Below are 111758 nucleotides of genomic sequence, written 5' to 3'. Positions count from 1 at the left end.
AGTAGTAACAGGAACTTTATCCAAGGTTAATCCCTTCAGCTATACTATGGATCCCATCTGTTCTTGCTTCTTTGGAGATCTCATTCATTTGTTCAGTAAGTAAATATTTATTGAGCGTGTATCACAAGCAAAACGCTATTCTAGGATTTGGTGATATAACGATGAATGAGGTAAAGAAATTTCCCGTTACATTGAAACTTCTATTCTATCAGTACTAAGAGTCACATAGAGAATTAGTACAGAGTGATTTAATAAGGAGTGACTGGTAGACTACTTTGATTGGGTGACTGAGGTTGGGTTTTCTGAGGAGGTAACTTTTAAGCTGGGACTTCAATGACAAATGATCAACTGTGGAAAAATCTGATGGAAAAACATCCCAAGTAGAGGCAAGAGAAGATACTAAGGCCGTAAAAGGAGAAGGAGCTCAGCATGTTCAAATAACAAAAAAAGCCCGTGTGGAAGGCTGGGGCTAGATCTAGCAGGGCTTTGTAGACCAGGATATGGAGTTTGGATTTTACCCTAAAAGAAATGGGAAGCCACATGTGGTAGACAGCCTCTAGGATGGCCCCCAGTGTCCCACTCCAGTGTAATCCTCTCCCATGGAATGTTGACTGGACTTAACTGACTCACTTCTAATAAATATGGTAGAAGTGATGGCCACCACTTCCCAGATTAGGGAATAAAAGATTTGAAAAGACAGTTTACCAAGGAAGATATATAAGTGAAAAATAAGCACATGAAAGAGGACCAGTGTTATTAGCCATTAGGAAAATGCAAATTAAAAATACATGGAGAAGCTGGGCATGGTGGCTCATGCCTGTAATCCCAGCTACTCAGGACGCTGAGGTGGGAGGATCGCTTCAGCCCAGAAGTTCAAGACCAGCCTGGGCACCATAGCAAGACTCTATATCGAAGAAAAAAGAAATAATAAAATCACAGTGAGATATTAGTACATGCTTACCAGAAAGACTGACCATTCCAAGTGTTGTAAAGGATGTAGAGCAACTGGAACTTTGATACACTGCTAATGGGAATGCAAAATAGTACAACCTCTTTGGAAACCAGTTTGGCAGTTTCTTAAAATATACCATTTGACCCAGCCATTTTTCTGCTAGGTATTTACCTAAGTGAAACAGGTAAATGAAAGCATATATTAATAGAAAGGCTTGCACGTAAGTGTCATTACAGCTTTATTTGTAATAGCCCAAAACTTGACACAGTCCATTAGTAGGTAAGTGGATAAACACGTTGTAGTCTGTCCATATAATAAAATACTCTGGTACATGCAACAACTCTGATGAATCTCGATTATACTGAGAAAGAGGCCAGGAAAAAGTTACACACTGTATGACTCCATTTATATAAAATTGTAAAAAATACGAACTCATCTATAATGACAGAAAGCAGATCAGTGATTATCGGATGTTGTGGGGTGGCAGGGAGAGGCTGGGAGGGAGGATGACAAAGGGGCAGGAGGAAACAGTTGGGAGTGACGGGGATGCTCAATACCTTCATTGTGGTGATGGTTATATGGGTGTATTCATTTGATAAGTCAAAACTTACTTCTAGAGATAAAAAGAGAAAATTAAAAAAAACTTATTGCACTGTATACTTTAAATATGTCCAGTGTATAGCATGTCAGTTATACCCCAATAAAGCAGTTAAAAGCTGCCCCCAGCTGCCACCTGCCTTCTTTTTTCAGAGATACGCTTCCTAAAAGAATTGTCCACATTCTCTGACTCCATTTCTTCACCATCTTGCAAGCACCATGGATCCCTTCATGGCTGTCAGATTCAAGGAATATGTCTTAGTCCTTCCCCTTCTCACAGCATCTGACCCTGTTGAGCACTTTCTCCTTCTTAAAACTCTCTCTTACCATAAATTCCAAAGTACCAATCTCTCCAAGCTTTTAAGCACAGGAGTCTTTTGGGGTTTTGCTCTGGGACTAGAATTAGAGTCAGGGTAAAGGCCTTACCACCTGAATGTCTCAAAGGTTTCTCAGTCTCAACCTGTCCAAAACTGAATTTGTATTTCCCTCCTTCAACCCTCTCTTCCTCTCTTAAATTCTGACCTTTTTTTTCTTTTTTGAGACAGGTCTTGCTCTGTTGCACAGGCTGGGGTGCAGTGGTATAATGTGGGCACACTGTAACCTCAGCCTTCTTGGCTCAAACAATCCTCACACCTCAGCCTCCCTCCCAAGTAGCTGGGACTACAGGTGTGTGTCCCACGCCCCGCTAAATTGTTTTTAAATTTTTTTGTAGGGACAGTGTTTTGCCATGTTGCCGATGCTAGTCTTGAACTCCTGGGTTCAAGCGATCTGCCCACCTCGGCCACCCAAACTGCTGAGATTACAGGCATGAGCCACCACACCCAGCCTTTTTTTCTTCAAGAAATTTAATTTTGCTTCCTTCACTTGGATTACTAATGTGGGAGACATTAGTGTCAATGTACAAAGACTGAAAGTGTTCAACTTCACACGTGTTGGGCCTCTCAGCATGAGAGATGGCCCGACCCCCACATGGGGACTGCTGGAGAATGAGGGGGTGGGGGTGTTATGGGGCAATGCAGAAGCATGTCCAGCCTCTATGCCTAGACTTGGCCGTAGTGACAGTGGGCCAAGTGGGGGGTATGCAGGCAGCAGAGTGATGATTAGTGGGGAGTTAGTATCAAAAGGGAATTTAAAGGAGAAGCTAGCCAGAGATTAGGCAGATGAAGTCAGTGGGAATAAAGATCACCAACAAGGGAGCCCAATAGCATCATTCTTTCAGAAAAACCAAGACTTCATTGATGACCAGACTTTAGGGTTAGAGAGCTGACTGAGGAGGGGGGGAAGCTAGCTTTTGCTTTGGCCCTACTGTGTGCCTGGCCTTTTAATTACATTTTATTAATTTTATATAATTGTTGCAACAAATAGACCAATGGAACAAAATAGAGAACTCCAAAATAGACCCATGCATATATGGGAACTTGATTTAAGATTAGTGAGGAAAGAGTGAATTTTCATAAATAGTGCTAGACAGATTGGCTGTGCATATGGGAAAAAGTATTAATATAAATAGTTCCCTACTTCCAATAGACATGAGGATTATTTCCAGAGGAACTAACAAACTACTATTTAAAATTGAAAAATAATGTTTACAGAAAAACATTTTAATGATCACAAGTTTAGGAAGGATTTCTTAAGACACATTTTACAAACTTTACAGGAAATAATTTGTAAATTAACTACATTAAGGCAAAAATTTCTGTAGTGTAGAAGGGTAAAGGCTATTATACATATAAACAGCAAGCTGGCATCCAGAATACAAAAACTCACACTTTACAAAAAGAATTCTTATACATCAATAAGCAAAACAAGTCAGAAAAAAAAAAAGGAAAAATACAAATAGTTCAAAGAAGAGGAAACTGGAAAAACCAGAAAACATGTATTAAAAAAGGATCCTCAACTTCAGGGAAATGCAAAGTAAAAAAATCTTTAAAATTTCAAACTCTTTCTGATTGGAGAAACAGGAGCTCATGTGTTACAGAGACTCAACTGGCAGAAACACTTAGGAAAGATATGCAGTCACATCTAGTAAATTGGAAGACGTGTCTACTCTTCAGTCCAACACACGGCCTTTATGTATTAGCCTTCCTAAGGAAACTGTGTATGTACTAAAGAAGACGTGTGTCAGAACATTCATTGCCACATTGTTTATAGTGATAGCAAAAATTGAAAACTACATCAATTAAAATGAAGGAACTAAATCTATAGATATCAACAAGGTTTAATCTCCAAAACTTAAGGTTAAGTGAAAAAAGCAAGTTGCAGAACAATACCATTTATTTTAAGATGAATAACATGCAAATTAATACTGTATATTTCTTTTCTTTGTCAGATTTATTGATATAGTTTACATGTAGTAAAATCTCCCCTTTTTAGTGTACAGGTCTGAGTTTTGACAGATGCATACGGTTCTGTGACGACCACCATAATCATGATATAGAACAGTTCTATCATCCCCCCCAAAATGTAGTCGGCCTCTCCACTGAACCCCTATCCCTAGCAACTACTGGTTTGTCTTCTGTCCTAGAGTTTTGCCTCTTCCAGAATGTCATATAAGTAGAATCATACAGTAGCCTTTTGAATCTGCCTTCTTTCACTTAGCATAACGGTTTTGAGATTCATCTATGCCACTGCAGGTATCAGTAACCTGATCCTTTTTATTGCTAAGTAGTGTTGTATTCTATGGGTGTAGTACTCCATTGTAGGAGTTTGTTTATACATTAAACAGTTGAAGGGTATTTTAGTTGCTTTAAGTTATTGCTGATTATGAATCAAGTCACTATAAACTTTGTGTATAGGTTTTTGCATGAACATAAGCTTCCATTTCACTTGGGAGTGGGATAACTAGGTCATAGGGTAAATGAATGTTTCTAAGAATCTACCAAATTGTTTACAAAGTATCTATACCATTTTGCACTCCACCAGCAATGTCTGAGGGTTCCAGTTGCTCAACAGCTTCATTGACACTTGGGTTTTGTTTTTGTTCTTTGCATTTTTTTTTCTTTTCTTTTTGAGATGTAGTCTTGCGCTCTGTCACCCAGTCTGGAGTGCAGTGGCATCATCTTGGCTCACTGCAACCTCCGCTTCCCGGGTTTAAGCGATTCTCATGCCTCAGCCTCCCGAGTAGCTAGGACTATAGGCATGCACCACCACCCCCGGCTAATTTTTTGTATTTTTAGTAGAGACAGGGTTTTGCCATGTTGGCCAGGCTGGTCTTAAACTCCTGGCCTCAAGGGATCTGCCCGCCTCATCCTCCCAGAGTGCTGGGATTACAGGCGTGAGCCACTGCGCCCAGCCTGTTTTTGGTTTTGTTATGTTTTGTTTAATTTTAGCCACCAGTCTTCTTGCTCAAGTGCTCAGGCTGGACTATTTAAGAAAGATTACAGAACTTGCACCAAACATTTTTTATGGTATCAATCATGTTTGTAAAGTAATGTGGAGAATATTTTCTCCATGAACAAGTGATATGATCTATGAGAGTTGAGGGGAGTTGGCTGGAAAGGAAGAGATGGGAACCAAGGGTCATAAAGAAGTATGAAGCAAATTCTATTTTCTTTCATGATTTTTCTTGGAAGCATCCATTTGAGAATGGAACACACTGATTTTTTTTTCTTTTTTGAGACAGTCTTCCTCTGTTACCCAGGCTGAAGTGCAGTGGCACAATCATAGCTCACTGCAGTCTCAAACTCCTGGGCTCAAAGGTTACTCCTGCTTCAACCTCCCAAGTAGCTGGGACTACTGGTGTGCACCACCATGCCCAGCTGATTTGTGTGTGTGTGTGTGTAGAGAGATGGGGTCTGGTTATATTGCCCAGGGCTGGTCTGGAACTCCTGGGCTCATATGATCCTCCCATCTTGGCCTCCCAAAGTGCTGAGATGACAGATGTAAGCCTCCATGCCCAGTCACATTCTGAATTTTTAAACAAACCAAAACAATGGCCATAGCTAATGAAAAATTACTTATGAATGGTACACAGAGGACTTTATTGAACAATAATGGCTGACATCTGTGTGTCATTTTACAAAACCATCCCTTCCAGTCAGTCCCCCAAACTGCCTTCTCACACTTTACAGGGGAAGAGACAAGAGCTAGGGCCTCCTGACTTGTTTGCCTAGGGTCTACATTCACCACACTACCCCATGTGCCCCCCAGTGCAGAGCTTCACAGAGAAATGACAGGAGCCTGGCTGGTGAGGGATGAGGAACCAAGGGACAGAACAAGGAACTGGAACTGGGTATGAGAAAAACAGTGAAAAAAAGGAAAGAGAAAGAAATTGGTAAGGAGGGAGACAAAAAAGCGGAAGGGGCAATAAGAGGAATCACGTTTCTCTGCACAGAAATCAGAAACATAAAGCTCTAAACGTAAGTCCTTAGGAAGTCACAGATACACTTTTTGTTTCCCTTCCAGCTCTAAAATTCTATACTTCTACAAAACGCCACATTTCCCCTCTTTATATTTCACTGTGATCCCATGGCAACAAAAGATTTTCCTCAGCTACCCAAGGGTTTAGGCTGTAAAGTGCCTGCACTCCACACTAAAAGTAAATTCTTGCATTAGTTATCCAAGTTGTTTGAAATGAGGAACCAGATTTTCAGCTCGTATCTCCCTTTTTATCAGCAAATAGTAATTTAAAGCCATTTGCCTGGGCTATGGTTCCCGGGTGACAGACTATGGCCTATTAAAATTAATCCTGACAGAAGATCCTTGCTGCTTTTTCCAAGCCCATTCAGGCCATTGGTGTATGAACAGGATGAACAGACGGCCCATCCCAGAGGGCTTGAGGGAGGAAGCACGTTAAAATGGCTGCCTGCATCTTTGTTTGCTCAGCTGCCTGGAAAAACTAGGACTGAGGGAAATGGGATTAATCAAGGGGGCAGTTGCCCATGGGAAAAAAAAAATACAAAGACTGTGGTGAGAAAATCTCAGCCAAGTAAGGTTCAAGTTGGTGGAAAATAACCCTTTTCTGTTAATACCGTCAAATGGCTGAAGTGTTTTTTAGTGACAAGTGTCCCATTTCAGGCCACCACTGTGTTTTATGATCTTGATAGTGTGGGAAGACATAGTTTTTTAAATTATTAAATGTTTGGTACTCTGAAATTTCATGTAAGTTTACTTTTTAATAAACAGATTTAATGAAGATTGCTGGTTAGATATATGACCAACTGAATTGTGATTGAATAATAAAACTTTGTAAGATTTTTAAATATGAAAAAACTCACAAACTGGGAAAAAAATCCTTGAAAGAGCACATGATCTTTGACACAGACTATATAGACATTGTAGCTAAGGCCCCTCCTCTCAGTTTAAGACATAAAATCTTAAACAAGATTAAAAATACCTTCCCCCTCCTTGACTTATATTCCTTCCCTTTAACACATTGCGTGAAATTCCACCAATAAGAAGATTATGTGGTGAACAAAGATCTTCCTTTGAGAACATAAATGATCTATCAGTCATTTACATGTGAGTATTATTTAGTTCCAAAATGCTTCCTCATAACAGCCTAGCTGAGGTGATGACCTACACTCAAAGAGCGAAATTTGTTCAGGAGGGAAAGGGAGAAAATGGAGAGAATTTTGAGTAATTTGAGAAGAAGAACACACCAGACAGACTATTACATCAGTGAGTTTAGGATAATGAGAAGACCCCAGAGTACTCATCTCTAGGATTTGGAGAGTATGTAGGGCAGGAAAGTAGGAGGATATAAAAGCCAAACTTTGCTTAGAATTGGTTCAAATTCTATGCTGGAGGGCAGAGTGTCCTACACTTTAATGGGCCTCACTGAAGATTTTTCATAAAACATCAAGTACATCATATAAGTCTGGCTATAAAAATTATTTAATTCATAAAATATCAGATAAACTATGTTTACACTTCCTTTGTGGTTGAGGAAAGATAGTCTGCACATATATTTATGAGCAAACAGAAAAGGAGGAGTGAGGTAATTTGCAAAGTCACTACAGGATGAGATTTCATAAGATCCTTTCAGGTTTCACCAAGGAGGTAGTTGTCTTTTTAGTGGATGGGAAGAACTGATTTCTGCTACAGTGTCAGCACACCATGGCTCTCACTATTTGGAGTCTGATGTACATCAGAGGCCATGAAATAAATAAACTAGTGCTAAGCAGCAGGCTAGAGTTAGAGAAAACCAACTAACCCCTCTCCTCTCACTAGACCTGGCCAAAGTCAGTGTCTGGTCACCTTTAATTTCCATCTTACATGAGAAAGAACACAACTCTGAAAATCATCAACAGTGGGGAGATGGAGAGGAATAAGGGATGCCCATGAAATATATAGAAGAATTATTCAGGAAAAAAAATTCTCAGTAATTTTCTTCTTGAAAATTGGGAGGAGATAATAGTCAAGCATAGTGTATAGGACAATAAAAGCAATCCAGATGAGAGAATGGAAGTGGTGGTAGTAAAATTTGTCAACCCTCAACAATGTTTTTATGGGGCAGGGTTTGTGGACCACTAACTTTGTGGCAAGTCAGTTAACTCTTCTGAACTCAGCTTCCTCCTGCTTAAAATGAGAGTATTGAACCGAAGTCCAAGATGCCTCTCAACACTTAAATTATATGATTCTAGGATGATGAATGTTATAATACATTCTCTGGCAACATCTGCATCTATTTAAGGTCATAAATGTTGAGAAGAAATATTTGGTATGCAGTCAAACCAGGAAGCAAGTAGCTCCCTTTAAATAAATGCTCACCCAACATTGCTGGAGCTCCAGGCTTATCAGCCTTTGCTGGACTCCCATAGTTGTGCATGTCTTACAGCCCTGGATAATGTTTCCCATCACCTAGAATTCTTGGGCTCCATTTAATTTTTATATCTAATGGATGACAGCTCTGAGTAATTTAAAATTGTTTATAAGGTTAAAAAAGTGAAGTTGTCAAAATAGTAGAAGACAAGCAAACTATTATGAATGATGTGGAAGGGCATCACCTCAAGCAGACTGAAGAAAGTTAGTATGAAGGAATAAATATCCTCTTCATAATATACAGAAAGAAAAACATTAGATAATGCAAGTCAAGGGTGGCAAATTGTGGGTCTTTGGCCACATTCAAACTACAGATGGGTGTGTTTGGCAGCACAGTGTTTTTCAGACTTAGGAATTTGAGTGACTTTAGGATAGGCATGTTCTTATAGCCCAGGGAAGCATCCTCCCCTGCTTCCATCAGCTACTGGCCCCATTATCCTACCCTTCTCACCTGTAGGCAAACTTCTTAGGTACCAGGGCATTTGAATTTGGGTGCAGGAGGCAAGTGTAAACAAAACACTTAGCCCAACTCTTTTGTTTTCTGAGGCTGCAATTAATACCATAGAAACTTCCTAGATTACTAGTTGAAGATATATACTTGTTACAGGAAAGCGTTCTTTACTTCTCAATCTCAAAGTTTTTATAAGGCCTTCTGTGTTTTAAGAATCCTCGCAAAAAATAAAAACTTTTACATTTAAAGCAATTTTAAAAAGAATCCTCACAAATGGTTCTCAGATAATTCACGGAATTAATGTTCCTCCAGATTATAAACTTCATCAAGATTACAACTTTTTTTTAGAATCAAGTGTAAAAATTGAATTTTTTTTTTATTTCTACCTTAGCATGCCCTTCTGTGAGGACTCAGTCTCTTTGGAGGAAATAATTCCTTTGTTTTATAGTCAGAGATGCTCTAGTCAAAGGATATAATCCTGTCATTTGGAACAATTCCTAAAGAATTGTTTGCAACCATCTCAAACAACATATAGGCATAGTTTTCAAAGCTTGATTAAACACTTTTATCTATTTTTTAAAAGCCACTTTAAAAAGATTAAAGAAAATTATGAATCTTTATGATTATCATAGAAAAATTAGCATCTTTACAACTACATTTTATGCTCTAAATTTCATATTGGGGATTTTATAACAAAAAAAGGATCAACTTAAGACAGCCCTATTCATTGGGAGATATACCTAATGCTAGATGACGAGTTAGTGGGTGCAGCACACCAGTATGGCACATGTATACATATGTAACTAACCTGCACATTGCGCACATGTACCATAAAACCTAAAGTATAATAATAATAATAAATAAATAAATAAATAAATAAACAAACAAACAAAAAAAGACAGCCCTATTTTCCTTCCCTTTAACACCCCAAAAATGTTTACATAAATTTGTGAGCACCACAAAGATATTTTATCTTAAGGTTAGGCTACAAAGTGATCAGTTAAGTTTTTTTTTTTTTTTTTTTTTTTTTTTTTTCAGTCTGAGTGTGTTTTGTTTAGGAGGTAGCAAGTTAAGAGGAAAGGGGAGAATTAAAATATTTGCAAGATGTCATTAATCTCCAGCAAGAGCCTAGAGTTGTTTTTTTTCCCCCCACTTCATTTCAGAACTAATCCAGCTTTCTGTTATTTGGCTCAGAAAAGTCTTAAATCTGTAACAAGAGAGTAACTTCCTGTTCTCAAGAGTATGGCTGCCAAAGAAAACATTTACAAGAAAAGTCCCAGGGCCAAAAAATTGCCTACTAATTATTTCTCAACCCCCCTCCCATCCCTAAATCAGGAAGGTGAATCCTGTAAACGCTCTATTTTAAAACTGGAAAAATTAAGAGAAAACCATCAAGAACTGTTTGCCATTTATTTATAATTTATTGCATTCAGATTACATCAAGTTTATGGCCCTTGGGCACCAATGAATGTTTCTTATAATATTTTGTTCGGAATCCCACAAAGATTTTACTATACCTTTACCAAAATACACTATGGAGGTTTTTCACAGTACCTTTCCAGCTAAGGAAGAGAAGAGCAGTCACTGACATCCAGGAGCCAACCTAGTGCTCCCAACTTGGGCTGCAGTGTTGCTAGGAGCTGGCCTGATACAGCAAGGGCTTGATGTTATCCTTGGTGACCTCTCTATTCAATGCAGTCCGAAGGAAAATCCCAATAGCGCTTTAGTAGAAATTGACAGACTGTAAAATTCATATAGAAATGCAAAGGACCTAGAATAGCCCAATCAACTTAGAAAAACATAATTAGAGAGCCTGTGCTACGTGACTTCATGGCCGATGATAAAGCTACAGCAAACAAGACAGCATAGTATTAGTGTCAAGATAAGCAACTAGATCACAATATAACAGTATGGAGAGTATAGAAATAGATTTATGCATATATGGCCAATTTATTTTCAACAATGGTACAAGGGCAATTCAGTGGAAAATGGGTAGTCTTTTCAACAAATAGTGCGAAAACAATTAGATATCTGCATGCAAAAACAAAAGGCAACTATATTTTTCACACCATGTATTAGTTATCTAATCCTGCCTAACGAATTACCCCAAGCTTTAGCAGCACTCACCTTCTGGTCTCTTTGCTTCTGTTCTCTCTTTTTTAGCAACTCATCTTTAGTCTCCGTTTTAGGCCTTTCCTTCTCTGACAAAGTAAAATAGATTATTCTTAAATTCACATCTAAACAAAAGGAGATACAGTTTATTTAACCTCCTGCTTATCCAGTGGCATTTCCCTCACTCCTGTTTGTCTTCTGCACAATTCCATTTGCTAGCATTCATTAAATCTCTGTGTCCAATAAGAAGAAATCCTTGAGTTTGCAAATATTCTTGGTGCAATACTGGCTTCCCAATAATTACCAGTAATAGTAGCAGGTATCAATTATTGGCATGTCTCTGATGAACTGCTAGGAAATCTGTCAATGCTATCCCATGATCTGTGCAGCAAGCCTGGGTGGGGGATGCAATTCCATTTACTTCATCGGCAAAGCTGCATCCTGGGGCACGGAGCTGCAGAGTGCTGTAGTGACCTGACCAAGGAGGTATTGTGATTTAATGGCAGACCTGGGACTGACTCCAGGCCTCCCACCTGTGTTCTGAAATCAGACAGGTCTGAGTGGTTTCAGACAATTTTCACATCTTTTTGAGTTTCAATTTCCTTATCCATGAAACGGTGGTGATAACATCTTCCAGGCAGGACTGTTGTAAAGACTTAGTGTATGTGTGCTCTGTCCAGCTCAGTGACTCCTGGTATTCTTTACTTCCCCAAAGCCGAGGCTTTTTCTGGAATACTCCTCATTTGTAGATTTCTTCACGCTTATCAAGGTTTACAATGGCTTCCCTCCAAATGGACTAGTGTGCCCCTTATGGGACACTGCCCCTGAGGAGTTTATGTCACTGGAGAGATAACAAATGGACACAAAGATTGGTCATGAGATTTAAGAATAAAGAAGGGGCTGAAAATAAGTTCCCCTGGGATTCAGAGATGGGAAAGATCAGGAGGGCCTGGACTTGCTGGAAAAGATTTTGGAGACAGCAAAGGTCTCGAGGTGCATGTCTTTGTCTTCCAAGCACCTGGCATGTGCTGGGTGAACTGAACTGGCCCTCTCAGTCTGGCTGTCAAGAAGAGCACCATGGCCCAGTGGGGCCTGAGCCAGGACCCATTCCTGTCACCCCCACTCCTTGCCCTGGTGACCACCCTAGAGTTCCTGGAGTAGGCAGATGGCATTCACTGGGAAGAAAGTGGGTGCTCAGAGTGGACACATGGACCAGCTCAGGGGTCAGCCTTGGTTGATGCACCCTCCAAGCACTTCCCAAATGTTGATCCTCTCTCCCAGGCTATCCCTGAAATAGGGGGCATGCCCCACTCAGAGTCAAACCGCATCTTAGGCATGTGGCCTGAGTGACAGGCTCTTGATGCTGGCTCACTAAGCGGCAGGCCTTCTCTGATTCCTGGATCCTGAGGGACACTTGCTCCTTCTGAGTCCATCCAGTTTCCCGTCGGCTGCCCAGGCACTCTCTGGGCCCTAGGGACACCTCCAGGCCCGCAGCTCACACCTGCATGTCCCTGAGTTCTGATATCCACAGGCAATATGCTGAAGGAACTTTGTTCACCACCTGCTTGGGGGGCAGGTCTACCTAAAGAAAGCCATGTTATACACTCTCTTTCTCATTCTACAGCCCGAGCTGTAGAATGGTCCCTGGTATTCTTTAAATTTAAAATTACTAAGTGTTTTTCTTTTCCTTGCTTGTTTTAAGAGAGAGAGAAAGAAGTGAATGTGGAAGTACTGGCAGAGTAGTTTTCATTTCTACCTTGGTCTCATTAAAATTGACATTTTTTAAGTCATTGCATTTCACTTAGAAACTGCTTCCAGACCAGTTTCTCCAGGGGGATGGGCTCCCAGAACCCTCTGCCTCTCTCTGAGTCCAGCTTCCCTATCTCCTGGTCCTAAGGACAGCTTTTTCTCTAAGTGCTCCTCCTTGGTGGCTGCCACAGAGCATGGTTTTTTGCTGCTAGAATACCTCCAGTGGTGAGACTCAACCAGCAATCAGCAGTGCTCTAAAACCTCCAGAATGACAGCAATCACTGCCTATGTGCCTGGCAGTGCCCAGTCCCTATGTGGGAATGACCTCATGTGGCACTTACATCAGCCTATCAAGTAGGTATGATGATCCGAGGTTTTTAAAGGATGAAACTAATATTCAGAGAGCTTTGATGACTCGCCCAAGGTCCCACTGACAGTGTTTAAATACAAATGTGGCTCCCAAATGCACATTTTCCTCTTAGCATGATTCTGACTCACAGTGATTTATCTAACTGAGTTGCTTTGCTTTCTTACTTTTTTATTTCTTTGGTTTTTTGGAAGTGGAGACAGTAAGGGGTGGGAGGTTTGAGGAAAGGTTTAAAAGTAAAATCTATTTTTGTACTTTGTGATCATTAATGTGTCTTGCTTTTTCCACATGGTGTATTAACTAAAGTTCAGGAATTAAAAAGACAGATAGGCCCCCCGCCCTCCCCCTGACACACAGAGTCAATCTTATGGCTTACAGATGCTTGTATGGATTGTACCGTCTGGAAGATCATGTGATCTGACTTTGACACTCATTCTAGAGCCTGATCTGCTCTCTGCCCCTTCTACATGGTCATGGATGAAACACAGAGACAACATTAGTAGAACAAAATATATAGTATTTATTAAACACATGTGACATAGGTTATAATATCAAAGTACAGCATGCATGAACAGATGATTCATTCGTTTAACAAAAACACCAATTGATACTGAAAACATTAAATGATTAAATTTCCATGACATATAAAATTCTCTTTAAGTTAAAGTGAGAAAGAAAAAAAAATCGCAAGTTGAATAAATACAGTGATTTCAGCTGGTCCAGTGAAAGCATAAGGCACAAATTAAACCAAGGGACTAGCGCATCGGAATGAAGCTTGTCTGGCCCACACAAGTCTCTCACTGCGGCTCCCACGACCCTGCACAGATGCTTGGGACCAAGAGGAAAGAGCACCTGCAGGCCGGGAACCCTCCCTTCCAGGTTCAAGTTTGGCTGGGTGCCCATGCTCCTTGTGGACAGGCCTCTCTGTACCAGAGAAACACTGCCTGTAATACTTTTATGGGTAAACAAAACCTTCATGCGCTATCAAACAATCCTGGCATGAATAACATGAAACTTCAAATTAATGTCCTTTTCCCTCCCAACCAAAGTCTAGCAAATAAAATACATTGTGAGGGAATCCTCCTGATAGGATTTCAGTGTCTACAAAGAAAACAAATGATGACGCAGTACAGCAGGGTATGCCGGGTGGGTGTCTGAAATGTGACCTAGTATATTCCTCTCTTACCTGCTCACTCTGCCTTCACTTTCCTTCCTGTCTTAGAAGTGGATCAGAGCCTCAGCAATTTCCTTTCCGGCTTACACTGTGTGTAGGGGAAACAACAGTCACCCTTCCCAAAGGATTTGAAGCCACAGGGTTCCAGAGCTTTTGTCCATCTGTAAAAAGTGTATGCCTCTGAGTGCCTAAGTCAGAGTTTTCTTCATGGTTAACTCCAGGACTCTTGTGTATGGGGTGTAGTTCCTAGAAGGCATCACAATTTCACGAGTCCTGCCTGTTTGGCTGAGAAATGAGAAAAGGCAGGTCAGGAAAATGAAACAAAACCCCACATATGCTTCATATGGTAAGACAACTCTAGAAAATGGTGTTTAAGCACTTAAAAATAAAAAGACGATAATGCAGCTTAATATTTCATTTAAATATTACAAACAGGCCCTGCAATGGACTTTATGTTTTCCCAAATTCATATTTTGAAATCCTAACTCCTAAGGTGATGTATTAGGAGGTGGGGCCTTTGGCAGGTGATTAGGTCATGAGGGTGGAGCCCTCATGAATGGGATTAGTGGCCTTATAAGAGAGGCCCCAGGCCCAGCGTAGTGGCTCACACCTGTAATCCCAGCACTTTGGAAGGCCGAGGCAGGGGGATCACCTGAAGTCGGGAGTTTGTGACCAGCCTGACCAACATGGAGAAACCCTGTCTCTACTAAAAATACAAAATTAGCTGGGCATGGTGGCACATGCCTGTAATCCCAGCTACTCAGGAGGCTGAGGCAGAAGAATCGCTTGAACCCGGGAGGCAGAGGTTGCAGTGAGCCGAGTTCGTGCCACTGCACTCCAGCCTGGCCAACAAGAGCTAAATTCTGTCTCAGAAAAAAAAAAAAAAAAAAAAGGGAGGCCCCAGAAATATTCATCATCATCCCTTCTGCTGTGTGAGGACATAGCAAGAAGACACTATACATGAACCAGAAAGCAAGTCCTCGTCAGACACTGGATCTTCTGGCATCTTGGTCTTAGACATCCCAGCCTTCAGAACTGTAAGAAATAAATTTCTGTTGTTTATAAGCTAACTAGTTTATAGTACTTTGTTATGGCAGCCAGAACAGACTATGACAGGTTAAAAATAAAAAAGTTATTTTTAACAACCTGTAAAGGTTGTACTAGGCATCCATGGTTCGGAAAAATATGAACATGCATTCAAGGGACTTGTCACCTGGTGGGAAAGATATGTACATAAAAAATTTCACGTACTGTGTTAGGAACTATAACAGAGACATAACAGCTGTGCTGGGCATTCTTCTTTTGCCATTCTGCCCTACTCTCCCCCTTCTCCACCCTACTCTGTGGCCCGGAAAGGTCAGCATCAAGGGGCTCCCTTGCCCTTCAAATTCAGTTCCTTTTGGCCTACTGCAAGGTGGTAGCAGGGGATCAGGGAATAAGAGGACAAAGAGGTCAGGACATTTTTCCCTTCCCAGCCAGGCTGCAGCTTCGTAGTTGGCGGCATCCCTCTACCAGGGCCCGTAGCTACAGCTCCCCAACTTGTTCTCTTCCCCAGCTTTCTCCCCTGCCTCCTCAGGCAAGGGTGGTAACAGCTTCCACTGTTGCTAGCTCCAGAGCTCGCCACTATCCCTTGTTTATTTCCCTTATAGTTGCCCAAACATCCACAACAGTCCCTTCATTTAACTCTCAAGCCTCCCTTCCCGCCATGACCTGAACAAAATAAGCATGAACACATGATGGGAAAATTGAGGGCAGAACAATTTAGCACCACCAGGAAATTCACATCTGGAAATTCACACAGAGAAAGTGAATCTTGAAGGATGCCTAGCATTCATCAAGTGGGCAAAGCGGGGATGGGAACTCCAGGAAGAAGGGACAGTATGTGTAAGGCAGAGATGGGTGAGCACACAGTTTGTGGATGTGGAACTGCAAACTGTGTGCTCCTTTGGAACCACTGGAACAAAGAGTTCATGATGGAGAGTGGCAGAAGATGAGGCCTGGTGGAGAAGGGTCCCATGTCCCTGGCTAAGGAGTTCAGAAGGGGACAGGGAACTACAGCATGTTTTTAAGGAGGGCCATGATCTGCTCATGTTTTTATCCTAGCAAGGTTCCTCTGGTACTATCGAGGGTTGACTAGGGAAGCATTATTCTGAAGGCAGGTCAGTTAGAAAATTCTTGCTCTTCAGGAGGTGAAAGAGATCATGAGAACTTGAATTCTGATGGAAGCACTTGATGGGAAGTGGCAGGGAGATTTTAGGGAGACATTTGGGAGTTATGGTTAACAGGATTGGGTGACTAAGACATCCCATTTCTTTTTCCTCCTGGACACATAACTCAACTACATTTCCCAGCTTCTCTTGCCATTAGGTGGGCCATGTGACTAAACAGGCAGAAATGACTTCTACTACTCCCAGGTTTAACCCATAAAAATCTACATAATCCCCCACACTCTCTCTCTCTCTTCCCTTTTATGTAGAGCATACAGGTGGAAAATCCAGGAGGACTCCAATGCTCAGGCAGGGTGGCTAGATGGAGGAATTCCTGGGTTCCTGAAAGACTGTGTGGAGTGAAACCTATACCAAACAGCCTTAAACTGTGACATGGGAAATTAATCTTTACCATGCTAAGCCACCAAGATCTATGGGTTCTTTCAAATAGCTACATTCCTTATCCCAACCAACATGATGACAAAATGTGTACATGAAGCCTAAGAGTCGAATCCCTTTCCTCTAACTTCCCACATCCAGTCATTCACCAGGTGATAGAGGATGTATTAAAAGCGTGGCAGGAGGTGTATTTTAAACTTTGCATGTCTTCCCCCAGGAGATTCTCCATATTCTCCACCCAATCCCCATATACACCTTGAACATCACTATTACAGAGGCTTCTGACACCTTCACAGCTTTTTTTTTTTTTTTTTTTTTTTTTTGAGACCAAATCTCTCTGTCTTGTCCAGGCTGGAGTGCAGTGGTACGATCTCAGTTCACTGCAACCTCTGCCTCCAAGGCTCAAGCAATTCTCCTGCCTCAGTCTCCCAAGTAGCTGGGATTACAGGCGCGTGCCATGACCACCTGGCTAATTTTTGTATTTTTAGTAGAGACGGAGTTTCACCATGTTGGCCAGTCTGGTCTTGAACTCCTGGCCTCAAATGATCCACCCAACTCGGCCTCCCAAAGTGCTGGGATTACAGGCGTGAGCCACCGCGCCAAGCCTCTATAGCATCTTATTGCACTTGTTGGTCTACACATTTGTGTCCACTGCTGGGTATAATTTCTTTAAGGGTGAAAGCCACATCTCCATCATCTCCATGAATCCAGCAGCTCACAGAAGCCAGCCACAGAGCTATTACCCCACATATGAATTACAAAGGAAACCAAAGGTTGGAGGAGTTTCAAGAAGTAAGTGGTCCCAGTGTCACCTGCCACAGAGAGCAATCCATGGGACCTGGTGATCCAGGAAGCCCCAGTGACCTGACCAGGCAGTTTAGTGGAGTGCCAGGGGCAGAAGCCAGATGGCTATTTGTGCCAATTCCTGTGAAAATTCCACATAACAGAAACAGTCTCCAGTGACAATATCCTGAAAGCCCATAAAATGCAGAAATATTTATAAAGGTGAACCTTCTAGGGTTCAAAAACAGGCTCTCATATCCCGATCTTTTAAAAAAGAAGTGAGGTATTTTATTTTGTTGATCACTGGGAAACAACAGGATTTCAAGAACACAAATAACCTCAACCACAAAACTGAAACCCAACCATTTGCCTTAACACATTTAGGCTATTGTTAACCTTTTATTAATCAATAAAGGGGCAGTTCCCCTGGGGAAAACAATAGCAGAATCAGCAAATAAAGCTTTGACAAAAAGCTACTTTGTGTTCTGGTCTTTGCAACAGAAATACAAAAATATAAGCATTTTAAAGCACTTACTACGTGCTGAGCACTTATGACCATGGGGAATATTTTTCATCAAACTGCACCTATTAAGACATAATTGAGGAAAACCAAGTTTGCTGGTTTGCTGGAAACCAAGTTTCACTACAGGGCAGAAGAAAGAAAAGTCACTTTTCCTTTCGATTTTGTTTTTTCATTTTTCTTTGTAAATGAAGGCTAGATGACCTGAACTTGTTCTCAATGGCTTTAATTAACATATATCTAAGTTTTCAAACTAAACTCCTGAGTCTTTAAATACATACATACATTTGTGTGTGTGTGTGTGTGTGTGTGTGTGTAAACTCCTGAACCCACAGTGAGTACCCTCTCACCTCTTCCCTTTCCCTCTCTCTTTATGAAGAGATCCTTGGTCACTAGAAATTTATGGAAAACAAAGATTAGATGAAGGAGGGAAAGAATCTGAGGAGGAGGAAGTGACGCAGAGGGATGATACTGAGTAGATTAGACAGTCTCAGGCAGGCTGGCAGCAGGAGGAATGGGAAAGAAGGAGTCAAGTCATGAAGGAAAAGAACAGCACAGTATGAGTGAGTGAGTCAAGGAGCAAAATAATTCTCTGACTCAGAAGTGACTGCATTATACTGAGTTTAGGTAGCTGGGAAAGCAGTAGCTGCAGCCACAGTAATATGAAAAGGCGGGGCACTTCCACTGGACATTCTATGCCTGTTACTTCACTTAATCCTCTCAACAAGCTTCCAAAGGGATTGCCACCAAAATCATCCTTTTCAAGATGAGAATCAAGGAGGGTAGGAATTATGCCAAAGCTGCAGATACAGCAGGAGGCAGACTCAGGACCCAAACTCAGGTCTAATTTCCAAGCCAGTATTCTTACTCACTCCTAAGAGGAGTGACTTTGAAGAAAGAGATGGCGCACTCAGCCATGCAACGGCAAGTAGGAAGACCAAGCAGACACCAGCGGGGAGTGCCCAGAAGGCTGTGGGGAACAAGGACTTGTACTCAAGGGAAAGGTTCACACTTGTGGCTCAGCCACAGAGAGGAGAGGTGAAGCTGTGAGACTGGATGCAATCTTTGCAGGAAGTACTGGAACCAAGATAGAGCCATGTGGACTACCATGGGAGGATCTTGGAGGAGGAAAAGAAGCCATCAAAGAAGCTGGAGAAGGACAGACCAGGGAGATAGATGGAGAACCAGGAGAGAAAAGTCCTGCAAGGGTAAGAAATAGGCTGAGGAATCCTTCCTTTCTTCTTAGGAAGGATTGTCGAATGCTACAGGGAGATGGCTCCATTCAACAAATACTGAGTGCCTAGTATGTACCAAGCATTGCTCTAAGGAGGTCCCAGGGAGAATGCAATTAGTGAAACAGATGAAAATCCCTGCCCTCATGGAGCTCATATTCTAGTGAGGAGACAGAGAGAGAGAGAAAAAAAACACACACACAAAGAGGTAAAACATAAGCAGAAATCACTTCATCCAAGGCCTTTATTAAATAAATAAATCATGTGATAATACTGATCACCTGCCTACGTTCCTCACTTGGTATGTATCTTTCACTTATTCACCCAACAAATGTTTACTGAGCATCAACTAAATGCATTTTTTTTTTGAGACGGAGTTTCACTCTTGTTGCCCAGGATGGAGTACAATGGTGCAATCTCAGCTCAACACAACCTCCGCCTCTTGGGTTCAAGTGATTCTCCTGCCTCAGCTTCCTGAGTAGCTGGGATTACAGGCATGCGTCATCACACCTGGCTAATTTTTTATTTTTAGTAGAGACGGGGTTTCTCCATGTTGGTCAGGCTGGTCTCAAACTCCTGACCTCAGGTGATCCGCCCGCCTCGGCCTCCCAAAGTGCTGGGATTACAGGTGTGAGGCACCACACCTGGCAACTAAATGTAATTTTTTTTTTCACGCAAGACAAAAAAAAAAGGAGAGCAGCTCTAAAAATGCTATTAGCAGTAGCACAGCATGTAACACTTGCAGTTGTACAGATGAGTGAGCAGGAGAGGCCATGCTATTCTACAGTGAGACAAGTGCCCCATACCTGCAGCACACAGGGGCCACTCTCGGGTCTTAGCTGACAGAGGCCTTATCAATCACTGGGCCTCCCAGAGTTTTACACAGTTTCTAGAGGGGGTGTCTAGAGAGTTTAACTGAAGAGCCCAATGCATACTGAAGCACTATATACTTGATCAGGCTATCATTCCATTTCATAAAATCAATGATTACCACCAATAAAAAGTTAATTAAATCATCTTAGCATACTCAAATTTATTTATATTTTATACAGTGTTCTACATAGAAAATCAGAGTTTGAGTTTAATTAATATTAATAGTAATAGCTATTAGCTATTAAGTGCTTAACTCTGGTCCAGTTACTATGCTAAAATGCTTTCATTTTTATTTTTATTTATTTGAGACGGGGTCTCATTCTGTCGCCTAGGCCCAGGCTAGAGGGCAGGGGCATGATCTTGGCTCACTGCAACCTCTGCCTCCCGGGTTCAAGCTAGTCTCCTGTCTCAGCCTCCTGAGTAGCTGGGATTACAGGTGCACACCACCACACCTGGCTAATTTTTTGTATTTTAGTAGAGACAGGGTTTCACCAAGTTGCCCAGGCTGGTCTTGAACTCCGGAGCTCAGGCAATCCACCTCCTTGGCCTTCCAAAGTGCTGGGATTACAGGTGTGAGCCACCATGCCTGGCCTATTTTTTCTTTCTTTTTTTTTTTCTTTTGGTAGAGATAAGGTCTTGCTATGTGGCTTAGGCTGGTCTTGAACTCCTAGCTTCAAGGGATCCTCCCGCCTTGGCCTCCCAAAGTGCTGGCAATACAGGTGTGACCCACCATGCCCAGTCTCTAAATGCTTTATGTACACATTTTCATTTAATCTTCAAAGCAACCCATTGAGGTTTGATATTATCCTCTTCATTCTTATTTTAAAGATGAAAGAGTTGAGACTTTAGAGAGATGAAGTAACTTGCCCAAGGCTGAGCTCAGCTAGCAGCTGGCTGGGCAGGGAACTGGACAGCCTGAGCCTCCCTGACTGTCCCACACTGATGAATTCCTTGTAGGAGAAGAACAGGGAGTAAGAACAAAACACTTCTGCATAACTCAGGCTTAATTCAATGCTTGTATTTGTCTAAAATATTCTAGGGAAAAAAATCTAAAAAATATTCTGGACAATACCATGGAATCTTTTATTAGTTAGATGCAAATTTGAAGTCCAAGTATGAACCAGGAATTTTGTTAGAACCTACACACCACCATTTAGTAGCTCTCTATTGATTACATATTTTCAAACTACACATGTACTGCACCAAGACTCAAGAAGGCCTGGTTCTAATTCTGGCTATGTGGCTTCCAGTGAATCACTTGATCTCTCTGAGCCCCAATTCTGGCATCCATAAAACATGGGGATTAACTAGACCGGGAGTTCCAATTTGTTTTTGCCCATAGAGCTATTTATTCAAACAGAATCTTACTTGGAATCCAACAGACAAAACAAACTAAAAGTTGACTTTCTCAAGTTGTTCTGGGGAGGAAGAAGGGTCCCACGGGCCAGCCCCTCGCTAACCCTCCTCATCCCCCCGGGCATCCTGAGGCCTCTCCAGGAACCCCAGCTCAGAGTAAGGCAGTTCCAAGAAGTGCAGGTGGAAGGCCACTGCCCTGAGTTACCGAAAGATCCTGGGCTCCTCCCCACCCAGACTTGCCTGGCGCCTTTCACATAGTAGGCACTTAATAAATATTTGCGAGGAAACGAATGAAATATTATTCTGCCTTTTCGGAAACACGGATATGTAGTTTTCATTTCCTCTGCTGATTGACCTAGGTAGTTAAACTGCTAAGATGGATCCTGGGGGAAACCAAATGTTACATTTATGGAAAAGCTGCTTTTAGATACTGAAGTGGCTTCCAAGTTCACCATCGCCATAAGTTAAGGGTCTGTCAGCACTTCCATTATGAAAACCGCTTTGTGGTTTCATAACTTAGCCATAAAAGTTTGCTTCAGGCTATACTTGGGCATACAAATTGAAAAGCTTGTTTTAAGCCAAAATGTGGGAATTAGAAAACAAACAATTTATTGGTTTCAGACATAGTTTTGTACCGGTCTTAGCCAAACAAGATTTATTATGTGGGCAATTAGAGTGGACTAGGCCACTTGGCTTTTGAAAAATACAAAAAGGTGGGAAATGGCCAAATTATTTATATTTCAAAAAGGTCTCTGAACACAATTGATCATTCTTTTTGGTTACATTTTCATATATGAAAATATATCTCAATATGATGAGATCCAGAGTCTATATACATACATATATATATATATATATATATATTCAACATTTTCTGTTAATTATATTGGAATGATAAAAAATGTCTTTTTACTAGAAGGCAAGCAATGTAATTGAGGACATTGTCAAAGAAAGAACCTAATGCTGCTTTTGGTAAATTCTTTGAGAATGGCAAGTGATTCATTTTAATTAACAAAAATGACAATACCAGTAATAAATAAAAATTAATAAAGTAACGAAAGGAGGTCTTATTGTACAATGTTAGAGCTGGTGGAGACCTGAGAAGTTACCTAGTCAAATCATTGACTTTACAAGTTGAGAAACCGAGGCCCCAGAGAAGAACCTGTCTGAAGGCATCCTGCTGCTGACTGGTAGGACAAGAACCAGGTATTCCACACCCTAGCTTGGTGATCGGCTCGTCACTACTTCCCACCAGCTATAACCACTCAAGAGTCCAGGATTCGGCATTTTTCTAGACTACTATGTCCAGCAAAGCACACACAAGTGCCCCTTTTCACACAAGAATCCACCCTCCTGCACACAGGATACCAGGCATTTTGTGACTTTGATTACCTAAATCACAAGTCACATGTCATTAGCATCTTTGCTGTAAACTTGTTTTATGTCCTCTTGAGGCCAGGCACAGTTGTGAGCACCCGGAAATGGTGAGTTAGTTATCAGAGGCAGGTTACTGTGTTACAGGCTCTAATGTCACGAGGAAGAGACACAAGGATGGAAGCAGCTTAACAATGAACAGGTCAGTCCTCTAGCTCAGGAATGTAACTGAACAAACCAGGTTATAGTTATCACATATCTGCCGATGACTCAAGCAGATCAGGTATTTATGAACTGTATCCAGTGCTTGACAATACCCTGTTACAGTACTGAGGAACAGATGAAGTTTGTTCAAGGTTTAGATCCTCCCTCTTGTATATCACTAAAGCACCTTGGACGCCCCTCTAACACCGTTATATATGTCTACCTACATACCTGTCTCTCCCTCCAGACTGTACTCTGGGGCAGGAACCAAATCTCATTCCTCTCTGTGTCATAACTGTCTGGCACAGGGAAGGTACTAACAGCATTAGTTGAATGAATGAAGGAAGGAAGGAAGGAACAAATGCATTCACTCACTGACAGGGCCCATCTCTCTCTAAATGGCTTCCCCAGGTCTCTCCTTTGCTGACCCCTCCACCCTGCACAATGCCCCTGTTCCTACAGAAACCAGTCAAGCCTCTCAGCAGCCACCACTTGGCTATGCAGAAATATTTTTGATAGGAAGAATGCAATTCTGCTAAGAACAACCCAGTAAAGTATTTTCTTCAGCCAAAGAGGAATTTGAATTAAAAAAAAAAATCAGGAAACTCCTAAATACCTGGGTAGAAGATCACAGTCCACTCCAATCTCTCTGGTTTCCACTTCGGTCTTGGCCTGAGTTTCTATTAAATAGTCCAACCTGCTTTGTAGTTCATTATTCTGGAGATGAGAAAAAAAGGTACTTTCAGTAGGTCAAATAGGTTCCCCCCCAAATATGCATGATACAATTTATATGTATTCTCTGATTTTGCCCCATGACATGGCCAACTATCACAATGTATTTACAGAGCATCACTTACACAATAGTTGTTGAAGAAATAGACTGACTGAATGCATACAAATGGCTTTCTATGCATGTACAGACATGTGCATCCAATTTTACATAAATGAAAACAAAATATTGTAATCTATGTTATAATCTGCTTTTTCAGCCACTAATTCATTGTAGCTATCTTTCCATCTTTATTAGTTTTCTTTTTATGTCAACAAACTATTTTAACTCATTAATAGTATTCCATTGTATAGATACATTATTTATTTAACTAGTCTCTTATTGATGGGCATTTAGATATTTATCACGTTTTTGCCATTATAAATAAGGTGCAGCCCAACTTTTAATACCTCCTCATTAAACTATAAAATGAGCAAGTCTGTTAATTTAATTTAACAGTGGGAAATACCTCTATAACTTAATTAGTATTTCGTAGGTGTGGAAAATTCAGAATCTCACACATATAAAGTAGAACAAGCTCCTTGGGATTAAAATTCGCATTCTGAAAAGTTTTTTTTCTTTCGGGCCAGAGCCAAACATTACATAAGTTAAAGACTAGATGCTCAGCAATTGGAAATTTTCCTCATGGGGGAAATGAAGGACCAAGAAGCAAGAGATACTGAAATGAAAACAGACAAAGAAGTTGAAGATACTGAAATGAAAATAGACGAAGTGCTGGTGCCTGAAATCTGAAGGGCAAAAACACCAAAAAAAAAAAAATTCAGAAAGAAGTGAACAGTGGTTATCTCTGTGTATTGAGATTCTGGGATGCTTTTTAAAAAGTCCTTCTATATATTTTTCAGTAACGCTAGACTAAATGTTCATGAAGCAGTGATCATATCTATCTTCCTGGTTGTATTCTCAAAGCATGGCATGCAGCAGATACAAGATAAATATTTGCTGAATAAATAAATTTATAAATGATTTTACAATGAGCATTTTATTTGCATAACTAGAAATGAAACCGTTTGTTCTTTTCTTCTTTAAGTTGGAGCTGAAGCTGAGGCACTATTCTAAGACACTAGGTAACACAAGAAAGTTTAAAAGTTCTATGGAGACAGAAGCTCATTTGTTTTGAAAGAAAGAATGTGGGTTAAACATTCAGTAGCTCCCACTCTGAAAGGTTGATACCAAGGAGCAAAGTATCAGTTCTTGTGAAAATCCATGTTCTGTACAATGTAAAAGTCAACGAATCCCTTCTGATAAATAAGAAATGATGTAAAGGAAGAGAATGCTTTCCAGATTCCTTAGCAGATGACACGCTATGACAGATCGATGGGCTCTGAATCTATCAGCTCATCCCCAGTATGGAAGAATGGTGCTGGCTTATTCCCGAAGAGTCATCAGCATTCACACACACACACACACACACACACACACACGCATGCATGCATGCATGCATACATGTGCAAAGAGAGAGAGAGAGAGAGCTTCCCCAGCAACGTCTGAACTCTTCAATTTATAAGAAAAGACAAAGGCAGAAGACGCCTGCCTTTGCTGGATGCTCCAGTAATACCACCGCCTTACCCCTTCTTAGTGTAAAGACCTTAATCATAAGGATTTCACAGCATGCTGGGTCTAATACCTATAGGTAGGGGGCCTAAAAGACAAGGTTAGCAAATACGCCGCAACTGATACACAGTGAATAGTGGACAAGTGACCGCAAATCCTTTGTTCCATTTCATGGGAACTCTGTGTGTGCACAACAGACACCCGTAGAAACAGAAATAAAAAATGTATACTCATGAGAATATAGTGCAATCAGTAGAAAAATTATTGTACATCTACTATATATCAGGCAGTGAAATTAGGTGAGGGAAGAGTTAGAAGTTAAAGAAATATGGCATGATTTGCAATCCTTGAGGAGCTCGGTCTTGGAGGAATACAGATAACTGAGCAGCAAATAATAGAACGATGTGCTAAGTAACATTATAGAGGGATCCACAGAATATTAAGAGGGAACTCAGAGGGAACATCTGACTCAAAATGGGGAGAGGGGTGGAGTTTCTGGAGTTAGGCAAGGGAAAGAGAGTAAGAAAAAGCAAAGGAGATGAGTATTCCAGAACTGTGGAAACACACTGGGTTGAGAAAAGGCACCTTATTGCATTACACAGGTGTGTAGAAGTTAGTTACGAAAGGCTATGTATGCCACTACAAGAAGTTAGAAATCAATCTTACAATAGCAAGGTCAGCACCAGAATTTATTTTAATCACCTGACTCCCAAGTGAAAGTTGAACTGGAGGAAAACAAGACTAAAGATGGCAGGAAGGCCACTGAAATTATTCAGCTAAAGAGTGGGGGCTGCACTTGCAGTAGAGAGGAGTATGTACTCAACACACTGATCCTGCTGCAACTCACAGCTGTACATTCTGAATAACAGATTAAAAACGACTAATGAGATCTCTAGAGAAGTGAACAAAGACAGGCAAGTTTTGGAGATGAGGTGAAACTTGAAGCATGTGGCAAGCAGTTCTCTGTATTCTCTGTGTTTTATTATTTTTCTTTTTGCTGGCAGCTTTGCCCTGAGAGCAGCACAGTCATGGTGGTGGCAGTACAGATATAGTAAAATATTAACAGAAAGATCATCTTTCCGGGTGGAAGAAACCAGGAGAAGGATGCCAGGGCTACTAACAGTAGGGGAGAAGGCAAAAGAGGACAGTCAGAGTTGGGGGAAAACACTAAATTCTTGTATATAGACTCAGTTCAAGTCTCTGGTAGACCACTGAACCATGCAAGTCTGCAGAAAACTGAAAAAAGTTTGCAGCTAATGTTGAAAGAGCTAAACTGAGATCTGCCATCACCATCACAGACAAGCAGGATGTAGTTGGGTCTGGCTAAATTCATTGCATTTTAAAACAAGAACCCAACAAAGCACTCACAATGTCCAGCTTATAATCCAAAATTATGCGACATATGAAGAGTCAGGAAAATAGTACCCATTCCTAAGGGAAAAGAGAATCAACAGACACCAATCCTGATATAACTCTGACGTTGGAATTTTCACACAAAGACTTTAATGCAGCCATCATAACGATGATCAGTGAGACAAAGAAAAATATGCTTACAATTAATGAAGTAGTAAAAAAAAAATAGAAAATATAAAAAAGAACTAAATGAAAATTTTAGAACAGGAAAGTACAATACCTGAATTTTTTTTAAAAAAGTCACTAGATGGACTTAAGACTGAAGATGGTAAAGGAAAAAGTCAGTAAACTTTACAATACATTAATATAAATTATCCAACTGAAAGTAGATAAACAAAAGACTGAAAACAATAAATGGAGCACTGTGGAACTGTGAAGCAATTTGAAAAGCCTAACATGCGGGTTTTTTAATCAAAGAAAGAGAGGAGAGGAAAACTAAAGCAGAAAATTACCGTAAAACATAATAGCTGAAAACTCCCCAAATTTAGTAAAAGACATAAATTTACAAACTCAAGAAGCTCAGTAAACCCCAAACAGGATAAATTCAAAGAGAAACACATTACAGTCAAACTTCTGAAAACCACAAATGAAGAAAAATCTTGAAAGCAACCTGTTATATACAGGGGCATAATCATTTGAATTACTACAGATATCTCATTAAAAACCATGGAACCCAGAAACAATGAGTACCAAGAGAAATAAACTGGCAACTTAGAGCTCTATATCTTTCAATAATGAAGGTGAAATAAAAACCTTACTTTCAGATAAGAAAAACTAAGAGAATGTTTTACCACCTGGCCTGCACTACACAAAATTCTAAATAAAATTTCTTCAGGGCTGAGGCGAGATGATATCAGAGAGAAACTCAGACCTTCAGAAATAGAGTATATATGAAAGAATCTAGTTTCTCTTAATTTCTTTAAAGTACATATGATTGTTAAAGCAAAAATAATAACAATGTATCATGGTTTTATAATGTATATGGATACAATACATATAAAAATTATAACCACAGGCACAGCGGTAAATGAACATATATCATGGCAAGACTTCTACATTTTAAAAGAAATGGTACAATATTATCTCTAGGTGGACAGTGAACAGCTAATGACGTATACTGCAATACCCAGAGTAACCACCAACATATTAGAGAAAAGAGATACAGCAAAAATGCCAATGGATAACTTAAAATGGTATTTTTCAAAAATTGAAATAATCCAAAAGGCAAAAAGGAAGAACAAAACAAACAAGCAAGCAAAATAAGCAGAACAAACCAGAAGGAACAAACAGAAATAATGAAATGGTAGCTCTAAATCCAATCATATAAATATAATTAAATATTAGTAAACTACATACTCCAATTAAATGGCAGAGACTATAACAATGTATAAAAAAGCAAGTCCCAGCTATTTTCTATAAGAGATGTACTTTAAATACAGAGATACAAATCAGTTGAAAGTAAGTGGCTGGAATAATACATATCACGTAAACAGTAAATATAACAGGGTAAAAATGGCTACATCAATATCAGTTAAAATAGATATCAAGACAAAGAATATTAACAAAGGGAGGGACCAACATTTCATATTGTAAAGATCAATTCATCATCAAGACATAACAAAAATGTGTATATACCTAGTAACAGAGTTTCAAAATACATAAAGTAAAAACAAAGAAAGAAAGAGACAGTCTAAAACCATGATAAGGGATTATAACACCTTTCTCTCGGCAATTGATAGGACAATTACACAAAATCCCAGAAAAATGTCAGTTATCTAAACAATATTATCAACCACCTAAACCCAACTGGTATTTGTAGGACATACACAACAGCAAAATATATATTTTTTCACAAAAATTTAATTAAAACTATATGCTGAGCCATAAGTCCCAATAAATTAAAAGTTAAAACCATACAAGCTGTGTTCTCTGACTATAAAAGTATTAAATTAGAAATAAAAATATCAACAAAAATTTCAACTATTTGGAAATTAAATAACCTGCCTCTAAATAATCCATAAATCAAAGAAAAATCTCAAGGGAAATTAGGAAATATTTTGAACTGGATGATAATAAAAGTACAGTATATCAAAGCTTGTGGGATGCAGGTGAAGCAGAGATTAGAAGGACATTTATAGCTTTAAAGGTTTATATTAAAAAAAAAGGTCTAAAATCAATGACCTAAGTTCTACCTCAAGAAGCGAAACAGAAGAGCAAAGTAATCCTGAAATAATTAGAAGGAAGGAAGTAATGAACATCAGGGCAAAAGTCAATAAAATAGAAAGCAGACATGCAACGGAGAAAATCACCAAAGCCAAAAGCTATTTTAATTATTTTTTAAAATCAACAAAAATTGATAACCCCCTATCTGGTCAAAGAAGAGAAAGAGAAAGAGACAGAGACATAGAGTGCATAAGACAGAGAGAGAAAGAGGGTACAAATAATATCAGAAATTAAAGTGACATTAAAAGTAAAGAACTGGGCATCTGTGTAGAAAAAGTATTGATACCTTCACTTCACAGAAAACCCAAAAATCAACTTCAAATGTATCATCCAAATAAAAAAGTAAAAACTATAAAATTCTTAGGGGAAACACAGGAGAAAATATTTGTGACCTTTTAGTAGGCAAATATTTCTTAGGACACAAAAGACACAAATCATAAAAGAAATAAATGGTTAATTGAAAACCAAAAATAAAAAATCTCTTCAACAGGGCCTGGCATGGTGGCTCATGCCTATAATCCCAGCACTTTGGGAGCCCGACATGGGCAGATCACTTGAGCTCAGGAGTTCGAGACCAGCCCGGGCAACGTGGTGAAACCCATGTCTACTAAAAATACAAAAATTAGCCGAGCGTGGTGACATGCACCTGCAGTGCCAGCTACTCAGGAAGCTGAGAGGTAGGAGATAGCTTAAGCCCAGGATGTCAAGGCTGCATTGAGCCAAGATTGCACCACCGTACTCCAGCTTGGGTATCTGTGCAAGACCCCATTGCAAAAAAAAAAAAAAAAAAATATATATATATATATATATATATCTTCAACAGATATCATTAAGAAAACAAAAAAGTAAGTCACAGGATGGGAGAAAATGTTCATAGTACATATATCTGACAAAGGACTCAAAACCAGACTATATAAAGAATTCTTCCAGAAATGGATAAATTCCTCAACACATACACCCTCCCAAGACTAAACCAGGAAGAAGTTGAATCTCTGAATAGACCAATAACAGGAGCTGAAATTGTGGCAATAATCAATAGCTTACCAACCAAAAAAAGTCCAGGACCAGATGGGTTCACAGCCGAATTCTACCAGAGGTACAAGGAGGAGCTGGTACCATTCCTTCTGAAACTATTCCAATCAATAGAAAAAGAGGGAATCCTCCCTAACTCATTTTATGAGGCCAGCATCATCCTGATACCAAAGCCTGGCAGAGACACAACAAAAAAAGAGAATTTTAGACCAATATCCTTGATGAACATTGATGCAAAAATCCTCAATAAAATACTGGCAAACAGAATCCAGCAGCACATAAAAAAGCTTATCCACCATGATCAAGTGGGCTTCATCCCTGGGATGCAAGGCTGGTTCAATATACACAAATCAATAAATGTAATCCAGCATATAAACAGAACCAAAGACAAAAACCACATGATTATCTCAATAGATGCAGAAAAGGCCTTTGACAAAATTCAACAACCCTTCATGCTAAAAACTCTCAATAAATTAGGTATTGATGGGACGTATCTCAAAATAATAAGAGCTATTTATGACAAACCCACAGCCAATATCATACTGAATGGGCAAAAACTGGAAGCATTCCCTTTGAAAACTGGCACAAGACAGGGATGCCCTCTCTCACCACTTCTATTCAACATAGTGTTGGAAGTTCTGGCCAGGGCAATTAGGCAAGAGAAGGAAATCAAGGGTATTCAATTAGGAAAAGAGGAAGTCAAATTGTCCCTGTTTGCAGATGACATGATAGTATATCTAGAAAACCCCATTGTCTCAGCCCAAAATCTCCTTAAGCTGATAAGCAACTTCAGCAAAGTCTCAGGATACAAAATCAATGTACAAAAATCACAAGCATTCTTATACATCAATAACAGACAAACAGAGAGCCAAATCATGAGTGAACTCCCATTCACAATTGCTTCAAAGAGAATCAAATACCTAGGAATCCAACTTACAAGGGATGTGAAGGACCTCTTCTAGGAGAACTACAAACCACTGCTCAAGGAAATAAAAGAGGATACAAACAAATGGAAGAACATTCCATGCTCATGGGTAGGAAGAATCAATATCATGAAAATGGCCACCCTTCCCAAGGTAATTTACAGATTCAATGCCATCCCCATCAAGTTACCAATGACTTTCTTCACAGAATTGGAAAAAACTACTTTAAAGTTCATATGGAACCAAAAAAGAGCCCGCATCGCCAAGTCAATCCTAAGCCAAAAGAACAAAGCTGGAGGCATCACGCTACCTGACTTCAAACTATACTACAAGGCTACAGTAACCAAAACAGCATGGTACTGGTACCAAAACAGAGATATAGATCAATGGAACAGAACAGAGCCATCAGAAATAATGCCACATATCTACAACTATCTGATCTTTGACAAACCTGACAAAAACAAGAAATGGGGAAAGGATTCCCTGTTTAATAAATGGTGCTGGGAAAACTGGCTAGCCATATGTAGAAAGCTGAAACTGGATCCCTTCCTTACACCTTATACAAAAATCAATTCAGGATGGATTAAAGACTTAAATGTTAGACCTAAAACCATAAAAACCCTAGAAGAAAACCTAGGCATTACCATTCAGGACATAGGCATGGGCAAGGACTTCATGTCTAAAACACCAAAAGCAATGGCAACAAAAGCCAAAATTGACAAATGGGATCTAATTAAACTAAAGAGCTTCTGCACAGCAAAGGAAACTACCATCAGAGTGAACAGGCAACCTACAAAATGGGAGAAAATTTTCGCAACCTACTCATCTGACAAAGGGCTAATATCCAGAATCTACAATGAACTCCAACAAATTTACAAGAAAAAAACAAACAACCCCATCAAAAAGTGGGCAAAGGACACGAACAGACACTTCTCAAAAGAAGACATTTATGCAGCCAAAAAACACATGAAAAAATGCTCACCATCACTGGCCATCAGAGAAATGCAAATCAAAACCACAATGAGATACCATCTCACACCAGTTAGAATGGCAATCATTAAAAAGTCAGGAAACAACAGGTGCTGGAGAGGATGTGGAGAAATAGGAACGCTTTTACACTGTTGGTGGGACTGTAAACTAGTTCAACCCTTGTGGAAGTCAGTGTGGCGATTCCTCAGGGATCTAGAACTAGAAATACCATTTGACCCAGCCATCCCATTACTGGGTATATACCCAAAGGACTATAAATCATGCTGCTATAAAGACACATGCACACGTATGTTTATTGCAGCATTATTCACAATAGCAAAGACTTGGAACCAACCCAAATGTCCAACAATGATAGACTGGATTAAGAAAATGTGGCACATATACACCATGGAATACTATGCAGCCATAAAAAATGATGAGTTCATGTCCTTTGTAGGGACATGGATGAAATTGGAAATCATCATTCTCAGTAAACTATCACAAGAACAAAAAACCAAACACTGCATATTCTCACTCATAGGTGGGAATTGAACAATGAGAACACATGGACACAGGAAGGGGAACATCACACTTCGGGGACTGTTGTGGGGTGGGGGGGAGGGGGGAGGGATAGCATTAGGAGATATACCTAATGCTAGATGACGAGTTGGTGGGTGCAGCGCACCAGCATGGCACATGTATACATATGTAACTTACCTGCATGTTGCGCACATGTACCATAGAGCCTAAAGTATAATAATAATAATAATAATAATGAAAAGAAAAAAAAAAGAAAGAAATCAAAAAAAAAAAAGAACTCTTCCAACTCAATAGGAAGAAAACTAAAAGCTCAATAAAATAATGGACTAAAGATTGGAACAGACACTTCAAAAGATGAAATTTATAAATGGCAAAAAGCATATGAAAAGATTCTCGAAAAGAAAAAAGATGCTCAGCATTACCAGTCGACAAGGAAATGCACATTAAAACCACAATGAGACAGCACTCTATATCCCCTAGCATGGCTCAATTTATTTTCTTTTGTTTTTATTTTTATGTTGGGGGCTTTCAAAGCCAGAAAACCTGCTAGACGAATTCTAAAAGAGGTATAACACTAAAGGGCTAAATTTAAAAGGTTGGCAATACTAGGTCTGGGTTAGGATATGGAGACACCGGTACACTCAAACTGCTGGAAAACTAAAATACTACAACCCCTTTGAAAAACTGATGGTCTCTTAAAAAGTTAAACTTATACCTCCTCTTACAACCCAGCTATTCCACTACCAGGAATTTACCCAAGAGGAACTAAAACTATGTTCACATAATGAGTTGTACTATAATGCTCACTGCAGCTTTATTCACAATAGCCCCGAGCTGGAAACAACTCAAATGTATTTTGTCAGCTGAATGAATAAACTGCAATATATTCATATGATGGAATACCACTCTGCAACAAAAGGGAATGCATACAACTTAGGTGCTCCTCAAATCATTCTGCTGAGTGAAAGCAGCTGGACACAGAAGAGGGCATGCTATATGATTCCATTTCTAGAAATGGAAATCATACACTGGATTCCCACTAAATGGAAATCTATAGTGACCAAAAGTGATAAAAAGTGACTCACCACCTCCAGAAAAAAAGATCAGGAATTGCCTAGGGATGAATGGAAAGCTGGGTTGCAAAGTGAAACAGAGAATCTTTGGTGGGGTGATAGAAATTCTCTCTATCTTGATTTGCAGTGGTTATTTCATGGGTATAAACACTGTCAAAACTCAGTGGATTATATGCTTAAACAGAAACACTTACTTATGTAAGTTAATAAATAACAGAAACTTATTTATGTAAGTTAATAAATAACTAAGTTGATAAGGTAAAAAATAAAAGATGATGAGAGCCTGAAGATGGGCAGTAAGAGGAGAGTGAGAGTGTGGGGCAGATTTAAGAAAAACCTTTAAAAATTAAATTAACGGATTTGATACAATAAATCAAGACTATCTCCTTCTTAGTCTTGCAGAATATGACTACAGTGGAACGACAAAGAATAGCCTCAGACTGCTGCCTGGACTGTGCTACAAAAAAGATTGCTTCTGGGATTGAGAAGCAAATTCCATGGTTTTCCTGCTTTCAAACACCACCCCCTTGTGTTTATATGTGTAACGAATACCAACCCAATGGCTTGGGAGGCACATGTGCCTATCACGAAGGGAGAAAATGTGCAGCACCTCTGGACATTTTTTGGAAATTATGTCACAAATGTTTGGCGGTCACCTCCCCCACCATTTCCCTCAGGCCCAGGGGTGTGGGCAGCTCGGGGGCTGCAGCACATACACTGAATGTGTGTTCCATAAAATGCATGTGGGGAGCCCGGTGCCTGGTGCTGCCGTTCCAACATTACACAGAAAAATTAATAATAGTCCCAAGAATGCATAACAGACACACTGAGAGGCTCAGGTGCTACACAACATACATTAAATGCAGGATGAACAAAACCAAGACATTTGACTCCTTTCCTCTGACTTTTGAATTGAGCTGTAAGTGTAGTATATCCGACAGAGAAAAGTGAAATGAAATCTGTTCAGAGTTTCAGAAAGCTTATGAAGATAAATGCTTGCAATGTTATTTTAAGAACATTTTCTATATTGGAAATGGAGAATATTTCTTCTTCTCCAGAAGCTGAGCTAATAAAAAAATTGTTTGAAAAAAAGAAAAAGAAAAAAGAATGGGCATATTTTTGTTACCAGGAAGACTTTCTTTTTCACCTTTATTTTAGAATCAGAGGGCACATGTGCAGGTTGGTGACAAAGGTATATTGCAGGATGCTGAGGTGTGGGGTATGACTGAGCCCATCACCCGGGTAATAAGCATAGTACCTAGTAGGTAGTTTTTCAGACCTTTTCCCCCTCCCTCTTTCCCGCATCTAGTAATCCCCAGTGTTTATCGTTCCCATGTTTATGTCCACTGAACACCGCATGTTCTCACTTATCAGCGGGATCAGGAAGATTTAAAATTGGTTGATGAAACTGTAGTCTGAGAGGGCCAGGCTAGAGAAAGCTTTTAGGAGCCTGTTGTGTCGTTTGGATTTGAGGCAGAGGGAGGAGGGAGTTCAAAATCTAATGAGTTTAAACCCAGGTAAGCACAAACGATGAATCCAGGGACTAAAATAATCCATATTCTCTGTTTTAAAAGAAAAGAAGAAGGGTTCTAGAGTGTCAGCCGTGACCTAGGAAAGGGCCTGTCCTTTTCTCCGAGCCCAGGATCAGGTAGAAGGTGTTCCCTTAACTGTTTGTCTAGGATCCTAACATGATTTCAACATTTCAACAAAGTTTTCAAACATTAAAAATGGTAATAATCTCAGAGTTGATCTAAGCCTTCTCCCTTTTTTAAAGATGAAGTAACTTGAGTCCAGGTTGTTGGTGGCATGATTTGCCTAAGGTCATGCACAGATAATGGCAGAATGTGAGTCAGAACCGAAGTCTCCAAAAGGTTGAGTAATTAAGAAAGAATTAACATTTGTCCATCTTTTGCACTGTGCCAAGCACAATTCTAAGTGTTTTGTATCTATTATTTAATCATAAAAAATTTATTTCAAGTGGGAGGGATTATCCCCATTTCACAAATGCTGAAACTGATGCTCAGAAGGGTGGAATTACCTGCCCGGAGTTACTCTGCTTGTAAGCAGAGATGTCAGGGTAAAAACGCAAAGCCCTTAGATATAATTGCAGAGTTATATAATACTAATGGTGCGCTAGTAAATTTTTGACAAAAAATCCCTAGGTTAAAAAGCTCTGATTGTGACATATGTCAATTTCTGTGGTGTAAAGACCTCCTCCATAGCTAATTGCAAGCGACCAACATGACATCCCCGAATGGAGACCTGAGAAGTGATGCATGTCTTCTGCTTTCATTAACCAGTATGAAGCAGCTCCAGCACAGCAATGGATATGTCATGCAGTCCTGAACCCGTAGCTCAAAACGGAGAACAGCTAAAATATTCTTGGGGAACAGCTAGGAACTGGACTAACTGAGGAAATGTGTAAGAGCCAAGGCTCTTCAGTCCGAAACTAAGAGTTGCTTCTTTAAAACCAACAGCATTGTGGCTAAGAGGAGCACAGGCATGATCAATAAATCCCCAAATACTGCCTGGGCATGGAGCCAGAACAAATAATAGGAGTAATGACATCATACAAGACCATCAGCTTATGACACTTCAACTCTAAGACTTGATATGAATCCCAAACACCTATGAATTCTGCAAATATTGGGGCCAACTGCTAAAAGAAGCTGAAATATTGCCAGCCTATAAGATTCACGTCCAGTCTCACCCTCCCGGGATGAACCTTTCAGGTTGCTGCAGGCAAAGGACTTCTGGGCCCTATGGCCTGCTAGTAGGACCTGGCTTGTCCAAGCCCTGCTCATGTTCACCTAAAGGTGAAATTCTCTTTGTTAAATTATCACACAGCTGAGTTTGATGACAGTCTCCAACTTTGAGGATGAGCAAAAGAGAAAGAGTGATTCATTATGGGACATAGCTATAAATCTAAAGTATTTATCAATGACAATAAAAGAGTCCCTGGGACCCAGGCAATTAAAGAAACTGTAACACATATGGCATTTACCATGAGCCAGGTACTTATCTAATCACTTAAGTATTAACACATTTAATCATCATAACAACTCTATGGAGAGGATGCCATTTCACAGAGAAAGTTCCTATTTACCAATAAGCCAACTAAGGCATAGGACAGTTAATTAATTTGCTCAATATCACATCACTACTAAGTGGCAGAGCTGAGATTTGTACTCAGGTAGTCTGAGTCGGGAGTCTGCAATTGCGCTCTTAACAAATGTAGATACTTATTAATAAGATGGGGAGATACCAGATTTATCTACCAAAACTTTTGTGGTTTCTTTTAGGAGGTATTAATTAGATGTCTATTTAAAAGTTTTTTGTGTTATGTTAGAAAGAATAACAAAAGAACATGTAAGTTAGGTCACCCCAGGACTTCAGGGCCTGGAGAAGGACTGCTCAGCATCCGTGCCATAGAGCAATCAGGTGGAGAGTTGGGCAGCAACGTGTCAGCATTAGTGATCATCCACAATTAGCAAGGAACAGCGTCAGCAGAGTGTGTGTAAATGATCAACTAGTCTGAGAGCCAAAGAGGAAAACCAAGTATTTGAATGTCACCTCTGATCTCCTAGGAGAGGAGATCTCTACATGGCCTAGCTATGTATGATGAAATATTGATAAAGAATGCATATGTTTTTAATAGTGCTAAAGACAGTGATAAGGAGTGCTGCATTTGAATCACCTTGGAAGAAGCCACTGAGGGTCCTGTGACCCAACCAAGAACCTATGTAACCCACATCCTCTAATCTTAGCAATTTAGAGAAGGTATCCTTTCTCTTTTGGATCTCAAAGATGACTGCACCTGTCTGAAAGGTGTCAAAATGATGTTAGCCCTAAGAAAATATTGAAAGAGTAAAACAATGGCCTCAGGCAGGTTTAAAAAAAAAAACAAGAACAGAAACAATGACAAAATAAATTAAAACCCGTATTTATTTTAGAATAATTTTAGAATAGGTTTAAGTATTTTAGAATAGGTTTAAATATTTTAGAATACTTACATATTCTAAAATAGAATAATTTTAGAATAGGTTTAAGTATTTTAGAATAGGTTTAAGTCTAAATGTATTATTAAATCTTGTCATTATGCAACTTATTTTGTATATATTATCTGCTGTTTAAGGTGGATGTGTGAAGTGGCCAAAAGCAATTAGCCATAATAAATTTGTATTGGAATTTAAATAGTTTCAGGGAATTTAATCAATCAGATTGATAATCATTACTGATATGCTCAAAAAAACTGGTTTTCAAAGTCTTGCTTATTAGATAGACATAGCTGACACTGCCACCCACCCCCCTACATCCTCTGGGCATTCCTGTTTCCTAACAGCCCACTGGTGATTCTTCATCTGGGGGCTTCCTTTGACCACCAGAGTCTAACTGGCTCTGCCGAGGGCAGGCTAGAACTGCCACAACCCCCCAGAGCAGGCCTCAGCCAATGACTGATGGGAGTTAGTGGATAAATGCCCCAGCTTTCTGGCCTTTCAGTAAGGAAAGCTCAGGGCCATTTCCACACCATCTCCCAGAGATCCCCAGCAGGAGTGAGCCTCAGCTGTCCTCAGGGCAACCTCCTTGATACGGCACCGCTATTGGCTCTCTTCCCTTCCCTGTCTCATTTTCTCCATTCCCCTCGTGGGGCTTCCTGAGATCGCCTCCCAGATAAACTATCTGGACTCCACATTTCAAGGTCTGGAGCAACCCAAACTAAGGTAAGAGATGAGTTTAATACACTGAGCATAAACCAACATAGCTATTTCTAAGATTACTCCCCATGTGCAATATTCCCTTGGACATTTAAGAATCTACCAGTAGGAGAGCTTGCTTTAGCAGCACAGCCAAAGGTGGGGGTGGGGGGCACTGTCTTGGGGGACCTTCTGCCTCTCCTGTCAGTCTGTCTTTCCTCTTTCCTGTGACTGCCCTCTCTTTGGACACATGGGCTTCCACTAGGGCACTCATTTTCTGACTCTTACTGGGGAAGGTGTGCTTCCTCCCACAGGGAGCTGCAATTTCAGAAAGGAATCTCAGAAACAGAAATGTTCATTCACAAGGCTGGCACTGAGCCAATGACTGTGGAGGGGAAGACAGGAGTGGAAATGGGGAAAATACCCATTTACTCAGCTGCAAAAGACAGAGACTCTTGAGCTTTGAATCTGGTACCAGGCCCCTACGGGCCACGAGGGACTTCTGGTTATGACTGCTGTAAGGCAACCCCTCAAAAACAGAGTAAATGAAGGCTCAGCTCACCACCCACTCAAACATGGTGGTTCAGGGCTCAGGCTCTGGATCCGGGCTTACCCATCTCTACTGTAACCTTGGGCAAACTTCCTAATGCCCCCAAACCTCAGTTTCCCTATCTATAAAAGGGGGAAAACATCATCTAACTCAGAGGGTGTCCCTTTTAATAAAGAGGGAACAACAATAACACGTTTAAAATTATTGAATGCTTAGTACATGTAAGGCACCTTCTATACATTCTCGTTGCACTGTCACCCACACATAGCACAGTTATGATCCCTCCTTTATAATGATAAGAAACTTCCCCCACATCACCCAGCTGATAAGAAGCAGATCCAGGTTCACACTTGGGTAAGTTGGATTCCACTCTTAACTTCTGTGTTACACAGAACATATCCAAAGTAACTAACAGTGCCCAACACACAGCAGGGCTTAATCAAAGTTTTCTCTTCTCTTTCTTCTTACTTTATCATTGTCTGCTGGGCTCTCTCACTGGGGAAGGACTATAACGAGGAACACAGAAAAGGACAGGTGCTTGGCAAACCAGCTTTCCACGAAGTCTCAAAAGGCAAAGGCTCAATGCCAAGCTCTTAATAAAGAACCTTTAGAGCAAATAGATTTTGACTTCTCCTTGTAAGCTTCTTCCAACCCCATAATTTTCTTCTCTGGAACCTATACAAAATCCCCAAATGACTTTCAAAAAGCCAGAAAGTCAAGAATACTAAGCATCTGAAAGTTTCAGGTAAAATTAAGTCCCCTCTAACACATCTTCACTCGCTGTGATAGGAGAGCACTGGATTTAGGAGTCTTTCAGCCTGGCTCTGACATTTATTAAGCTGGGCAACCTTGAGCAAAACCACCTGTCTTCTCTGTGCCTCTGTTTTCTCATGTATTAATACAGAGATAATAATCTTAGTCTTGCCTTTCTTAAAGTTGCAGAGAGAATAATGTAAGGAATGTATATGAACATATCTCACAAATTATAAAGCACTGGACAAATGTGGGGAATTATCAGTGCTAATCAACAGCTTATCAGGCTTGCTAGGATGATTCTTTAATAAGAAAAACTAGAGCCAAAAAGCAGAAGTCAGCAGCAACTGGAATGAAGGGAGTCCGATGGTAAAGGAAAAACAGCTGTCAGAACCTTATTTTCAAGGCTGGCACTTAACCCTCAATCAATTTTATAAGGCCGGGAAATAGCCATATTTTTAATTAAGTGTCGGTGGTAGGCTTAGCAACATAAAATTTAATGGTGGGGAAGACATCAACTTAAAGACACACAGATCCTTACCTCTCCTTCTAAGAAAGATATCTTTTCTAAAAGCTGCAGTATTAAGAGCTGTTTCTGTTGCAACTTTTTCTTTAATGATTCAATCTAGAAAGAAAGGGATGGAAAATTGTTAATCAAAAATGTACAATTGTATAAGTACAGGTTTATCAACTGGAATAGATGCCCTTGGTTTTCATTTATTTTTATTTCTATTTCTATTTTTCCTCATTTCCAGTGGGGCTGGATGGTTTTCATTCAAACAGCCTGCATACTGATTCTCTGTGTTTCGTGGAACAGTATTAACATGAGACGCTCCATGACAGGGGGATTCTGTGAACAGGTGAGCTTGGGGCAGCAGACATGATTTTGGAGTCACAGCTCCTTAGCTTTGATTAATCCAACATTTCCACACTGATTTTGCTGTGTAACCCTTTAAAACATCCAGTAGATCTTCCAGAGAACATGTGGGAAATGTAGATACAACTCTCCAAAAAATGATTATTCAGCTTGAATTTATAGGGCAGCCTGCATTTCAAACATTTGGCTGTGTTATTCAATACATTCATATTTGTTCAACCAAGTGTCCAAAGTTGGTTTGAAAAAAGGATCATTAGAAGTCTCATTAAAAGTGTTGAAATTCAGAGGACCGAAGACTCATGTGGCCCAGAGAAAGCAAGAAAGGCTTCCTAAAAAGACCCATCTTTGTTTTCATAATATATTCTATCTTAGACTACTCTTTGTTTTCCAATCATACATCATGTCTCCCTAGACAAACCATAGCTTCCCTGAAGGCAGGAACCAGAGTACTCTGTACCAGGCCGTGTTATGCATAATAGTGGGAACAGTATGTAGGATCATTAATAACACATTAACTTTCCAAAATCCCTGTATATTAAATTTGTGTGCTCACAAAATTATTTTAAAAAATCATTCTCAGGCCGAGCACAGTAGTTCACTCCTATGATCCCAGCACTTTGGGAGGCCAAGGGAGGAGGATTGCTTGAGCCTAGGAGTTCAAGACCAGCCTGGGCAACATAGTGAGACCCTGTCTCTACAAAAAATCAAAAAATTAGCTGGGTGTGGTGGTGTGTCCCTGTAGTCCCAGCTACTTGGGAGGCTGAGGTGGGAGGATTGCTTGAGCCCAGGAGGTCAAGGTGGAAGTCAGCTATGATGGTGCCACTGCACCCTAGCCTGAGTGACAAAGTGAGACCCTGTCTGAAAACAAAACAAATTTTAAAATCCTTCTCATGCAAAATGACACCATTCCTATGGAAGCGAATACAGCAGTATCTAGAAACAGTACATATGCATTAACCCTTTGACTCAGCAATTCCATTTTTAGGAATAGATCCCAAAGATACACTGGCCAAAATATGAAATGATATGAACAAAGGATATTTGTTATTTTAGGAAACACAAAACAGAACTCCATCAATAAGCGACTGGTTATACAAACCATGGTATGATGGAGGTCTGTGTAACCTTCCAAAAAATGCAGATCTCAAAAACACTGATGAAGTGTATGGCAAGGCAGACAGTATACTCGCTTTGATGTAAAACAGGTGGGGACACGTGAATGCATATGTATTTGCAAAAGAAACACTGCAAAGACAAAATGAACCCTAATTATTAATAAATAGCTACCAATAGGGAAAAGGAAGAACTTAGGTGAAGGAGACAGGATAACATAAGTTATTACATAGGTTTATGTAATAAACATAAGCCTTGTTACATAGGTTTAACTTTGAAAGCACATTTTGTAGATTCAAAAAATAAAATGAAGCCAAAAAGAAAAAAAGTGAACCCTAAAATCTGAGAACAAACTGAATTGAAGAAACGATGTACATCAAATTGGTGAGAAGTGTTAATCCAAGTGTTGTTAGAATACAGTAATTTGACTCAATATTCTTAGTGGATTATTAAAGATAAATAGAGCTGCAAAGTAATCTCGCATTCACTGAGAAGATTGTTAGTAGTAACACTGAAGTTATTTTGTAACTGTTTGATATATATTGTAGTATCATCATGTTTGGAGCCAAGATTTTTACTGTAAGAGAAAGCAATACAAGTATGAAATCAAAGAAGTAAACAAAGTTTTGTTCAATTTAAAATGACAATATCAGTATGAATTCATAATTTTTATTTTCTTTTGTAAAATATGTATCTCTATCTACTGAGAAAACTTGGAAACAATAAGAACATAGTATGTGCAGATTGTGGTCTCTAAATAGCATTCCCCACTAAAAAAACACAGGACATCTTGGTGGAATGGCTCATTTCAGGGGACAAAAAATAAACTAGATGAACCTGAGATATCTTGTTATGCCTGAAAACAAGGACATGAGGTGTCTCCCCTTGGGCCAAGGATGGAACATTCTGAACATCAAAAATAATAATGAGTGTAATTGAGTAAAACACATGAAATATATAGATATTAAAGAACATGAGTATTATATTTCTTTAGAAAAAAACAGTAACAGCTCACTGGACTCCAATGGATGTAGAAAAGGCATCAACTCCTTACTTGGAAAGGAGTTTGGAGCAAAAAATAAAGCATCTGTCTTGCCTTCTTTGTTCAAACTGCATTTTGAGACTATAAAAAGCCCTAGTTTTACTTGACAGAATAATTCCAGTTAATCAATGGCCAAAGAATGACAGAATTAGAAAATCACAATTTTGCAATTTCTATGAAATAATGGCTTCAAGCATCCATCATCAGTAGATTAAACCATGATGATAAAAGCTGATGAAAAAACATTCAATCATGTTTTGGGTTGTCACCACTTGACTCCATTATCAGCCTTGGCATCACCCAAGGTGGAACAACCAGGCATTATACACCCCAGAAGTGATACACGATGAAACAGCATCACCCATGAAGTGTTTTTGCCTTTCCGAAAAGTTGAAACTTGATCTAATCAAGCTTCTAGAGCTAACAAGGACACAAAAAGTTGAATCCAGAATGTGAACATTTTTACAAGACAACTGACTCAGCTCTTAGGTAGAAATAAAAGTAGTCGGGAGAGATGGGGGCAGCAATGCTCTAGATTAGGAGACTTTAGAAACATAACTAAATGTAAACACAATGTATGCTGATTGGAACAAAGCATCAGAAGAAAAGACACTTTGGAAAATGTTATTGCAGGTTGGTATTAAATAATAGCAAGGAATTATCATTAATTTTGTTAGGTGTGATGATGGTGTTATAGTTATGTAAGAAAAAGTCCATATGTTCAGAGATGCATGGTGAAGTTACAGGAAACATATGCAGAATGTCTGGGATTTGCTTTAAAATATTGCACAAGAGGGGAAAAAAAAGGAAGGAGTAGATAAAGCAAGTATGGCCAAATCTTGCTATTTGCTGAACCTGGGTAATGTAGAGGGCTCCATCAATTACTCTCTCTGTTCCGCGTGCATTTGGCATTTTCATTATCAAATATTTTAAATTTCACGTGGTGTCAAAAAATGTAATCCTCTGACATGAAAAGTAAACCATGCAAAATAGAACAGAAACACCCGTAAGAAAAAATGTCCAACGTTAATAATAATTAAAGACATTACCAATTAAAAACAGCAATGGTTACCCTTGACTACCTATTAAATTTGCCCAAAACTATTGACTGAAGAAATGAGCGTTGGCAGGGCCAGGAGGGGCAGCTCCTCTCCTGTGTTGCAGGTGGCACTGTGAATTAGTATGACCCTTCAGGCAATTTAGCAATAAATATTAAGAGCCATAAAGCTGTTCATACCCTTTGATCCACTAATCCCACTCCTGGGAATTTATCCTAAGGATATAATTCAAACATAGGAAAAAGCTCTATATATAAAGATGTTCTTGCTCCCATTATTTATAATAGAGAGAAAATGGAAATAACCTTCATGTTTAGCACTAAAGGAATGGGTAATAAATTATGAAATATCAGTTTGATGGAGTATATTACACAAACACTAAAAACAAATACACTGCAAAATGGAAAGTTTACAAAAAGCCTCAAGGGATAGAAAAGCAAAAGTTTACAATGATGAAAGTAAAAGCTGGAAGAGAAGTTGGATAAATGAAATACTTCTGGGGTTGTGGTAAGGTTTAAGTTTGTTTTGTGTAAACTGCCTTCCATTTTTGTAGAAATAGTTTCGAAAAATTACTCTCATGGTATGCCTTTTTCATTCCTTTTTATAGTATTAAGATTGTTAAAGTTAACTTTTAAAATCTTTAAATGAGAGGCAAAATGGAACTAAAAGGTTCCAAGAAAGTCAGGGGTAATATTTAATCAAATGATGTAAAAGGTGATTTCAAATACACTCGTTACACTATCTCTGAAGAAATCAGAGTGGCTTGTGAGGCAAAGAAAGCAAGAGAGGTGGTTTTAAAACACCTTAATGAGCAGCTCATAGTAAGATATTGAGAGGATCCTACTGGTCACTGTCCCCTAGATTGTAGTTTAAAAAATAAATCAGTGAATGGTTAATATATCACCTAGAGAGAGTGCTATAGGGAGAAGGTCTCTAGAATTCTCATGAGAGAGCAGAGGGCTGATGCTAGTCTGGAGAGACACTTGGTTCTGGGGAGAAGGAGCTGGACAGGAGTAGGATTTGAGGGTGCTGCAGCTTCTAACAAGGCTCATGGTTTTCAGCAATGGTGCTCCAAGAAGCAAGTATGCTATTGTGCTAAATTAATGCTATCTGTGCAGATTTGCTTTTATCCTGGAACACTTCTTACAGAAACATCTTTTCTAGTATATTCTGTGATCTGAATTGACTTGTTCAGATAAGAGCACAAAGGATGCTAAGGCTGGCAGAGTCAGTGCACTGCTGGCCCCAAGGGGTGCCAAACTTGAATCCCAACTTAGTCTCCCCAGTGGTCTGCCCTGAAGAACCTCCCATCCCTTTCCCAAGTGACATACTCAGCTTCTAAAATAAGTAGACTCACATGCTCCTGGGTTTGATAGCCTCCTAGGAACATCTGACTCTCAAGCCTTTGGTTCTTTTTTTACAATCTTTAAGTCACACACTTGTGTGGCTAGTATTATTTCTGACTACTAACTTCAAAGAACCTTGAAATATTGTCTCTTGTAGCACCTAGCACATGACAAACACTCAAAAGGTAGCTTTTATTATATGATTACTGATGTTTCTCCTTCCCTAGGCTGTGAGTTTCCCAAGAGTAAAGACCTTGATCATCTTTATATTCTCAGATAACAAATGAATGAATCAACAAATCCATCCAGCCATTCCTAAACAATCCATCCCATAGACTTCGGGGGAAAAACTGTCTGGCTCAGATGCTTGGAGGCCCAGTTGGGCCAGGATGATCTTGCTAAACACATGTCCCCAGAGCAACCCCCAAATCAGGAGCTACTCCAAAATCCAGGGTACCATATAGCTGGTATGCAAGAAATCCATTAGGCACCTTTGCTCTCACTTCTTGATGCATTAAATGTTTAAGTTTGACCTTCAATTTACCCTTCACAAAGCTGCATTTAGTTCTAGCTGTCACCAGGTGGTGGTAAATGATGCAAGTTACCAAGCTCAAATCAGGGCATTAAGAACTGAGAAATTAGAAGCACTCATTTTCTGGACCTCACCTATTTGATTTATACAAGAACAGAATCTTGCAACAGCTAAATTTAAATACGAAATAGTAGGCCCCCTTATAGAACAAGGGGAAAAATACATTTTCATAAAATCTGGGACCTTTTAACTGATGTTAATAGAACTTTTTCTAATTTTTGTTTTGATGAGTATGTTTCTTTGTAACTCAGACTGAATATGTGAATATGTGCCTTGCAGCCCGATCAATCATGCAGGATGTTAGTCTCTTAGAATACAGGCCAGTTTGATATTTAAGGAGGGAGGGGAAATAAAAGTTCTTTTAGTTTCTTAAAACTGATCATGGCTTTTTTTTTTTTTTCACATTAGCTACACTCGAGTTACCTGCATAGGTGGTTTGAGCTAAGTAATCATCCTTAACCATAGCCACATGCTGGAATCCCATGGCGGGAGCTTTTACAAAATACAGATGCTCTGGCACCAGAAATGCAGAATATCTCACTCTCCCAATTAAAAACCCCCTATGCTTTTAATGTTCAAACTCACTAGCATGGCACGGGAGGCCCTTCCGCTGTGCTCCCTATTTTCCCACTTTCATTTCATGCCCATCCTGTCCCCATGATGAACCCTATATTTAGGACACTCCATCCTCTCAGCACTGCATGAACACACTATGGTCCCGCCTCCAGGACTTGGCACACACAGGCTGGTGGCTCCATTAGGAATGCCGCCCCACCCTCCATCCCCTTTTCCACCAGAAAAACTGCTGCTGTCACAATCTACCCACAGTCACCTAGGCCAGCACTTTCCAAGTCCTTCACGCTGGCTTTGTGTCCCCCTCCTCTGTGATAGCTCAGCCTTTGAACCTACCCCTGTTAGGACACATCACAGTTACTGCCATCCTTGGTTGACTTTTTTCTCTTGTACTCGACCCCAAACCCACAGGGAACAAGTGTTTAGTGCATCAATTATCTCATATAAAAGATAACTTCTCTCAGGAGCTGAAATCACCCTTGCCAATCTGTGCATTTAAATAAAAACTGCTTTAGAAACAGATGGCTATAGTTAAAAAAAAAAGTCCCCCCAATATGTTTTGAAAAGAGCTTATATGTCAACCAGACCAAAGTGAAATTGTACAAAAATGTAGTATGGTTCTGTTATGGATTCAGTGAGGAATCCACAGCTGGAAGTTGTGAGGCTTCTCAACTTCCTGGAATTTCTTCCCATTAGTAACATGTAGGACACAGTCCATTTCACATCAGAGGACAGAAAATGAGATGGCTCTAGCATTGCAGTCATGTGAGTAGCGCTCAATTGTGCAAGATTCATGAAACATAACTCAGTATTGAACTTGGAGAGAAATTAATGAAGAAAACGCAGCAGCAGCAAATAAGTATTAAATATCAGACAGCGCTTGACATGGGCTGTTAAGAAATTGTGCTTTGGGGTATTTTCTTTCACCAGCTGGCAAAGGATAACAAACACGAAAAATGCCTTATGTAAAACAGGAAACACACGAATACAGAGCATATAAAAGGTGCACATCACTTTGAGTACGTACTGGGAGTGTCATGTGTACAATCAACTCCCCCTCCTTCCACTCTTACTGATAATAGGAGGAAGGTTAAAACTGACGTCACACTTAGGAGTTTCCCGCTGAAACAAAGGAAAACCAGCCATGATGGTAACAGAAGATGTCGCACTAAAACTTGATCAATCTCTCACAAATGAAAGGCTAGCCAAAAGAGGGGAACCATTAAAATAATTAATTGGGAGGCCATTAGGCTGAGGTGGCTCCAGGGCCTTGGGTTCTGACCTAAGCAAACTGAAACCCATCTCAGAATGAATGGTCACAGCTTAGGAAAATGAAATTTAAATTTAACCAATCAGAAAACACCAACTAACCTCTAAATAGGGACTTTTTTTTTTTTTTTAGACAGCGTCTCCCTCTGTAACCCAGGCTGTAGCATAGTGGTACAATCATAGCTCACTGCAGCCTCAAACTCCTGGGCTCAATGGGTCCCCCCACCTCAGCCTCCCAAGTAGCTAGGATTACAGGTGTGATCAACTGTGCCTGGCTAATTTTTTAATTTTTTGTAGAGACAGGGTCTCGCTATGTTACTTAGGCTGTTTGCAAAACCCCAGCCTCAAGCAATCCTCTTGCCTCAGCCTCCCGAAGTGCTGGGATTACAGGTGTGGCCTAAGTAGGGACTTTCTGCTTTAACTAGTCAAATATTTTCCTTGTCTTGCTTCCATAAACACCTATAAAAGTTTTTCCCTCAAGCTCCCTAGGTGAAGCCCTCAATTGCATGTGGCCTGGTGCTGCCTGCTCAAATAAACTCTTTAAAAACAGAAAACGAAAAACAAAACCGATGGTCACATTTAATCAAACTGTTTAAATCTTATAAGGAAAAAGGAATTCAGTATTTTAAATGCACATTAAGTTTATTTTATTTGAACATTTATTTGACATTATTGTTTATTTTATTTAAAATTTGTTTTATTTTGTTTTCATTTTAAATGAATAAAGCCTGAGTGAGCTCTAGAAAATTCCATCCCTGACCTAGTCAGTTTACCATTTCCCTGGATTTCTATGGGGAACTTCAAGCTATTTCCTTGTGAAATTGTCAAATTTTCAAATAATGCAATGGCATAAACTTCCCCTGAAATAAACATTTTAAATTATTTTATTTGAAATTTGTTTATAATGTTTTCATTTCATTTTCATTTCATTGTTTTCAAAATCAGAGTGTCGGGGCTGTGTGTACTTGCACATATCGCAAAACTCAACCAAAGGTTAATAAATACACCAAAGCTCCCCAGCCACCATCCCCAACACCCCTGCTTTGTTATTCCTTCTCGTGGGCCTTCATTTATAGACATTCTGCTTAAAACAGCTTTAACGAAAGAATAATTCATTTCACATTGAAAATGTTATCAAAGATGTATAACTGCCAATCAAAGCATCTAATCAAAACGAGATTACTAGGGCTATGAATTCTAGGTCAAAATAGAGGAATATGATACTTTATTGTGAGTTCTTACAGCCTTTTCAGGGGAAATTTATGCCATCACATTATTTGAAAATTTGAAAATTTTACAAGGAAATACTTTGAAGATCCCCATTATTGTTTTCAAAACCCCTAGAAATCCAGGGAAATGGTGAACTGACTGGGTCAGGGACCGAACCTTCTAGAGCTAACTTGGGCTTCAGCCGTCATCTCCCTCTGCCTGCTCTTTTCCTGACAGTGCCGTGTCTTTAACCCAGCCTCTTGATGCCTCTATGATCTGGCAAACCATTGTTTTCATTTCTCTTAACAAAAGAGGAATTGTGTCTGGTCCCCACATACCCACTGTGACCATGAGAATAATTGATATTTTACACTTTTCCTCAGAAAAAGTGTTTTATTTTTGCATAGCATTCCTTAATTCTATTTCGGAAGTCCTGTAACATCGTAATTTCATAGTTACTGTGTTTTTTAAAGTCCATTCTCTTTGATAAAAGCCACCACAAAACGTAAGAATAAAAAGAATAAAGCTCAGCCTCTTTTTAACAAAAAAAAATAATGCATAGAGAAATATGACAAGATCAGAATCTGCCCTGCACTCATGCAGCATGAAAGAAGAGTTTAATAAGGATGAAGAAAATGGTACATTATCTCATTTGGGGGGGAGTAAAGGAAGTGAACTAAGGCCACAACAAAACGAAACTGAAAAATTGCTAAATGAAGCACTGAGTGGGGAAAATGAAAAATCAATGAAGGAATGGAGGGAAAAAGGTACATTTTTCATCTTCATGATGCTTGATTGGGTTTGTGGAAATTCATTTTCAATTAATGTGTCTTGTGGCATTCAGCCAGGCTAGATATGAACAAGGCACATATTTTAATCAATTTTTTCCTATTAAGTTTGAAGTAATATATAATAATAGAACTATACCATTCAAAAGGATCGGTTGCAAGTGGGTTCTGAGGTAAAATAATGTAATTTGGTTTGATTTCTATCTTATATTAAAGATAACCCAACTTCTCCAGAAGGAGAGGAGGAGCACTCTGGCTCCCCCGGGTACCTAAACATGACTTGGCTGTACAAATGTCAGGGAAGGACGGTTAAACTGCTTCCCAATCTGAGCACATTCTCTGAGAAGGAAGAAAGGAGGAGCGTGCAAGCTACCAGGAACTTTGCTGGCTTAGCTCATGATTCTCAGAAACAACCCTATGTGGTTATCCCCACCAGACCATGAAACTGAGGTGCCAAGACTTTCATCATTCATTCATTCCCTTCACAATCATCCGGATGCTGACAGGGCTGAGATTAAGACCCAAGTAATTGTCTGTGAGGGCAAGGCCCAGGCTGTCCTATTCACACCACACCCTGTTCAGAGGTTTGCTTGCTTCCATCCTCCCAGTGATGACGACCTATGGCTGCAAAGCTGCCCTGGAGAGTTGGCAGGGCTGGGAGGAAGGTTGACATGTGATATCTTCTGTCACAAAGGATCTGCTGGGGCCCTAATTCTTTAGGCTGTTCTTTTTTTCCCTCTATGATTCAAGAAGAGGCAGATGGAATGGAGATGGGGAAGAAGCTTATTTACCCCTGTGCTTTTCTCGATGAATTTCAGTTTCAGAGACAAAACACCAAATCCTGAACAGGAGTGTCCAAGGGAGTGAACTGCTTCAAAATCACGTAATACATATATATGGAGGCCCCTAGCTCCACATCTGGCACAAAGCTGATGCTAAAAAATTGCATTTTGGAAGCTCTTCCTAAAGTTCAAGTGCATGGAAAGTGAACACTCTCTAGCACTAGCCAGGGCTCTCCTTGGAGCCTTCTTGCTGTCCTCCGTGCTCCTCTCCCCTCCTATTCACCCAGTACCCACTGGCCAGAGGCACCACTCTGGAGCTCAGATCTGATCAGGCAATGGGGAGCCATTGAGGAATTATGAGCAGAGTGATGAAGGACATCCTTCTTGGCTTGGTGCTAATAAACCATCACAATTGGTGTCAACCTATATTTCTTGCCTCTTCATTTCTCACTCCCTCGTACCATCCAAACTAGATGAATGCTCTGTGAACTCAACCTATACTTTCTGGTCTGCATGTTTTTGCTTTTATTTATTCTATATGTTGTCTGACATGTCCACCCATTCAATCCCTGCCTAGAAAAATCCAACCCGTCCTACAAGGCCTGGTCAAACACTACCTCCTCCCTAAAGACTCTCCACCCACATCAGAATTAGTTTGTACTGGCAGGAACCGTGCTAAGCATTTAGCACACATCACATCAGTCAATCCTTATAACTACCTTTTGAGGAGGTAATGTTATGACCATTCCCATATTATTGATAAGGAAACTGAATCTTGGAGAGGATAATTTGCTCAAGATACAAAGCCTAGTCAGTAGCAGAAGCAGGATGCAAAAGCAGACTGAATTTACTCAAAGCCTATGAACTTAACCACTAAGTTTCCCACCTTCTGTGTTTCCAGCACCTATGACATTCTGCCTCAAGTTCAAATGAGTTTAAATGTCAGCCAGAAGGTCCTCTGAGAGCAGGAACTCATGTCTATTTTTGCACTCATGCTCATAAGAGGCTCTTCTTAAATGGGTACCAACTGTCCCATAAGCTCCCCATAAATTGTACCTGGCTCCTCCTCATCCTTATTCCCACTCTTAAGCCCAAGGAATGGGTTTCCTTCAGTCTTCAGCAGAGGGGCAGGAAAACAGGATTGTTCAAAGACAATGGCACAGGGGAAACAACTCCAGCTTGACGAAAGTGACATGAAAAAAATCAGTATGGCAATGCTATTAGAGAAACAAGCTTTCCATGAGCCAAAAATAAAAGGAGTCCTATTCATACGATACACAAAAATAAATTCTACATGGATCATTATTTGTCCAACAAATATTTATTGAGCAACTATCATTTGCCAGTGACTATCCCAGGTGTTAGAGATACAACCACAAACAAAATAGATGCAAGTCCCTGCCCTCATGGGACTTACATTCTAGTGGAAGGAAACAGGCAACAGACAAAATATACATGCAAAACAGATAAATAAAGTGCATGACATATTATTGGATGATAAGTGCTGTGAAGAAAAACAGAGTAAGAAAGAGGATACAGGGGACGGATGTGCAGGTTGTAACTGAAGACCTAAAGATGAACAATCAAACTTCAAAACTATTACAGAAACTATCTTTACGTCAAACAAGACACACAACACAGCCAAAAAGATTAACTTTACTTCTGCCAACATTAAAAACTTATATATTATAAAAGATACCACAAACAAAAAACATTGACTAGGAGAAGATAATGGCACCCAAATAGTTTTTGATAAGTGATTAATATTGATAAGATGTAGAGTTTCTACAAGTCAGCTGGATAAAAGAAAAACAACCTAATATAAAAACGAGCAAATGACATGAACAACCATTTCATAAAGGAGGAAACTTGAATGGCCAATAAACTTAAGAAAAATTTCTCAACCTCACAAGTTTCAATGAGTAATCAGGCTGACACAAATTAAGATGAAAACAATGAGATGCCATTTCCTAACTGGCCAAAATTATAGTCCACACAGTGCCAAGTGGTGGCGAGCATTTGGAAAATCTGCCCTCTCACATGTGACTGGTGGAAAGGTATGTGCACTGTGGGCAGCGATTGGGCAATATCTAGAAAAGGTGAAATTGTGCCAATCCCATGCCCTAGCAATTCCTCCTCTAAGTATACTTCCTAGTTAGAGAAGCCTGGAGACATGTTGGTATTATTTGTAAAAGAATAAAAATGTCTATCAATAGGATAAATAAGTTACAATATATTCAAATAAAAGGATATTAGCCATTAAAATGAATAATCCAGATCTATATGGAATAACACCAAAAGCAAAACTGAGAAATAAGTTGCAAAATATGTACAATTTATTTTTAATATTATAAATTAAAATTTATGTAAAATTTAAAACACAAACTAAGACACATACTAATTTTATATATATATACACAGTAAAATCATCAAGGCATGGCCTAGAGACCAAATTGCCTCTGAGAAGAAGAGAGGGTGAAAGAAGGAAAAAGAACAGAATCAGGGACAGGTAAAAAGAGAACCTCTTCTTTATCTGTGATATGTTCTTTTATTTAAAAAAAAAAAAAAAAAAAAAAAGCAGAAGCAAGTGTGCCAAAATGGCAACATTTATTAATCCTAGAAGAGGGTACGTGGATTTTTTGTTTTTATCATTCTCTACAACTTTTTGCAATTTAAATTTTTTTCCAATTAAAAGTAACAAGAAGAAAAGAACAAAGGTTGGCTTTGGAGTCACAGATCTGGGTATGTAGTGCAGCACCATCATTATTTGCTGAGAGACTGCCAGCTACTTATTTTTTAAGACTCTAAGCCTCAGTTTCCCATGCTTAAAAAACTGGGCAAATAATACCTTCCAGAGATGATTGACGTGGGAATGTGACATCTATATGCATAGCCTTGGAATGAGAGAAGCATTTGTGACTGGTAGTGACCCAAAACATGAATTACTTAGCCTCACATAGTTTCTATGGCCAGAAACTGGGCACCAGGTGTCTGAGAAACAGTTCAAAGTCAATTAGAACAATTTTGATAAAGAGAACATAGGTTCAATTACATTTCCAAAGAAAATATCTTTTCCCTTGAAAAGACAATTTATATTGTGAATACCGTAACCAATACCTGTCATAGAATGAACCTGCTTTTTTTAATAATACATATAACACATACAGAAAAAAGACTGCCACAATTGTGCTCTGATACCTTCTAAAAATTGACATTTTAGATAAATTGTCTAAGATTTTAAAATAAATAAGTGAATACTACCATGCTAAACACTAGAATTAGAAACTATAACATTGTCATTTACAATAAATCACTCCTGCCTCAAACTTTTGAGGAGCACCTCCTTTGGGTGGGGCGTGAGTGGCCATGACACAGAGCTGTAGCCTTGGAGTCCAAGGCTAAGGATCCAGTTAAGGGAGGAAAGCGGTGGCGGGGCAGGATTTCAGCACATGATTCAGGTTTGACAAGCAGTAAGTCAAGTTCACACCATATCACAGTACAGGCAGGAAAGAGGTGAATTGAGGGGCATCAGCAAAGGCAGACAAGAGCAGGCTGAGGTAGGTCCTGCGATGTAAGGAATCCAGATCTAAGAAGATCAACAATGAGCCTAGGACCCAGGGCCAGGGCCAAGTGCAGGAGGCGTGGAGAGCATCCACTTAGGAGGCACTCTCAGGCTATGCAGTACTCTAGGAACCTCACTCACTATCTGCTCCAGAATAAGGCCTGCCTGGCCTCCAGGTACTGTTCATAGCCCAAAAGAGAAAAGGAACTCTAAAAGCAGAAGAAAGCACACCACCCTGAAAGCGAGACTTACATGGGTGACCCGTTTTCTCTAAAGGTCATTGCATTCTATTAATTATTTCCTTTTTTAAAACTTGGCAATGAATCAATGCTGCTAGAACAAATGCCGGTGACTTTTCCACCAGAGACTTAGAAAAACATTACAGCAATAAAGGTGTCCCTAAAAAACAGTGTAGTTAACAACACTAAGCTAACATCCGGATGAGATTCTCAAATCTGCCTCTGTCTCCGTAGTGGAAGTCTGAATACCCAGCGTCGTATCTGGGGATGTGTGTCTAAACACAGCACCGTGCACAGGTGAACAACATTAAAGGTTAATAACTAATGCGGAAAAGTATTCATCTGCTTCTTTCCCATCCCCTCCCTCCTTGCTTAAGCTGGGTAGAAGCATCTAAATGAAAGCAAAGGCAAATATTAGCAAGAAAGCATCTTCATGCCTGCTTTGCCACGAAGGAGTGGCAGGAGTGGAGAACTAGCCAACGTCTGAGGGACACTGGGCCTCTGAACGCACTCACTCCATGAGCCCCATCTCCCAGCTTATGTAGACTCATGCCACCCATTGCTATGACTGCGGCTACTACTGCTAGTTCTCAGCAAAACTGTCATGTTCTGATAAAACACCAATGCCTGTAGCAATCTCAAGAAAGACCTCTATAAAAATAAAACATACATGAAGGATGTTTCAGTTCAACATATTTCAGCCAAATAGATTTCTCTTTATCAGATACACTCCTTTTCATGAAGTTGGTTGAACCAATTCAGGCAAAATGCTGATGGTGATAGAAGCAAACTAAACTCCTCTTAGAAGAGTCCTAAGATGAGTATTGACATCCATTCAGGAAGGACACCTTCAGGGCCACCTCCCATATACAAATAGAACCAAACCACATGGACACTTGGCTGCTCCTGTACTTTCTGGGGGGTGATCTGGTGGGAGCACCTCCTTCCCAGAGCACTAACATTCTTCAAGCTCTCTTCCCATCTCCTTAGCAGATGTCTTTGGCAGCTTTTCCATAAGTAAGGATTCATCTTCCAAGCCTCCACCTGGAACTTTCTGAATGGTTTTTCAGTAGTCTTTTTCATTGCAGTTCCTTCTTCGATGTCTACTCAAGTTCCTAAAAATACTCTGTGGATCTGTGAGTTCTCTTGACTCTGCAGTTTGAGGCTGTGCAAGTCAGGGTGACAGTATGTGGGTGTTTTCACAAACAAGAGCCCCACATGGTCAAATTTTCCTTTCAATAATATGTCCTTCCTGTTTTGTTCATTGGCTCATCATAGATAAATACCACCTCTTCCCAGCAGAGAGTGTACAAGTGTTCTTCTAATCACGAACAATAAAGGAATCGCTTCCAACCCAGAGCAGGCTACCAATTTATCATCTTCCAAAGAGTCGGAGACTAAATCTGGAGAAGAGCTCGTGCGACATGATCTGGAGACAGTTCAATTGGGTGGATTAGGTTTGTGGGCTCGGTGCTATGGCTCCTTTCCCCTACCCCCATTTGGCTAATTACCAATTATGAGAAGTACTTGAAATCCTCTAAACACAGGGCATCTAGCAAAATGTACTTTCGTGTGTTGCACATTTCATCACACCGCACAACAGTTTTGAATTAAATTGTGTGCCAGCAAATGACTGAACCATGTAAAAATGGAAGATACTCGCGATGAAGCAAATTTAAATTTTAAAAATTGCTTTTTGTATAAATATTCTTGTGAAGAGAATGATGGCTAAGCTAGAAAACAGCACAGAGCACAAAAGAGAAGAGAGAAGTATACCCAAAGATTGAATGTGGCCAACAAGACTCCCAAAGGGAAAGATGAAGGGCAGCCCTGTGCATTGCTCAGGAAATCAACATAGCTACTTTTGCTTTTAGTTCACTTAACTTTAGGTATACACAGCAGAACCCATTTACAGGTGGTAATAATAACAGCCACTAATATTTATTATTTCTTATCATCCAATTAACATGCTGTGCATTTTATATATGTCATCTCATTGAACTCTTACAAAAAATTGGGTAGATATTATTATTAACCCTATTTTATAGACAAGGAAACTAATAACTTTTCAAAGGTCCACAACTAGTAGATGCAGGTTTTCCTGATGCTAAAGTCCATACTTGATGCTATTTTTCTAGGCCATCTTTTGTTGTAGACACATAAAGGTCTCTAACTGCAGGTGCATGTGGATTTAGGGACTAGTAATGTAAAGCCTTGTTTGGCCAACTGGCTAGAGAGCCAGATACTCAAAGCCTCAACTCTCTGAAGAGTTATTACTCATCTATTATTCTCCCTGATCCAGTTTGTTTCCCCCAAGGAACTGCTGCATTATGACTACAGCATCACTCTTTAAAAAAAATCTAAGAGATGACCATAAAATACTTTCAAAATCACTCCTTAGGAATCACAAATAATATTCTGCTTTGCCTTGAACTTAAGAAGTGCTCATTGCTAATATAATTATTTCACCAAGATTTTTTTTCTTCTCTTTCTAAAGGGGTACCGTGTGGCCAAGTATAACGTCTTCTGTATAGACAGAAGTGAATAATTTAAAGCAGGGCGAAGCAGACACTTGCATACATGCACAGTTGGAAGAGGATCCATGAGAATCACTCTTAGTCTCTATTAGTGGTAGTCCAGCTTTCAAGGACTTAGGTGGATTGGATTCTGTCCCTTTAAGTTTCTATTATCTATTTAACAAGAATTTATCTATTCATCCCACCTTAGCAATGTCTCTCTAGATGGGTCTCAATAGCCTTTGGGAAGTTTGTATTATCTGGATACCACCAGGCCAGTACAGCTATTAAGATTAGGCTGTCAGGCCAGGTGTAGTGGCTCACACCTATAATCCCAGCACTTTGAGAGGCCAAGATGGGAAGATTGCTAGAGGCCAGGAGTTGGAAGACCAGCTGAACAACATAGCAAAACCCTGTCTCTATAAATAATAATAATAATAATAATAATAATAATACAAAAATTAGCTGGGCATGGGTGCACGTGCCTACAGTCCCATCTACTTGGGAGGTTGAGTGGGGAGGACCATTGAGCCCAGGAGTTGGAGGCTGCAGGAAGGTATGATTGCACCACTGCACTCCAGCCTGAGCAATAGGGCAAGACTTTGTCTCTAAAACAAAATCAAAAATAAAAAAAGAGTGAGCTGTCACAGAATCCTCCCAGGACCAGGGGCTGGCAAGAAGTGAAAGTCCCCTGACAGTGCCCAGAGAGTCACAGGCTTGGACCAGCTTTCTCACTTCTGTGCTCTTGGTCCCTGGTGACTGTCTCCCTGGCTTGCTTTCTGTTGAGCCCTTCCTATTGAGTTCACCAGCAGCTTCCCACCTCACGCATAGGAGCTTCTGAGGGATGCTGGCCAAATGCATGAACACGAAACCCAGCAAGCAGAGTCAGGCCACCGCTCTGAGAATCCAGGACAGCGATTCTCAATCCTGGGTGCATATTAAAATCACTTGTAGAGTTTTTAAAACGAAACAAAACCCAGTGCTCAGTCTGCCTCCATCCCATCTGCCAGGTTCAGGCATGTCTTAAAGCTCCCCAGGTGATTCCAATGTGCAGCTTGGGTGGAGAAGCACTAATGAGAAAATCAATTCCTTGCACCTTTGCACTTATTAAACATCTCAATTATAGCAAAGTGGGGCAGAGTGCAATTACTTTCAGCAAAAGAAGTCTAAAGAAAATGCCTCCTCTGCAAATGCAAAGAAACTCCCTTCAGACCCTGTTGGAAGAAACATTTCCTATACCACAAATGGCAAAGGGAAATCAAAAGAAAGACATGATAAAATGAAAGGATGCCTAATGGCTGCACTGGGATATAGCTAAAAAAAAAAAAAGAAAAAATAACCTCTTAAGAAATTACTGTTTATTCAGCTGAACAATATCCCTGCCCATTGGCAAAAATATAAACCCACCCTCTTGGAAGGCAAATAATTTATTTTTTATTTTTTCCTTCAGATCACTTTCCCCTTGGCAGGAGAGCTGCTTTGGTTGGCAGCAGGCGAGCCATGGTGAGAGCAGGTAAAGAGGGTGTGAATGACTCTGTGGACTGAAGAAGTCACACTCAAAGATGTGTGAGCAGAGGGGCACTGTCGGGGCCTCAGGATGCTCTCTTACTTTTTACACTCCTCCCAGCTGTCCCAGTGCCTTTCCTGGCAATCTAAAGAATGCAGCTTCATTCAGGACCAAAGACCAATCCCAACAAAGCTTTTCAACAGGATAATAAAGCCCAAAGGCAAGACTACCCTGGAACTCAGGTGACACCAGTGGGTAAGATCTGTGTCAGCAGGGCCCATGTTTGCATAACTCCCCACTGTGTACCCAGCCCCAGCAGAAAGCAGGTGCTGGTGGGTATCTGCTGAATGGATGAATGAATTAATTTCCCCTTGGGGGCTTTGTATTTCCAATCCCTTGGCATTTTTCTGTAGTTTCTGGCTATAGGAGGCACACGTGGGGCTTTTTTGGCTTTGTTTTTTCATTTTTATCAAAGCCAGAATCAGCTGGAAGAACTAGTGATGGGGGAGATACCCAACCCCCTGACATCCATGACAGGAGACTTAATTCAGAAGAAAGACCTAGCCTAGTGAGAGGTACTTGGTCCCACACTTCACAGAAGACGTTTTGTGTTGTCTTTTCTCAATGAACTTGACCACGTAAGATATGTACTAATCCTTCATTTCAAAAGGGCTCACCCCCACCATGAGCCCTTCCTACACAGTACAAGTCCTACTGTCTCCCACCATGGAAATTAAGTCATTATTGAGCTAAGGATGACAAAACCTGGGCCAGTTACTTTTTATTATTTGTTATTTTATTATTTATTATTACTATGATAGAATGATACTCCACTAAGGTGAGAAGAAACACATTGCTTAACATTTAAGGATTCCCAAGGATCTCAGTAGTAATACCTGGACATTTTGAGCTAAACAAAAGAAGCCCATCATTTAAAAAAACTAAGTTTCCTCATGGACATTATGGCCAAAATAATACCAACAATGGATGGAGACGAGACTCCCATCCACGGTGAAAGTGAGGCTATGATGAAGAAGAGCTTCCAGACCCACGTGAGGGAAGAAAAAGGGTCCCTAACATCCGCTACACTTAAAGGCTGCCTATATGCCTGGGGAGCCACAGTTCACAGATGAAAACATACTTCTCTTCTAGAGTCAGAGTTCAAGATTCATTTGACAAGTGACCAATTCAGTAGTCTGGATTTTTCAAAATTTGCTCCAAGTGATCTGAAGTGATTTAGTTACGACTTTGCTGATTTTGCTCATTATGCAACATAATGATAAGGCTGAGCTCACAAAAACAGGCACAGCATAGTAAACAATAGAGAATTCTTTATATGATGAACACTTAACTGAAGTTACCAGACTTCCTCCACACAGTCTTTAAGGTTACAGAACACAGAATTTGTGGAGGAACACTAGAGAACTTCTCAATCAACTTCTTACTTTGTAAAGAATGTACCCATGATGAAGGGCTAAATGTCTTACCAGTGCAGCCAGTATTAGAAATGTTTTCTTTGTTTTGAATGAAGAGCTGCAATTTGCCTCTTTGAAAGTGTCACCCAGTGGTTCTGGCCTGGCCTTGCTTCACAATACAAAATAAAGACATATTCCCCCATGTTTTCTAAGATGTGAATTCAGCTCCCATCTCTCCTTGGGCATGTCTTCCCCAGTTCCCTGAATTATTCAGGTTCTCAACTCCTTTCCAACCTGGTCTTGCTCTTCTGAATGTGCTCATCTGTCCATGCCCCTTGACCATGTTTCTAACTTTTAAAAAAATATATTCACATAAATGGCTATAGCAATTGAGATTTTAAACTAACCTTTTCTTATGTAAGTTAATGTAGTATGCTAGGCAAAAACAAACTTTCTAAATCAGGCAGTAAAAATTATTAGGAATAAAAAGTGTCTCTCTTTTTGTTGGTGGTGGTGGTGGTGGTGGTGGTCTACATTCACTGTTGAAACCCAGCCAGCCCCCAGGGGGTGCTAACTCTGATGGCATCCTACGTTTTAACTGGTGATTTCTTTCCAATGACTGGGACTTCCAGACCACAGACCACATCAAAGCTTAGAGAAGCTTATCTGGAAGATATGAAATCACAGGTAGAAAAAAGCAAAGCATGGACAGTGATCTTTGAATGCGTCCCTACACACACACATATGTATATGTGTGTGTATATGTATGTGTACTCCTTCACTCCCTTCAAATTGGTATGTTTGTTATATTCTGGAAGTAAGTTAGGAAACAGAGAATTCTAAACTTCTTTGAAAGTGTCCTTCAAAAAAACAATGTCTCTGATTCTGGTACAGCCTTAACCTCTTACAGGTAAGGGTTTAAATGAATCAGAAGCCAACCAGTATGAGGTTTGTTCAATAGTTCTCTAATGATTAGATACAAGAATGACACAGACACCCCCCTGTGGTGAGGTGGGAGAAATGTAGTGCTCACAGTTAGACACTCACATGGGGGAAAATAAGGGATGCCCTTGCCCCAGACTTCATGGGTGTGAAATTCAAAAGCAGAAAAACTATGCCCAGACAGCCAAGGCTCACTGAGATGCTAATTGTGGCAAAGTGATGCTGTTCCTTGGAAAACACACTCCTGACATCTATCTAGTGTTGATGATAGGGCAGGATCTCCCTCCCCATTACTGTCATGGGCAGTGCTCCTGCCTGGATGCACAAAAGGATTGCAAAGGTGCGTGCATGGCTTCCTCTGCTATTCCACTGCTCCTCAGAAACTTGTGTGTGAACCAATAGAAGATGTACATGATTCAACACAGTATAACTGCACTTCTCCTTTGCGGACAAACTTTTATCTAATGTGTATGTTTATCCTACACACAATAAAAAAAGATGTCCCTTCCCATACTCACAATTCTCTGACCTTAACCCCACAACATTAATATCCCCAATATCTTAGAGATTAATAAAATAGATACATTTTTAATCTTCCATTTGTCTGTCATGTACATGAATTATTTCTTAGAAGTAGATATGCTTTTAATTTTAATAATTCATTAATAAAACATAACTTTTTAAAGTAGTACTTAATATAAGGAAAATGTTTTTTCATTTTTCCACTGCCAACCAAATGTTTGATTAAATTGAAACCTTTTCTTTTCTTTGCAAATTAGGGAATTAGACTCAAGGGAATTCTTATAACCCTGTTAGTACTAACTGCTCTTTTTCTATCAGATTTTTCAATCGGATTTTTTAATTGAGCAAGAAGAAAACTACAATAATATGTGATTAGCCTTACAGAGCACAGACTTTCTTCTTTGGAACATCACCACAAGAGAGGCAGTTTATATTGACACAAGTTAAAAAAAATTTGTTCCTCTTAGAGAAATAGAAATGTTCAACTTACCCGTTTTTTCATTTAGAAAAAAGAGAATAGTAAACCATGCCCATACACTAAATGTATAGCTTGGTTTCCTGTTACAGAGACAGTTAGGAGAGAAAGGATGGTGGCAAAGGAAGAGGAAGAAGAAACAGGAGTGGGAGAAGAGAATGAGGAAGGAGGGAGAAAAAAGAGAGAAACAGACAAGGAAAGGGAATGAAAGACACACCCAGAAAAGGAAAAAGGACAAGAATGGTAGCCGAGAGAGAGAGAGACAGACAGACGGCTGTGGAGGCAGTGCAGGGACCTGGGCTAAATTCACCCTTCCCATCACCCCCTTGGGTCCCCTGAGCTGTGGGTACTCACTCAGGCTATGACTGTCCTTTCACAGTGGGTGAGCTTATGAACTGCACTTTCCAGCTTTCTTAACTGTAACCCTTTGACCTGAGGAAACCCCTCTTTTAGGGGCATCATCGTCATCAGTCCATGGGGGACATATGGGGAAATCCCACTCTGGGCCTAGATGGCAGTGGCCTGAGCACCTTGGCTTGTGAGCCACAGGAAATGGAAGGGCAAGGCAGACTTGTTCTGGGGATGCTTCCCCACCACAGGAAGCAATCCCAGGCCTGTGACCTTTTGCAGATGCTTACCTCCTCAACCATCTGCTTGACTTTCTTCTGCTGGCAATGCACCATGTCATCTAGGTGTCTGATCCGCTCACGGAGGCTGGCTGATGCCTCCTCCAACTGCTGATACCTAACACAAATAGGAGAAAAAAGCAAATGAGTCCTAAACCAAAGCAACAACAGCAGTAGCAACAGTCACAGCTTTAAAGAATATTGCCAAGAGGGCCAAGCATGGCAGCTCATGCCTGCAATCCCAACACTTCAAGAGGCCAAGGCAGGAGGACTTCTTGAGGCCAGGAGTTTGAGACCAGCCTGGGCAACATGCCGAGACCCTCATCTCCACAAAAAAAAATAAATAAAAATAGAAAACATGTATCTTTTGGGGAAGGTTTGGTAAAAAAAAAATGTAAATTTAAAAACATTTAAAAATACTTCCAAGAACAAGAAATCAAACCCTAAGATCCACTCTTCTTACCTTATGTGATGACCACACAAAGTAGTGTGATTACTAACAAACTACCACACCAGAGGAGCACAGGACTATTTTTTAAGTTCCCATTTGCAAGTTTTACCGCATATAAGGATGATTATTTTCCAGGGACTGAGAGATAATTTTTTTGCACCATTTACAGATCTGAGAAGCTCTCTGTTTTGGGGTTAATAACATATTGGAACATCTAGTAAATTACTTTGAGGGGAGGATGGAGAAGAAGGGGTCCAGCAACACAATAAAATATCTGAAATCAATGGCAGAGTACCAAAAAGTCTGGAATCACAGTTGCTCTACATATCCTTTATTTTTGGCAAATGTGGGACAAGTTGAAAGACCTTCTCTACATCCAAACAGAACAAGCCACATCACAAAACATTTCATACTTTTGTTTTACAACAGCACAATTTATTCTCCAACACTGCTTGGACTCTTCAGTTCTCTGGGGCCGCTGGGGCTGGGCACTGGAAGAAAGGTCTGGTGGTCTAGTTCCCGTGCCCCATCTCTGCCTCAGCATTATGTTAAAGACTAGCAAGCCTCCCATAACTTTGAAAACTCTGAAATTGCAAATGAGGAAGGAAAAATGGGTATTTTTTTAGCACATACTATTTGGCAGGCAGCAAGCCCAACAGTTCTCTTAACAATAGTAACCTAGTAAGATGGGCACTGTTATCACCATCATACCCGTCTCCCCCGTTTAAAGATGAATTTCCATGTGGCACAAGCAAGACTCAGGGAGGTTAAGTCGCTTGCCCAAAACACTCAAATCATCTCAACCTTGTTTTCCTTCACTAGAGACCCCTGAATGGCCTCTCTGCATTTTGATTTCTAGAAGAGACAGCATACTATTCCATGTTTTTCATGTAGGGCTTTATATACTCACTGCCAGAGGATAATGCAAGGTTTTACTAAGCAAAGTTTGGAAACAAAGAAAGATGTTTTAAAATTGGTTTCCAAAGCAAATGGTATTAGTCACAGTTGATGAGTTTTCCCAACAAGGTGTATCCTGTGGAGTTCAAGGCGATGGAGAATATTAATAGACTGAACTTTTGCACTTGTGAAAGTATTTGATGTGTTCCACTACACTAACAACCAGCCATGATCTGCAAGATGTGGCTGGAGGCTTCCAAAGAAACTTGTTCCATATTGGAAACTCTCAGCCCAATGTTATGTATGCTTAAGTCTGTAATAAGGGACAACCACACAAATGAAAATGCAAGGGTCAAATGAAGTCATAAAAACACAGCGTGTCCACAACCTAAATCCATTACAAGACGAAAGGCATTACGTCTTACCTTTCCTTGTCAGAATCAGTTAACTCCCCAGACATTTCTGTTTCATGTTCTAGGAGCTGAAGTTGCAGTTGATGACGTTCCTTAAACAAACAGAAACTGATATTTTAATCAATGGATCCCAAGTTTGACAGAGAATGTCTATTTAGCAATTCTACCACTAGGGAGTCCAAGTCTATATGACACCCCCTGGGTTTTACACACCTGCTCAGCAAAGCCCAAACAAGGCTCAAAACTTCCAAGTCTGTTGTTATTTATAGATATATTTATGGGTCAGAGACAAAACATCCCCAATAAAACCATTCAAGATTCATTTTCCAAAGTATTCCATCAGCCCAGGCTCAGTGAAAATTTATAGCTCCAAATACTGATAATCAATACTTTAAATTGGTGGCTTGTGATACTGCAAAATTCTTTATTATTTTCTGAATCATCAAGAAAAGAGGCTCTGGAATTCTGGCAATATCCTATATTCTAACCTGTGGTGTTTACACAGGTGTATTCACTTGTAAAAATATGTTGTGGTCAGATTAATGGCCCTCCAAAGATGTCCATGTCCTGATTCCTGAATCCTATGTGTTATCTTACATGGAGAAAGGAACTCTGCAGATGTGATTAAGTTAAGGATCTTAAAATGGGGAGATCCTGGGTTATCCAGTTGGGCCCTTCTAAGGAGGAGGCAGCAGGGTTAGAATCAGAGGGAAGGAGCCTGGAAGATGCTCTGCTACTGCCTCTGAAACTGCAGGAGGGGGCCACAAGCTGAGGAGTACAGGTGGCCTCCAGAAGTTAGAGAAGGCAGGGAAGTGCATTCCCTTCTAGAGCTTCCAAAAGGAATCCAGCTCTGCCAACACCTGGATTTTAGGACTTCTGACCTCTAGGAATGGAACATAATACATTTGTGTTGTCTTAAGCCACTAACCTTGTGGAAATTTGCTATGGTAGCAATAGGAAACATACATGCACCAAGCCATGCACTTTGTACACTTTGCTATATATACGTATATTTGGAAGTTTGCCCAAAAAAGAGTCTGGAATCATTTCTTTGGACAAAGCTGAAAAATGTTCATAAAAACATGGTGCCCGTCATAACTGAAATTGTGCTAAAAATACATTACAGATGTTAGTGTAACAAATTTCCTTAAAATGGAAGTTTATCAAATCCCGCTCACTAACTGGGAGATTATTTTACTTTAGGTCCTTCTCTAAGAACTAATGTTCCTCATCTTTATGTTCGGAAATTCCACCCAACAAACTCTTACTAGCTACATAGATTCCAAACCTCTTTTCTACCAAATTATTAAAAGCAAATCTTTGAAAATTTAACTGCCACAACTTCTGAAGCTGTAAGCAGTGGTATACCAAGAGGTAGGCCAAAGGGGTGGGGAAGCAGTCCACCTTGAGCAGGAAGAATATATTATCTCTGAAATATTTTAAATAACAGAGGTAGATCAACTTTGACTGGGGGTTTTGTTACTGTTTTTAAATCTCTACAGCAAATGCACATTCTTATGGCCTGGCCTGAGCAGAACATTCCTCCTGCCCCTATGTGGATGGAAGTTTTACATTAGCCCTGAAATAACAGTGATAAAAGCTTTCACAAGTGAATGCCTCTCTACAAAAAAAAAAAAAAGAAAGAAAGAAAAAAGAAAAAGGTTGTCATAAAGTAGAGCAAGGTCTAACTTACAGCACACTTTTAAAATTTGTTTTAAATTGAGGTACAGTAAATCTTAAGTGTACACCGCACAATTATTTCTTACATTTGTAAACACCTGTGAAACCACTGCCCAGATTAAGGCATAGACTATTATCTGTTCCCCAGAAGGGTCCCTGGTAGAGAACACTCCTTAAAAGATTTTTACTCATCAGAAAAAAAGGTGTTTGAAATACAGTGCTCAACAAGAGAAACAGTAAACTAAGGTATATGGCAGAGAAGCCATTCAAAAGCACATGGTTTGTCCTTGAGCAAAATCCAAAACTGAGAGCAGGATACGTACACTGCCACAGCCCTGCCTAGGGACATGCCATTCATGTAGTGTGAGACAGGGATTTGGCCAGATTCCTGCTCTCAAAGATTTATCCCTGAAAAGGAAACAGTGTAAATTGGCCTATCTAATGTCAGTTCAATAAATAGAGCATTTCTCTAGCCTAAATGGAAGGGAAGATTTAGAGAAAGGACAATAAATTTCCAATCACTAAAGAAGAAGCCAACACCACTTGGGGAAGGTTTTGTGTTTCCTAAATGCTGGCAGGGAGGGCTGGCCTTACCAGCTTCCTAGCTCTACCCATTTATCCCACATGAGAGCTCCACATGAAAATCAGTGGAGAAAGACAAGAAACTTTCAGAACCTCAAGAGAGCAATGAAGATAAGCATAAAATGTGTCGAGCTAAAGACAACCTGACTCTGAGGGTAGACACTTAGGCAACCTTGTAACAGAGTAAAAATCATAGCCACAAATGATTGAACTCTTACTATATACGAGGAACTATGCTTAGCAGTTGGCGTGGATTTTTCTCATTTATTGCTCACAAAAGCCCTAAGAATAAGAAGTACCATTATCAGCATTTTACAGAAGTGGAGACTGAGTTTGGAAAAATCAAGTAAGTGCAAACAACTAGAAAGAGACACAAGATTCAAACCCCCAGGCTGTCTGATTCTAACGCCTATGTTCATAACCACTACCTGTGGTCTCTCTGTATGACGGCGTCTCCCCTAGACCACCCCGCTATGCTGCCTGCTCACCTTGCTTCTTTACGCTGCAGAAAAACCTGCTGCCCAGAGAGACAGCATCTGAGTTAACTGGCATCTTCTGCTGTTGTAGGAGGACAACAATGTGAGAGGGAGCTCACCCAAGTTCTAGAAAGCCCCCTTGTTGCCCAATCTTTACCACCACCCCCTCTGGTCAATACTAATGTTAGTCCTGACTAAGCCAATCACCTACTCTTCAATAAAAGATGGGATTCTGTTTTCCCAGGGGGTAGAAGTGAGATTGTAATTGACTCTTTAGTTTGCCCAAGTCTCTCCCAAGTAAAAACCTAAAGAGCTAAAACGAAGCACCCAGTGAGCTCTGAAGCTCCAGAGAACTGAATTTCATGCAGTTCCCATAAGTGGCGACACCTCGCCTTGTGAGGGGACAGTAGAGGGGCTTATGCTGCAAACACCATGAGGTAAGGCGACCTCTTCTCAGCATCACATGAAGCCTGACAGTGACCTTGCTCTTGCTGCCCCTCCTCTGCTTCCATCATCAGATTGGAGATTCTCGGCATCCCGAATGAGTCACAGGGTGCTAATAATGTCAGGGTCTTGGCAGGTCACTTCTCTCTGCAAACTCACATGGAGCCAGGGAGCCATTCCCAGAAACCAGCCACAGCCTTGGCCCTGAACTCCTGGGTCCAGAAGTCAGCCATCACCTGCTAAAGGTCACCCATCCTTTCTCTTCCTTCTCTTCCTTCCTTTCCTCTTTCCTTTCTCCCACCACTTCCTCCCTTTCCTCCACTTCCTACTTAATTCCAAGCCTCTTCCCTTTCTCTAGACAGGCTTCATTATCCCAGCTGAGCTCCCGCCTTCCTCAGGTTCCCCCACCACACTCACCAGCCTGCTTACGACACCTAGAGAAATGGGGCCTGCCCACTCCCTTAAGTCCCCAGCGTGTCAAGGAAAAGCCAACCCTTGAGACACATGCCCCAGAAACAACAGGGTTGCTGTGTTGATGTAACACCTAAATAGGGCTTGATAATTCAATGGATAAACTAAGTTCACGCCTGGGGCACCGGCAAAGCAAGGCTGCTAAAATATTAATTTTTCTAAAGAATTTCACAATAATATTTTTTTAAAGCATCAAAATAGTTACCATGGGAAAAATGAGAACTTTGTTGGACTTTCTTATACTTTATTTTATAGCTTCATCTTTTTTTTTTTTTATTGCAAATTTTGGAGGTGAGAAGAATCCATATCCAGGGCTTCTCGTATCTCAGATGGACCTACAGGGAAAAGTTTGGGCACGTGGGCAATAGGCCCAACGCTGTGTCCTACCTTTTCCATGCGCTCAATCAGCCTGTCCAGCTCCCCGATCCTCTGGTCTTTCTCCTCTAGGCTGATCTCTGCCGCCTGCATCTTTTTATTGGCTTCTTCAATCGCTTTCAGAAAACTATTGGTTTCTTCCTGCAAAAGAAATATACTCTCCTAAGTACAGGCATGGAGTACCGAGGCTACTCACCGGAATCCAAGCAGCTCTGGCCTTGCTAGATCATAATTTCTCTTTAAAACATGACCTTGGAACCTGAAAGTGTCTCACAGATCACAAACTCAGCCTCATGGTTCTGGTTCTCACCTATGAATAAAGATACATCGTGTGGCTGGTTAATGGGTTTCACTACTTTTTTTTCCCCTTTTTTCCCTGAAGTCTTTATATCCAAAAGGTGTAAAAGAGGCCTACAAATGTTTAATAACATTGAGTAGGTGCTCAGAATGTCACTGTATTTGCCAGAAGTGTAAGGGAATTAGAACCAGATCTGGAATTGAATGCAGAATTCCCAGATCCTTCTCCCATAATGCAATACATCAGCTCATTACTAACAAGAAAACCCAGTCAATCATCAGAACATTTATTAAGCCTCTAAGGACACAGATGAGCCAGACATGGAGTCCCTGCCTTCAGGAACTTATAATCTCCTGGAAAAGACAAGATGTGAGATGCACAGCCCCACTCTAATGGCAGGTATAAAAGAATTCCACAGTAAAAGCAGAGAGAGAGTGAGTGAGCTTCCTAAGGACAGATAATGCTTCTGGCTCCATGACTGGGAGAGACTCCAGGCATGGAGAGGGTGGCATTTAAGGCTTTTAGGGAGCTTAGGCAAGATCAAGGACAGGGAAGGAGGAAATTTCAGGTAGAGAGAAGCAAATGGAGGGAGGGAGGGCACAGCTGCGGGCAAGCCCAGGGTTTGCTTAGATGCTGGCAAATTGTCAGATGAGCTAGAAAAAGGTGTGTATTTAGAGACAGAGACAAGGGGCTATTCTGAGCAGGGATGGGGATGGATAAAGGCAGAGGGGAAGAGGGGAAGAGGGGAAGAGGGGAGGGGAGTGAATGAGCAGATGAATAATTCCTTGATCCCTTACCCATGGCTGAGCCTACTAACCCACCTCTAAGAATAAACACTACTATGTATACATCACCAACAATAATGAACAACAATTCCCGGTAAGTTTACATCGGCAGCTACAACACACACACCAGAAGAGCCTCCTTCTCGGCACTGTGCTTCCTCTGTTCTTCCTGCAGCTTCTCTTCATACTGGCTGTACAGCTTCTTGGTCATCTCTCGCATCACCTCGGCATTGGCTTCTTGGGACGATTCCACCTACAACGAGACTCATTTCAGAACGACAGCTTTTGCAGGGCCCAGCGGAATTGGCAGCTTCCACTGGGCATTTCATGTGGGGACTCACAGAGGTAGTGAGCCCATCCACTGAGTTCTGCAGCAGAGAGACACAGCAAGACCTAACAGGGAAAGAGAGGAAGAGGGGTGAGCAGAGCCACAGAAAAATAAAAAGTGGCATTTCACACGAATTTTGGGGCCATTCTCAGGACAAAGGTATGCTCCACATGAGTGACTTTTTCAAAAGGTAGAAACTTATTTCTCTATGCAATCTCATCAGTTGCATTGGCCAAGCCAGTTTCTAGGTAAGACCAGCTAAGCTCAAAGGAGAAATCTGGACTCACCCTTTCCACACCTTTGTGCTTTCCTAAACGTTGCTTTTGGAAACATTCCAACCTAGAGTAGGGAACACTAAGCTGGCACCCCTAGTGCTCAAGCAGGCCTGGCTTAGGAGGTGAGAAAAAGTCAGTGGAGTTGCAGGTGGGCAGGGCTTAGGTTGGTGGTTGCTGGTGCCTCCTGTTTGCCAGGCCACGTCCTCACAAACAGACTTCCCGCCATTGATTTTATGCTGCAGAAGGTTTGCTCTTATCCCCTCCTTCCAGGTTATTGCCTATTGCAGAGAGCTGAGTTTGCTGCATACCTAAACTCTGGAAAAGGGAGGCATTCTTCAAACTCAATAGGTTACATGATGTTTAGTTCCAAGATGTGACAGGTCTCTCTTGACGCCCTTGACTTCTCCCTTCTCATCAGTGGGCAAGTGTTGGCACCAAGAAGTCCCAAAGTGGAAAATCCTGAGAAGAGCTTACGACTAGCTGAGAGAGACCCTGTGTGCTGTGCGCTCCATTTGCAGTGCACGCACAGCTTGCTGGAAGGGCTCTGTCCCTGAAGGCCCGTTCACTCTGCATCCAGGTCATGTAACATACCCTGAGTTCCTGAAGCTTTTTTTTTTTGGGGGGGGGGGGAGTAAAATAGGAGGAGTAGGAAAAACCTGTTTAACTCCACTGTCAGGATGGAAACAAGCATCAGTCTCTAAAATGGGCAACTGTGGGCTGGAATTAAAGGCCTGGACTCCAGGGAAGCAGCCAGATTGCCAAGCAGCCTAATGATGTCCCCAGATGCCTGGTGACAGGGCACCTCTGGAACCAACACGACTGAACAGGACACACACATAGAGTAGACACTCAATAAATATTTGTGGAATGAACGATTGAATAAATCCCCTAAGCTGAAAAAAAAATACTTAAATCAGTAATTTCAGGCTTTTTTAGCAATATAAACTTTTTTCACCCCCAAAGTAACTCTTACTGAGAAAGGCAATATATGGAAAAGAAGAGCTGCCCTATTAGAAGTGAACATAGAGAGGAGATGATCTGTTCCATGGCTGTGGCAGGCCAGGTGAACTGGCAGCAGATCCCCAGGGTGGCAATACAGAGACTGGACGGCGGACCGGCAGCCCCTCTTCCCCACCCAGCCCACCCCTGTGAAGGGGCCCACACTTCCCAGTTTGTCTCCCTAACTAAATTACCAATAGTACCACCTTTCACTCCCTCACATATTCTGCTTTGAGCAATAAACTATGTGAATATGCTACCCATAAGATAGCCTAAGTCTGTGCTGAGCAAAATTTTCAAACCACAGACTTACATCAAAAGGAATTCATCCAAGATATAATTCATTAAGTGCCCTCCAGGAGCCATTCATGCATCTGCTCCTGTCACCGGATAGGAAGTCTATCCACGGTTTAAATTTGGGAGGGGGACTAATGCCTCTAGGGCATTAGAAGTTCAGCTAAGGAATGCTCCCAGCCTAGGGGGCCAAATGGGACATTTCCCAGTGTCCCTAGTCACCCACCAATTTTCTTCTTGAGAAAACTGTACTTGGGGTACAGCCCAAGTACCAGCTAATCGTGTGCCGCTCAGCTCTTTATTGTCAAGCCAAACAGAAAGGCCTTGTGACCTCAAAGAAAATCTAAACAGTGAAGGGAGAGATCTAGAAGGCTTCAGACGTCCCAGATCTGTGGGCATCCCAAGCATCTTCTCAGTAACATAACAACAGTATCATGGTGAGTGTCTAAAGAGCCCTTGAAGCGACTGGAAGCCAAGAAAGGCATGCCCAATGGGGGCATTTATGGAGAAGCCCCAATCTGGGCCAAGCACGGTGGCTCATGCCTGTAATCCCAGCACTTTCGGAGGCCAAGGCAGGCGGATCACCTGAGGTCAGGAGTTCAAGACCAGCCTGGCCAACATGGTGAAACCCCTTCTCTTCTAAAAATACAAAAATTAGCTGGGCATGGTGGCACGCGCCTGTAATTCCAGCTACTCAGGAGGCTGAGGCACGAGAATTGCTTGAACCCGGGAGGCGTAGGTTCCAGTGAGCCATGATTGTGCCACTGCACTCCAGCCTAGGTGACAGAGCAAGACTCTGTCTCAAAAAAAAAAAAAAAATCCATTGAAGAAGAGAATGGAAAAAAGGAAATGGAAAGGTTGAAGATGTGAAGAGAAAAGGGAGAAGTAAAGAGCAGAAAGGTTCATAGAAAATAAATCTAGGCTTTTATACTTCACCTTCATTTTCAGCAGCTGGTTTTCAACTTGCGCTACTTCCAACTGCCTCTGCTTTTCCCTCAGCTTGTCCATGGATGCTTCATACGTCTGCTGCAGATTTCTGATTTGATCCTTAATGTTGCTGTTTTCCAAAGTCACATCCACGAGGGTTTTCTGTGAGGATGAAAATAAAAACCAAACCAGATCAGGTGGCGTGAAAACACATGGGCTGCACCACGCACTGGGGCATCCCCTTATCATTAACCACTGGGGTAGCTGTCCTAGGCTACAGCAGCTGCCAGTCTGGGACCCTGTGCTATGAGGGACTGTGGGTCTCCCATGGTGGCCAAGAGGTCTGCCCCTATAGCTTAGAGGGACGGAAAGCCTCTCCCATACCATCCCATAGCTGCTGCCAACACCACTTGCCACTGCTTAGGATGGATGGAAATGGATTAAAATGGAGTCCTTCCAAGGAAAAGTGTTATAATACATCATTTCACATGGGAAAAAAAAACAGCTTTTGAAAATAGTAAGTATAGTACAATCCCATTTTGAAAAATACTTATAAGCATTGGTTCAAATATATGTTTATGCACTGGGGGGAAAAAGACTAGGAGAAAATCTGAATGATAGTTTTCACTATGTGACAGAGCTATGGATATCTATTTTCTTATTTATTTTTTCCGTATTTCCCAAATTGCCACAATGAAATCAGAAAACAAAATATGAGCTTCATAGAATAGAGATATTCCTCTTTTTTTATCTTTTTCTTTCTTTTTTTTTTTTTTTTTTGTTTTGAGACAGTCTCACTCTGTCACCCAGACTGGAGTGCAGTGGCGCGATCTCGGCTCACTGCAACCTCCGCCTCCCAGGTTCAAGTGATTCTCTTGCCTCAGCCTCCCGAGTAGCTGGGACTACAGGCGCCTGGCACCATGCCTGGCTAATTTTTGTATTTTTAGTAGCGATGGGGTTTCACCATATTGGCCAGGCTGGTCTCGAACTCCTGACCTTGTGATACACCTGACTCGGCCTCCCAAAGTGCTGGGATTACAGGTGTGAACCACCACACCCGGCCTCCTCTTTTTCTTAAAAGAGCTATCCCTTCTGTGCTTCTAGACTGCCTGCCAGGATAGTGACAACATGACTGAGAATACTCGCATACCTGCAAACATTTCACCTTCCTCCCTTAGACTCCCTAGACTTCCTCCCTAGACTGCCTGCCAGGATAGTGACAACATGACTGAGAATACTCGCATACCTGCAAACATTTCACCTTCCTCCCTTAGACTCCCTAGACTTCCTCCCTAGACTGCCTGCCAGGATAGTGACAACATGACTGAGAATACTCGCATACCTGCAAACATTTCACCTTCCTCCCTTAGGCAGAGAAAGGTAGTAATAAAGAAGTACTAAGGAACAGAATTTGGTAATGCAGACAAGTGATTTTTGCTCCAGGCCACACTGAAGCAAGGATGTTTAAATCAATAGTGTTGGCCATGCGTGATGGCTCATGACTGTAATCCCAGCACTTTGGGAGGCTGAGATGGGAGGAGCACTTGAGCCTGGAGTTCAAGACTAGCCTGGGCAACTACAAAAAAAATTTAAAAACCAGCTAGACATGGTTGTGTGTACCTGTAGCCCCAGCTACCCAGGAGGCTGAGGCATGAGGATCACTTGAGCCTAGGAGGTCGAGGCTGCAGTGATCTACGATCACACCACTGCACTCCAGCCTGAGCAACAGACCAAGACCCCATCTCTAAAAAAATAATAAAAAAGAAAAAGAAAAAAAAATGGTGTTGCTATTTACTGCTTTGGTTTCTACTTGGTTAACTCTCCTTAGAGATAAATGGCCTCCATAGAATCCCTGCCATTGGAAAGGCATCTTCTACTATGTCCCCAGTCATCTACAACTTCACATTAGAAGATGTGAAAACCCTGTTGTTGGGCACTGTTTCTAACACCTCTGTGCTCTTATCTAGATGATCAGTCTCTGAAGCTTCCTCAATTCCTCAGCCTCTACTTTGGACAACATAAGCCTTTCACTCCTAAACCTACTTGAATCAAGAAAAAGAATTTCTGAAGGAGATGATTAGATACTAAAGGAAATACTGAAGCCATTTGGAAGCATGGAGTCACAGAATATTTGAGCTTCAAGGGGCTTTAGAAACCACCTAGGCCAGCCACCCACTCCCCCAGCCCCACTGGCTTCACAGATTCTACTCTTGTATCCATACAAAAACCTACACTCTGGCCGAAGAGACCAGGATTCTTCTAATCCTGGCTCTGTCACTAGGTAGGCATCTTACTAATGTCATTTCTCTCTGTTGGCCTCAGTTTGTTTTTCATAAAACAAAGGGATTAGAGATCCTCTCAGTTCTTTCTAGCTCTGACATTCTATGGAATCAAACCAAGGATATGGTCTCCCTGTCAATAATAATGAAAGTGGATAGAGTGGGCCAGTGGAAGAGGCTGGGATCTTGCATAAGGAAGAAGCCAGCTCTCTTCAGACTTGGTCCACCAGGTACCCAAGTGGTCCTCAGCATCAGTGCCTAACACTGTGCATCAGCCCTCTTCCTCTAGTGGGTTGAGTTTCCTGCTGTGAGATGGCTTCTCCTTCTCCTTCTCCTCCCCCTCCCCTCCTCCTCTCCCCTCCCCCCGCCCCCCTTTGTCTCTCTCTTTGTCTTTCTCTCAGCGGTTTTAGCTATAAGGCTCCTTTGGCTGTCCAGGACTGAGAGCCTGCATGATAACTAGGAATCAGTCAAGGTGCCTGGGTCAGAGCTGGCCCAGCTCAAACAGCTGACCTCTGCAGTAAATGCCAGAGTGTTGGCCAGATGGCAAAGCAGAAGAATTGCCAGAAAATACTGGCAAATATATATTTTTTTCAGAAGAAAAACCAGAGATGTAGTACAAATACCAACTAAGTCTGAACTCAGGTGAGATAAAGCCCTTGCTGGTGGGCTGGGAATAAGATGGCGTCCGAAAGGGGAGGAAAGGGAGCCTTGGCAAGCCCCTCTGACCACAGGAGGAAGGGAAAACAAAGGCTACTGAGCAAACCAGACCCAGTGGGGCTTGGCCTGAGGCCAGGGGAAAGCTGGCATACACTCAAGAGAGCCAGGAAAAGGGTGGGACTCAGAGGCCCCACCAGAAATGGGCATCGCGGACAAACCCAAACACGAGGCCACCCGGACCCACTCTAGGACAGTGGCCGAGCCTTGCTGTTGTCATTGCTGCCATACCAACTGTTATCAGAGAATTAGGGGAAGTGGAGAATCCCAACATGAAAATGTATTTATCTAGTAAATTACTTATATAGAACCAGAAAGGATTTGAAATAGCTTTTGGAACTTTTGAGAGGAGGGTAAAAAGATAAGAGCCAAATACATTTGGAAGAGAGGTAAAAACTATTGTTCATATATTTGGAAATGAAGACCAAGGGAAGCTACTTCAAATACATATAATGCTTTGTTTTGAACATATTCAAGTTAATTTGCATGTTAGGGGACTTGTAAGAGTAGGAATGGGAAGCACTTGAATGGTTAGCTCCTAGTAAACCAAATCAACCAAGAAAACAATCCCTCAAAGTGAGATAACAACATGCATTTTCACAAATATAAGATACTGGGTCTTTCCGTTTCCCTGTCTGCTACTACAAGACGTGGAACATCCATAATTCTTTCTGACATAAAATAATTTCTAATTATAAAAAAGTGTTTACAGGCCTTTTTTATATTGCTTGCCTTGAAGGAGTACAGATTGTCCTTGGTGAAGTCTGTGTTATTCTGTGATTAGGTGGCACTTCCTGTGGCACTGGGGCTGGAGGAAGAGGGCTGATGTGTGGCATTAGGCACTGATGCTGAGGACCACTCGGGTATCCGCTGGAGCAAGTGACATCTCTCACACTAAACTCAGGGTCTAAATTTCCTTTTCAGTGAGAGCAAAAACAAAGCCTTAGAATCTCAGCTTGGAAATGCTTCCTTCAGTTTCCTACACTGTCTTCTGGGCACAGTCTTCACAGTGGTTCTGCTTAAAGAATTCTGAATGATGAGCTGAGGATGTTCTGTGACTTATTTTTCTACAAAGGCACAGGCCCCACTCTTGATTAAGCTGGGTTGCCCTGTCATAGCAGTAAGCAGATGAGTACCTGCAGGCCAATGGAATCCGACGCCAAGGCTGCGTTCATGGCATTAAAACTATCCAGGGCAGACGACTGGGTTTGGATGTGATTCTCCAGATACTCCTGCTGAGCATGGGAAACCTGGACAGATTGAGGAGACAGTCACACAAAATCAATCCCTACACGTTCATGACAATCTTCAGTTAGGCTGGAACTTTCTTCTGTTAGAAGCCACATCTACTTCAACAATGTCTAAAGTAAAGCTTTAAATTAAAAGTCAACATCTGCATGACCCAGAGAGAAGGGCAAGAATCATCTTCCTTTGGATAGTGTTTACTCACAGACCCTCGCTTAGCCCTCTCAACAACACTGTGCCGGAGTCAGAACGTTGTCCTTTGCAAGGAAGAAAACATTCAGGGAGGTTATGTGACTTGCTCACTGTCAAACAGCTCAGAAGTGGCACTCCTAGAACTAGAACCCAGTTGAAATAACTTCTGCAACCACCTTGCTCTTTGTAGTCACCATGGAGAGAATATGCTCTGGTCTCACTCAATTCTCAAGAGTTGTTTTTGTAATCCCAGCACTTTGGGAGGCCAAGGCGGTCGGATCACCTGAGGTCAAGAGTTCGAGACCAGCATGGCCAATGTGGTGAAACTCCATCTCTACTAAAAATACAAAAATCAGCCAGGCATGGTGGCCCACGCTTGTAATCCCAGCTTCGTGGAAGGCTGAGGCAGACGAATCGCTTGAACCTGGGAGGCTGAGGTTGCAGTGAGCCAAGGTTGCAGTGAGCCGAGATGGTGCCATTGCACTCCAGCCTGGGTGACAACAGTGAAACTCCGTCTCATTTAAAAAAAAAAAAAAAAAAAGAGGTGTTTTGTTGCTGCTGTTGTTGCTGCTGTCTTTGTTGGGTGTGTGTGCTTAACATGTCTGAGTCAGAGGCCAGTCTTGACCTAGATATTAGCAAGAGGCTAGATACAGTTAGGACTGAGGGTAGAAGTCCCCAGGAAAGCCCCCAGTGTGGCCTCTGGGAGCAGCAGGAAGCAGCCCCGGCACAGCAGAGCAGGAGGTGCCCTCTGGGGAGTGGAGACAGAATTGAAGCAGCAAGCCAGGCCCAGGAGCATGTGGCAGCTTTGTGTTCAGCAGTACGTTTCAATAGCAATAATTTAGCAATGTTAATCTGGCTGCAGTAGGTAGGATGGCTTGGAGAAGGCAGAGAGACAGGGTTTTTGGGACAATTCTAGCATGAGAAAATGAGGGTGTGCAGGAGATGGTGATGGAAAGCGAGGAGCAGAGTCTTGTTTATGCATCTATTGCAAATCCAATTCTTTGGCTTTGATGACAGTCATTGGTGTCTGACAGTCATGGCAGAATGACTTTCCATAAGCAGGTGAGAATTTCACAAATGTCCTTCCACATGCCAGTGGGAATGGGCTGGGTAGATATGTTTATATAGCCCCACTCCTATAATCAAGGAAGGGGCTAGGTAGATAAATTTACATAGCCCCACTCCTATAATCAAGGAATGGGGTAGTGAGATACATTTACTTAGCCCCACTCCTATAATCAAGGTAGTAGGTGTTACTTAAGCACCGAATCTCACAGCCCAGCCATAAGTTGAACTCTAATGCACAACTGTTGTAACTGCCCTTCTTTCCCACAGATATTAACTCTTATGGAAGGTATGTCATATAGACAGGGACTTTTATCTTTGGGAATATTAATAATAAATTTTTTTAAATGTCCACAAGCATTAGCTTGGCTAAACTAGAGGAAGGTTATTTTTCTTAAATTTTTGAGTAGGTAATACGCTCACATGGTGCAAACATTTAAAAAGTATAAAGTTACTTTTATATTTTTATAAAAAATTACCACCCTGCTCATTTACCGCCCTGTCCATCCCCGCCTCCCAATTAGAAACAGTTGTTAGTTACTTTCTGGATTATCCTTTTAGTAACTTTTTGTGCACACACAGAACAATCCTGATATGCTTATCTTCTCTTCCTGTTTTATACAAATGGTAGCAATTTTTTCCTACATATTTTCTTGCATCTTGCTTTTTTTCATCATCTACATCTTTCTGTATCTCCCCTTCAAGGGCTTACTTGCTTTTTCTTTTTCTTTTAATTTACAACTGCATATATTCTATTGTAGAGCTACATCATTTATCTTACTTTTCCTTCTTTTTTTTTTTTTTTTTTTTTTGAAACAGGGTCTCACTCTGTCACCCAGACTGGAGTGCAGTGGCACAATCTTGGCTCACTGCAACCTCCACCTCCCAGGCTCAAGTGATTCTCCTGCCTCAGCCAACTGAGTAGCTAGGATTACAGGCCTGCACCATCATGCCAGGCTAATTTTTGTTTTTTTAGTAGAGACAGGGTTTCACCACATTGGCCAGGCTGGTCTCGAACTCCTGACCTCAAACGATCCAGCTGCCTCGGCCTCCCAAAGTGCTGGGATCATAAGCGTGAGCCACCGTGCCTGGCCACTTTCCCCTTCTTGATAGACATTTAGGTTTCCAATTGTTTTACTATTACAAACAATGCTACAATAAATAAATCTATCCTTATGTCTTTCCTCATATGTGAAAGTCTATCTGTAGAATAAATGCTAGGAACAGAATTGCTGGGTCAAAGGATCTAAACATCTGTAATTTTGATCGATAATGCTGAATTGTTCTCTGTAAGAGTAATAGCAAATTGCATTTTCATCAGCAACCCTCTTGTTTGCCCACAGGCCTGTGAACAATGTCCTGACCCACTCTTGCACTTTGATGGGTCTAATAGATAAAAATTATATCATGGGATGGTTTTAACCTGCATTTATCTGACGATGAGGTGAGGCAGAGCATCCTGTCATACACAAAAGAGCGCTCCATCTTTCCTTTAGTATACATTGCCTGTTACAAATCTTTCGCCTGTTTTTATAAGTTGTAGCCTTTTTCTTCTTGACTCGTGGGGGATCTTTCAATATTCAGAAAATGAGCCTATTATGTATGATACGAAGGACAAATAATTTTTCCCAGTCATTTGACTTTGACATTTTTACCAGCAGGAGTTTCTCATTTTAAAGTTGTCAAAGTTATCAGCCTTTCTTTTCATGGTTTTGGGATTTTACATCATAATAAGAAAAGGCATTCCCTTACCCCAAAGGTATAAATGAATTCACACATATTTTTCTTCTGGCACTTTTGGGTTTTATTTTTCACATTTAAATCTTTGATACTTTTGGAATTTAGCCTGGTATAAGACTTCCAACAGCACATAAGTTTTCCCAACAGCACATATTGACTAGTCCATTTTCCTTCCTTTTTTGAGATGCTACATTTATCATATATAGGGGTACATTTCTGGAGTATTTTTTATTGATGTTTGTCTATTTATGTGCCAGTACGATACTGTTGCAATCTCTGAGGCTTTTTCACTTTCTTTTAACATTTAATAAGGCTACTCCCTCTCATTGCTCTTTTTTCCCACTATTTTCCCAACTCTTTTTATTAATTTTCAATATAAACCTTAGAATCACCTACTCCACTTATAAAAAACAAAACCCATTTGTCTTTTTATTGGGTCATATTAAGTTGGTACAGTAACATGGATCTTATGATGCTGAATCTTCCTTTCTAAGCACATGGTGTTTCTTTCCACTTATTACAGTTGACTCCTAGGTATGTAGTATTTTTCTGTTGATGATATTTTGGGAATTTTTTGTATATTGAAACCTCTTTGTATATTATATATTAATTTTATATCCTCTGTGTGTGTGTGTATAAAATTTTATACCCTGCTACAAATAACGAATTCTTCATTTGTTTGTAGTAGTTTTTCTTTCATCATTTCATGTTCATGTGAGCTTTCCAGGTATACAATCATATAGTTTGTAAACAGTGATAGTTTTACATCTACCTATGCCATTTTTAAACCTATATGTTTATTTCTCTTGTTTGGCTAGTATGTCAAGAACAATGTTAAATAATAATACTGATAGCTGGCTTCCTTGTTTTGCTCTTGACTTTGGTGAGAATGCTTTGAATTTGAATAAGATTATTCTTACCACAAAAATTTCCCTTTAGGTAATAAATTTCATTCTGTGATAAAATTTTCTCAGTTTATTTAAAATATAATTCTATTGATAAAGAACACTAGATACTCTAATATCTTTAGGCACTAGCCACTGAGGGACCACTCTGAGCTCTGCCATGCCTCCCTATCTCCAAGCAACTGAAATAATGACTTACTGATAGTTCCTGGGTGAGCTGTCGAATCTTCTGTCTCATCTCATCATAGTCTCCATACATTCGCTTTCTCACCTTTTCCAAAGTGGCTCTCACCTGTAGCCCACAAAGACACTAGTTAGAGATCAAGCCATAACATTTTCATACAAGATTTCTAAAACTTTTAAGAAACTCTGAAGAAAGAAGGACCCCGGCCAGGTGCAGTGGCTCAAGCCTGTAATCCCAGCACTTTGGGAGGCTGAGGCGGGCGGATCACAAGGTCAGGAGATCGAGACCACCCTGGCTAACATGGTGAAACCCCATCTCTACTAAAAATACAAAAAATTAGCCAGGCGTGGTGGTGGGCACCTGTAGTCCCAGCTACTCGGGAGGCTGAGGCAGAAGAATTACGTGAACCCGGGAGGTGGAGCTTGCAGTGAGCCGAGATCATGCCACTGCCCTCCAGCCTGGGCGACAGAGCAAGACTCCATCTCAAAAAACAAAACAAAACAAAAAACAGAAAAAGAAAGAAGGACCCCACATAAAAATAATCTTAAGAACAAGAAAGGAAATGAAGGGAGAAGGTCACCCCCAACAACTAGTTAGAAACTACTTAGGAATTATCCAAATAACTTACATATATATAATTTTATTATGTATACAAAATATATACGTAATAAATTATATATATATATGTATATATGTATATATACGTATATACGTGTATATACGTATGTGTATATGTATGTATACACATGTATATACATATGTATACATGTATATATGTGCGTATATACATATATGTATACATATGCATACACATGTATATACATATGTATACATGTATATGTGTGTATATACATATATGTATATATGTGTGTGTATATACATATATGTATATGTGTGTGTATATACATAGGTATACACATGTATATACATATGTATACATGTATATATGTATGTATATACATATGTATACATGTATATATGTGTGTATATACATATATGTATACATGTATATATGTGTGTATATACATATATGTATATATACATTATGTGTGTATATACATATATGTATATATACATTATGTGTGTATATACATATATGTATATATACATTATGTGTGTATATACATATATGTATATATACATTATGTGTGTATATACATATATGTATATATACATTATGTGTGTATATACATATATGTATATATACATTATGTGTGTATATACATATATGTATATATACATTATGTGTGTATATACATATGTGTATATATACATAAATATGTATATATATATTTTGTATATATTACAAAATAGATACATAATAAATTATGTATACAAAATAGATACATAATAAAGTATGTATACAAAATATACATAATAAATTATGTATACAATATATACATAATATATAGGCAGATATTAATATATAATATATTAATATATGCTAATATTATATATTAATTACATAAAATTGTATATAATTACACATAACTATCATAATAAATATTAATTAGCCAAATAAACTCTGAAGAAAAAATGGTTTGTTGAAATTCTCCTATCACCCTCAAATGACATTTGGGCAAAGTTTTGCCCTTTTCCCATCACATGTTTTTACAAGTAGAATGTGTTTTAACAGACTCATGGCTAAGAGGACCAAAGAAACCAAAAAGCAACCTCTAATTTTCCCTCTATCTGCTCTGACTGCCAAAGAGCAATTAAATATGTGGAATGGAAGGAAGTAAAATATGAACCCTGGGGAGCCCATAAATTTGAAAGTCAGTTTCTCAGTAATCACCAATAACACGCAAGGCAGTAAATATAACAAAAGTTCAAGTGATCCCAAAAACACTAGTTTACACAAACGCTGTTCAAGTTTCTCTACAGTACTACTTTCAGAGGGCCAGCAGGACCTTAAAAACTTTAAAAACACAACAAAAGACCTTACAAACAGTCCCTGTCTCCTCCCTTCTTCTGGTGTCCCTAGGATGGGGAAAGTACTCAGGAACCCTCAAATAGGGCAGGAAGTCTCAAGGGAGTTTTCTCCAGCACACTCCAGAATTTCTGTTTTAGGAAGGGCCTAAAGATAGCAGTTTGGTTAGAATGTAAGTGTTTAAGACATAGTATTGGAAGGCTAAATTTTGAAGCACATTGTTTTAAATTAGACAGCATGTTTATTAGGTGGAGACAGCATGGATATCGGTGGAGACTTGAGGGAAGGGAGAGTCAAGATCCCAAGACTTCCCCATATGAATTCTAAAAATAGAGTCTACTTTCTTGCCATGAACTACAAACATTTTGGGAAAATGATGTTAAAAGTACAACTATTCACCGGGTGTGGTGGCCCATGCCTTTAATCCCAGCACTTTGGGAGGCCGAGGCGGGCGGGTCACGAGGTCAGGAGATCGAGACCATCCTGGCTAACATGGTGAAACCCCGTCTCTACTAAAAATACAAAAAAATTAGCCGGGCGTGGTGGCGGGCGCCTACAGTCCCAGCTACTCAGGAGGCTGAGGCGGGAGAATGGCGTGAACCCGGGAGGCGGAGCTTGCAGTGGGCCAAGATCGCGTCACTGCACTCCAGCCTGGGTGATAGAGCGAGACTCAGTCTGAAAAAAAAAAAAAAAAAAAAGTACAACTTTTCATTCTAGGCAGGCAGAGCGGCTTTCATGTGTGGCCCTGAGCTGGCTCTTGTGCTGTTCCCTGTGGTGAGTGGGTGGAATCTTGAGCTGTGTGTCCCTCCCAAAGGCAAATACTGCAACGACCAGGCCAGGGATGGAACTGAAGCCACCTACGGTAGGAGGGACCTGAAAGTTAGTTTTAAGTTGCAGATCACAGTGGAGGGTGGTAATTTCAGGTCACGTGACTTTGGCACATGTCATCCACGGCTCAGGATTAGCCAACATCTCCTCCTGTCTTTGTCTTGGGCAATTTGGGACTCTGGACTCTTGTTTAGAAGGTTACTAAGGGAGGAGCCATGCCTCTGGAGCATTTAAATGAGGAAGGTCTATGTATTTCCTTGAGAAAAAAATACAAGAAAGTTAAAATGTCTGAGCTATTCTTAACAGGAAATTCAGGAATTGAATATTCTGAATGGTTAAAAATTATGTCTGGAGGCTGGGCACAGTGGCTTACACCTGTAATCCCAGAACTTTGGGAAACTGAGGTGGGAGGTTCACTTGAGTCCAGGAGTTTGAGACCAGCCTGGGAATCATGGCAAAACCCCATCTCTACAAAAAATTATCTGAGGGGTGGCACACACCTGCAGTCCCAGATGCTTGGGAAGCTGAGGCAGGAGGATCACTTGAGGCTGGGGAGGTAGAGGCTGCAATGAGCTGTGACTGTGCCACCGCAGTGAGCTGTGATTCTGCCACTGCACTCCAGCCTGGATGACAGAGTGAGACCCTGTCTCAAAAATATACAATAAAATAAATTTTAAAAATTATGTTTGAAAGGTGGGATAACCAGGAGGGGTTGGTGGCTGTCATATACATTATGTATACGTGTGTCAATTTTTCTGGCTTTTCTTCATATTTTCTGCTAAGCATTTATTATTTTTTAAATTCAACAAGAAATGTTCTTTTTAAAAACTCACACAAAAGCGAAGACATCGTGAGTTTGCATCTTATCTGAAAACCCACAAAATAAAATGGGACTCACAGAGCTGTGTTTTTAACCTTAGGTATCAAAGCCCAGCCAACCCCCACAATCTCAACATGAGGACTGAAGCCTGCACAGAGCAAAATTGACTTGCTGGGCCAGACACAGAGCTGGAGCTCAAAGCAAGTTCTGTGAGCTCACAGGCCTGGGTTGACTCCCCGGCCCCACACTGCCTCTTGCAAGCACTTTCTAAGCCACTGGTCTGTAATGTGAGCCCATCAGTGTCAGAGCAGCCCATCTCCTCTTCCATATAAGCTGCGTGGTTTGGTCAAGAGGGGAATCAGTCAATCTAGGGGAACACAGGATGGAATGAAAAGAAATGGAGAGAGAGAGAAGAAGAAAATACTCCAAAATGTTAACAATTGCTCTGGTTGAATGGTGAGATTATGAGTGATTTTCTTCATACATGTTTGTATTTCCCAAATTTTCTCAAAAGAACATGTAATTTAAAAGATAGGAAATAAACTACTAAATACAAGGAAATGGCATTGATTGGCTTGGTTGGACAAAGTCTATTGTGGTTGACTTCCTAGCATTTGTTTCAACCCAACTGATTGATCTGAATCAGCCACAGTCTTCCTATTCCTCTTGCCAGGGATGAATTTGGGACTGGTAAGTGTGATAAAGAAAAACCACTCAAGAGCCCCCAAATCCTACATGGAAGGAGGAAGCCATCTCCTCTCCTGAGTATACTTACCTAGTAACATCCATCCAGCAGAAGCTCAGCCTTTCCTTCCTTGCAGAATCTGTACTTTAACATTACCATGAAGATACACAGAAATATTTCCAGCCAAAATGATAACACTAAGAATTCTTTCAAAATGCCTTATTACATTCACTTCAATGCTTCCAACTCCATCCTCTTGCATGCTACAAAAAGAATACAGATGGGGGGACAAAAACTCTTAAATGGCTCACATCTTTGATGTAGTTCATCTCTTCTTTCAGCTGACTGGTGGACCACCCATACACCACCATTTCTTTCTGCTGATTTTGATCTGATCTTCGCACCACACCATAAACAACACCCTGAGGAAGTTTCCTGGTAGGTTCTCCATTGCTCAGGTCAAGATGCTAAAAGAAAGTAGGAAAAGAGAAAAAGAATAATGACTCTTTAGGCTTCACGCAAACAGTTGTAATAATGGGCCCACTGTGTATGATTATGCAAATTGTGCCCAGCACTCATTGCCTGGCAGTGGAGATAGAGGGAGCAAAAATCCCACCTGGTCTCTGCTCACCAAGGTGATTTGGCATAGCTTGGGCTGCTTTTACCCCGGAGGAAGAGCACCCTTTGCTAATGTCTATAAGGGCCTGTCCACTCACCTAGGAGTAATTCCCACAAAGATACCAGATGAACTTGCGTTGTCCTAGTAAGAAGAGCAAGCATTTGAAATCTCATGCTCTTAATAATGCTGTCTTTCCCCTCATCCCAGCTTCTCCATATGACTTCAACCTCATCACTAAATACAATGCACAAGGTTGAGGCTGCCAGTCATCTAGCAGCCAAACTGTCCTCTGAGGGTCGGGCTGGTCCTGGGGCCAAGTTCTAAGAAAAGGGGGTAGTGTTAGTATATAAACTGTTGTGACCATTCATGAAATATTTCTGAAAAGCCAGGAAGAGGTGGTGTGACTTCAGCCCAAAAGGATCCTCCCAGTCCTGTTGGCTGGTTCTTAATTCCTTCAGTTAAAGTTTTGGTCATTGTTGAAATGCAAATACCCTTGAGAAACAGTAACATGTCCAAGCCTTAACATACCTTTATAGAATGAAGGCTTAGCAAGCAGGAAAGGGGGAAATTAAGATTCGTTGAGCACCTACTATAGGCTAGAAATATTCCTAAGCATATTTAATGTTCACAACCACTCTATGACACAGCAATTGTCCTTTCTGTCCTTTCCACTTCATAGCTGAGAAAACTGAAGTTCAGAGAGGTTAGGCAACTTGCTTATGGACACGCACCTACATTCAAGCCTGGCTCTGTGATTCTGTCAGACATTAGGCACCTCCCCATACTGCAGGCTATGTTTAGATGCAGGGGGACAGAGTAGGGACCTCCACAACATGGAAGGGACAGAAGTAAGAAAAAATCCGAGATCAAGGACTGAGACTTCAGACAAACTGGCCTTCTCCCAGTTTTCCCTGGGGCTGACCCAGGTACCTCAACAATCCCACAGCACAGAAACCCAAATTCCATAAGGGTAATTCTGTTGTCCTGCTAACTTTTCAACTGCCTTTACACAGAGATTCTTGCCATGTATTCAAAAAAAAAAAAAAAAAAACACTTTCTTTTGAGATGGAGTCTCACTCTGTCACCCAGGCTGGAGTGCAGTGGCGTCATCTTGGCTCACTGCAACCTCCACCTCCCGGGTTCAAGTGATTCTCCTGCCTCAGTCTTCCAAGTAGCTGGAATTACAAGTGTATACCACCACATGGGCTAATTTTTGTATTTTGTTTGTTTGTTTTTGAGACAGAGTCTCACTCTGTTGCCAGGTTGGAGTGCAGTGGCGCAATCTTGGCTCACTGCAACCTCCGCCTCCCGGGTTCAACCAATTCTCCTACCTCAGCCTCCTGAGTAGCTGGGACTAGAAGTGCGCCACTACGCCCAACTAATTTTTGTATTTTCAGTAGAGACGGGGTTTCACCATGTTGGCCAGGATGGTCTTGATCTCTTGACCTTGTGATCCACCCACCTCAGCCCCCCAAAGGGCTGGGAACACAGGCGTGAGCCACTGCGCCCGGCCAATTTTTGTATTTTTAGTACAGACAAGGTTTCACCATCTTGGCAAGACTGGTCTCAAATCTCTGACCTCAAGTGATCTGCCTGCTTTGGCCTCCCAAAGTGCTGGGATTACAAGCATGAGCCACCTTGCCTGGCCCACAAAATATTTTTTAACACACAAAACTTTAATTTGCATTTGAAAATCATTCATAGTGGCCGAACAGTAAGTACTTTATGATCCCATTCTTTCAAAGCTTGCAAAATCAAAGAAAGGTCTAGAAAGCTATGTGATGATGATTAACCTTACAGGTCTCTAAGGAAGGAACTGTGGGTGGGGTAGGGGCGCTAGAGATCAGGATGACTTTTGCCTTTTTCTTTATACCTTTCTATATTGCTTGTTTTTTGTTTTGTTTTGCTTCATTTCAATGTAAGCTTTTTAAAAAGTAAGAAAATTCTACAACCATTGCTTCTTGCCCTTCTTCCCAGACTTGGGAAGAGATGGGATGCAAGGGGCTGTGATTCCTTGTACTTGCTTCTGGTAAACGCTTCCCCCTGAGTCCCTTACAGCTGGGACCCAAAGGCACTGATGCTATCCTTACATTTGTGCTTAAGTTTGGGTAACTGAGCTGTTAAATGGTTTGCAGCAGAGTCACAAGCTGGCATTAAGTTATCCCCAATTTACTGGACATATAACCAGGAAGAGGAAAAGCTCTAATGAAACTCCCCAAATACCAGGAAACAAAAGCAAGATCCTTCAGTCACAGACTCCACCCAGTTCCTAAAAAACAAGCCGATGACAACACAAGGCTTTGGTGAAATGCATTTCTGCAAAGCAAAGGCTTTCAGAGGTGGACTGGCTTGCAGGAAAACTCAGGTGGCGGGACACAGAGGATCCTGCCCCTGGGCCAGGCAGGGAGATGAGGCCGCCACGGAGCGGGGAAAACACAAGCAATGCCAGGAACAATGAGGTCTGTGGAACACTCCCGAGTGGCCCAGGTCTCAAAGTTGTACACACAAAAAGAGATCAAGATACACTGAGTGAAAAATCGTAAATTTCAAATTTTCATTTTTTGTTTTAAGACTGTGTGTTTGTGTATGTAAAACATCTAGAAGGATGGAATCCAGATCTCTAACGACAGTTTCCTCAGGAAAATGAGATTTCACTTTTTCCTTTATGTTCTTTTGTAGACTTTGAGTGTTTTTTGGCAAAAAGAAAAAAGCATTATGTTTGAATTGATCATTTGTGTAAACGTCAGGGTCTAAATAAAAGGCCCAGGAAGGGCACAGCCCCAGGACTCTACCCGCTGGGGAGCAGGGCCATCAGCACTTGCCACGCCAGGGGAAAGGACTTCTGAGGCAGCCCAAGGAGCTGATGGGCCCTGACAGGAAAAGTGAAGAAGAAAGTTACTGAAGAAAGAGGAAGGGGAAGAAATTTGTTGTCAGGTGATTTTATTATATATAATATATAATAAAATATATAATATTTTCTATAATCCTTACAATGACCCTACTGTGTAAATAGTACAACTTCTCTTCTTCCAGCATAACAGCCTGCGAGTGCCTGCCTATGTCTTTCCAAATTGGAGCTCTTTTCTCACTACAATGCTACAGTCAGGAGAGGAACTGGAACTCACGTCTCCATGTAGCATCCCAGGGTCTCCAGCTGTAGGAAGCCAAGAGCCTGCCTTCAGGTCCCAGGGCCATTTGGAAGAGGCAGGCCCAGGATGAGGGGCTCTTTCCAAATCCCCCACCCATCCCCAACCCCACACCTGCCTCACTGCCTCCCTTCTGTTCCTTTAGGAGCCAGCCTCCTTCTTGTTTCAAGGTAGTCACACGTGCTGTTCCCTCAATCTGCACTGCTGGACTGAAATGTCGCTTCCTCAAGAATCAAGAACGCCTTCCCTGACTCTTCAGACCTCTGAGGTCTTCTCAGTCCACTCTCACAGCACTTCCCCATGACACTCGCCACAGCAGCAGCCCAGCGACTGTTGGTGTATGTCAGTATCCTTGTGTGGGGAAGGCCTACTTCCCTATCAACTGTAAATTCCAGCAAGTCCAGGGCATAGTTTGTCTTCTTTTCCACCGTGATTCCCAGATCTAACAGTGACTGACGTGCAATGAGTCTCTCAATAAATATCTGCTGAATGAATAGGGAACTTTAGAAGTTAGGATAGGTCTGGGAATTACTCAGGTATGTAAATATGGTCCAAATGAAGCGAATACCTGTTATTCTTCTTAGATGGAGAAACAGACAGTTGATGTTTACCCCAGTCACAACATGTATACCCAGAAAAGCTGCTAGGAGCAGAGATGGCTATCATTTTTATAAAATGTCAGTACGCTTTTGATCAAAAACTGAACATGGGAAAAAAAGAAAAAAGCTGATATGTTGGGCAAGATGTTTGTAGCTAAATTTCTCTCCTCTTGTATCCTTTAAAATACCTCCCAATAAGAAAAGTATTAATTTTTAGGCAGAAGAGCATTATGATGATATTAAGAAACAGTCTCTTTTAGAGAAACATGCTGAGATACAGATGATGTATATTTATTTCCTTATACAGCGTGGATGTAGATGGCCATGTATTGAGGTTGCTGGTGCTGGGGAAAGGGCCAATGACTCATTACATGATCCAGTCTCATTTTGTATATTTGAAATTCTCCAAAATTAAGTTTTTTAAAACCTCCTTATGGCAAGGCACGGTGGCTCATGCTTATAATCCCAGCACTTCGGGAGGCCAAGGCAGGCAGATTGCTTGAGACCAAGCGTTTGAGACCAGCCTGGGCAATATGGTGAAAATCCATCTCTGCAAAAAATGCAAAAATTAGCTGGATGTGGTGGTGTGTGCCTGTAGTCCCAGCTACTTGGGAGGCTAAGGTGGGAAGATCACTTGAGCCCAGGAGGTTGAGGCTACTGTAAGCCGTGATCACACCACTACACTCCAGCCTGGGTGATATAGCAAGACCCTATCTCAAGAAAATTAAATTAAATTAAATTTAAATTAAAAACCAAAAGCCTCTTTATAATGCTACTTGGTATTAAAAAATCAAATTTTAAAAAATGTACTCTAGACCTATTAAAAGCCTCCTGGGCATGAAACAATACTAGACAAAATCTGCTTGAAAATAAAAACCCTGGCTGGGCACGGTGGCTCATGCCTGTAATCCCAGCACTTTGGGAGGCCGAGGCGGGCAGATCACAAGGTCAGGAGATCAAGACCATCCTGGCTAACACGGTGAAACCCCATCTCTACTAAAAAATACAAACAAATTAGCCGGGCGTGCTGGCAGGCTCCTGTAGTCCCAGCTACTTGGGAGGCTGAGGCAGGAGAATGGTGTGAACCTGGCAGGTGGAGCTTGCAGTGAGCTGAGATCGCGCCACTGTACTCCAGCCTGGGCAACAGAGCAAGACGCTGTCTCCAAAAAAAAAAAAAAAAAAAAAAAAAAGAAAGAAAAGAAAAGGCCTAATAAATGTGTAGAATAAAAAGAAAGTTATTACAAAGAAGGAAAATTGACTGAAAGGGCCCTCCATACTCCCAACACATACACAGAATCTCTGGATTAAGTTGTTCCCTGTGAGTACTCACAGCTTAAAATCTACTTACAGGCCCCATACTATGGCTGACCTCCCTAAAGATACATCTGGCAGCCAGGGCCTTAGAAAGAAAAAGCAGCTACAGAAAATTAACTCAGCCTAAATTCCTCTCCTAAGGGATTTACTGGCCATTGAAGAGTCTGGGTTAACAAGGCCAATGATATTGTCCAAATCTTAAATGAGAAGATAGGACCCTACAATGCAACAAGCTCCACAAAGCCAGGGACTACATCTGCCTTATTCAGTGCTCTATCTCTGGTACTCAGCATAAATAGATGCTCCATAAATACATTTTGAAGGGAAAAAGAAAAATGGAACATTTGGAGTATACAGTCATCCTTGACACTGAGGATTAATCTGTGCAAAAAAAGAAAATCCCTTGGTCAATCAGCGTTCTTAGGGGAAATAAGAGCAGAAACGCAGCTCAACATATATCAAACTGACAATAGCAGACTAACACAGCCAGTCCCCCATCCCACCGGCCAGGAGGGGCAGCTGGTCACACATCCTGACTGCCAATATGATCGAGAAGGGCCATAATGTGACTCGTGTGACTTCCAGACTGGAAGCCAAGTTATTTCCAAAACTTCTTACTTCAGACCTCTTTTGTCCAGCCAGAGGGCAGCAGCTAACCTGGGACTGCTAAGCACAGAGCCACTGGGTTCCCTGCCCATCTTGCAGGCAGAGGCTGGCACTTCAGGAATGTGCTCTGGCTTGTCCAACCTGTGTGTCTATCTCAGCAAATTATTTGGCCCAGGTCATTACTCATACTTGACACTGTTTTGCTTTCTTGGACAAAAATGAACATTACCTCTGAGCCTGAAGGGCCTTTCCACAGCCTGGGAAATAAATATTCTCAGAAAAACTGAAAGCTTTGGCTTATCAAAATACTTGGCCAGGCGCAGTCGTGTATGCTTGTAGTCCCAGCTACTTGAGAGGCTGAGACAGGAGGAATACTTGAGCCCAGGTGTTCAAGGCAATCATGTGCTATGATTGCACCTGGGAATAGCCACTGCACTCCAGCCTGGATGACACAGTGAGACCCTGTTTCTAAAAAATAAAACCAATTTAGTTATTTCTGACAGTCTCACAGACTGAATAGTGCCCACTTCCTAAGTAAACTCAGGAGAAAAGATCACTTTCAAAGCTTAAGATGAGAAGGAAAAGGAAAGCTTCTAGCCAAGCAGAAGTCCCAAAGGGAGTGGCATTTGTAATGATAGCACCCTGATAGGAGTGCTAGTGTACAGCTTCGATGCAGACTAGTGTGCAGCTAGTGTACAGCTTCAATGCAGACAATAGTTGCTTAGGCCTAATAACCCCAACGGAAAAGGGAAGAATACATAGGAGAAAAAAAAATCAGGAACTGCTTTTCTGGAAGCCAGGGGTATAGTACACACCTTAGGTAACCTTGACTGATAAAATGTAAATATCCTAAACAGAGTTTCTCTGATAGGAGAAAGCATGCAAGTCAATGTTCCCATGGCAACATGGCCTGTCACAGATCTGAGTTGGAATTGCAAACCCACTATCTACTAGCTGTGTGCCCCAAGAAAGTTATTTTCTGTACTTTAAAGAGCTTCAGGGTCCTTAACTTTAAAATGGGGATCATACCACCAATTTCAGTGGGCAGTCTAAGGAATACACGGAATAAAATACACAAAACACCTAGTGCGCTAATAGCATACTAGTAGATACTGGGAGTTTCTAGTATTACTGGTGTGGTTTCTTTACATTTTTGAGTATATGGGTTCCTACTCAACTCCACATGTCTATCTGAATGAGTCTGTCTGTCTGTCCACCCTCTTCTTGGTCTTTTTGCTGTGCTCATTACAGTTGTCAAATTGGCTCTGACAGCGAAATAGTCACCCCCAAACTGGCCTTGGTTTCTCTTCATGGGGAGTGAATCACAAAGTCTCAGAAGGTTAGCAAAATCGAAAAGAGTTGTATAGTCCAGTGAGTTTTCAGACACTATTCCCAGCTCCTCCTCCGTGTCTGACAAGGTTGTAGGGTGAAGAGTTGGGGGCCTGCTGGAGGCAGCCAACATAGCCGTGATCTTATTTCAGCTCCATCCACTGCACCTTGACTGCTTTACCAATAGAACTTCCACATTTATCAACATGAATAAAGGAATGTTTGGAAAAACACTGGCTCTAGACTAACATTTCTATTTGCTAGAAGAAGCAACAAAGACCCCTAGAGATGACCTGACTGGCCCAACCACCAGAGGGGTTCATGAGGAAGCCGGGACTCAAACCCTAGGTCTCTTCCCATCCTCTAGGGGCTGTTATCTCTGAGGGGCACGGAGAGTCCCTGGTGTGCTGTCACAAAGGGCAGCCCGGCCCCCACCTGAAGCTCTGAATCATGACAGCACACTCGCTCACTTGGCAACAGCCCGTGAGGTTGTATAAACAGTCACGCCAAGGACGAGAACTCAGCAGGCTTATTCATCCAAGGCTTTTAAAGGAAAGAGGACTATAAAACCTACTGGCAAGGACTTCCTCCTTTTCAGCATTTTATTGGGTTAGGAAAGTTCCCAACTCTACATCCATAGCCACGCATCTGCTCTCTCTCTCTCTCACTCAGCATTCTCAAAGATCTAGAGAGAAAACAGCTTCTTTAAAAACAACAAGTCACTGAAGGACACCTCCAAAGCTGGGATGTTAATAGCTATTTAAAACAGTATCTGCCTCAAGCTATTTTATCTATTTGCAAAGGACTTTACCATCATAAAGACTCAGAATCAACTCAAATCAGATTCCCTAAAATTCAACTGTGCAGTGAGGCCCTGATTCAATATGCTAAGTCTGCAACAGCTGGTAAGGGTTCTGTCTCTGTGTGTGTGTGTCCCTGCATATACACATGGGAATCTGTTGCACATGACTATGGATAAGAATATGGATATATAAATTCACAGAGTTCTTTGAAAACAATAGGTACTTAATTTCAAAACTATTACCAATTTTAATTTGAATGTTCAGCATGTTTATAAACATTATATTCTACATTTATCAATTTCTCAACATGTAATTTGTGCCCACAAACTAATCAACATCCTCCCTCCCATATTATTAATGATTTTTAATGTTCAATATTCAAATAAAAGCCCACGTCTAATTCATCTGAGTTGTTACTATAATTCAAGGTGATTTCCTCAAAGAACCTGTTATGGGTTGAATAGTGTCCCCCAAAAAGATATGATGGAGTCCTAACCCCCAGTACCTAGGAATTCGACCTTATATGGAGAGCAGGTCAAGTTAAGATAAAGCCATTAGACTGGGCCCTATTGATGTCCCTATAGAAAGGGGAAAATCTGGACACAGAGACATGAAAATGCCATGTGAAAATTGGAGTGATGCTGCCACAAGGCAAGGATTACCAAGAGCTACCAGCAGCTGGAAGAGGCAAAGAAGAATTCTCCCCATGGAGCTTTCAGAGGGGGCACCACCAGCACCTTGATCTCAGACGTCTGAACTCCAGAACTGTGACAGAATACGTTCGGTTATTGAAGCCATCTCACTTTTCATGCTTTGCTGTGGCAGCCCTAGGAAGCTAATATAAAACTCAATCATCATAATCAACAAGCATTCATTAAGCGCCTACTATGTGCAAGGCAGAGACCTAGGCTTTGGGAAGAGAGAATAAAAAGACTCAACCTCATTTCTCTCTGTGTGTGTATGTGCCTACATATATGTTATACCCAAATTTTGCAAAAATATATATCTATACCTATGTGGAGTTCTTAGCAGCACATGGCTAGGTGCCAAGTGAAAGGGGCAGCCTGGGTGTCCTGTAGGTTAAGGGAAGAGTGACCACCACAGCACATGGAAGTCAGGGAAGTTATCAGATGGGAAGTGGGCCTTTAGCTGAGCCTTGAAGGACAGGGAAGACTTAGATAAACTGAGACATGCAGGGAAGGGACTCCAAGCATGGCTAGGGCCTCAGCAAAGGTTCTGAGGAGGGAAGAGATGCTGTGTGTTTGGAAAATAAAGACAGGCAGCTTCAGGCAAGAGAGTAACTCCAGAAGGTCTAAGGGGGTAAAAGCAAAGACCCAGGGCCACTGGATTTGGCATGCAAAGGGAAGAGATTCAGCGTTTAGTCATTACCTCTTTAACCCATATTATAAACCAGACACTGTGGTGGGCATTTTGCATATATTAGCTCATTTACAATTTGAAACCAGGCATCGTTGTGTCTACTTTAAAGATGAGGAAGCTGTGCATTTGGGAGTTCATCTGTGGTCAGCATAAAGCAGTGTCGGGGCAGTTGACGTCTCCTGAAGGACTAAAAGGAACAGGCAGCCAGGGCATCTGCCTTAGGGGTAGGAAACCTCCAAATACACCCCACAAACCCTTGACTCCATAAGAAGGTGCTGACTCTGTTGTAATTGCATCCAGCAGCCTCCAAACACATCTTTGTGGAAATGGGCAAAATACACCGTCCACAACACACCCACATTGGGAGTAATTCCTTTCTCCAATAACTGGAGAACAGCAAACGGAAGAATGGCCCAACTGGCAGCAGCCTCTATGCATGGCTAGCTGTCCCATGGCATCGTGGCATCCCCGCAATATTAAACACCTCCCAGAACAGTGTGAAAGACTAAGGAAGGCCCAGGCTGCCCTCAGTCATGTGCAGCTCTAACAGGGCCCTGGAAGTCCTTGAGAAGTCTCACTGCAACAGAAGTCAATCGGGCCATTTACAACTTTCTACTCACATATCTGAGCCAGCTCCAATCCCCTGGCCTTTGCACACAGAAGATGCCCCTTCAAAGGAACCAAAGTCATGTGACCAGGGAGGGTCATCCAGAGTTTTGGCGTCTTGCAATTCCATGGGTTCCAAGGAGGGGAAGCCATGTTGAAACCACATCCAAGGAAGTGGCCCCTACAGAGTCTCCTCGCCGGTGCGTGGCCCTGGCCCTCAGTGACTCACGCCAGGAACCTGGCCAGGACATGGTGATGAAATCACTCAGAGCAGCCTCCCAGTTACCCCTAGAAACTTCAAGGGCTGCCACCACCCAAGGACTTCATCCCTAGGGAAACAACAGCCCCACCCTCCTCCCCTCTACCCCAGTTCTTCTGCAGTGAGTCACCAATGTGCCACACATAGGCACTTAGACTGCATGCCTGGTCCACCTGGTGTAAGAAGTATCCTGGTGCATACGCTATCCCAGCAGTGCCTGTCCTGTGCTCCTCAGGGCCTTGGAGTTCTCAAGCAACCACAGGAGGGTGTCTGGGGGCTGAGGGGTAAAGGGAGACTGGGAGGACTTGGACCCCCGTTAGCACCACTTTTGCTTGGTTTGCATATGAGGGCTCAGTAAAACATTTTGATTTTTTTTAAAAAAAGAGGGTCCTATTGACAAGTTTGAAAAGCACTATTTAAGACAAATAGGCACACTGGCACACAATTTGTTGACTCCGCTCGACACAGCTAAACACACGAGGCTCCTTCCTTGGGATTACTTGATTCTTCTTCAGTGGTTACAGACCCTCCAGGGTCCTCCAGCCCCTACCACCCCAGTTTTGGCACTCAGAAACCTTTCACAAACATCTCCCAAGGCACGAAGCTTGGGTCTAACTCCAAAAGACTATATTCCCCAATTCCTCTACCATCTGTACTAACAGGCACAGCCACCAGGCCCTTGTCCTGTCCCTCACTCCAGCTTAGGCCACTTCTTCAAAAAGTGTTCTAAGCAGCTCTGAGCACCTGGACACAGCCCAGGCCCATGTCTTGGACCAAGCCATCAGCTCTAAAAGGGACAGGCAGGGAGAGGAGCAGTGAGGACAGAAGGGGACACTCCCTAGTGACAGATGGCCCCACTCAATCCTGCTCATCAGCAGGGGTGCAGTTGCTGAAGCCTGACCACTTCCACTCTCTGCTTAGGACTTTTACTCCCAAACTTTGTCTTTGGAGAATGTTCAAAGCTACAGAGAAGCTGAAAGAGCCACTCAACTACATGACCATAGTACCATTATCACAAGAAAATTAACATTTATTCAATAATATGTAATATATAGTTCATATACAAAATTGTATAGTCATCCCAGTATATCTTTTATATAATTTTTTTTGCCAAGATCTAATCCAGGTTCACTCATTACATTTAATGTTATGTCTCTTTAGTCTCTTATCTGCAACAAATTCTCATCTTTTTTAAAAATAACATTGAATTTATTGAAGGATTCAGGCCAATTGTTTTGTAGACTGTCCCACATTTTGGTTTTCTGTTCCCTTATTATTAGATTCAGTTAAACAAGTTTGGCACGAATATTACGTATGTGATGTTGTGCACCTCTTAGCTGAATCACCTCAGAAGTCATGTAACATCAGCTCGTCCCACTATTGTTGAAGTTAGGTTGGATCACTTTGATGAAATGCTGGCTGCCTGCCTACTCCACTGTGAAGGTACTGTCCCTTTAGAATCAGTAATCTGTTGGGGTGATACTTGGAGAATATCCTACAATAATCTTTCACCAACTTATTTTTGCATCTATTGATGAGTATACCTGGAGCTTACAAAACAAAGATTTTCTAAACTTATTAGCTAGTGTTCTGTAAAAAAAACGAGCTTTCCCTTTTTTATCCTCTCATCTTGCACCTCTCCTCCTCTTCTCCAATTATTACTATAAACGTATGGTTTTTTTTTAATATTTAATGTGTTATAACCCATGACTGTCATTATTCTTTTTGATGCTCCAGTTGTTCCCATTTTGGCCAGTGAAAGCCCATTCAAACTGGCTGCTAGGTCCTTTACTAGGACCCCATTCATCTCTGAGTGGCACCTTATTTTCCAGAGGTCCCATATCCCCCTCATCTTTTCCCTTCTGCAACCCAGAACTAGCTGTTTTTCTGGATCTTTTTAGTGGAACTCATCCACTCTTTTTAGGCAGATCGGCAATTTTACTTCTTCTCACCTTTCTCTAGTCAGAACTTCATTTTCCTTTCTCCCTACTTCCTTTCCCTGGCATTCATCATTTGCATCAGCACAGGCAGCTCTCTGTCCTTGGTAGAAAGTGGGGAGGAGAAGGCAAGGAGAGACAGAGACCTACGGTAAACTTACGGACATTATCAAACACTTAGCAGTCGATGAGAAGCTTTCTTTTTTATAGTTGACCACATTAGTGGTTAACTCTAAAGCAAGCTTGTATTTCAAGAGGTCACTATGTCATGACTCCATTTATGAAATTTATATCATTTTATTTTGTTTTATTTTATAATCATATAAAATACATGCTCAAGAAAAAGTACTGCCTATTTCCTGGCACCCCTACCCCTTGTTTTACTTTGTCTCCATCAGCACTTACCACCTCCTAACCTCTGTAAAGTGTACCTAATTATTTTGTTTACTTCCATTCTTGTCCCACTAGAATATAAGTTCCATGGATGACAGATTTGGTTTACTGCTTTGTTCACTACTATACTCCTACTGTCTACAACAGTGCCTGGAATACAGTAGGTGCCCCATAATTATGAATGAGTAAAATGGGTCGGCCAGGACCACAGGCCTAGAGGTCAGCAGGACCTCCTCTTTATCCTTCAAGCCTCCAACTTCACTGTCACCTCCCAAGCAGCCAGTTATTCCCTTCTCTGTGTTCCCAGATTCCATCTTATAGGGCTGGATCCTAACACCTGAAATATCACATCATCATTGTCTCACCCAGAAAACTGCAAATTCCTCCAAGGCAAGGACATACTTACCTTCATGGCCTCAGCACTTAGCACAGGAGCTGGCACAAAAATGTTTGCCAAATGCCTCCTACTCCCAGCCAAGAAAGTGCCCTTTCCCCGCACCATGCTGCCTGCCAGCCTTTCCTCTCTCCTGCGGGAGCAGGGCCCCCAGCTGCTGCTCCAAGCTGCTGAGAAAGGTTCCAGCCCTGCCAGCTGCTCACAATAGGCCCTTTGACACAACTGGATTGGGCTGTTTCAGGAAAACCCACGTTCCCCGCCACAGCACCTGTCACTAAGGCCAGTGTCCCTGCAGCTTCAAGGCAACACAAAGCCATAGTGTTCACCAAGAAACAAAAGCAGGGCATGTCGCTGGCAGAGCCGGCTAGGGAGAGCTCTCTGTCTTCTGGGAAGATGGGAGATGAGGTGGGAAGGTTGAGAGGGCCTTCTCCTCAACAGAGGTGCAGACACTCAGCCTCTGGGAATGGCCTGGTTAGGAGATGGGACAGTGGGTTAAGGGTATACAGGCTGGAACTTGTTGGGGCTTTGCCTCAGAGATACCTACCTGCTCTTTTCTCTCAATCTTCTTTTCACTTTGCTCAGGAACTGGACTCTCAGGAGGTACGGTCAGCCGTAGTCTGCAAACATTTGCCTAGAAGAGAGAGAAAGGAGAGGCCAGTTAGGAGTCGGCATCTGGGGCAGAAAGAGCCAGATGACCTTGGGCTTCTCACAGCCCGTTTCCCCTACTTCCAATGGGGAACATCGCCCTGATAATACAGAAGCTGTACAGGAGATAAGGTCAGCCTTATCTTCACAGTACCAGGCCAGCCTTGTACAGCACAGGCACCCACCACCCTGGGGCTCAAGGAAGGAAACTACCAAATCACTTGATCTATTTCAAATATTTCTTTACCAATGGCTCAGGTTCCATAAGAATATGTATAGAATGATCTCATTTCACAAGTATAGGCAAAAATATAGTTAGAGGGAAAGAAGCCAAAATATACACAGTGGATATCTCTATTGGGAAGGGAGGGTGCTTTCTACTTGCCTATATATTTAATTTTTCTACAATATACATGTACATGTTTAATCACAACTGTTTTTCAAAAAAGTCCATATACCCATGTTCATAGCAGCATTATCCACAATAGCCAAAAGGTGGAAGCCACCCAAATGTCCATTGACAGATGAATGGATAAACAAAATATGATTTATACATACAATGGAATATTACCCAATATTAAAAAGGAAGGAAATTCTGACACATGCTGCAACATGGATAAACCTTGAAGACACTATGCTGAGTGAAATAAGCCAGTGGCAAAAACACAAATACTGTATGATTCTACTTAGATGAGGTACCAGGAGTAATCAAAATCATAGAGACAGAAAGTGGAACTGTGATGGCCAGGGGGTAAGGATACAGGGAAAGTTAGTATTTAATGGGCATGGAATCCCAGTTTGGGAAGATGAAAAAAATCCTCAAGATAGATGGTGGTGCCAGTTGCACAACAGTGTGGATGCACTTAATGCCACTGAACTATACACTTAAAAAGGGTCAAAATGGTAAATCTCACAAGTACATTGCTACAATTTAAAAAAAAAAAAAAGCTGTCCCTGTTTGTTGGATACAGACTAAAAGTAAGACAGTTAGCTGGAAAGGCTTAGGAGAAGAAAATATAATGCTTATGAGTTTTGGTAAGACATCTGACTCCTTAATTAGCTATGTCACCATGAATATTTGTCACTAGTCACTGAGATTCTCATGTCAGTTTATTAAAAGCTGCCAAAAAAGTTCACTGAAATATTGGATAAAGGTTCCTAAATGATTTTTTAAAGTCTAAATTGCACCATTTCTGTTAAAAATAAAAAAGCATTATACCATTCAGTGAGAGAAGCTACAACTTGTGTGATTTATCATATTCTGTTGACAAAGGGTGACTAGGAGCAAAGTCATTTTCCTACTCAACAGAGTGAAAAATGAACCACTATAATCTGTAGTACGAGGGGACAATAACAGTAATAATAGTAATAGCTAACCATGTATAGGCATCTTCTAAGTGTTTTACAGGTATTTATTCATTTAACCCTCACCACTAACCTATGGTAAGAGATTCTCTTACCTGCCCCATTTTTCAGATGAGGAAGCTAAGCCTCTGAAGGGTTACATGGCTGGGAAATGACAGAGCTGAGATTTGAACCCAGGCAGTCTCCAGGGCTTACGTTCTTAGCTCTTATACTCATGGCCCCCATCACATGCCTGAAATGCCATATGGGCTCAGTTCGCAGGAGTGCTGTTTGCTCCCTAATATGGTTTGAATTGCATCCCCCTAAAATTCATCCATTGAAGTCCTGACTGCCTTCCTGGCATCTCAGAATGTGACCTTATTTGAAGACAGGGTCTTTACCGAGGTAATCAAGTAAAAATGAGATCATAAGGGTGGCCCTAAATCAAAATGACTGGTGTCCTTATAAGAGTGGGAAATTTGGGGACAGACACACATACAGGGCGATCATCATATAAACATTAAGATGACCCATCAACAGCCAAGGAGAAGGGCCTGGAACAGATAGTTCCTTCATAGACCTCAGAAGAAACCAACCTTGCCAACACCTTAATTTTGGGCCACTAACCTCCAGAACTGCGAGACAAGAAATTTCTGTTGTTTAAGCCACTGGCGTTGTGGTAGTTTTCTTGGCAGCCCTAGCAAACAAATCCTCTCCACCCCCGTCACAGTCTGGTTGGCAGGTTCACAGATCTGCACTAGTCCACAGGGTGGCCTCTTAGCAAAACCACCCTGCAGCCTAGAAGCCCAGGGCTAGAGGGAATGTCAAAAATCTCTTGAGTTCAACCTGCCCACCTATGAAGAAACCCAACACCCAAAAATGTACCTGACAGGTGGCACCAGCCTGTTCATTTTCCATGAACAGGTTAGGGAGCCCAGGTTTGGGAAACATGTTAGCACTTCCACATACACCATTGCCACCCTCCAAGGCATTACATTTTGTTACCAGGCACCTCTAACTTCCTGATCTGAGCTTACACCAGAATTTCTACCTAACGGACCCAGGGTTGTCCTCGGACTGCAAAATAATTCCCCTTTTTCTAGACAGTCCTCCTGTCCCTTGAACCTCCTTTCTTCTGGACGAAACAACCCCAGTTCTTTAAATCACATGACTTGGTTTCAAGATCCCTCTCCATCCTCATCCTCCTCTTGACAAGCATCATCCCCCAGTGACCCCAGAATCAGATGTGGCCTGACCCCCAGGGCTATCATTGCCCTTTGTGCGGCCAACTTTACAAGCAACCTTCAAAGCTCACCGTCAGTCATGTTGGCCAAAAAGAAACCAAGCCATACTACCAGGTAGCTCTCTTTCCTGGTGGGCAACAACACTGATGGGAATCTTGAGTCCCTCCAGAGAAAGGCAACTCTCTGGCTCCAGGCCCCTCAGACTGGTTGAAACCAGTCTGACATCTGCACAAGCATCAAAGTGTAACTCAGACCACATAGACAATCCAAACCTGTGGTGCTCAACAATCTCCTATTAGGCTGGGTCCAATCCATGCATAATTCTGCAAGGAAAAGAAAGTCCTTTTCTCCTGCACCACATCCCATACACACACACACACACGAGTGTGCACACATGTACATATATGCCTATAACACACACATGCACACACACACACGAGTGTGCACACACGTACATATATACCTATCACACACACACACATACACAGGCTCCAACATCTACTAGCTGTGTGTCTATGGGAATGTTACTTAATCTCTCTGAATCTCAAGGGTAAAATGGGATAAAAGGAGAGTGTCACATAGTAAGCCTCTATGAATATTAGATATTTTTATTTTTATTTTATTATTTATTTATTTTGAGACTGGGTCTCGCTCTGTCGCCCAGGCTGGAATGCAGTGGTGCAATCATAGCACTGCAGCCTCAATCTCCTGGGCTCAAGTGATTCTCCAACCTCAGCCCCCCAGATAGCTAGGACCACAGGCATGCATCACCATGCCTGGCTAATTTTTTATTTTTTGTAGACACAGAGTCTTACTTACTATGTTGCCCACATGGGTCTCGGACACCTGGGCTCAAGCAATCCTGTCTTGGCCTCCAAATGTGTTGGGATTTCAGGCATGAGCCACTGCACCCAGCCAGATATTTTTACTATTATCTAGAAATTATCATCATCCTATATGCTTCAACATGAAACAGACCTGCTTAGCCTCACAGCCCTGTTTCCATGAAAATAACAATTTGGTCAATGAATCAGAGACATTAACACTGTAAGTGATGACTTTCGGTTGGTTGATTATTTTAGAGGGGTAATCCTTAATGGTCATAATTTTCAGAAAGCGGGTCCCATGGGTCCAATCACTCAAAAGTTAGATGGTCCCTCCCCTGGCTTGAGCCTATTCTTCATCTGCCCATCTATATTCCTCAACACACTTCCTATGATGAGCTGGGCAACCCTTACATGAAGCTCTCACACTGAGCAACACCCTGAGGTATACAAAGCCACAAGGTAAACAGAACGCATAAAATAAAATGAACTTGTAAAATAAAACATATGACTTCAAAGACATTTGGCAGTTGCAGCAGGTGCTTGAGGCTACTGCAGCACCCTGTCTAAAGTTTACTCTTGTCAACAGAGGTGCTTTGATCAAAACATTAAGGAGCACAGCTAGTTTTTCTTTAATAAATACTGACCCACTGACAGACTGGCTGTTCAGGAGCAATTTAAACCCAGCTTAGAACAGAATCACACATCTTCCTTACAAGATAGCCAAATGTATGGCCATGGGGAAAAAAGAAAGTTGCAGAACAAAACATTAAGAATAATTCCATTTTTATTTTTTAAATATACCCTGATAACTTGTGTAGATGTAGGGGGAAAATATTCTTAAGGAAACACATTTCTGTGTTGGTGGCAACGATGTTAAAGTATATGTAAGTTTTTGATTAAAATAATAATAGTAGTAATAGTAATAACAAAGACTGGGAGAAAATATGTCGGAAAGAGACAGATCCAGAAAGAGACTAATCCTTCCACAGGACTGCTTCAGGAGTGGCAAGGGGGACATTCTAAAGGTCTAAAAGGTACTCTGAATCCCTAACAGAAGCACTAAGGACAGTAACCCCTGAACCACCCATAAAGTTGTCCGAGTACAGTCTACCTCCCTCCATTCATTCACCTTCCGCAATCTCCCCATGGGAAAATCTTCCCCTGAGTAACATCAAGGCAGCATTCCTTACCTCCGAGCATTTTATGAGGCTGATCTCCATGGGCTCCTGAAACTCAGATACACAATCTCCTGAGCTGCCCCAGTCTTGGCAGTGCCTGAAGGGCAGGTAGGGCACTTTATTCCCAGGGTTTCCCAAAGCAGCTGGTTCAGGGCTTGTGTTATGAACAATGCGAAGAACTGCATCCTACCCTGAACACCACTGCTACCGAACCAGCTGTCCCTGGGGGCAATGGTCCCTTCCAGGAGATCAAAGCAGGAAGCTGGACTCAGCATACTTTATTACTCAGTTACTGAGCACCCATTACTTGCGAAATATTTTTAGGGACTATGAGGGTACCACGATGGCAAAAAAAAAAAAAAAAAAAATTGCCGTGCTTCCAAGGAGTACATAATCTAGAAATAGAAATATACCCAAACAAGGCAATCAAGAACACTTGGAATAATGAATACAAGGTGTAGAGAGACAGGATAGCTTTGTGGTTAAATCATAGTGGAAATGTACTTCCTGGCTTCCAATATTGGTTCTGACACCTACTCGCTTTGAGACCTTTGGAAAGCCACTTAGTCTTCAGTGCTTCCATTACCCTAGTTGTAAAAAGAGCTAACAATACTGTACCCTCTTAGGAATGTTGTGAGGATTAAATTAGCTAATGTGTGTAAAGAGCTTAGGACAATTTCTGGCACGCATTAAGCACTCTGTAAACATTCTTTATTATCATGGGAATATAGGAAGAAGAACACTAATCTTAACGGGAGGTGGGAATATATGGGAAAGTCCCTCAGGAAGGACCCTCGGGATACAATTTGAGCTGGGTATAGAAGGACAGAAAGGACTTCACAGGTCAGTGAGGTTTGGAGAACCCAGCATCAATAACAACAACAGACAGCTATCAGGCAAGGCGTTCTAGTCTGTGCCAAACGCACAGATGTTGGCAAGTTCCAAGAATAAGAACCTGCAGCCTAAGCCTGGGTAGGACAGGCAAATGGACAAACAGATAGGGACTGAACTATCAATCTATAAATGCATGATAGAGAAGCACTGGCTCTAGTCAGAAGACAATGAGGAGCCATTCAAATCTTTGGAGGAAGAGACTAACATTCAAATCTGAGTTCATTTCAATAATCCAACGGGTCATTTTTCAGTGTCTCCTGTATTCCATGCACAACACAATGGACGGAAGGGAAAACACAGGGGGAGCGATCAAGTAAGCTTTGTACCACTTTTATAGCCCCTACGGTGCTTAGCATAGTATCAACACATGATGGGCACTCGCTCAGTGTTGGGTTTTGTAGTTTTTTTAGGTGGAACTAAAACAAAGTAAGAATATACCTGAAACTCCCTGGAGTGCCTTGCACTTTCTTGAAACCAACCACCCTGGGAGGGATAGCAAGGGAGGGACAGGTAGCATTCAGGTTTCCTCCACAAGAAAAAGCACAACAAAACCCTTTTTGGCAACTCAGGGCCCCTAGGGAGCTACATGGGTCCCCTCGGGCCTTGTTTCTGACCCTTTTGTGGAGACGAGGGCCTGGGTCTCACTTAGGGGGTACTCTGTGGATCCGGTATCATCATGCTGTCAACCTCGGGCACCTGGTCTCACCCAGGGGAAAAATATCTATCTCAAGTAAAAAGGGAGTGGAGAAGATGATTCAGGGAGGTGACAGGGGTTTGCCAAACAGTTCACAAAGATGGATTTCCCTAAGGAAATTAGCCAAGTGCATTTACATTTCTCTCAGGCCTTTTCCACTTTGTGACTGTGGGTCCCTGCCCAGCTCCCCTTAATGATAAAAGGTGGGGCCCTTCTAAATGTGGCTGGGGGGAACAGACCCCACACTCTCTGCTCAGCACAAGGATCAAATCCCAGGAGCCTGCAGCAGGCTGCATGTGGAACGGTGTACGCCCCATCTAGATTAGACCTCTTGGCTCTGCTGTGGCCCTGAACTTGCAGCCCAGTTATCTACATCAGGGTGGGGCAAACTTTTTCTGTAGAGAGCCAGACAGTAAATATTTAGGTTTTGCAGGCCCCTGTAAAAACCATTCTTAGCTCAGAGGCATACAAAACATTCCTGCTCTCTGTGGCTGTGTTCTGTACCAGGCACACAATGTGCCCCAAATGCCAAGATCCAGAGAGAAAACACAGGTGGATGAAACACACAAAGATGCCAGTGTGTCTTGGAGTGCGAGGACTCCCCCGCCCTGCCCCACCACCACCCTGCCCTTCATCCCACAAGGCCCAAGGGACCTTTCTGCAACACTGTCCCAGGAGTGTCTGCATTTCCAAGAAAGCTATAGAAGGGAGGAATGCTTAAAGAAATATTCTTAGCCTCGCTGCACATTAGAATCGCCTGGGAAGCTTCCTGAAAAATACTCATGCTTCTCTCTACTTTAAGATGTTCCCATTTAATTGGTTTGGGATGAGGCCTCAACATGGCTATTTTAAGCCTCCCAGTGATTCTGTGTATAACCGGTTGAGAACCACTGACTGAACCAAAGGGATGAAGCTCCAACTGTGAAGCAGGATGAGGCAACTCGAATATTTGGAGGACTTCCCAGAACTGTCAAACTCCTCACCTGGGCCAGCATTCCCACGTATTTGTCACCCGTTTCCTGCCCAGGTGGGTCAGAGGTGATGGGATGGATTTAACCCAAGGCTTCTCTTCCTGTTTTTCCATTTGCCAATTCAATGTTAACCGTGGCTCCTCTACGTAGGACCTGGTGAGATTTCTGTTTTTAAGTGCCTATTCCACCAGGCCTGGGGAGGGGTGGTTCCTAAGCCCTGTCTTCCAGTAGGTAATCATAGGTGATTCAAGTAATGGTGGCATGCACAGGCCTCTAGGGGAACACGAGAAGGACGGCTGAGGTTTCAGGGCAGGCTTCCTAGAGGAGACAACCCGTATCAGAGGTGAAACATGAAGAAAAGCGAAGAGGCAAGGAACAGCATCAAAAGCTCGGGAAAATGGCAAACGATTCGGAATATCTGAGAAGACTACATATAGGGAGGGGAAACAGGACAGGCACCGGCCAAACCAGAGGGCCTGGATGCTACACTAAGGAGTGTGAACTTTTTCCTGGCAGTACTGAGGAGGCTCTTGAAGCAGACGAGTCAGGAGACTAGGTTTAGCATTTCAGAAAGATCACCCTGGCCTTTAAGAGTGAAAAAGAGCCAGGAGTGTGGTTGACACTTAGGAACTATCACTCACCAAAGAGGGAAAGAGGTAAAAACCACTGTATTGCTCTTCTGTGTGCTGGAGAAGTACTGGAATTCTGTAAGACCGTAAGGCATGATAAGTGCTGAGAAGTATCTTGGGTTGAAATATTTAACATGGTCTCTAGTTAGTCAGCCCTGGGCCCACAGCTCCTTGAACTCAATTAGACAAGAACATTTGAGGCTAATTGACTTCAAAGACTTCCCCAGTGACCAGGGCTTAGTGACACCAGCCTCCAGGTCTCTTGTTCAGATATGGATGCACAGCAGACGTAAACTACAACAGGGACCTCATACGCAGCACTCCATCAGTGCCCCCAGAGACAAATGGGTCAAAATCACATTCCATATCCTTTGTAGAAAAGCCATGGGATCTCTATAAATGTCTAGGGGAAATCAAGTTTCCTTATGAGTCTCCAGAATGCAGGTCTGTTCATACTATATCAAACAAGGCAAGGTGAAAGATCAAAAGCATACAGCTGGGCACCTCTTTTTCTGAGCCTACAACCATCATTTTTGACCAGCAGAGGTTTAAGCCCTGCCCTTAGCCCAGAGGACGCCATGGTTCCAAACCCTCACAACTTAGCCCATCTGGGGCTGGCTCAGGAGGGCCCTGTGCGCAGCCAGCCTGTTTTCTGGGTGCAGCAGGGTCCACCTCCCCTTCCCCAGTGGATGCTGCAGCCAGCTTCCTTCCACCAGATGCCAAGGGTCCCACAACATCTGGGTCCCTTCCTCAGGACCCGTGAGATGATAGAGAGCTTACGTGCACAGACGTTCCTGTCTCCTGGGAAAGGGAAGTGTGGTAAACATCTGTCTGATCATTCACAGGCCAGCTAAGGAGAATTCTTTACTTTCAGCCAGTCAGGCAGCAATGGGACATAGGAGAGGGACACATTAGCCAAGGAACAATGACTAGCAGGCCCATTCCAGTGTTTAACGGAGGAAGGCTTTGCCAAATAGAAAAAAATATCAGCAAGGGCAGGCTAGGAGATAGTCCTATCCTGTGACCTTGTTGGGTTTTGTTTTTTCTGTGTGCCAGTGAGGGGTCACGATACCAGCAACACCAGCCAACAGTCTTTTATTATCAAGAGAGCAAGGTGCTGGAGAAGATCCTTGACAGATCTATCATTCCACAGCCCGGGATCAGAACAGCTTAGCCAAAAATACTCGGCAGTAAGTATTGTGCCGAAAGGTCGGTTCTGTGACCCGGTTGTGTGCTTTGTGGGGAAGCCATAAAGCAACACATGCCTTCCCCACAAAGCACACGACCCAGCCACACAACCAACCTTCCATTTCAAAGGCCCATTTAGCAAGACTAACTGGCATTTATAAAATTCCTTTCAAAAGCATGAAGCAATATCAATATTTTTAAAATCGTTTCCCCCCATTCCCCAAGGTCATCTTCTGGCTGTGGTTATTCTCCAGTCAATTTGTCTTCCTGCTGTTGCCATAGATAAAACTATTTTTAGTGCACAACTGGTTTGAAGGGAGTTTTTTTAATTTCACAACTTCTGCTGGTTGGCATCCATAAATGCCTTTCAGAGCTTTGTTTATCAGCTGACAGAAATTACTCTCTCCACCTGTTTTTTTTTCCTTGAGAGATGATTTCAGACAAGAAGGAAATACAAATTGCAGGTGGCAGCCATTGAACAAAGGCTAACTGGTGGCAGTCCAGCCAGCCACATAACCCTTGGCAGCTGGCTCACAGGAGTCCCTGCTCAGTGTCAGCTGTCACCAGCACTTCTGGTTGGCTTGAATATCTGGACCCACATAGGCTGGTTTCCCCTGCAGTCCCCAATTTGATGAGCTCTTTGGATGAACCAGAAATACAATTTTAATGGCTAACATGTTCAAGACCATCACTTGTCCACCATTAGAGAGGAATAACAGAACAATACAGTATTTACTGAACAACTTTCAATGAAAGGTACACTTCCAATGATTATTTGGTCTACAATTTTATTTTCAGGACATCCTGTTCCTGCTTTTCTAAACAATAGGTATTTTGTCCCAAAGCAGGTCCAATTTGCCATCATGATAAAGTAGTCATGTGTCACTTAACCGTGGAGATGCATTCTGAGAAATGCATCATTTGATGATTTTTGTCTTTGCGTAATCATCATAGAGTGCACTTACACAAACCTAGATGGTATAGCCTACCACACACCTAGGCGATATGATATAGCCTACCGTTCCAACCACTGTCATATATCCTGGCTGCTGTTGACCGAAATGTGGTTATGCAGTACATGACTACATATGCCAAGTATTCCATTGAGATGGTTATTTCCTCCTTTCAGTATCCCAATATTGTCAATTCCCCTACAAATTCTACTCATCCTGCAAGATTAAACTCAAACATCACCAGTAGGTGGGGCGGGGTGGCTCATGCCTGTAATCCCAGCCCTTTGGGAGGCCGAGGCAGTTGGATCACTTGAGGTCAGGAGTTCAAGACCAGGCTGGCCAACACAACAAAACCCTGTCTCCACTAAAAATACAAAAATTAGCCAAGCATGGTGGTGTGCGCCTGTAGTCCCAGCTACTCGGGAGGCTGAGGCAGGAGGACTGCTTGAACCTGAGAGGTGGAGGCTGCAGTGAGCCAAGATCGTGCCACAGCACTCCAGCCTGGGTGACAAAGTGAGACTCCATCTCAAAAAAACATACCTGTAGCGAGGGGCCTTCCCCTGACGCCTCAGGAAGAACCTTTATTTTAGCTTCTACAGAACTTTGTAAACTCTTCACCCCACTATAACCATCACCACTTTGTTTGATGTTAGTTTGGGACAATGTCTGCCTCTACAGGTAGAGTGGACCCCAATGCCAGCCCTTTACCACACAGAAAAAGGTTTATGAATGTTCAATAAATCAATTAATCAACATCTCACAGCTTCCCACCACACACACAATCCCCAGCACACACACAGATAGTACCTGTAACATCTGCAAATCATGAGCAGAGCTAGAAACCATAAAGATGGGCAGAACCCTAGACCCTTTAGCTATCTTCTTTCCAGAAACAAGTACCAGTGTACCCAGGACAGCCCTGCATGGCCTGATCCCGAGCCCTGAGTTCTCCAGTCCAAAATATGTCTGCCGTCTTATTCAAAAGGCAAAGTCTTTTCAAGAGTGTCACAATGTGCCCGACAACAAAGCACCTACAATTAAAGAAACACTCCAAAGGAAATGTTTGACCAAAAATCTTCAGAAATGTTATCTGGTATACTACTCACATTTGTATCAACCTACCGTATTAGGTTAGGTACCCCAACTAATCCCCACCTCTGGAAGGGAAGTTACAGAGAATTTCATGCAATTCACGCAATCTGGTCACACATATGATCCTCTCAGGGCTCAGGGTTAGCTTTTCAGTGACTTCATTCTTTCTCAATTGCAATTGTGTTCAAATTGAGAAAATTCCCATAGAAAAATACAAACACCCAACTTAGAGTAAGGCCAGGACTGTGGTTGGAAACCCCCTTGGACCAAATGTAGATCTTATTCTATGATGCTAATAATGGGACAACTGGAGTTCTGTCAACCTTGGGCGTGAGCCAACTGATGGATTCGGCTGGGGAGGGGGTGGGGAGGTGGGGGGTTGCACGCATGCGCGTGTGTACACAACCTAAGTGTCTGGTAAGTGCACGCACACACACACCCCAGAATTCATCAGCTGGCCCATGCCCAAGAGTAACACATCTTTCTTCCAGAGCTAAAGAAAGACAGCTTATAAGGTGACCACCATCACTCGCTTAAGGCATGTAAAAGCAAATAAGCAGGTCCAAGACCTGCAGGCAGACAGAAGGACCAGTGGGGGTTTTGCTTTGGACGTAACCACCTGTTTAAATCTTGAGGAAACACGATTACAGAAGTCTCAGTCAGAGCAAATAGGTACCAAATGATAAGTATTGAATATCATGATAAATGGAAGCAGTAAAAAGCCACAAGCCAAGCCCCTGGCTGTGGCTCTAAGGTGCTGACCCTGTTAGAAAGATGGAGCATTTCTTTTATAGATCATCGGGAGAGATCGGAAAAGATGCCACAAAGATCAAAAAGAAACAGCACTTCCAAAGGGAAACCTTCCCTGGAGACGCTGTCTCAGGCTTTCAGTGCTGCCATTGTTGTCACTGTGCTAATATTTAAATCAGACAGAAGAGAGTGGTTTACATAAACCGGAGTCCCACACAGTCGGGCTCCTGGGCGGCCGGCTGCTGTTCTGGTTTGCACAGTGGTGCCCACCTTGGCTAACCCCACTCCAGAATTACCCTATCACTAGTGGACACAAGTGACCCCGTCTTTCTTTTAATTAATGGAAGAAGGAAAGTTTGAGTTTTAAATACATTCATTACTTTTGGGTCTCAAGGTAGGGACACTGCACAAATGTCTTCCTTGATTTTTAAACTGGTGCCGCCAATAAACTCGGCTTGACAGAGAGGCAGGAAGGAGAGGAAATCTCTGGGAATTCCATAAAGTCCCCTAAGCCCTCTCCTGCCAGCTGGTGGGCCCCCTGAAACCTCAAGAGGGAGGGTCACTGCCAGAGCCGGCACAGGACCGGGGAGTTGAGCCCAGGGTGGGGCGTCGGGGCCAGGTGCTGGCTCCCGAGCTTTCCCATCCCTAGTCCACTCTAGAGGAGGCGGCCGGGATGGGGGAACGGGACGGCGGCGGCTCCCGCCCCAGCTACTCACCCTCCTGCTGGGCGCCCCGGGCGTCCTGGCGGCGCCGCCCGAGAGCAGGGTGACCGTGGACGTGGAGCGCAGCATCCCGCAGCGGCGGTCGGTAGCGGGCTGGACGCCGGCGTTCCTCCCGGGCAGAATAAGCGTGCGGGGCCCGCCCTGCGCGGGGGCGACGCGGGACGGCGCCGGCTACTTGCAGCTCCAGCTGCACCGCGAAGGCCCGGGGGTGGGGCCGGGGGCGGGGCCTGGCCGGGGCGGGGCGGGGCCGAGCGCGCTCACCCGACCCGTCAGGCTGCATTTTCTCCCGAGGGCGCCGACCCGATTAAAGTTGAGCACCATCCTCTCCCAGGGCGCTGCGCCCTCCAGGGTCAGTCCCAGGGCAAGAAGGACCCTGGACAGCCTGGACGCCCACGCTCTCTCTGTCTCCCGCAGAGTTGAGGTCCACCTGCCCATTCAGTCTCATGACTTACCCCCACCCCGGACTGCCCCCTACAGCCTCTGCACGCCCTCGTATCACTGGGACCCTCACCCCTTGTCATTCATTCAGTATTTCCTGAATGCCTATTATGCGTCCCCACCAGCAGCCAACCCAGTCGACTGGCTCTTGGCCTCGGAGAGTTTGCAGTGTGGTGGGGATGACAGGTGCCGGGCTATGGTAGAAGAGGAGATACCGTGTACTACGGGAGCACACAGCCAACCTCAGAGGAGGTGATGACTAAGCTAAGACCTGAAATGCAAGTAGGAGTGGGCCACACTGCCCATATTTGTTCAATGATTACTGTGGGCCTGCCTGGCGAGCACTTTGCGTGTGTTACCTCATTTAATCCTCACCAGCGCCCTTTGAGGGAGTCACTGTTGTTACCCTGTATCCCCATTTTGCAGATGAAGACGTTGACTCACCT

General features: G+C 41.8%; 1 protein-coding gene and 1 pseudogene across 2 annotated transcripts; both read right to left on the bottom strand.

The window, feature by feature from the left end:
* Window positions 1-13489: 13489 nt before the first annotated feature.
* On the bottom strand, window positions 13490-111112 carry MYZAP (myocardial zonula adherens protein). Of its 2 annotated transcripts, XM_054451086.2 has the most exons (13): window positions 110869-111112; window positions 98288-98374; window positions 84670-84825; window positions 80111-80203; window positions 75901-76014; window positions 71781-71933; window positions 69076-69201; window positions 67878-68006; window positions 63850-63929; window positions 62089-62194; window positions 40165-40248; window positions 23729-23829; window positions 13490-14449 (listed from the first exon to the last, which is right to left on the bottom strand). In XM_054451086.2, the coding sequence occupies exons 1-13, from the start codon at window positions 110941-110943 to the stop codon at window positions 14353-14355; spliced, it is 1401 nt and encodes a 466-aa protein (XP_054307061.1). In that variant the 5' UTR covers window positions 110944-111112; the 3' UTR covers window positions 13490-14352. The 2 variants fall into 2 exon arrangements, with proteins under 2 accessions (XP_054307061.1, XP_054307064.1); XM_054451089.2 differs by lacking the exons at window positions 13490-14449; window positions 23729-23829; window positions 40165-40248 and adding an exon at window positions 50271-55502 and having other exon boundaries at window positions 110869-111081.
* On the bottom strand, window positions 33074-33130 carry LOC129014771 (U7 small nuclear RNA; annotated as a pseudogene).
* Window positions 111113-111758: the final 646 nt, after the last annotated feature.

This window comes from Pongo pygmaeus, chromosome 16 (assembly GCF_028885625.2).
Source record: "Pongo pygmaeus isolate AG05252 chromosome 16, NHGRI_mPonPyg2-v2.0_pri, whole genome shotgun sequence".
NCBI lineage: Eukaryota > Metazoa > Chordata > Mammalia > Primates > Hominidae > Pongo > Pongo pygmaeus.
This window is presented reverse-complemented; position numbering and strand designations above follow the sequence as displayed.

Excerpts from the sequence above, each read along its gene's own strand:
- MYZAP (XM_054451086.2), bottom strand. The coding sequence starts at position 110,943 with ATGCTGCGCTCCACGTCCACGGTCACCCTGCTCTCGGGCGGCGCCGCC. Across the intron at positions 68,007-69,075 it reads CCGAGAAGGAGGCTCTTCTG|GAAGAAACCAATAGTTTTCT; the intron begins GTGTGTGTGTTG and ends TTTCTTTTGCAG. Across the intron at positions 63,930-67,877 it reads TGATTGAGCGCATGGAAAAG|GAACGTCATCAACTGCAACT; the intron begins GTAGGACACAGC and ends TGTTTGTTTAAG.